The following is a 144,179-nucleotide window of genomic DNA, read 5'->3' as shown; positions in this document are numbered from 1 at the left end:
GTATGTCCATTTACAATTTGCATCTAAAAATATGCTAAGATGTCTATGATGTTCAGTAAAATCTATTCTGACATTATTAAAAATTAGTTCTATATCGAGTTCGGTATTAGTATTTGAAATGAGGAGTGCTTCTGTTTTTGTAGGATTAAAATTTACAAGCCAGTCATTTGCCCATGTTTGGATTTTTTTCTAAATCACTGTTGGTCGTGGTTTCAAGTTCAATGGCAGAGGAAGCTGATACAGAAAGGGAAGTATCGTCAGCAAACAGACGAGAGAGACTTGCAAGGTTATCAGTTATATCATTTATATATAATAAAAAAAGCAATGGACCTAGGACAGACCCTTGTGGTACACCAGCATTTGTTGTTTTAACAGAAGACATTACATTATGAATAAAGACTTGTTGATGACGATTACTGACATAATCTGACAGCCAATTCAAGATAATTCCAGAAATGCCATAGCTTTTTAATTTATGTACCAAACCAATGTGCCATACTCGGTCGAAAGCTTTAGAAATATCGCAGAAAACAAGACATGTATGTTTACGACTTTCAAGATTTTTGCACACGTTATGATAAATTTCAATAAGCTGGTGTACAGTAGAGTGTCCTGGTTGAAAACCAGACTGGTATTCATACAACAGTGAATTGTCAACTAAATAATTATGAAGAAACTTGGTTATAATTTTTTTCAAAAACTTTGCCCATAGCGCTCAACAAGGCTACGGGTCTATAGTTACAGGGTAAATTTTTATCCCCTTTTTTAAAAATGGGCATAACCAGCGCCTTTTTCCATGAACTTGGATATTTACCTAGGTCAAGAGATTTTCTGAATAGAAGATATAAGGGGGATGCGACAGTGTGAGCAGTATTTTTAAGCATTCGATGGCTAATCTTATCGTGTCCTACTGCCTTACCTACATTTAATGTTTTAAGTATATCTACAATATCGGACTGTGTAAATGGTATATCATCTAAACGATTTTGAGTTCTAAGATTAACTTGAGGGAGAGGTACACCGGTATCATCTATGGAAGAAATGGATGCAAAATAATCGTTTAAAATGTTGGCTTTCTGCTCGTCGTCTACCTCAACCAAGTTAGTAATAGGATTTAATAGGTGCGGAATGATGTTAGACGTGTCTGCGGTTTTAAGAAGTCTACGTATTAATTTCCAAAAATTCGTCTGATTAGTTTTTACATAGTTGTCAAGAAGTCCATTTATGTCAGCATAGAAAAGTTCCTTAGTCCTGCGTTTAAGATTATTTACCTGGTTTCTCTGTTTTTTAAACTTATCTAGATTACCTACAGAAAAAAATCTTTTCATTTTTTTGTGCAGTCTGTCCCTAATTCTTATTTCCCGTCTGAGTTCAGTTGTAAACCATGGTTTGTCACTAGGTCTAATAGTAATATATTTAGTGGGGACACAGTCGTGGGCAAATTCAATGTATTTTTTGGTAAATATCAAGCACATCTCATCACATGAAGTAGCGTTATTGAATAGGTCCTGCCAGTCCGTCTGTTCTAATAATCTGTTAAATTTCGGAAAATCTGCATTGTTATAACACCAAATCATTCTTTTAAAAATTTTAGTAGATATGCATTAAGCTTAATTTCAACTACGGTAGCGTCATGGTCGGAAATGGCTCTGTCCAGTTTAATAACATCTGAGAAGCTAACCATACTAATCTCGCTCTCTAATACGATATCTAAGAGCGAGGCTCGGATATGACTTACACGTGTAGGTTCGTGGATCACATTGGAAAGTTGATACAAGCTAATAAGGTCATTCAGTCTATGTCGAGTTTCGACTAGTAAGTCAACGTTTAAATCACCAACAATGATTACATGAGGATTTTCATCTAGTGCTTTTTCTACGGAGTTTTTAAACTGGTCCCAAAAAGGATTTACACATTCATTGGGTCTGTAAACAGTACAAAGAAGATATGAAGAGTTACAAAAAAAGACTTCAACCCAGATAGCCTCACCGAACGGAAATTCTAGGTCGAGACGACGACGAGCAGAAAGTATATGTGAAATATAGACAACGACACCTCCCCCTGGAGAGTGTTCACGGTCTTTACGGAAAGGATTCGTTTGGAAACCACTAAGTGCTATGTCATCATCCGAAATACTGTCATTTAGGTGGGATTCGGTAATACACACGATGTGGAATTCGTCTGCGATATTCTCAAGGTGAGTCAACTTATTTCTGAGACTGCGAATGTTTAAGTGAAAAATTGACAGTTCATTTGTCGATAATTCAGGTCCGGGATTTTCATGAATATCCATACATATTAGAAGTAACAAATATAGGATGAGAATAAAGTGAATATTACGGAAATAACATTGTAAGATGCTGAACACTAATTGATAAAATAGGGACTTAAACGAAACTAGTAGTATATCATATAGTTGATTCAATTCATCACTTAAGAGCTTTAAATTTATTTTTTGTAAAATAAAAGAGTATGCATAATTATGGTGAGTACTCGTGTAAAATGTACCGATCGCCACCCTGTGCGCTACTATGTCACTACCTATTATCAAAAATAGTCATGGTTGGGTGGCAATCGGGAACGAACATACGCGCGTGTGAATCATTCACTTCATCAGTACTGAATGGTCTGGGAATGTCAAAATAAAGATAGAAGATAGGAGGTGAGAAAGGAAAGAAGACTAATAAACTAAAAAAAAAAATGAAAAAACATATAAGGTTAAGATAAAACTAGGAGGTTGCTGTTACTTGAAAACAGATTTACATTTAGAAGGGGACACTAGAATAACTGACTGGATTCGAAATATAATTTTAACTTATAAAGACATTTTAAACAATCAAAGTATTTTAAGCATGTACAATGACACAAAATAGGATCAGAAACTAAACATATATACAGGTAAGCGAGAACTTTTTTGTTATCAATATATTCACATATGTTACTACCGTAGATCACTGTTGACCCGATAATTGGTTCAGGAGCACTACGGATGGTATAGATTTACAGTAAGGGCGGACCTGGGGTGAGTGGGTAAGGGATTTTAATAAGGGTGGATGGGGGTGGGGGCTGTACATCAATCGATATAGTATAGTATGTACAAGGGAGTGGGGACTATCCATCGATCGATACAGTATAGTGCAAGGGAGGGTGGAGGGGGCTATACATCAATCGATACGGTAAAGTATGGACACGGGAGGGTGGAGAGGGCTATACATCAGTAGATACAGTATAGTATGTACTAGAGAGGGTGGAGGGGGCTATACATCAGTAGATACAGTATAGTATGTACTAGAGAGGGAGGAGGGGACTATACATCAGTAGATACAGTATAGTATGTACTAGAGAGGGTCGAGGGGACTATTCATCAGTAGATACAGTATAGTATGGGCAAGGGAGGGTGGAGGGGACTATACATCAGTAGATACAGTATAGTATGTACTAGAGAGGGTGGAGGGGACTATACATCAGTAGATACAGTATAGTATGGGCAAGGGGGGGGGACTATACATCAGTAGATACAGTATAGTATGGAGAGGGAGGAGGGGACTATACATCAGTAGATACAGTATAGTATGTACTAGAGAGGGAGGAGGGGACTATACATCAGGAGGGGACTATACATCAGTAGATACAATATAGTATGTACTAGAGAGGGTGGAGGGGAATATACATCAGTAGATACAGTATAGTAGTATGGGCTATACATCAGTAGATACAGTATAGTATGTACTAGAGAGGGTGGAGGGGACTATACATCAGTAGATACAGTATAGTATGTACTAGAGAGGGTGGAGGGGACTATACATCAGTAGATACAGTATAGTATGTACTAGAGAGGGTAAAGGGGACTATACATCAGTAGATACAGTATAGTATGTTCTAGAGAGGGTGGAGGGGACTATACATCAGTAGATACAGTATAGTATGTACTAGAGAGGGTGGAGGGGACTATACATCAGTAGATACAGTATAGTATGTACTAGAGAGGGAGGAGGGGACTATACATCAGTAGATACAGTATAGTATGTACTAGAGAGGGTGGAGGGGACTATACATCAGTAGATACAGTATAGTATTTACTAGAGAGGGTGGAGGGGACTATACATCAGTCGATACAGTATAGTATGTACTAGAGAGGGTGGAGGGGACTATACATCAGTAGATACAGTATAGTATGTACTAGAGAGGGTGGAGGGGACTATACATCAGTAGATACAGTATAGTATGTACTAGAGAGGGTGGAGGGGACTATACATCAGTAGATACAGTATAGTATGTACTAGAGAGGGTGGAGGGGACTATACATCAGTAGATACAGTATAGTATGTACTAGAGAGGGTGGAGGGGACTATACATCAGTAGATACAGTATAGTATCAGAGAGGGTAGGGGACTATACAGTAGTATAGTATGTACTAGAGAGGGTGGAGGGGACTATACATCAGTAGATACAGTATAGTATGTACTAGAGAGGGTGGAGGGGACTATACATCAGTAGATACAGTATAGTATGTACTAGAGAGGGTGGAGGGGACTATACATCAGTAGATACAGTATAGTATGTACTAGAGAGGGTGGAGGGGACTATACATCAGTAGATACAGTATAGTATGTACCAGAGCGGGTGGAGGGGACTAGACATCAGTAGATACAGTATAGTATGTACTAGAGAGGGTGGAGGGGACTATACATCAGTCAATACAGTATAGTATGTACTAGAGAGGGTGGAGGGGACTATACATCAGTAGATACAGTATAGTATGTACTAGAGAGGGTGGAGGGGACTATACATCAGTAGATACAGTATAGTATGTACTAGAGAGGGTGGAGGGGACTATACATCAGTAGATACAGTATAGTATGTACTAGAGAGGGAGGGGACTATACATCAGTAGATACAGTATAGTATGTACTAGAGAGGGTGGAGGGGACTATACATCAGTAGATACAGTATAGTATGTACTAGAGAGGGTGGAGGGGACTATACATCAGTAGATACAGTATAGTATGTACTAGAGAGGGTGGAGGGGACTATACATCAGTCAATACAGTATAGTATGTACTAGAGAGGGAGGAGGGGACTATACATCAGTAGATACAATACAGTATAGTATGTATGTACTAGAGAGGGTGGAGGGGACTATACATCAGTAGATAAAGTATAGTATGTACTAGAGAGGGTGGAGGGGACTATACATCAGTAGATACAGTATAGTATGTACTAGAGAGGGTGGAGGGGACTATACATCAGTAGATACAGTATAGTATGTACTAGAGAGGGTGGAGGGGACTATACATCAGTCAATACAGTATAGTATGGGAGAGGTGGAGGGGACTATACATCAGTAGATACAGTATAGTATGTACTAGAGAGGGTGGAGGGGACTATACATCAGTCAATACAGTATAGTATGTACTAGAGAGGGTGGAGGGGACTATACATCAGTAGATACAGTATAGTATGTACTAGAGAGGGTGGAGGGGACTATACATCAGTAGATACAGTATAGTATGTACTAGAGAGGGTGGAGGGGACTATACATCAGTAGATACAGTATAGTATGTACTAGAGAGGGTGGAGGGGACTATACATCAGTAGATACAGTATAGTATGTACTAGAGAGGGTGGAGGGGACTATACATCAGTAGATACAGTATAGTATGTACAAGAGAGGGTGGAGGGGACTATACATCAGTCAATACAGTATAGTATGTACTAGAGAGGGTGGAGGGGACTATACATCAGTATATACAGTATAGTATGTACTAGAGAGGGAGGAGGGGACTATACATCAGTAGATACAGTATAGTATGTACTAGAGAGGGTGGAGGGGACTATACATCAGTAGATACAGTATAGTATGTACTAGAGAGGGTGGAGGGGACTATACATCAGTAGATACAGTATAGTATGTACTAGAGAGGGTGGAGGGGACATAGTACATCAGTACAGTATAGTATGTACTAGAGAGGGTGGATCAGTAGATACAGTATAGTATGTACTAGAGAGGGTGGAGGGGACTATACATCAGTAGATACAGTATAGTATGTACTAGAGAGGGTGGAGGGGACTATACATCAGTAGATACAGTATAGTATGTACTAGAGAGGGTGGAGGGGACTATACATCAGTAGATACAGTATAGTATGTACTAGAGAGGGTGGAGGGGACTATACATCAGTTAATACAGTATAGTATGTACTAGAGAGGGTGGAGGGGACTATACATCAGTCAATACAGTATAGTATATACTATAGAAGGTGCAGACGACTATACAACAGTAGATAAAATATAGTATGTACTAGAGAGGGTGGAGGGGACTATACATCAGTAGATACAGTATAGTATGTACTAGAGAGGGTGGAGGGGACTATACATCATACAGTATATACAGTATACATCATGTAGAGAGGTACTGAGGGGAGGGGACTATACATCAGTCAATACAGTATAGTATGTACTAGAGAGGGTGGAGGGGACTATACATCAGGGACTATACATCAGTAGATACAGTATAGTATGTACTAGAGAGGGAGGAGGGGACTATACATCAGTAGATACAGTATAGTATGTACTAGAGAGGGTGGAGGGGACTATACATCAGTAGATACAGTATAGTATGTACTAGAGAGGGTGGAGGGGACTATACATCAGTAGATACAGTATAGTATGTACTAGAGAGGGTGGAGGGGACTATACATCAGTAGATACAGTATAGTATGTACTAGAGAGGGTGGAGGGGACTATACATCAGTCGATACAGTATAGTATGTACTAGAGAGGGTGGAGGGGACTATACATCAGTCAATACAGTATAGTATGTACTAGAGAGGGTGGAGGGGACTATACATCAGTAGATACAGTATAGTATGTACTAGAGAGGGTGGAGGGGGAGGGGACTATACATCAGTAGATACAGTATAGTATGTACTAGAGAGGGTGGAGGGGACTATACATCAGTAGATACAGTATAGTATGTACTAGAGAGGGTGGAGGGGACTATACATCAGTCAATACAGTATAGTATGTACTAGAGAGGGTGGAGGGGACTATACATCAGTCAATACAGTATAGTATGTACTAGAGAGGGTGGAGGGGACTATACATCAGTAGATACAGTATAGTATGTACTAGAGAGGGAGGAGGGGACTATACATCAGTAGATACAGTATAGTATGTACTAGAGAGGGTGGAGGGGACTATACATCAGTAGATACAGTATAGTATGGGCTAGGGAGGGGACTATACATCAGTAGATACAGTATAGTATGTACTAGAGAGGGTGGAGGGGACTATACATCAGTAGATACAGTATAGTATGTACTAGAGAGGGTGGAGGGGACTATACATCAGTAGATACAGTATAGTATGTACTAGAGAGGGTGGAGGGGACTATACATCAGTAGATACAGTATAGTATGTACTAGAGAGGGTGGAGGGGACTATACATCAGTAGATACAGTATAGTATGTACTAGAGAGGGAGGAGGGGACTATACATCAGTCAATACAGTATAGTATGTACGAGAGAGGGTGGAGGGGACTATACATCAGTCAATACAGTATAGTATGTACTAGAGAGGGTGGAGGGGACTATACATCAGTCAATACAGTATAGTATGTACTAGAGAGGGAGGAGGGGACTATACATCAGTAGATACAGTATAGTATGTACTAGAGAGGGTGGAGGGGAATATACATCAGTAGATACAGTATAGTATGTACTAGAGAGGGTGAAGGGGACTATACATCAGTAGATACAATATAGTATGTACTAGAGAGGGTGGAGGGGAATATACATCAGTAGATACAGTATAGTATGTACTAGAGAGGGTGGAGGGGACTATACATCAGTAGATACAGTATAGTATGTACTAGAGAGGGTGGAGGGGACTATACATCAGTAGATACAGTATAGTATGTACTAGAGAGGGTGGAGGGGACTATACATCAGTAGATACAGTATAGTATGTACTAGAGAGGGTACTGGAGAGATAGGGCTATACATCAGTAGGGGACTATACATCAGTAGATACAGTATAGTATGTACTAGAGAGGGTGGAGGGGACTATACATCAGTAGATACAGTATAGTATGTACTAGAGAGGGTGGAGGGGACTATACATCAGTAGATACAGTATAGTATGTACTAGAGAGGGTGGAGGGGACTATACATCAGTAGATACAGTATAGTATGTACTAGAGAGGGTGGAGGGGACTATACATCAGTAGATACAGTATAGTATGTACTAGAGAGGGTGGAGGGGACTATACATCAGTAGATACAGTATAGTATGTACTAGAGAGGGTGGAGGGGACTATACATCAGTAGATACAGTATAGTATGTACTAGAGAGGGTGGAGGGGACTATACATCAGTAGATACAGTATAGTATGTACTAGAGAGGGTGGAGGGGACTATACATCAGTCAATACAGTATAGTATGTACTAGAGAGGGTGGAGGGGACTATACATCAGTAGATACAGTATAGTATGTACTAGAGAGGGTGGAGGGGACTATACATCAGTCAATACAGTATAGTATGTACTAGAGAGGGTGGAGGGGACTATACATCAGTAGATACAGTATAGTATGTACTAGAGAGGGTGGAGGGGACTATACATCAGTAGATACAGTATAGTATGTACTAGAGAGGGTGGAGGGGACTATACATCAGTAGATACAGTATAGTATGTACTAGAGAGGGAGGAGGGGACTATACATCAGTCAATACAGTATAGTATGTACTAGAGAGGGTGGAGGGGACTATACATCAGTAGATACAGTATAGTATGTACTAGAGAGGGTGGAGGGGACTATACATCAGTCGATACAGTATAGTATGTACTAGAGAGGGTGGAGGGGACTATACATCAGTAGATACAGTATAGTATGTACTAGAGAGGGTGGAGGGGACTATACATCAGTAGATACAGTATAGTATGTACTAGAGAGGGTGGAGGGGACTATACATCAGTCGATACAGTATAGTATGTACTAGAGAGGGTGGAGGGGACTATACATCAGTCAATACAGTATAGTATGTACTAGAGAGGGTGGAGGGGACTATACATCAGTCAATACAGTATAGTATGTACTAGAGAGGGTGGAGGGGACTATACATCAGTAGATACAGTATAGTATGTACTAGAGAGGGTGGAGGGGACTATACATCAGTCAATACAGTATAGTATGTACCAGAGAGGGTGGAGGGGACTATACATCAGTAGATACAGTATAGTATGTACTAGAGAGGGTGGAGGGGACTATACATCAGTAGATACAGTATAGTATGTACTAGAGAGGGTGGAGGGGACTATACATCAGTAGATACAGTATAGTATGTACTAGAGAGGGTGGAGGGGACTATACATCAGTAGATACAGTATAGTATGTACAAGAGGGTGGAGGGGACTATACATCATTAGATACAGTATAGTATGTACTAGAGAGGGAGGAGGGGACTATACATCAGTCAATACAGTATAGTATGTACAAGAGAGGGTGGAGGGGACTATACATCAGTAGATACAGTATAGTATGTACTAGAGAGGGTGGAGGGGACTATACATCAGTAGATACAGTATAGTATGTACTAGAGAGGGTGGAGGGGACTATACATCAGTAGATACAGTATAGTATGGGCAAGGGAGGGGACTATACATCAGTAGATACAGTATAGTATGTACTAGAGAGTGAGGAGGGGACTATACATCAGTCAATACAGTATAGTATGTACTAGAGAGGGTGGAGGGGACTATACATCATTAGATACAGTATAGTATGTACTAGAGAGGGTGGAGGGGACTATACATCAGTAGATACAGTATAGTATGTACTAGAGAGGGAGGAGGGGACTATACATCAGTAGATACAGTATAGTATGTACTAGAGAGGGTGGAGGGGACTATACATCAGTCAATACAGTATAGTATGTACTAGAGAGGGTGGAGGGGACTATACATCAGTCGATACAGTATAGTATGTACTAGAGAGGGTGGAGGGGACTATACATCAGTAGATACAGTATAGTATGTACTAGAGAGGGTGGAGGGGACTATACATCAGTAGATACAGTATAGTATGTACTAGAGAGGGTGGAGGGGACTATACATCAGTCAATACAGTATAGTATGTACTAGAGAGGGAGGAGGGGACTATACATCAGTCAATACAGTATAGTATGTACTAGAGAGGGTGGAGGGGACTATACATCAGTCAATACAGTATAGTATGTACTAGAGAGGGTGGAGGGGACTATACATCAGTAGATACAGTATAGTATGTACTAGAGAGGGTGGAGGGGACTATACATCAGTAGATACAGTATAGTATGTACTAGAGAGAGGGTGGAGGGGACTATACATCAGTAGATACAGTATAGTATGTACTAGAGAGGGTGGAGGGGACTATACATCAGTAGATACAGTATAGTATGTACTAGAGAGGGTGGAGGGGACTATACATCAGTAGATACAGTATAGTATGTACTAGAGAGGGTGGAGGGGACTATACATCAGTCAATACAGTATAGTATGTACTAGAGAGGGTGGAGGGGACTATACATCATTAGATACAGTATAGTATGTACTAGAGAGGGTGGAGGGGACTATACATCAGTCAATACAGTATAGTATGTACTAGAGAGGGTGGAGGGGACTATACATCAGTAGATACAGTATAGTATGTACTAGAGAGGGTGGAGGGGACTATACATCAGTCAATACAGTATAGTATGTACTAGAGAGGGTGGAGGGGACTATACATCAGTAGATACAGTATAGTATGTACTAGAGAGGGAGGAGGGGACTATACATCAGTAGATACAGTATAGTATGTACTAGAGAGGGTGGAGGGGACTATACATCAGTCAATACAGTATAGTATGTACTAGAGAGGGAGGAGGGGACTATACATCAGTAGATACAGTATAGTATGTACTAGAGAGGGTGGAGGGGACTATACATCAGTCTATACAGTATAGTATGTACTAGAGAGGGTGGAGGGGACTATACATCAGTCAATACAGTATAGTATGTACTAGAGAGGGTGGAGGGGACTATACATCAGTAGATACAGTATAGTATGTACTAGAGAGGGTGGAGGGGACTATACATCAGTAGATACAGTATAGTATGTACTAGAGAGGGTGGAGGGGACTATACATCAGTAGATACAGTATAGTATGTACTAGAGAGGGTGGAGGGGACTATACATCAGTCAATACAGTATAGTATGTACTAGAGAGGGTGGAGGGGACTATACATCAGTAGATACAGTATAGTATGTACTAGAGAGGGTGGAGGGGACTATACATCAGTCAATACAGTATAGTATGTACTAGAGAGGGTGGAGGGGACTATACATCAGTAGATACAGTATAGTATGTACTAGAGAGGGTGGAGGGGACTATACATCAGTAGATACAGTATAGTATGTACTAGAGAGGGTGGAGGGGACTATACATCAGTAGATACAGTATAGTATGTACTAGAGAGGGTGGAGGGGACTATACATCAGTAGATACAGTATAGTATGTACTAGAGAGGGTGGAGGGGACTATACATCAGTAGATACAGTATAGTATGTACTAGAGAGGGTGGAGGGGACTATACATCAGTAGATACAGTATAGTATGTACTAGAGAGGGTGGAGGGGACTATACATCAGTAGATACAGTATAGTATGTACTAGAGAGGGTGGAGGGGACTATACATCATTAGATACAGTATAGTATGTACTAGAGAGGGTGGAGGGGACTATACATCAGTCAATACAGTATAGTATGTACTAGAGAGGGTGGAGGGGACTATACATCAGTCAATACAGTATAGTATGTACTAGAGAGGGTGGAGGGGACTATACATCAGTAGATACAGTATAGTATGTACTAGAGAGGGTATACATCAGTAGATACAGTATAGTATGTACTAGAGAGGGTGGAGGGGACTATACATCAGTAGATACAGTATAGTATGTACTAGAGAGGGAGGAGGGGACTATACATCAGTCAATACAGTATAGTATGTACTAGAGAGGGTGGAGGGGACTATACATCAGTAGATACAGTATAGTATGTACTAGAGAGGGAGGAGGGGACTATACATCAGTAGATACAGTATAGTATGTACTAGAGAGGGTGGAGGGGACTATACATCAGTCAATACAGTATAGTATGTACTAGAGAGGGTGGAGGGGACTATACATCAGTAGATACAGTATAGTATGTACTAAGAGGAGGAGGGGACTATACATCAGTAGATACAGAATAGTATGTACTAGAGAGGGTACAGTAGATACAGTATAGTATGTACTAGAGAGGGTGGAGGGGACTATACATCAGTCAATACAGTATAGTATGTACTAGAGAGGGTGGAGGGGACTATACATCAGTCAATACAGTATAGTATGTACTAGAGAGGGTGGAGGGGACTATACATCAGTCAATACAGTATAGTATGTACTAGAGAGGGTGGAGGGGACTATACATCATTCAATACAGTATAGTATGGGCAAGGGAGGGTACTATACATCAGTAGATACAGTATAGTATGTACTAGAGAGGGTGGAGGGGACTATACATCATAGTATAGTATGGGCAAGGGACTAGTGCATCAATCCATAAAGTAAGGTATATACACGGACGGGAAAAGGTCAGTATTACCATTTGTGATAGAATGATGGGCTGACAAGCAGTTATAGACTATAAATGGACATTTCTTTGTCAAATATGAAATAAGACACAGGCAATAAAGGGATTGGTGAGCTTATAACATTCGGTTAAAATTAGCATCAGTCTACCAGTTGAAGAATTCATGGGTGGGTCATTTTTTGTTACCAGAATATGACCTGAATTTATAACATATACAGACTTTTTTTATTGAGAACATGATAGTACCTTTGTTACAAATATATCTGACTGGTTTTATTATGAGACATGATGTTGGCAAAAACCCATCATACATGTATAACTGGATTTTATCCTGTGTAAAGGTTGGGCATACATGTATACATTTTGATTTCACAGGTAATAATTAATCCATTAATCGGGGCTGAAGGATAGCCACTATCGAACAACATGAAAAAAAATTGTACTTGTTTAGGTATCAAACAATGATTTATGTATGTTTTAGATATCGACCAATAAATGTCGATGAAGAATTATTGTTTCAAGATATGGAGGGAATATTTTCGAAATCAATAAAAAAATGTTCTAGATATCAGACCATACCAGAAGGTGTTTTGGTCATGATACAATCACAGATTTTTATCTCAAATCCAAACAAAACAGATGATACCTGTTGTACCTGTTGTTCAATCAACCAACCCATTTACATACATGAAATATAACAACATATAATAAGCAAAGGCATCACATGGTATTTGTATTCAAGTACATGTACTTGTTATGGATATCAAACGAAAACCGATACTTGTTGTGACATTGATCAAACAATGACCCAAATAATACTTGGATTAAAAATAATATATATATATATATATATTTTCTTGTCGTCATTCACAAGCTCAATTTTTCCTAAAAAAATACATTTTGATAACAAACAATAGGCGTACATGTTCAGGAGACTAATTAATTACTATTTTCCAGCTTGGTTATGCAAGCTATTTAGATTCAACTTAGGATAAGTATGCCTTGTTTGTATTACAACATGATTGTAGATTAAAAAGTTCGTACAATCGATGATCATTTCCGAGGTATCAACGGAAATATGGAAATACGTGGGATCATGCTGATGATGCTGCGACTCGCGTAAAAGGAAATCAAAGTTCTGAAAGTACTGCTTTACGGTTTATGCAGAGGCATTGCGGAGAGTTGGGATGATGGTATGGAGATGGTTGATGTTTTTGATGAGAATCTTTTCAGAGTCTCTAGACTGTTTCATAAAGATCCTCCCATCACTGGTCCAGTAAGAGTTGATGGTTTTAGCCCATTTAGCTTGACCTAGATCCTTTACTGTTGCTTGTCTGGATTTGGTTAAATCTTCGGTGATGAAGAGCTTTAATAGTTTTTTGTTTTTGTACACAGAATTTTTCAGATTCCAACTATTGAATCGGCAAATAATTTGGTGATTTCCATCTGGGTTGGGTCTTCCAATGACATGAGACCTCTGGATATCTTCAGGTTGGAGATTAACATTTAGTTTGGATTTACAAATGTCAATAATGACTGGGTCAGTGAAGGACTGTTGATTTCCGGTTAACCGGACATTGTGAAAGCGAAGGCTATTCCTCCTGCCGTATTGTTCGAGTTCCTCAACTGGAGATGTGAGGGAATCAACCTTGTTCTCAAGAGTCGAACACTTAGTGGAGAGGGAAACATTAGACTGTTTAAGTTCAATGATTTCAGCGGCCTGGTCATGTATCGTCTGTTGAAGTGGTAAGATCATGTCCGCCATTGTATCACGAACAATTGATTGGAATGTTTCCCGGAGATGAGGTATGCACGCCTCTGCCCATGCAGGTGCTATGCCGGAAACAAATGAAGGACTAGATAAGGTTGACTGTATCAGTCTAGTAAGGTCAATTGTCTTGCCTTTACCTACGTCAAGCTGGAGAGAAGGGCCCCTCGTTCTGTGGGCTGGGCGATCGGACATTCCGAGGGACACAGTGTCCGGAGATTTCCGCTTACTAGAACCTGCCGGGGTACTGGGCTCAGACATAGTGAAGATAATGAATTTGAATGTTCAAAGAGAAACTTTTCTCGTAGTCTATAAAATTGTAAGTGGCAAACCTGTAGTGACACGAAAACAAGACGGCCGAACGGTCGAACAAAGAACAGTAACTGGTCGGTTACAACAGACGTGAATTCCCTTTATGTGAGTGTACACAGGGCACAAATTTTCATATTAACGGGCACTTCAGCATAATGGCAAAATGTCAGACTGGTACCCACCGTAAATGACACGCACAGGTATATAAAAACAGCATTTCTTGGTAGAGTCGTTCAAAAGTGAACAGTGCAGATCGCCATCTTATGACGTGGCGACCCACTTTTATCTTTCTGTCCCGAGCCAAAATGTAGCTTTTTTCACTTATTCAAATTTCAAACTATTGAAATTTCAAGTTTGTTAAGTCTATACAATGTTTGTGTACCTGACCTTGACGCACTTTAATGCTTAAAAATATCAGTTTTATGATTTTTCGTAAATAAACTTGTTTGTAACAACACATAAATTCGTTCATCTAAACAGTAATTAACACTATGAAAAATATGTTAATAAATCAGAACCGTCACTGCCGAATACAGCATAACATATACATGTCTACAATGACAACGCAGTTGCAGGATAAAAAAAAATATATATATATAAAAGAAACTTTTTATATAAACTCGTCATTTTATCATAACATGTATCATTTGATCTGGCGATATGTAATTACACCCCTCATTCCTATAAACCGCACTTGGACGTCGAATTGATTTCCACTATAAAATCATCTTAGCCTGGAAAGTTACGGAACCATTAGTTCATGTTTTTTTCACAAATATATTTATTTACAGCTGAGTTACGCATGGTATCATCAAATTTTCCATGAAAGCCTGAATTTAGCTGCCAGCCAATGCAGTCGTGGATAGAGGGATTTCCGTTGGGTTCTCCGGGTCCCCAGAATATAGAAGTCATATCCACGGGTGTACCATCCAACCATAACCATCTACCTAGGACGAACTCCCCTCCTACCCAGTAGTATCCGTAATCTGTGGAAATTACATGAAAAACGATATTATGCAAAGATTATGCATTCAGCAGCCTACACAACGACGATCTCATTCAGCCGACAAAACAAACACGATCTCATTCAGCCGACTAAACAACGACGATCTCATTCAGCCGACTAAACAAAGACGATCTCATTGAGCCGACTAAACAAAGACGATCTCATTCAGCCGACTAAACAGCAACGATCTCATTCAGCCTACTAAACAACGACGATCTCATTGAGCCGACTAAACAGCGACGATCTCATTGAGCCGACTAAACAGTGACGATCTCATTGAGCCGACTAAACAACGACGATCTCATTTAGCCGACTAAACAGCGACGATCTCATTGAGCCGACTAAACAGCGACGATCTCATTGAGCCGACTAAACAGCGACGATCTCATTGAGCCGACTAAACAGCGACGATCTCATTTAGCCGACTAAACAGCGACGATCTCATTGAGCCGACTAAACAGCGACGATCTCATTTAGCCGACTAAACAGCGACGATCTCATTGAGCCGACTAAACAGCGACGATCTCATTTAGCCGACTAAACAACGACGATCTCATTTAGCCGACTAAACAGCGACGATCTCATTTAGCCGACTAAACAGCGACGATCTCATTGAGCCGACTAAACAACGACGATCTCATTGAGCCGACTAAACAGCGACGATCTCATTCAATCGACTAAATAATAATGATATCATTAGGTCGACAACTGGTTGTAGCTCATTAAGCCAAATTAACAGCAAAAATCTTATTTAGCTGACAAAACAACGAATGTCTTTTATATATATTAGACTAAACAACAGCTATCTTATGTAGCCAACTAAACAACAACGGTCCTATTCAGCTGACAAATCATTAACAACAATACATTATTGTCTTTGTTGGTTTTTCTGTTTTCCGATTTGACTTTAATCCTTTAATCGATAGCTTCGATAAGCTTACCGTTTGTTCCATGGATATGTTGACGAAGATATGTTAGTTTGTCGCTCGTGTCAATGACAATAAGCCTACTATCTTCTTCTGAGCAAAAGGCCTTTCCACCTTCCCAGGTAAGGCTGCCGTACCATTTCCAACAGAGGTCCAAAATCTTATTGTAGATGTATTGTGGGTGGCATCGTATGGCTGTGAGTACATATAAGATCAATGAAGTAATAACGACAGTACGGACAAGTTATTTTTAGAATTTTCAAGGCAATCCAGACACACATAAATAAAATGAAAACTTGTTACAATTTCATAAGTTGAGACTAGAGCTGAGATGTTCTTGCTCGGGCAGAAGCCCGAGTGAGCGGGCGTCCCGCCAGTGGGGACCAGCCTCTCTCCTGTCTGGCCTTCAGGAACTGTTCCATACTGGCTAGAAAGGTGGTCGTATTTATACTAGCCATGTTAATTAACTGATGAAGTAATAATACACATTAGCTAACAGGTAAACATGGATTGAAGTATACATGAGTTACTGACATGGTCTTGTACACATATATGGCAATAGATTCGGCTGTTTACAACAAGATATATTTACACTTGACTATCATACAGACTGCTTAGATAGGCTTCAGGTAAGTGACTTATATAATCAGGGAACGAAATAATACATGAACATGTGTAGTAGATCAGTAAGGACAGAATACCTCTGGCCACTGGTCAATACATAATTGTTCACAGTAGATGTCAGTGATAAATTAATTCTGGCATATACATATGTTGAAACATGTGACATATGTCTAGCACAATTTTGAAAAATCTTACATATTAACTTTTAATAGTTCACAAAGTATTACACTAATTTAATCATATCGATAGAACATAAAACAATAATTGTGAACAATAGTGTAAAATGTTCCCCAATAATTCCTTTGACAGGCTGGACGCCAAAGGCTTTTTAAAAAGAACGAAAAAAAAAAAAAAAAAAATCAGGTGGTGCTTGAAATATGGGTTCTGAGATAAGTCTCAGTACGGTGTTTGCGATGGCCTCTGAGCGTATATGTGTGATCGAATAACATTATTTTTAGTGTAAAACCCCGAGCAAAGTGGTTTTCGCTGTCCCACTAAAAATAAGAAATTGTCGGTACGATCAATGTCAATAAATGTTTGTATAAAAAGAATAAAAATATTTTTGTTTTACAAAAAAGCCTTGTTTAATGAACAAAAGATGTATGAAAAATGTTTTGGGTATGGTCGCGTCGGATGCAGATCATTCAACTTGCAGAAGCGTTATGGTAAGGGCACTGCATCGTTTCCACACCAGACTATATAGTTGGCAATCAAAACATACTCCCAAGACATCAGCTCATCTTTCAAACTGCTGCAGAAACATGGTTATATTCAGCGTATTCCTGTCGTTTTAATGATAATGTTAAGCGTATTCCTGCCGTCTTAATGATAATATTCAGCGTATTCCTGCCGTCTTAATGATAATATTCAGCGTATTCCTGCCGTCTTAATGATAATATTCAGCGTATTCCTGCCGTCTTAATGATAATGTTTAGCGTAGTTCTGCCGTCTTACTGATGATGTTCAGCGTATTCCTGCCGTCTTACTGATAATATTCAGCGTATTCCTGCCGTCTTAATGATAATGTTTAGCGTAGTTCTGCCGTCTTACTGATGATGTTCAGCCTACTTCTGCCGTCTTACTGATAATATTCAGCGTATTCCTGCCGTCTTATTGATAATGTTTAGCGTATTCATGCCGTCTTATTGATAATGTTTAGCGTATTCATGCCGTCTTATTGATAATGTTCAGCGTATTCCTGCCGTCTTATTGATAATGTTCAGCGTATTCCTGCCGTCTTAATGATAATGTTTAGCGTAGTTCTGTCGTCTTACTGACGATGTTCAGCCTACTTCTGCCGTCTTACTGATAATGTTTAGCGTAGTTCTGCCGTCTTACTGATAATGTTCAGCGTACTTCTGCCGTCTTACTGATAATGTTTAGCGTACCCTGTCAATCCTTCGAGTTTCTTCTTTTGTACTCGATCACTCGAAACCTCGTGATGGAAGGTTAGATTTGCTGCTCTATCGTCCGCTGTAACGCTGTAACTCATAACACCTCTTTTCTGTGCTGAGAATCCAGCCTCGAATTTTGTTGCTCTCATTGGTTTTTCCTGTATTTACGGGGGAAGTATATTTACTAACACCGGTATTTTTTTTCTCGATTTCCTTTACGTACACCTGTATTTTCCAGGAAACGGACTTAAGGTCATCCTGCGCGCATGACTACAAATTCATTTCTGAGACTAGGTAAAATGAAAAAAAAATTAAGACTCATTTGCTCAATCTCATATTGATGCGTAAAGGTTTTATTTTCACCATAACTATCCGACTGTGATACAGTTACATCGTGTAGATCAATCCAGATTCGAGTTTCCTTTAAAATATTTATGTAATAAATGAAATACACACAACGCTGGAAGTAAAACGTCTACACATCTCCCCCTCTATATCTACCAAAGAAATTATACAACTTCAAATAATACAAATTATAACCAACCGAGGCAATCGAAACCACACCGCTAAATATGAAGTTAGCAACAACATACATCAAACATGGAGAAATACCAGACAAATATATCCTACTCTCCAAACCCCATCACAGTTGTCAATACATCTATACAGTCAAACAGTTAGTATATAATCAAAACAATTACAAATTAAATCGCTCACAACACTTCCAGTGAACAGAAATACTCTCAAACTATATATGTCATATTATCTTGACACAAAATGCATGCTCACACCAAGAGATCACTTACATTTTAAAAACTAGATGTTAAAAAGTTTTTTTAAAAATCACCAAAAACACTTTATTCGCATAAGTGGATATTTCTTCAGAGTTTATTCCCGTTACAAATGTCCGAAGCTTTCTGCATGCAGCTGACAACTATCAGCACAATATATTCACCACGTCTACTGTGACATTCACTGACAATATAATCGTGAAATATGATAATATATCAAAGAGGATTCTTCAATATAATTCAAAGTATTTACCTTTCTTCCAGACTCTGGTTCCTGCGTTTGCAGAAGAATCAGCGAAGCGCTTGTAACCTTGGCAAACATTGTCTTCATCGAGACTGACTCCATAACATCCCAACACAATACTGCAACTGGCTAAACATTTGGACAGACTTGACGCCTCATGGTAAAATAATGGGTTACCGAAAACATAATTGGCTCTAGTTTTGTCTTCATTATAGTTCGCACTCTGCGTGATTCCAGTAACTGTGAACAAAAACAACATGAAAGTATTGACGGTGTATACCATGCTTTAGGTATGACCAGATCTGGCTTTCTTCTCATTTTCTTATTCCTGACGATGTAGTGGGATGGTCTTATTCCTAACGATGTAGTGGGATGGTCTTATTCCTAACGATGTAGTGGGATGGTCCTATTCCTAACGATGTAGTGGGATGGCTTATTCCTAACGATGTAGTGGGATGGCTTATTCCTAACGATGTAGTGGGATGGTCCTATTCCTAACGATGTAGTGGGATGGCTTATTCCTAACGATGTAGTGGGATGGTCCTATTCCTAACGATGTAGTGGGATGGTCTTATTCCTAACGATATAGTGGAATGGCCTTATTCCTAACGATGTAGTGGGATGGTCTTATTCCTAACGATGTAGTGGGATGGTCTTATTCCTAACGATGTAGTGGGATGGTCCTATTCCTAACGATGTAGTGGGATGGCCCTATTCCTAACGATGTAGTGGGATGGTCCTATTCCTAACGATATAGTGGGATGGTCCTATTCCTAACGATATAGTGGGATGGTCTTATTCCTAAAGATGTAGTGGGATGGCCCTATTCCTAACGATGTAGTGGGATGGTCCTATTCCTAACGATGTAGTGGGATGGTCTTATTCCTAACGATGTAGTGGGATGGTCTTATTCCTAACGATATAGTGGGATGGTCTTATTCCTAACGATATAGTGGAATGGTCTTATTGCTAACGATATAGTGGAATGGTCTTATTCCTAACGATGTAGTGGGATGGTCCTATTTCTAACGACATAGTGTGAATTTTTGGAATCTCAACATTAATATATCCAGCAAGAGTTGAAGGCATTCTATTTGCCTAATATACAACCTAGGGCCCCGAATAAGGTTACTCCAATCATATGGTTGAAAACTTTATCCTGACCCACAAAAAGTCCTGTAAGCATATTAGAAAATAAAACACACCAAAAGAATGGCAAACTTAATCAGACTTAACAAACATTAACCATTTAAAACCTATATTGTCAAAACCTTGTTCAAGAAAGTAGATTTTAACCAATCAGAGAAAAAAACAAATTCGATTTTATGTCGATCGTTAAAGCGTGGGACATACTACATACATTAAAACACGGGTCTTTACAGAACACAATTACACTAAAAGTCTAAATGGGAAAAAATCCTAAGACAAGCGAATCAATCGATACACAGAAGTATCCGTAGTGAGCGTGAAATATATAGAACAAATCAACTCAAGAATCAAAATACAAACATACATATCTGTATAAATCAGGTAGATAAACTGGATACCCAGAAAACAAAACAATAAAAAGCCAATGTGAGATCTGTAACCTAGCTGTACTACTCTAAAATACAGAACGGCAGGAAGAAAGTCCGTTTTCAAGGTTTAAAGTTTAAATGATAATCTCATAATTCTAGTACCACTATCTTAGAAATCTTAATGAAATGAAATCGGAGGAGAGATTAACATCAAAACAACCAGAAAATGCAAACATGTCAACATAATCATAATCCAAACTCAACAAAGTTTCTTACCTGAGGGAAGATGTTGGATATACAATAAAGTCCAAAAAACACTCTTCATGTATCTTCTGAACATGGTTATGTATGCTTGTCTCTTTGTTTTGCTTGTTTATGAATTATTGATCAATATATGTAGTTCATAACGTTATCGACCTGCAACGAGTTGACTGAATTGCTTCAATAATAGTTAGTTAGTTTAACCATGTAGATTATATGCTCGACAGCACCAGTAAGATTCTACAAGGTTGTGGTATACAAAATGTCATGGATGCACTAATTTGAAGTTTCCATCAGATCCGGGTAGTTTGACCTGATGGCAAAGAGTACAGATCTGTCGGACCCCGAATCCCATTTCTCCGATATACGTCTTTCATCCGATTTTGTGCATTCATTCTTTCTGTATTCCCTTTGACTATTTAGGATGGACTGGGACATTTCAGAGAATTTTTAACCTTTTCTCTATAAACGTTTTACCACAATAGCTTATACCTTATCTTACAAGGAAAAGGTTTTAAGACAATATACAGAATGTACATTTTCTTTGTTAATATGATGTTAACTGATGCTTGAATTTGTTACGTCACCAATTTTTTCACAAGTTTGCGAGGCTGCCTGAATTTAGATATTAATGGAAACTTAAACGAAACTCTTTATAGAAGCGCCCCAAGGCATTCCTTTATATGGTCTACTGCGTCGTATATACGATGTATAGCTATAAAATATTAAGAGGTAAAGGTAGGTGTGACGGGACAGCCATTCATCCAGGTGCTACCAACGCTTGTCGTTTGGGATAAGAAGACTATTGATGCAAACATCACAGATGCAACTGTAGCAATGCGCAGTCACGATCTTGTGGTGTACTGTAAGGCAGAACGAGTATTTCAATTATAAACATCTTTTGATGTGAATCGATGGTTCATCAACCAGGGAAAGTGATATATCCTGAAGACGAGGGACACCTGGAACCTAGAGGATACAAGAATAAATCCCTTAAAGTATAAAGATAATAGGGTTTATATCACAACGAGGTTACAGACAATACGGATCTCCAACTGAAAATACATAGAATAAGAATTAATGATACAGAAAATGAGATTTATAGAGAACTGATAATACGTCGGATAACAATTATACAGAACTCATAATACAGACAATACAATTATATAAAATTGATAATACAGACAATACAATCATATAAAATTGATAATACAGACAATACAATCATATAAAATTGATAATACAGACAATACGATTATATAAAATTGATAATACAGACAATACTATCATATAAAATTGATAATACAGACAATACGATTATATAAAATTGATAATACAGACAATACGATTATATAAAATTGATAATACAGACAATACAATTATATAAAATTGATAATACAGACAATACGATTATATAAAATTGATAATACAGACAATACAATCATATAAAATTGATAATACAGACAATACGATTATATAAAATTGATAATACAGACAATACTATCATATAAAATTGATAATACAGACAATACGATTATATAAAATTGATAATACAGACAATACGATTATATAAAATTGATAATACAGACAATACTATTATATAAAATTGATAATACAGACAATACTATCATATAAATCGATAATACAGACAATACTATCATATAAATCGATAATACAGACAATACTATTATATAAAATTGATAATACAGACAATACAATTATATAAATTTGACAATACAGACAATACGATTATATACATTTGACAATACAGACAATACGAATTATACCGAATTAATAATACTGACAAATATAGATTATATACAATGGATACTATACAGACGATAAGAACCATGCAGTCAATATAATTAAATCACACATATACAGTGATATTGAGGAAAAGAAGTAACGAACATCAGACGTGTCCATCTGCACAATGACAAAGATATAGACTATTTCTTAATGAAATCACAATGATGACCGTAAAACTTTGTTATGTGAGTTTGTCTGCCAAGTGACGACTTCTTTGAATATCGAATCAACTGCGACAAAACTCAGCATAAGAATGTTTCTCAGCTTTACAGTATAAGTTGACGACAAAAATAGTTTGATTGTGAATAGATTGACATCATACCTGTTGTGATCAACGATGTCTTTATAAATGATGGTTTAATGATTACGATCGTAGACAGATCCAGTAGAAAACCTGTAAGTGCAAAGTATAACTGAAGCCAAAAGGTATGTATGGTCGAATTAAGATTTTATCAAAACATGACATTTGTTAATTTTTGAAAAAAAAATCACGCATATTGCTGCATAAGGTTATTATCCAACTTTCATAATTTTGGATCGCATAGTTGACATAGTTGATGAGTATTTTACAAATTTTAACAATTAAGAAAATATCTAAATATACTGAGAGGAAAAAGAAACGCAATTAGTAATTTGCAGGTCAACAACGGGAAATAGAAAAGGGTTTTAGAATGTGATTATGGTGTAACTGGAAGATAGTTTACCATTCTTTCTCCCACCATTCACAGTCGTGTCTCCCGTTTTAGCCGGGAAAGATCAACTTGTCACCCCCTAGGGGGAGATAGTCTCGCGCCGATTAGCTCGTGCTAAACCGGAAGTTCGACCGGAACTACTTCTGGATTGTAAACAAACATCGTCTGCTAGTATCCTGAAGCAAATCCAACCTGAACATAATAGAATTGGTATCAATCATGAACTTCAAAGTAGGAAGTGTGGTGAGAGTAGGTGCAAATCGCAGGATTGGGAAAATAGTTGATACTTTTCGCCCCATAGGAACATATTTCAAGCGTTATCAGCTAATTCGAGTTTTCAGGTACGAAGGATGCACTGCTATCGAAACAGAAAGGGACACGGAAATAAACCTCAAACAGCAGACCGCATCGAAGACTAGGACATCGACACACTTTACACTAACGGACAATTAGGAAATTCCACACCTGCTACTTTATTGAACACTCTCTGGCTAAACAACACTCTGTACTTCGGGATGAGGGGAGGGGGAGAAGAACATCGATCACTCTGTTGGGGGGATATTGAACTGTGCTATGACACTGACACAAGATTAGAATATTTAACTTACCATGAAAGGCAGACGAAAACAAGGACAGGGATCGACTTAGACAACATTCGACCTAGCAAACCACGAATGTATGCTACCCCTGAAAACAAGGACAGGTGTCCGATGGAATGCTACAAAGTATTTAGTGATCAAAGGCCAGCCAATTACTGTAACACAGATCACCCCTTTTATTTTGCGCCCACACATGTGTATCAAAACCAACTCCCAATCAGCAATGGTTTTTGAGAGGTCCTGTCGGGAGACATAAATTTAGCCAACTTATGAAAAACATGGTACATAATGGCAACTTGTCCGGTGTTGAACATAAACGCCTTACCAACACTAGCGTCAAAAGCACCTGTGCGAAAAACTGATGGAAAATAATGTACCCGATACACAGGCTGTACATATTACAGGTCACAAAAATCCATCATCACTAAATAACTATAGAACATTCAACAACTTTCAAAAACATAAGATGTCAGCCATTCTATCCACGTCCATGACGCCACGGACACATAGCCGTTCCGGAGAAAATTCACTTACCTCTTCGCAAACAAATAATAATTCCTAAACACAACAACACAACAGCATATCCATGTGTTCTGATCCAACTGATGTTCTATGGATCCACAATTAGTGGAGGAAACCTTTTAGCATTCAAATCCACAACCACATGTTTCCCACCACCACCGTGCCACAGGCTCCTGAAAAAAAATTGACGCGTCGACGGCCTCGCGTTATTTACGACAGCGATAGTGACGAATAATTCCAAACTTCAGCTTGTTGTCTCGCTAGTGTGAATATGTCACGCATCTACCTGGCGATGAAAGACTTGAAATTCCCCGCCATGTGCACCGGTCGCGGTCGGCTAAACTGATCACGACCTGTAACGTACGAGTTGAAGTGACAGGGAGAAAAACGACTGTTTATTGATGAATGTGGTATATATAGCATATGTTGATCGATCCATTGATATATAATATCAGAAATACTATACTGTAAATGAATAATTAATAAATATCATTGATTTTTTTACGATCTATATTATGTTGCGTAATGATTTACATGCGAACAGTGACGTCATGAAACGTGAATGATGATATTCATGCGCCATTCAGACACTTGTACCGTGGGATTTTTTTTTTTGTTTTTTGATGTCGTGGCGGAAATAATGGGGCGGGAGAAAAGTAATCATCAACAGCATACCATGTGTTCTGATCCAACTGATGTTACACGGTCCATATTCTATGGATCCACAATCGTAGCGGAAATAATGGGGTGGGAGAAAAATAATCATCCCCCTACCCTCAGAGGATGTGACAGAGAAATCTCCAACCCTCGGGGTGATTTTTTTGTAGCCTAACCTCGGCAGAGCCTCGGGTTAGACAACAAAAAAAAAATCACCCCTCGGGTTGGAGATTTCTCTATCACATCCTCAGGGTAGGGGAAGCTTCTATTAGTCATCTACGAGAATTTCGTTCGTTTACGTTAAGTAAACCTTTCAAATCTGACGTTGATTCAAGAGTACCCCACTCAAAATGAAGTGCGTTCTGGACCCATCAATATCATGTGTGCCCCCCCTCTTGCCAGTAACTACACGAACTCTTTTGCGCATTGAATTGATCGGGGTATTAACCCTCCTCATTGGTATATGATTCCATTCCTCATCCAGCGCCAACGCCAACTGAGCGACGTTGATTGGATGATTCTTTCTACGTCTTATCCTTCTGTCCAACTCGTCCTATAAATGTTCTATTGGGGAGAGGTCAGGGCTGTACGGGGGCCAGTCTAGGGTGGGGACATTGTTTGCTGCGAGATAACCACGGCAAACCCTCGCTACATGCGGTCGGACGTTGTCCTGCTGAAACGTCACTTGACGCTGCTGTACTAGAGGAACAACATGCAGCGCTAGGACTTGATCTCTATAGCGGACGATCGTGAGATTTCCCTGAAGAACGACCAGAGGAGTCTTGATACCATGCGCAATCCCTCCCCATACCATGACCGATCCACCTCCAAAGCGGTCATTCTCTATCACGCAAGCATCTGCATAGCGCTCGTGGGTACGTCTATAGACACGACGTCGGCCGTCTGCCCGGTAAAGCGAAAACCTGGATTTCATCTGAGAAGGGGACCCTTCTCCAACATTGCATTTGGAAGCGTCTTACGGAATGTGCGTTCAGCCATTGCATTCGTCTGGCACGTCGCCGCGCATCAAGCTGTGGTCCAACATATGGCCGCCGTGGTCTTAGACCGAAGGCACGCAGTCAAGTACGCACTGTCTTTGGATCAATTGGAACATGATGACGCCCAATTGTGTTCCTTGCTCTTTCCGTGGCCGTCAGAAAGCGATTGGGTAGGTGCGAAAGTTGCATTGCCCTATCCTGCTGACGCGGCGTCACACGAGGGCGACCACTTCGGGGACGGTCTGCAACCTTTCCGGTTGCATGTAGTCTTTGGATGAGACGGCAAATGTTCGATGGATGGACTCCAAATTGATTAGCGACCTGATTTTGCGGGGTACCTTGCATAAGAAGTGCAATGGCACGACCCCTGTCAACTTTGAACAGCCGTGGCATTTTTTACGGCGAACTGTTTATGCTTAAAATGTGGGAAATCAAGACGGATATGTCTGAAGATTCGCACACACAGATTTTGAACCAATCCTTTATACTGGGTTCGAGATATTGTGCTTTTGTCTCTTATTCTTTTGTACAAGCGGCGTACGCAGTTTAGTTATGCATCAGTGATTTTAATACGGTACCATAGGGACCTAAATCAAATTCACACGTTTTTCGAGTTTCAAGGGTGCATGTCAAGGATTTGTTGAGTAGTGTTCAGCCAGGTGTTAACACACATGAAAATCAGGGGAGGAATTTTAGCTGATTTTTTCCAAAAATGAAGGGTTTTAACTTTTTTACTGTCGAAATGAATCGAAAGGAAAGTGTGTAGATGTTGGATATACATTCTGTGTCGTGTTATTCCGGAAAAAATGAACTTTTTAAATGTACTTTGAGAACTACACTCTCGAGGAGTTGAACTCACTAAATATGGCTGATCAGGACAATGCAGGTATGTCTACTTCCAAAGTATTAGCAGAGTGTAGAGAAACATTATTCAGTGATTCAGTTGAAAGTACTGAAACTGCTTCTGTTAAAAACATGATAAATTCCATTTTTGAAATGTTCACTGAAGTGAAGTCGAGACTATTGAAAATTGAGGAAAACACCAGTACTCTGGAGGAAATTAACAAAAAACTCAGTAACCTATCTATGAGAGTAGAAAAGTCAGAAACAGAGATTGGTAGTATGAAAATTAGGATAAGGGACATGGAAAGTGACTTACAGGGAAATAGTGATATTATGGATCGGGTAAAGGCGGCAAACGATACTGTAGGTAGAAACATTTCGAAAATGAAGAAAAATATTGAAGCTTTGGAAAAAAATGAAAACGAAGTCCTTGACGATATTGATGAATTACATGAAATGATGACAGAATTGAGAGATAGAGCGATCGATGCCCAATGCCGAAGCATGAAATATAATTTGATTTTCTCAGGAATTCCAGAAAAAAGTTTGGGACCAAAACCAGAGTCCTGATGACGATGAACTGACTTTGAAAAATTTTATTGTACAAAAACTGAAAATTGAAGATGCTCATCAAATAGCTATGGCCAATGTGCATAGAATAGGTCAGCGCGACAGGCATACAGGTGCGCGTCCAAGGTCGATTATCGCTAAGTTTGTATATTACAAGGACTTAGTTAGGGTAAAACGAAACGCGAAAGAACTAAAAGGGACACATTTCGGGATCAGCGAGCAATTCCCAAAGGAAATAGAGGACAAGCGTAAAACTCTGTATCCTGCAGCAAAAGAAGCGAGAAAACAAAACAAAACAAAAAAACGGTGTTTAATAGAGATCAGTTGTACATTGATGGAGTGTTATACAAGAGCCCGGATGTTCAGCCCGGCCAGCATACGCCTACTCAACAACCGCGTACAAAACGCAGGCGAGTGAACTCTAATCAGCATGAATAGGGACACGCCGGAGGGAAAATCCCTTTCATAGACACTAGTTTTGTTTCAAATGAGTTAATTAGTTCAGGAGGTGGTGGTAACAATAATTCTACATGTACATTAAAATTACTGTTGTTAAATGTTTGTGGTATATTGAGAAAAGCCCAGTATCCCGAGTTTCGTGATTTTGTAAATGATTATGATATTTTATGTCTCTGCGAGTCTAAAACTGACGATTTGGATGTCATTGATTTGCCTGGTTTTAAAACTGAAATGAAAAATAGGGCATATTTTAGAAAAGTGAAGTCGGGTGGTATAGTTATAGCATATAAATATGACTTGGAAAATTATATTAACTTTATAGAAAGTGACAGTAAATATGTCAACTGGTTTAGGATGGATGGGACGAAATTACACTGTGATGATGATTTTTTATTTGGAACAGTTTATGTCCCGCCCGAGAATTCCCAATACTGTGTTGGTGATCCTTTTTAAGAAATTGAGACCGAATACTTAAGATTATCAGCAAATTACAAAAATGTGTGTTTGTTTGGAGATTTTAATGCAAGAACTGCAAGCTTTGTAGATTTTATTGACTATAATGAAATAAACGGTAGCGATCAAACTGAAATTGAAATTCTAGATGAAAGTATTACCAGTCTGAATGAACTGGAAAATTTTAGTATTGTTAAAAACAGGAAGAGCCAGGATTTAATGAAAAATAATTTTGGGAACCGACCTTTAGACTTTTGTAAATACAATGACCTGTTTATTTGTAACGGAAGAGTTGGATGTGATAAAGATATAGGTAAGTACACATGTAAAAATACCAATGTTGTAGATTATGCAATATGTTCCTCTAAGCTCCTTAAGCGCACACGTGATTTTGATGTTTTAGATTTTAGCGCTCTTTTGTCCGACGTGCACTGCCCTCTCTCTCTTACTATAGGTGGAATAGCACTTTCCATTGACAACAGTAATATTCATGATAATACAGACTACTGAACGGATTAAGAATTGGGAGAGTGAGAAATTACAGAACTTTATTGACAGCATAAATGATTACAAAATACAATATATTACTAATATAATTGACCAGTGTAATGACATCAATGACCTAGATATTGATACACTAATAGCAGACTGTAGCGATGTGTTGGTAAGTGCTGCTAAGTCAACTTTTGGTACGTATAAACGAAAGCATACTGATAAATGTAATACACCTAAGTCAAATTCTAAACCCTGGTTCAATGGTGAGTGTAAGGTGGCCAGAAGGGCATTCCGACGCAATAAAGGTACGTATAGACGTCACAGAAATGATTGCTTCTTTAAAAAATATAAAGAATCAGAAAAAATATACAAACGTACAATGGATAAAAGTATTTACAAGTTTAGAAAAGATCTTAGATGTAAGTTGAAAGAACTGAAAAGTAATAATGCACGGGACTACTGGAAACTACTCAAATCTTCAAATGGTCCATGTAAAAATAAGACAGGTAACATTTCACTCGATATGCTGTTTGATTATTTCAAAACCCTGAATGTTGAAGGGAATGATAACCCATTCGAAGTTAATGATATTGATATGGGTCCTGTAAATATTGTATTAAATAGTAATATAACCAGAGAGGAGGTGGAACGTGCTATTAGGCTACTGAAAAATAATAAGGCTTGCTCTAATGATCTTATCAGTAATGAATATATTAAATACTCTAAAATGATCGATCTCTATGTTATGTTGTTCAATGTTATTTTTAGCACAGGGAAAATCCTTTGAAAGCTGGCTTCGAGGCTCTATCGTACCTATTTTTAAAAATAAGGGTTCTCCTTCAGACCCCAAAAATTACAGGCCATTCACTATTGTTAGTTGCTTTGGCAAGCTTTTTACCAGCATTTTAAATGAAAGACTTTTAAAGTATTCTGACGAAGTTAACTTAATATGTGAAAACCAAGCTGGATTTCGTAAGAAGTATTCAACTATAGATAATATCTTTGTGTTGTATTCTTTAATTACTCTTACTAATATGATGAAAAAGAAACTCTACTGTATTTTCATTGACTTCGAAAAGGCCTTTGACAAAGTTTGGAGAAATTGTTTATGGAATAAAATGTTGCTTAATCATATAAATGGTAAAATGTATACAATAATTTACAATATGTATCAACGTATTAAATCTAATATATCGTTCAATGGTCAGAATTCTACATTTTTCGCATGTAATAACGGCTTGAGGCAAGGGGAAAACTTATCTCCCTTTTTATTTAGTTTATATCTGAATGACCTGGAGGAATTTATGGTTAGTAACAATGTCATTGGTTTACAGTGCCTTAATAATCAGCTTGAAGATGATTTCCATATGTATTTTAAATTATTTATTTTATTATATGCTGATGATACAATACTATTTTCTGACATGCCAGAAGACCTTCAAATGCAGCTAAATATTTTTAATGAATACTGTAAAAACTGGAAATTGAAAGTCAATAGTGGGAAAACAAAATGTATGATATTCAGTAAAGGTCGTTTAAATAACAGATTTCATTTTAAATTTGATACAGAGGAGATAGAAACTGTCAAAAGCTATAATACTTGGGCACTGTTTTTTCTCGTACCTGTTCCTTTAATGAAGCTAAAAATTACAACGTTAAAAAAGCAACTATTGCAATGTATGATGCTTAAAAAAAGGGAAGGTTGTATAACCTCTCTAATCAATGTATTTATGATTTGTATGATAAAATCGTTAAACCTATATTATTGTATGGATGTGAGATTTGGGCTTTTACAAATCTACAAGTTATTGAGAGAGCTCACTTAAAATTTTGTAAATTGTTACTTGGGATCAAACGTAGTACACCATCGTTTATGGTATATGGTGAACTTGGAGCTTATCCATTGAATATTTCAGTTAAAACGAGAATGTTGACTTATTGGTATCAATTGATTAATTCAAAAGAAAACAAACTTAATGTTGTAATGTATAAACTTTTATGTCATAATCAATATAATGATATAATAATATTTCCTATGTAAGTTATATCCAACAAGTATTAAATGACTGTGGTATTAGCTATGTTTGGAATGTCCAATATATTCAAGATCTAGATACCTCATGGTTAAAATCCTATGTAAAACAAACACTTCACAATCAGTTCACGCAGCAATGGGAAAATGATGTATTTACTTCTTCAAAATTTAGTTGTTACAGAATTTTTAAAGAAAATTTTGGATTTGAAGGATATTTGGATATTTTAACAGATAAAAAGAGAAACACTTTTTGTAAATTCAGAACAACAAATCACAGGTTCATTATCGAAACCGGAAGTGGGAATAATACTGTACGTCACGAAAGAATTTGTACTTTTTGTAATAGTCAACAAATAGGGGACGAATTCCACTATTTGCTAGAATGCCAGTCACTTGTTGAGCATAGAAAATTATATGTAAACAAATATTATTATACAAGACCGAATGTATTAAAATTTAGAGATCTTATTAACTCTAAACACGATAAAACTCTGAAAAAACTTTGTAAATTTATTAGAATCATCTTTATTAATATCTGTCCTCCATAATACAGTACAAATCATGAACTGAGCTGTTTCAGTTCTAATTTTGGACGTTTTATGATTAATATGTATATATTTGAATGGTATCACTTATACTGTGCAATGATATTTTATGATATACATGTACAATATATATACGATATATTAATAATTTAAGTAATAACATGTATACAAACTTATGTTATCATAACTTATGTTGCATGTACATAGTATACAATGTATGTATTCATACTTTCTATCTGGCTGAACAACTTTATTTAACTTCGTTGCTTTGTAAATATGTTTTCTCTGTACTGTATGGTTAAAGAGAAATAAATAAAAAAATAAATTGAAAAAATTGAATTGAAGGATTTAATTTACAATATTAAATTTCTGCTAATTGCGTTTCTTTTTCCTCTCAGTATATATAGTCTGATATAGTATCAATGTTTCGCAACAATTTTTTTGAAACCTCAAACTTACGTCAGCGGCGATGTATATTTCGAGGATTTTAGCGATGACAAATGACACTAATTACTTCTTGACCTGAAAAAAATGTTTTAAAAAAATCGTTGAATATTTTTGCGTTTGTTTATTAAAAACATTAATTCAAAATCAGAATCTGTTTATTCTTATATCTAATTTTTTTTTCAATCTTTCTGTCTCCTTATCATTTTCTTGCTATAATTCTGAATTTCGGAACATTTAGGTTCTGACAAAAGTGAGGGTCATGCAAGTTTTATAGTTCGTCAGGTAATAAAACCGTTATGTCAATTCAAATCTTTTAGTCCTCTTATTAAGAAATTCAAAAAGAGTACAAAGTTATATATTTAATTATATGTTAAAATTATGGTGTTTATTACAACTTCTTTAGTATCACCAACAGTCCTTTTTTTTCTTTTTTTTTATCTAATATAACACTCAGTTATCATATGTGCATACATTTATGCTGTGTGCCTAAGATTTTTATTGTCGAAGTATAGTTTGGCTGCATTTGATATATATTTAGCACTGTCCAGATAAAATCCTTTAGTGTCTATAAAAGGTGCGTAAGTCTTGAAATCTTTACCCCAAAGTCGCCTGAAAAATTCTTAGTGGGGTAAAGTGTTCAAGTGATCAGTAAACTCATTGCCGTAATTTTCTGTGATCGATATCATATAATCAATCCTGAGAAATTGTGTGACGTCACAGGTCATCACCGTGTAGTATCAAGTCAATGTATAATGATCCACATTGCTGACATTGACCTTCAATCCACCTTGGAATAGTCGTCTAGACCGCGGAACTATCACGCTGAGTTTTTACCGGAATTGTCCACATGACCCATGGTTCATAATGTTCATGTATTTCGAATTTTTTTTTTTGAATCGAAGGAAATCAATGTCTTTCTGCATTCAACTTTCAAGTCGCAGTTCAATTCATTGGTTTGCTCTGCTGTATTTGATTCTAAATTCGTATTGGAAGGTGTTGTCCACTTGTACCTTTTGTACAGATCAAAACGCTTATATCTGCTCTCACTGGATTAATATTTCTGATTAAGATATAGGAAAGAATACGAGAAAAACATATAACTAATAACATTGCTATATAGGGATGAATATGCATATTTAGTATACGTATATCTGTATTTCAATGAAATGTTACGATAAGGATACCAACCTATTTGACATCCATTTCCGAGATGGATGATGTCCTCGAGGACAGGTTTGTAAAAACTAACGTGTGTTTGCGGTAGAGGAAATCATATTTCAATGTTTTCCTTAAGCTACAGAATCGGAATTCCTTAAACTTTTACTTTTTATATAGTTTTATTCTAAATAATGTATTTGTTAATCCAAAAATAGTGACAGGTCCCGTAAGAATGCCGAAACGATATCATAAGATGAAGGTAAATTTCACGTGAAGCAACACCCTACTACAAGCTAGATGCATAAATTAATATACAAAATATTTAGCACAGGGTGTAAGTTTTAATTTCAAATGAAATGTTTGATCACTTCTACGATTTTTTTTTCATCTTAGAATGTATTGCTTCGATACAACAGTATCTACAAAGCACGTCAATCATTTGATTAAAGTATATAAACAACTATTATTATAAACCCGAATTACCTGTATTTATATAAACACTATTTACATGCATATGTGTTTGTTTTCAGCCGTTTTGTCACCTCCAAATCTTGGCAGGTCACCATCTTCCCCACTGTAGGGTGAAAAGTACAGAACACAACTATGTCCAGCATAAACGGACTGACGATTCTCGAAAGCAATCTGCTATAAAAATGTTATACAATAAGTCACCACCAGCTCCTCACGGTCTAGTTACATCGTTTACTTATTCTTAAATGATTCAATTGAGTGATAGTGGCATGTCTCTGTTTTTTTTTTAAATAAGGCCGTGTACGATTTCAAGGTAAAATAATTTCAATGCATTTAGAATAATCATTACATGTTTTTTTTTTAAACAAAAAAAAAAACAAAAACAAAAACAAAAACAAAAACAACAAAACAAAACAAAACAAAAAAAAAAAAAAAAAAAGAATAAAAAATAACATGATTATTAATCAATTCAAATAAATGACACATTGCATGGTAATGATTGTTCCGAGTCTTTGTTCAAAATCACTTAAAGGACAAACGGAAAGTGTAATCTTCTGTTCGGGATCAGTTTCGACGTCTGAACTGTTTTTGTCCTGGTACAATAAACTGACTAAAGGAAAAAATCAATGATTCTAGCAGTAATGATCCCGACTAGGATTAATCTATACATAATAAAAAGAATTAATATTCACTAAAATCGAAAATCTGTGAAGAAATTGGTATTTTATGAGGGTGTAAGATTTTTATTGTGTCACTAACACCAGACAATAGAATCAGTAGAATCAATATTGGTGATAAAATAGTGATACATTTGGCGAGGGAGCTTAATCTGAAGTGCTGTGCAAACAGATCGGAATGAAATCACCACCAAAATGAGGAAATTTTCATCCATTTTGCTTCTTCTTTGCACATTATGGAACACAGGTAAAGGATATACAAGTAATTTAGTTATATATTAAACACACTATGTTTGTAAAATCGATGCAATTTTTCCCATGATACTTACTATTCACTTGTTACTGAGATTTCGAATTCATTTTAGGTACTGTGTTCTGCGAAGTGACAGTCACTGGAGAGCTGTCTATCTTAGGTGATACAAACATTTCTGATGTAAGCTCTCTCAGGCCAGCTAAAGTGGATGTAGGCGATGAAGTGACGTGTCACTTCCAGCTGATGCTGAATAATGGCGCTGATCTGAGATCTGTGAAACTGGTTTTCAATACAACTGGGTTGGAGGTAAGCTAATATTCATGTCCTTTTTATTGAATTATTTTGTATAAAACGGCACACTTTCGTAAAAGAAAGTTCGCTTGCTTTTTTCCTTTGAATCGTGTAAAAAGTCGATAAATTCGGTATTATTTAGATAATGTTATAACATGAGCCAAACTGAAATTATCTCCTTTTACGGAACATTGATATGCTACTTTTTCATAGTTATGTTAATATGCATATTGCATTGTATACACAGATTCATTGTAATAACGTAGAACTGAAATGCGGTGCTGAAATATTTTTCTTTGCGAAAAAAACACTATTTATCTTATGCGTATCATATTATATCATGATTTGAATGCGCAAAAAAAGAAAAGAGAAAATTGTATACCTATACATTTGGAATGTTGTTATTTTTTTCTCTTCGACTAATAGTAATAGCGATGCCATATAATTGAATTATTTCCAACTGGATTAATTATGGGATTATGTCTTTTTGAGATCTTTATTTTGTACAAGTAAATCAATACTCAAAATCACAACGAGTAACACAGACCAACTAAAGGTAGATAAAATATTATGATAAAACAAATCCTTTAGAACTTACCGGCGTGAAGAACGTTTACATTCTGTAATTACTGTGATCATTAAGCTAATCCCATATAAACGAGAAAAAAATATCATAAATAACAATGTAACAAGATACGATACTGAAAAGCATCAAGCGACAGCAATTAAATATCTAAGATAATGTTAGTAACTACATGTTTACCATGAACAAACAAAACAACGATAAAATAATAACTGGATGAAGTGTCCAAAGTTTGAAAAAGTCTTCAAAGTGATCCTTTTATTGTATCCTTTAATTGTTCACAGTTTCCAAAGAAATCCCCAGAACGGTTTGTGGAAATAAGTTGGGCCAGTGCTACATTCCAGGATCCGGCTTTACTAGAAAAACGAGTGGTGAGTTCTTAAAATTAAGCTCACTTTAAATTTATATAATCATTGTGAACATTTATGGTTCATGGCGGACATGTATTTTGATAAATCATAGTAACTTCTACCAAAATTGGGACTGTACATTCCGCATGCTTCAAATATTATCTCATTGTGCTGATTACTTACCAGCGTCAAGCCAGGTCGCAGAGCCCTTAGTGAAACTCGCCTCTTTATTATCATACGACGTACGCGTGACTCTCTGGTGGACCTAGAAACGGTGTTCAGATGATCAATATTTTTTAGCTATACCAACTTACGTCCAAAAACTGAAGATAATAAAATTGAAAACACAGCAAACTCCTAAAATGCTGTATAACATGAGACTAGTAAAACACGTGACCTATCGTTGATTGCGTAAATTTAACAAGAGACTTTTTTTCTGAAGGAGATATCTGGATATGGTAAAGCCTTACGTTGAAGTTTATTTATGTACTATGGAAGAACAAGTAAGGTTTTGCGTTGTTATTCATTTGTTGATATCTGTTTCCCTACAAACGCACGACTCATTAAAATAGTGATAGCCGGTTTGACAGGCCCTTTATACGCTGAGATGCTCGCACGCGTTTCCAAACAAGACTTGCATTGAAACGTCTACCTTTTACTCCGATACAGTAACCGGCGTAGTTAGCCTAAAGAATATGGTTTTCTGTCTCAGCTTATACGGAATTACGGATATTTTTCTAATTATAGAGCTGCTGTACCTCTCTTCTAGACTTGACTTTTTTCTTTTGATCACTTTGGATTTTCCTTAGTCGCCTCCCAGGCTTTAAATTTTAGGCCCTTAGCATCACTGACGGGTCTTAGAAGAATGAAACAACTGTATGATGCAGTTTAGTTCAAGCTACAAAGGATAGTTGTTGTATGATGTAGTATTACTGACGAATCCTAAAAGGACGAAACAGCTGTTTGATGTAGTTTAATTAATTGTTTGGCTCTACTGTACCTTACACTAAATTATAAAGTGTTGCTATTCACTTGTCTCCTTTGTACAATCTTAATACGTTTGTTTAACTTAATTTGTCACCTTTAACCAAGAATAGCAATTAACATTCATGGTTCTCATTTTACATTTATCTAATCATGTATAAATCGCAGACATCAAACTCCAGAAGATGTATAGCTTACACCCGAACTTACAATTGGAAGAAAGCAGTTCTGCGAACATAACAAAAGATGGTGTGTATCACACTGAATATACTGACAATTACAAATGCACTTCACAAATTTATGACATGTTGAAGTTAATCATTGTATATTTGTCAGTTGATTTATAATAATTATTTAGATTCAATATTTCGAAAAAGCAGAATATCTGCCCTCAGTTTGGGACTAAGCTACACTACATCGAATGGTCGTACTTTATTCAAGGTAGCAAGCTTCTTTTTTCTGTTTCTAATTATCACGTGTCATATTTAGACAACCTCTGTCGATTTTGAGACTGACAACACGCAGTTGATAATACAAGCTGACATCAATGGAGTACCAGTGACGTCAATTTCCGGTACCTACAGTTTGGTTGTCAGTGGTAAGTGCGACGTTGTTAATTTAATAAAAAGTAATTACTTGGATTGCTTAAGCGTACCACGGTTTATGTCAATTATCAGTAAAAAAGCTTTGTTTTAAGTGATCGCAATAACACGCACATCGTTCTGTGTATATGACAAGCACGAGTCTCACAGTGTTTCCAACAAGAACATTAACATCTACATTTTCGATTTACAAATGTATCCTTGCGTAAGCTCTATCGTTTTGCATTTGTATGTTATTACTTTATATAAAGTTAAAATGTTCAAGTTATAGCTTTCATGCTCATTTCATATTTGCTATCCACGAATGTGACGTTAATGAGAATTCCACTGACACACACACATGACACGATTGAATAGAAATAAAGCAGGCAATATTTACATCGCAAAGACATCTTTTCTGAAAAAGATGTATCGTCTTTTCAATAATATTGAGGTCATTAAATCCACTGTTATATTTGTCTCTGAAATCAAAACAAAAAACGTCGAAATAGTTTCAGTTTTTTTCTTTCGAAAACATGATGTAGATAGCTAAGACATGAACCACAAAAGTATGCTTACGTAAATATATGTATGCTTTGTATGATTACAGAAAAGACAAGGCGTATTGGATCGGGCCAAAGTTTCATGACTGCCATGCCCCGTTTGCTGTCCGGAGATATGATATCTGCTATATATGTTTACTCCACCCTTATCGTCACCCCTTTACCACTATTTGATATCAAGCGTGCGGATCCCTTCCTACTTCAGATGAGAGAACTCACAACTGTCCATTTTGAACTCAACATACCTCCCGGCACGTTGACCGATTCATACTCAAAAGTGTACCTTCCTTATGATGAAAAAAGTATGTATAGTTTTCTTACACCTGAAACATAGGTTATATTGTGGAACTTCGGGCTGGTTATCTCAGTCAACTTCATTGGTAATTTGTCAGATGAAGATGATAAAATAGTCATCTAAATGTCACGCAAAACGTTTAAACTGGTTGGGATATATTATCGAAATGTAAACGAAGTCATCAATGCATTATTGCTCGGTGACTTCGCCTTTCTCGGCTTCCTCCTTTACCAGGTTTTCATGCCTGGTGACTTCGCCTTTCTCGGCTTCCTCCTTTACCAGGTTTTCATGCTTGGTGACTTCGCCTTTTTCGGCCTTCTCCTTTACCAGGTTTTTATGCTTGGTGACTTCGCCTTTCTCCGCTTCCTCCTTTACCAGGTTTTCATGCCTGGTGACTTCGCCTTTCTCCGCTTCCTCCTTTACCAGGTTTTCATGCCTGGTGACTTCGCCTTTCTCGGCTTCCTCCTTTACCAGGTTTTCATGCTTGGTGACTTCGCCTTTTTCGGCCTTCTCCTTTACCAGGTTTTTATGCTTGGTGACTTCGCCTTTCTCCGCTTCCTCCTTTACCAGGTTTTCATGCCTGGTGACTTCGCCTTTCTCGGCTTCCTCCTTTACCAGGTTTTCATGCTTGGTGACTTCGCCTTTCTCGGCTTCCTCCTTTACCAGGTTTTCATGCTTGGTGACTTCGCCTTTCTCGGCTTCCTCCTTTACCAGGTTTTCATGCTTGGTGACTTCGCCTTTTTCGGCCTTCTCCTTTACCAGGTTTTCATGCTTGGTGACTTCGCCTTTTTCGGCCTTCTCCTTTACCAGGTTTTTATGCTTGGTGACTTCGCCTTTCTCCGCTTCCTCCTTTACCAGGTTTTCATGCCTGGTGACTTCGCCTTTCTCCGCTTCCTCCTTTACCCTTGGCCCCCCCTTTACCAGAATTTCATACTTGGTGACTTCGCTTTTCTCGGCTTCCTCCTTTACCAGGTTTTCATGCTTGGTGACTTCGCCTTTCTCGGCTTCCTCCTTTACCAGGTTTTCATGCCTGGTGACTTCGCCTTTCTCGGCTTCCTCCTTTACCAGGTTTTCATGCCTGGTGACTTCGCCTTTCTCGGCTTCCTCCTTTACCAGGTTTTCATGCCTGGTGACTTCGCCTTTCTCGGCTTCCTCCTTTACCAGAATTTCATACTTGGTGCCTTTGCTGATCTTGGCTCCTTCCTTTACCAAGTTTTCATGCTTGACATATTCAGTTTGACTTCATATCTTTGATTGATCTTGTAGTAGTGATTATGTCGTAAAATTGTTCAAAACACTGATGACTTTAATAACAAACAATTTTGATTTTAATCACTGATAATTTTATCATAAACAATGAGAGTTTCTCATGTTTTACATACCTCACTCAAGTAATTTCGGTAATACTAATGTGATTACTTCAGATAACGAAGCGATGATGACCGTGAAGAAAGTAAGAGTGCAAGATGTGACTGGCATAACTTTTAAGCACGACCTACTTGGCACCATTCACACCACTCAGTCCCGTACTCAGTCATCAGAGGCAGACATGGCGACGCTTATGCTTCCAGAGGTCGACACTCCCACCAACACCACAATAGTCGTTCATGCTGATGCTCAACTTCTAGACTTCATTGGTATGTAAGCAATGACGTGATTTGGAGTATCGTTCGATACACCACGACGTCTTGCTTGGCCGCATGTACAGTTATGGGATCGTACAACGTTACACAATGTGCGGTGTGCGCACGATGTCTGCACGATGTGCACACGCTATTTTTGGTACGTTATGCTATCCCACAACTGTATTACAAGTTATGCTATAAAAGTAGCAACCTGTCACATTGACTTTACAGTATAGTTTAAGCTAACGCACCCTTTTAAGTTCTGATTTTAACCAGGTCCTGTCTCAAAGAGACTTGTGTCGGACTCTTTTATTGTTGAATCAGAAAACAAATCTAATGAGGTGCTTATATGTTGACAATATTTTAATGTAAGCACAATTTGCATTTTAACAGTATACCTATTTTGAAAAGAGGTGAACATAATATCTCAAATTGGTTTCAGGTTTTAAAGACGGTAGTGTGTTGGAGATCTGTGTAGGAGTGAAACTGAACGATGACGCTATTTGGATGGGGCGATCCTATGTGACTATTAGCGAAGGAAATACTACTGCTGCTGAACTCATACCAAATCTGGATATCAACTTGTCTGAGTCTCAACGTTACGTAGAAAACAAAAAGTAAGATACACATTTTGTAACCTTACAATCACACAATTCTTGACTGAAAAATTCGTATACGTTAAAATCTTGCAATTTGTCCAGTAATCAAACGAAACTTTGCATAAACCAAACAGTTCATGTCATTAAATAGGGTACACTACCGCATGAGGTTGACAATGGTACACAACGACTCATCTTCAGCTTCCGCATATGAAGTCAGTGCCTTCGTGTATTTCCCTAGTCACGTCATGACTTTGGAGAAAAGTATAAGAAAAGTGTACGATGGCATCAAACCTTACAGTGTAACTGGTGATGATGGCAAGTTGAAATTTGATGTAAGTTCTACTGATCGGCAGTCTGTTGTAAATGTTACACCCAAGATAAGGTGAGTCAACAGCCATGTCCAGGTCACTCCATATAACAGTCAAATCCAGGTCACTCCATATAACAGTCACATCCAGGTCACTCCATATAACAGTCACATCCAGGTCACTCCATATAACAGCCTCGTCCAGATCACTCCATATAACAGTCACATCCAGGTCACTCCATATAACAGTCACATCCAGGTCACTCCATATAACAGCCTCGTCAAGGTCACTCCATATAACAGCCTCGTCCAGGTCACTCCATATAACAGTCACATCCAGGTCACTCCATATAACAGCCTCGTCAAGGTCACTCCATATAACAGCCTCATCCAGGTCACTCCATATAACAGCCTCGTCAAGGTCACTCCATATAACAGTCACATCCAGGTCACTCCATATAACAGTCACACTCAAGTCATTTTATATAACAGCCACACCCAAGTCATTTTATATACCAGCCACCACCAGGTCACTACATATGACAGCCACATCCAGGTCACTCCATATAACAGCACATCCACGTCACTCCATATAACAGTCACACCCAAGTCATTTTATATAACAGCCACACCCAAGTCATTTTATATACCAGCCACGACCAGGTCACTCCATATGACAGCCACATCCAGGTCACTCCATATAACAGCCACGTCCAGGTCACTCCATATAACAGTCACATCCAGATCACTCCATTTAACAGCAACGTCCAGGTCAATCCATATAACAGCCTCGTCCAGGTCACTCCATATAACAGCCTCGTCCAGGTCACTACATATAACAGCCTCGTCCAGGTCACTCCATATAACAGCCTCGTCCAGGTCACTCCATATAACAGCCACGTCCAGGTCACTCCATATAACAGCCTCGTCCAGGTCACTCCATATAACAGTCACATCCAGGTCACTCCATATAACAGCCTCGTCCAGGTCACTCCATATAACAGTCACATCCAGGTCACTCCATATAACAGCCTCGTCCAGGTCACTCCATATAACAGTCACGTCCAGGTCACTCCATATAACAGACACGCACAAGTCACTCCATATAACAGCCTCGTCCAGGTCACTCCATATAACAGTCACATCCAGGTCACTCCATATAACAGTCACGCACAAGTCACTCCATGTAACAGCCACGCCCAAGTCATTCTATATAACAGCCACGCCCAAGTCATTCCATATAACAGCCACGCCCATGTCATTATATATAACAGCCACGCCCAAGTCACTCCATATAACAGCCACATCCAGGTCACTCCATATAACAGCCACGCCCAGGTCACTCCATATAACAGCCACGCCCAAGTCACTCCATATAACAGCCACGCCCAGGTCACTCCATATAACAGCCACGCCCAAGTCACTCCATATAACAGCCACGCCCATGTCATTCTATATAACAGCCACGCCCAAGTCACTCCATATAACAGCCACATCCAGGTCACTCCATATAACAGCCATGCCCAGGTCACTCCATATAACAGCCACGCCCAAGTCACTCCATATAACAGCCACGCCCATGTCATTCTATATAACAGCCACGCCCAAGTCACTCCATATGCTTTTGTTCAGTTTGTCATTTTAATCTTATATTTGTTAACATCTGAAATAGCTTGATATTTTGGACATATTTACAAAATGTATTAGAATGGCATGTCTGTATTTCTTTCCGCATTTTTCTTAAAGTTTTAAAACAAATATTCAGTTATTAACAGAGGTTCTTATACATTAAGACATAAAAATGACCACAATAAGTTACTCGCTTTTACTTTTACAGCTCAAGAGAATTTCCTTTCCTGTCTCAACCAAGCTAATGATAAACCTGACACTAGACACCGTCAATGCTACCTTCACAGAGGACAGAAAACTGATTCTTCTGTACGACGTGGTTTACAAGAGTTGGAGGCGGAGGAAAGACTACAGCACATCAACAAAATACTTCGAATTATCAATACCGAACCTACTAGGTATATTTTCATATTTTATTTATCTCGCCTACTTTTCCTTTCATTAGGTGTTGCCACACTGACGATCATCAGTGTCTTGGCGCCGTGAGGGCTCATCTGTTTATCATTCATGAGGTGGAAGAGTCTATACCAAATGGAGGACAGTGTTACTAGTTGAGGAAGGTGGTTGGATTGTTATATTGCATGAGATCAGAGTATACATTCTTATTCAGTCGTGTGCAGAACGTTAGTCCGATCAAATATTTACGTTTCATTTTCGACATATTAATATTTAGCATTCGAGTACACAGTAATTCGAGGATAGATATGACACTTTACCACAATTTTACCTTAGACATCTTCTACAAATTATGTATGTATGTATGTATGGATGGATGGATGTATGTATGCGCCACGCGAGAGTCTTAAAAAATGGTAACATTGGGGAACGCTATGTTATGTTATTTTGCTCTGGTCCACAAACAAAACAGCAAAACAAATGTTCTCTACAACCGTATTTAGTTTGCGTGGAGCAATATGAACAAGAAACAACATCCGTAGTCATTATGTCAAGCGATGCTGTAAATAGACGAACCGCATCTCTCAGCCAAATTTCAACTTCGTACATGTACATTGGCTTTGAAATACAGTTCTGTGATCTCTGAAAAGGCCAATACTGTATAGAAATAACGAGAGATAGCGCTATCTTTTTCATTCCTTAGATACTATGGTACAATTATGTGTATATTCTTTCTTTAAATCGCATCAAATTTTCGAAAAATCCAATAAAATAAATCATATAACTTCTGCCGTCGAACAATTCTCACTGAACACTGAAAGGAATTATTTACCCCTTGGTCATTTCCACAATAACATTCTATAGTGCTTTATTATATTGTCCAGAACTGATGTTCATTACCATTATTAGCTAGGATCTGAACGTTTCTCAGATAAGTACAGACTAACCAATGAATTTCAGTTCAGAACTAAGTTTATTTAGCAGTCGACGACGGGTGGTATTATGGTACCCTGCGATGTCCGTCCGTCCGCTACCTTTTCCTCTCTTAGCTTTATTCATTTACTGATTTCAATGTAACTTGCTTTAAATACCACATGCCATCAAAGCGCAAACAAATTCGTGATACATAAATTTGTGATTATTTTAGCAGATTTATCCATCTTTAATTAGGCATATATTGGCATTGTGTAGAAAACGCAAAATGTTTTTCATTTCTCTTTTCAATTTCTTTCAAATTTGATATAACGATACAAGAGGCGAGGGGTTTGCCTTATTTTGCGTTTTTTCTTGTGATCTCAAGGGTATGCCCCTTTCATTAATGTTGTCTTGAGATGTCTTTCGTTTATCTACTCGTCTCTTTAGAACTAGGTATGATTTAATCTATCTTGACATTTTGACTAAGTATTAACATTTTCATATTTGTATATTTTTATTAACTTCTTTGGTATAGGTGAGGCGTATGTTGTTCCGCCCCTCGGTACTCTTTTATCATCCTTTGTGCTCTGTGCTTCTTAGTTATTAATAATGCATTGTGAGATGGTTGTTTTTCTATTGTTTACATACCCACCCGACTCATAAAAGACGATCAAAATGTCCCAGTACCTCACAAATGCCCTTGTCCAGGCGAACCAAAAAGGACAAATTGTTCCTGCTGTACACTAGGAAACTGTCCATGTGCGTCAAGGTACGGCGACAAATGTGTCAGTTGTCAACAAATGTGGATGTGTCGGAATATTCTACCAGGTAAAACTTAAAACTTTATGTAACAAGCATTTACAGTTTCACCTTTGTTTTTTCAGTGTGTTCTTAAGATGAAAGTTAAAAAAAATCAGGCGTTCTTACTTATGTTTGACGCACGAGACAACCATATTTTTCAATACTTACTTCATGTTACCATTATCATTAATGTCATTGCCAAATAAAAGCCTCTGATGTTTTATTGAAATTTACTGCCAATACTACCTTAAACACTTGTTTTTGTAGAATATCTAATGTACGCAATCTTGCCTGAAGCGAACGGCGGTGGTTTCTGGGCTTGCAACAACAGTGCGAATCCACAGTACGTCCTCAACCAATTATCAGTATTGTATCTAAGAACCAGCTATGATGACATTTGCATCTAATTGATAGCATTATATTGCTTCCTTGTACTTTTAAATTTATTTGAATATACCAATATGACACGTGCAATGCAAATGATTTAGGGATAAAACAATTCAGAGTATAAATTAATAAGCAATATGTATTGTTTGTATTGCTTAATTAGACAACGCTTGACCATAACAAAATGTCTTATCGTCAGTGTTTACACCTTTGTGGTATTCTATTTCAAGTGACTGGAGACCATTTGTACCATGCATGTTCGCCAGTGAAAATTTTCAAGAAATAAGACGTAAGTGCCCAAACATTATCTTCCAGATATTTCATGTATAAAAACATTTGCTATGTCTCAAAATTATCTATTTTGCTTCAAATTTGGTTCTTAGTAGAATTGTTTTAAAAGGAATTCGAATGAACATTCTACATAATTCACCAATTACCTTTAGTTTTCTATAGGAGATAGCCAGGGAAGTGATTGGCATCCGCTTGCCTTGTTGAACTCATTTATATAGCTATTTTACACCCATTTCGACCTCATTTCGGAGATATGTATAACTTATTGTTTTTAATTTGACCATTGTTTGACTTTGTAATTACAAATTTTATTTGAAAATCAATCTGTATTAACATATATGCCAAACAAACATTCATCGAGAAATGTTTTTGTGTACAGCCAAACAGTATTTCTGTTTCAGCACTTCCAAACACAGTTGCCACCATTCTTGGACAGGATATGACGTCAGGATACTTGTACGGCATCAATAACAATGGGCTCGGTTATGTTTACAGCAGGAACGGTGGCCATAATTGGATATCTATACCGGAAAATGTGTACATCCGGGCATTTAATCTACCTGATTTCCGAATGGCAACTTTGATTTAGACGTCAATTTGAATGACCCTTTGGTATATATAACCAAATTTAATCAAGTAATCCCTACTAATGAATAGAATCATGATAGCATATCATAAAAAATATACCACTAGAGAACATAAGATAATTCAAGGTGTAACTAGTTCTGTACATTACTTATACAATGTTGTTTCTAATTTTGGAGTCTAAACTAGACGTCAGTGCGTACCATTAAAAAGTACAATTATATATCACATTTTTTCCTGAACTGAAAAGCCCTTCCATAACTACATGTAGCATTAAGGCAATTTTTGATTTTCTATAAACATGTCTAAATGACATCATTAAAAGAAAAGAAAAAAATGGTCTTTAATCCTTTTGAAGTAATTTAATAAATATATCAATTTTCTCAAAAGTATCAATAGGTAGCATTGTTGATATTCCATCATTCCAGCACCGTATTTCAGTAAACTAGTGCAACACAATAACCAGATATGTGGCTTTACATCAGACAACAAATTCACGAAAGTGACACGCGTAAACTATTGTAGACTGAACACCAAAATGCAAAAAAAGCAATCGATTCCATATTCAAAATAAACAAATATACACGTTTCAAATTAAACATAAACGTACACAAAAATGTATATCTATATTTGAAAATAATAATAAAAATGATAGCAATAAATGATTTGCAGAAACATTCATCGTGCTTGCAAGAGCGCAAATTTACAATTTACAACATTCTGAAAGGTCAATTTCAATTAAAAGAAATATCACTTACATATTTACAAACTAGCTGGGTTACTATACTGTCACAACCACAACAATTTATGTCCAATATATTACATGTAGAAGACGTTTAACAAAAGTAACGCTTCAAATGCCTTTTCCTTGAAGATTAAATTTGATAAAGCAACCCTTCAAAATTTAGAGAATATTAAGTAGATGTAAATTTGAGAGTTGTAAATAACGCCTGCATGAAAATCAATTGTGATACATCAGGCATTTGGCACACAAATTCGGTGTAACAATTTGTTTAGATATATTAATAGATTGGAGCTACCCAATCATTACATCATCCTATTATTTGTAAACTGCACGAAACCTCACCATAACCTTTGGATGGGCTTCAATAGATCATGTTGTACGTTGAGGATCCAGATTCGCTATTACTGGATGCCGATCCGCTTCGTTTATTGGTGTTGGTGAATATGTTCGGCAACCTAGAAAGTGAGAACGAAATTATCTTTCTTTCATCATATTGTCATTATATTGAAGTATTATTGGAAAGTATTTTGTTATGAATAAGTAAGTTCATGTTTATATGTTTAAGGGAACGCTGAAAATGTAATCAACTGAATTAAACAACATACAGATATATTGTAAAACATGTATAACGAAATGTATGAAATAAAATTATGCACATGACTTAAATGAATGTAAAATGGCTAATTTTATTCCACAATAATTTTATCAACAATTGAAAGTACCGGAGTAAGTATATATGTATGACAGCCATCTTTGATTTACCTTGCGTATTTACTCAGCATATCCAAATAATCTCTCGAATAGTCTTCCTGCGGTATTTTCCCTTCGAATACCTCTAAAGACCTGGCCTTCATCCTATGGGTCGATGTCTTTTTAAGAGGGTTTCCGAGAGGATTCATATCTCTTTGAACCGAAGGAGGGCGCTTTCGAGGTGGCATCTGGTACTTCTTGTTCGACATATCCAAAGGATTGTCACAAATGTTGTCATGAAGGGAGAGGAACAGCGGTATATAACACATATAATCCAGGAACGATATCTGTCGACAAACAGGGAAGCAAGAATGACTTCAATAACTAGACTTATACATAATACAGTTTATAATCATACAAAATACTGGTACAAATATATCTGTTGGTGGCCCGACGTACTGTATAACAGCCGATGTACATTGCTAATGGTCGGTAAGAAGGGTCTCATTCGTTTATATCATTTGGTCGCTCAACGGTAAAATATTTTAATGGAAAATTGCAATCTTTCAATATATTTGCTAAACCATTTATTTATTCGAAGTAACTAAGTACATCATTTGTTCGGATAACATGTTAATTGGTATTTCCCACCATAGGTTAATTTGAAATATTGGCTGCATGTATGTATTAACGGTAAGTAAGTTTATACATATCAGATTTACATACCACAAAACTCTCTATATCCAAATGTTTAGTTATTAGTTAATGGTTTGAATCTTGACTCAATATTTCAAACACCAGTATTCAAACGCTACCACATGATGGCACCAAAACATACTTAAATACTATTTCAGATATTTAACATCTCAGATGCACGCTCAATAATAACACAATGTTTTCATCACCTCTCCATATTTGTTTGGTTCCATTTTTTCCATGACAAAATCCTGTTGGTTCCAGTTGAGTCCTCCTGCAATCATCTCGATTTTCAAGGATTCAGACGTAATGAAGTTGTTGTTTCGGTAAGATGGGATATTATGGTAAAACATGGCTTTGTAAAGGTCCATCTTACGTTCAATATCCGCCATACTACATATCTCAAGTAAGTGTTGACTTAGGGAGCTGTAATGTGAATGTCATTAAATTGTATAAACGCACCATACATAAGAAATGTTCAGCAATGTCAGAAAACGCAGACAATATGAAGATATATAAAACAATTTTAATTCGGATCGTCAGACTTCATAAATCTTTGATGACTTAAATATCTACTATTCTTTAGGAGTTATTATATAACTTCATATGCGAGATACTCTACCTTATTCATTCCAAAATCACTTATGTTTTTAGATTTCAAGACCATGAATCAACGTATATACATCGCTATCTTACAATTGTACTAATAACTTACTCCATGTTTGTCACGCGCTCACACAATGCTGTTATCACAGAGAACATCCGGAACGTCACTTCCGTTGCCTCATCAATATGAAGGACCTAAAATGAACCAGATGCATGCGTTTATTAATGATAAATATTTATTAAAGTATCTAATTGTTTATAATGTGATAATTATGTCATTTTAGCTAAGATGAATACATATCTACTGTGGATGAATACCTGCTTTATGACAGTGGTGTTATAATAGTTAGTACCAAGAGGAAAAATACATTATCTTGTTTAAATTTTAACACTGAGCATTTGACACTGTCTTCTTTTTCAAAGTCTAAAAACTTTTATAAATTCATGATCTTAAAGCAAAAGAAAGGTATTATATTACCACCAACCACACTTACCCTAATGACGTATTCACGTTGTTTTGGAGTCATCTTACTCAATGTCTCAATGCCCTCCAAGGCAATTTGTAACGCCTACAATATTTGAGATACTTGCTGTATTCTTCTTGTTTTCAATTTTGATATCTATTACCGTTATGTGATTACTTTTATACAAGTTTATGATACTAGCAAACTGTTATTGTGTTTTATTTTCCTTAGTTAACAACGGGTGCTGTATGATGTTGAGCCTTATATATATATATATATATATTAATTAAACGAGACCCTTTCACTACATAGTAAAACAATCGTAATAGTAAACATGGGTCGACTTCAATTTGTTGCATCAGATTTTAACTTTTTCAATATAAAAACAAAATCTCGAGAAAACCGCTTTATGATTATAAACTAATGTTGTATTTACATTTTTACTTACGTTAAGATTTATAACAGTGTCGAAATCATCGTCTTCTATCACAAATGCTTTTGCGTACCCATCGATCTTTGTAGGATCAACTAACCGATAATGCGCAAGGAAGTCTATAGATGAATCTAGTTGTAAAATAACCAAATACTCTTATGGTAGTCATTATCATATACGTGATGGTGTATAATGCAGAGACGCTTACTCTTTCGGAACATCTTATTATCCTTATACGCAGAGTAAATATTTCTTTTGTTATTATTTTGCCCTTTTTTCTTAATGAATTTGAGGTGAAAGTTTTGATTATGTTGACATATTGGTATTTTTACTTTATTTGGTAGTAAGGATTCTAAATTTCTTGAGTTTTTTACCAGAGGATTTGTTTTTCGAGACATCGGATTCCTTACGAATATTAACTTATACACTAGTATACCATGTCGATATCTTCATTAATTTCTTGAAGAGGCGAAAATACTAGAGAACTATTCTCTAACGTTCGTTCATCTTCACCGTTATTCCGCACAATAACTATACACATATCCTACTACCAGTGACAGGTTGTATGATTTTTCATCATTGACAATACCACACCTCTTTCGTCCAAGTTTCGCTTGGCGCGTTCCAGAAGTGTACAGTCGTCTATTATTCTTTGTAGGTGTCGCTTCAGTGCTGATCCACCTCGTTTGAAGAGTACATTCACCCGTCTCTTTCCTTTAACTAAAAACGGTAAAATAAACCATATATGAAATTCCTCGTACTTAATTTGTTAATTATCCGATAAGTGATTAGTACGATTACAATATTGACTTATTATTGTTTCAAATGAATTAAGTAATCACTGAACCATATATAATGTGAAATACAGACAAAATGATAATGTCGTAATTTTGAAACTATGCATATTATCAATATTATAAATTTCTGGTGCCGTTTTACATAACAATAGATAGCTGTTTAATTATAAGTTTGATATAGAGTATTTGTTAAGATAATAAATCATTTACGCGTTGTAAGGTCCAAATCTTCCTGTTCAGCCAGTTGATCATCATTCATATCCGAGTCGTATTCATCTACCCCCTTGGTACCGATTACCTCCCCTCCAATAGTCAGCTTCACATCATCTCCAAACATCTCCTGTTAGGTACATATGATTACACGAGATTTATGGTAATAAAGCATTTAATAAAATAAAACAAACCTGAAAACTACCCAACTGAACAGATAAATGTCATTAGTGTATTTTTGTGTATTTCTGGCATAACGTCTAAATAACATTTTTTGAGTATATAACAAAATATTTTAACTGCTTCAAAATATAACCTTGGCATTATGACTTCAATTTACCCGGTGACGTACACATTCAATTCCCTACCTTAAGCTTTTTAGCTATCTCGATAGCCGATAGAGATGGATCGATTCCAAGTCTCCTGAGAGTGTCATCATCTAGTTCACTGAGATCGATCTTCTTTTTCTTTAACCGCAGTTTTCCATCAGCTCCAACCTCTACAACGGGTTCCGGTGGTGGTGGTGGTGGTTGTGATTTGGACTCTGTTCCCAAACATCAAGATAAATAATATTTGGCAACTTCTTGATGAAAAAAATGGACAACATTACTAAAAGAGACTACTTAACGTGCAAGTTGAATGTTAAGTGCTGATATCAAATAACAACACATAACGAATAAGAGCATGAAAATATTTCTGAACACTGTAGAATAATTCACAAGAACAAGAATTTACCCTTATTGTCATCTCCAGAGTCTTCATCTCGAACGATTTCAAACTGGGCTTCATCTGTATCTGAAATTGTTTAAAAAGGACAATTATATATATATATATATATGTGTGTGTGTGTGTGTGTGTGTGTGTGTGTGTGTGTGTGTGTGTGTGTGTGTGTGTGTGTGTGTGTGTGTGTGTGTGTGTGTGTATATATATAATTCTTAAATGAAAAATTGAAATTTAAACATAATTCCATACTTACCCATTGTTGATTCCTTATCCACCATAGACGGCTACAATGATAACATATAACCCGTTACTAGACATATGTATATTATACAAATGTATATAGTGCATTAGGTATGAGTATAAGTGGATTTACTAAAGACTAATCAATGTTTGAAAAAGATTATATTTCCCAATTGTCTGAAATTTTTTATGTCGAATGTACAATTAATTAGGAACATGACATAGTTTTCGCTATTGTGAATTTCTTTACCAATGCCCCTGCTTCCTCATAGTTTGGTGTTTAAATTTCGAGGTTGATTACAAAATCAAGGGTCTATTCCCAATAATTTCTAAGATATTCAAGTAATGGGACGGTTCACAATATACACATGTACTTGACGTATTTTTCGTAAGTTATTGATAATTAAATATAAATCTACAAGGAAGTTTGATCAAATTGTTGAATTAATTCTTTCCCTATTGTGAATTTTCCATTTCTAGATATTAGCATACAACAGGTCAACATAATCATCCAAACTCAAATTCCATCATACTGAAGCAAAATATGAACAAAATAATGACTGACACGGAGACTCCTGAAAAATCATTCAAGAACCAAAACATATAAGGAAAAACAATAATATTCAGATATATCAGGAAAAGTCCATCTCCAAGCTTTATTGATAACTACGCTTCTCCTTTTGGAACACCAAGAGAGCATCCGGGGATTAATCACATATTGCCTTTGTTTGACATATTCTGAGTTAAGTTAAAGTTTAGCAAACAGGTCTGTATTCTCTATTGTTGATTTGTGGCAAACGATTTAATCTTTTAATTGTTCGTCCCAATGTTCCACTCGTTTAAGGTAAAGGTATGCATGCATATACCAGCTTAGCTTCAATAGGAAGAGACTAAACATAATATTACTTACCTTAACATTCTTACTTTTCTGTCCAGTACCATCATCTAGATTCAAACGGAAATAAGCTTTAGGTGACGATATGTTGACTAATATTTAAATATCAAATTACACTCATTCAATATGAGAAAACCATCATCATTATTAAACTAAAACTTTAGTGTGAACGAATTTTCGTTTTATTCTTATTCTCTATATAATTTATCACCTACGAGGAAAACAAATTTTGATTAGTATAAAAATAGTATTTGATTTCAATAAATCTGTATAGTCACACAATGTTACCTCCAGCGTAAAGCTTGCCCTGTGGAATGGGAGGGAGTTTCTGAAGCATCGTTGTCTCTCTCTTAAACTTTGGCATTATACCCTCGTTCATGCTGCTATCACTTCCTGTAGAAAAAAAACGGATTAACATTGATTTACAATGGGAATCTTTGATGCAGAAAACGGAAAACAAGTATGTATACTTATTTTTGTTTCCTACAAAATCTGATTAACGTTGACAATAGATAACCCTTTATTACAGGGCACAGGATGATATATAAGCGTCAGTAAAGTATAAATATCAAAACGAAAATTCTGTTATGGAGTTTTGATGTAAAATTAAGGTCTGAGGTTACTTCACATTTAGGTAAAAACTGCTTAAGTGGAAATCTATCTTTCTTACCGCGTCTGCTCCGACCCTCTTTGTCTTTCTTTCCCCATCTGAAATATATACATACACATATACAATAAAAATAGACGTGGAATTGGATTTAGTTATGTAACTCAACTTGCGCTTTTTATGTAACACTTTTCATGAAAATGGCTACTGTAATGCTGTATTCAGGCCTACTGTGACTTTATTCATTTCCCGTGAATGTTAATGTAATACTGTAAAAATCATGACAAGTAGAGGCGAACAATTATGTATTATTCAGTCATCACTATCCTTACATTGTCATTATATATGTGTAAAGCATAAAAGGCATTTGCAAATATGACATTGACAAGCAATTATACATCCTGTTAGCTTCAAACAACATGACATTAGCGTTGTTCAATTTATTTAATTATTTCTTTTATATGTGTTGTTGTCGAAAACATAATTTGAGAACTTTGACTTTCAAATGTAATTGACATGCAGTGAACCTACGATTCGTGTCCTAGACCGTGATCCCGTTTATCAGCTGACTTTTTAGGTCCATATTCTCTTGGTGTTCCCTTTTCATACGTCACCATACTTTTTGGGGGTTCTCTCGGTTTCCCAGAAACCAGAGATGAACGTCTCAATGACGATTTACGACGTTCTTTTTCAGCTTGTTCTTTGTCCAATCGTTCTTGTTCGTCCTTTTCTTTTTGCTCTTTTATTAGTTGTTCTAAACGTTTCCTAGATAAACGATACATATATATGATATATCAAAAATTAGAAGTCGTCACAATCACAAATTGTTAAATTCTTTTTATTACAATAATACATAATTCTAGTCGAGTAATCAAATATCTTCAATATATATAAATGTTAAAGGCCTGGGCATATGTCGTATACACTCTTCAGCATACTTTCATAAGTCAGGAAAAAGATGTAATTTGTTAAGTATGATGATTCCTAATAATTCCGTTATGGCTTATCTGATTCAGTTTGGTCAATATGTATTTTTAAAACAGAATAAATTAACATTCCAGGTTTCATAGTTAAAGGGTGAGTAAGCAAAGCTGGGAATGAAAAAAAAAACTTTATATCTTACTGTTCTTTCTTCTTCATAATTTCATCATAACGACTTCCATATTTCTCCCGACGTCTTTTCTCTCTTGCTTGTTTCTTTCTTTCCTTTTCCGCAAAATACTCTTTCTTTTCTTCTTCTGTCATTTTGGATAAGTCGACGTCATCATCCGTTGTAGCGTCACTGAAATCTGATGGTACTTTTTCGTCCGCTTCTAGTCCTATAACACATATGACAAAACTGATGGACTAAACCTGTTTTGAGTAACAATGGTAATATAACAACAAAAGATGTCAGTATATCTTAGTAGGCGACGTCTGACTATCCATGCGAGTCTCAAGGTCAATTTGTTGACAGGGAAAACGTGATGTTAACGACTTATCCAACAGGAAATGGGTAATAATACAGCCTAGCGAATGTATTCAGTAATTACTAATGTCCATTGATTGAAAAGTCAGGTTAGCGGAGACTTGGTATTGATTTTTGTTATTATTGATAAATTATATTTATTTTTATGATCTTGGCAAGGAAATGTTGGTTTTATTTTGAAATAAAACCCTAATTCTTTCACTATCCATATCTGCAGGACACAACTATCCACTGGTATAATTTGGCCTATTTGCAACGAAAGCAAACATAAAACCTATAATAAACATTCATCAATGTATACCGCATTTACCACATAATAAAAAAACCTGCACCATTATATTTTTAGCACCTCCTCTCTACGCTTGCTTTAACATATGCAATGATATAAGACTTCAATTAAATTTAACAATTTACCCAACTATATTGCTTTAAGGTGATAAAATAAACTACAAATATGTCTTTTGTTTTCAATAACAGTTAGATATATACATTTTAACAATTGTAATATCTATGTGCAGAATCACTTCTTTGAAAAGTTTCATGCATTGATGAAGCATAAGCTTTATAAATAATCAGTTGATACAGGTAAACAAGCGATTTAATAAAAAAACAATAATTAAGTAATGTACCAGGCCACTTTTCCTCTCCAGTAATATCATTGTTGGAGTCAGGCACCCCCATGTCTGAATGGGCCTTGTTGTGGCCCACAGGATTATCTTGTAGGGATTTATCAGTCCTGCAGCAAAGCAAACATTCAGTTAACAAAATAGATCATTTTGTTGGCTTTTTCAAGGCAGAAGTTAAATGATTTTCCCTTTTTTATCATAAACTATATTCTTTATTCATTTCATAGAAAATATATATAAAAATAAGTTACATTCGCCATATGAATCACATTTGTGAGTTTGTATGGAAGTAAGTGAGACGTGTTTAATTGGGAGGACACCGGAGCACCTTGCGTACAATAACGCAGTTGAGCACGTGACCCTATCTTACATGTGTTTACGTCTTGGAATCGAACAACTTTCAATTTACACGTTACCGTTAGTAATTTTACACATAGCAATTCATTTTTTTTGTCATGATAATGCGATGAAAATATATCAAGAGATTAAGAATATATTTACCTTTCGTCAACAGAACCTGTAATGACAACGTTGATATACTCCATTAAAAAGATTTTTCATGTCATGAAAATCAGTTATACAATAAAGCAGATAGTTTTGTCTGAAGAAAACAAACCCTGTTAACTGATTTTGTTGATTTCCTTGTCCCTTAACATTATTCAACAGTATGGTGACATTCAATTGTGTATTCAATACTAATCATCTCGCCACATATTTCAATACTTATCGCGACGACAACTATTTTTACATAAAATAGACATTACACTCTATGAAAGAAAGAACGTAGAACGTATCTTATAACAGGAGCTTATCTACAAAACAAGAACGATCACTGAAATTATTAACAGTTTACTGACCTCTTCGAGTTTTGACCGATTCTGTATCACTGATAGCTTTCCCTGCGGGTTTAGTCTCCCCATAGCCAACAATATTGCCTTCTTCATCCCGTATCCGTTTCCGTTTGGTTTGATACCTTGTACCACCTTCGCTTGTTTCACTTGCGTAACTATAATCGGTAGAAGAGTCATCAGAATCACTATCGTTACCACTGTCTTTAGACAAACGACTAGTTTCTTCTCGTTCTTCATCGCCGTTACCGTCCTCATCATCTGGGTCCTCTCTTTCGGAACTATGGTATGACTCACTTGCACTGTATGTTCCATCCTCGTGTCGTTTCCTCCTGCGAACATGACGTGTCCCTCCTTCGCTCACCACGCTGTAGTAGCTATGTGCACTGTTTGCTCCGTGCTCACGGTCTCTTCGTCTCCTCCTCCGACGTGCCTCGCCCTCTTCATCTTGACTGCTATGGAACGAATCACTGTCACTGTATGTGCCGTCGGCGCGTTTGCGCCTGCGCCTGACATGCCGTGTACCACCGGCGCTCACTACACTCCTATAGCTGTAGTCACTATCGCTATCATTGTCTCGTTTACCTGCCTTAAGAGCATGCTTTCTGTCCTTCCCAGTAACTTTTCCTCCCTTGGCTAGATTTTTGCTTCCTCTTCGTCCCGCTGCTCCTAACTTACTACAATACAAGACACTTCATAGTTACGTTCAATAATATTCGTATCCTTTATGAATATATATCAAATGTCTTTAAATCAGGAATATTGTCATTGAGATTTACATGGTATTTGCTCCGATTGGTCTGTATAATATCAAAACATTTAGGCATCTCTTAAATCCATTAAAGTTTCAAAGTAATAGGTAAAAGATGGAACCATTGTGTTTATTCCAAGACTTGCTCAATAGACTAAAACCCTCTATAAATTATACAAAAAGTAACTGCTTCATTGTCATTATCAATCATAAAGCGCTGCAGTTAGAATACTGTAAATGTCCAAGATGTTTTCCTTGTGATTATGAGTCACTTAATAGTTCCCTACCGATCCCTGGGTAGTTGCTGTGATTTGTGTGTAGGACCGGAAACAGTAGGTTTTATCCGGTAGTTGATTTAAGATATTATTTAAAAAGAGATAAAAAAAGGTTTTCAGCTAATATTGATCACCATTTCAATCTTTCAAAAGCATGACATGACTTAACATAAGTCTGAGAGAAGACCGATGATTATCCTCTGGGTGACTAGAATGTAACTACTTTGACAAGAATACTTAGCACTCAAGATTCGCTGTGAAGCAGACATTATCCAACAATGTTAATTGTCTATCGTGGCATGAACAGATTTCTATAAAGGTATTTTTGTGATGATAAGAAGGACAGTTCATATACAGCTGTAAACGATTTTTATGCATAAATATTGGTCTTTTGAAACGAATTGCGTATCAAAACATTAAGGTTTGAGAGAAACTTTTTCTACACAAGTAAATTTTCCTTTAGGTAAGTGAACCATACATTTGTGACAACAACGGCACCATCACTCGCTTTTGATCAAGTAATAAACCAAAATATTACATCAATTCAGAATTGTGACTTGCACAAAACCATCTGACCTAGTGGCCTTAATTTTAATGTGCGACATAAATGTCCAAAGGGAAACTTAGGGTATTTTGAAGAACTGTAAATTACTACGAGAAAGGAACTGCACATTGGATATAAAATGCATCGTGCTGCGTTAGTGTTGTCAGACTGAGACATACAACATTTAAAACTTCGATCATGATCAAATGGAAGTTTAATATTTCTACATGATGCTGAGGTATGTTTAGCATTGTGACAGACTTGTCCAAAATATCACAAAACGTCCAGAACCTGTGACGGTGATAAGCTGTAAAACCTTGTCAACGCCGCTTCCTCGTTGTCTAAAAAACCCATTTGCCAATATATATGTCCAAATCAAAAGAGAAAACCAATCATTTGTTCAGATAATTATGACACATCTGTGGAATTTATTAAGTTGTTATATATACATGCGTTTTATTGTGTTGTTGGAAATGAACATACGCATTGAGTCTGAATATCTGCAATGAAATGTAGTGTGGTTCTACTGGTCGTCAACGATCGAATAACATACAAGAAAAGCAATTCGTAGTTGTACAAAATTATCGTTTTGTTTACTTCCGGTGTAAGATGTCTCCATCGGATCAGTCGAAGATGATTTGTATTTTACGTAAAGATATGTTTCAGTTATACCACACAGAGAGATAAAACTAGGGACCTACAAGTACGTCATGTGATATATGGTCACAGTCGTAAGCTGCTGATCACTTAGGCTCGTTTTTTTTTTTTTAATTTCGTTGACTCGATTGATTATCCTTGCCGGATTTTTTCCTGTCGCCATTTTGGCTGTACATTAGTTTACCTTGTGTACTTTCGGTGTAAGATGGCTCCCTCGGATCAGTGGAAGATGATTTGTTTTTTCCATAAACGACATGTTTCTGCTATACTGCACCTTTATAATTTTGTCCAATATACATAAATTTTGCTAATCAAAGTTGACCTGCCCACAATCTGCCATATAATCGACTTTACATTTAGCCCTATATTATATATATATTACTCGCATCTCGTCAAATCAAGTTTTTTCTACATATATATATATATAAAGCACGAACTCCGTCCTTTCTTTGAAAAAGTGTGAGCACAATAACAGACAATCTTACTGTACAGATACTTGAGATTATATATAGAGAGAGAAAAAAAAGAAACAAAAAACAATTACATCGTAATTGCCTTTATATTAATGTCTACAAACACCTACAACTTCAGCTATCTGTTACTACATATAGAATATATCATATAACATTTAGCATGTCAGTGTATGTTCTGATAATACATACTTTTCTTGTGGTCTTGGTTTGAGCCAAACCTTCAGCAAATAAACTCTTACCACATAAAAATGAAAGCAATTAACAGTATATCTCTACATATTTCTATATGTAGTAACACATCCCCTGCCCCACCTTTCCCACACACATCCTCACTCTCACACATATAGAGCAACGGGCCACACTACCAACATAACATCATCAACCATTAGAATAGATCAAGCTGAACTGCTCGAGATGCAGCTACTGAATCTTTCCATATGAAGTATTTATATCTTATCATAATATACTAATGTTTAGTGCACCTCTGTTGCAATCCCACACAATATATATAGGAAAAAATTACATGATCGACCAATATAATTAATAAGTATTTATTCATGATTAATGACGATTTGTTTCTAAATGAAAAACTACGCAGAAATAATCAATTTTATTCAATACTTTTAATCCGGAAAAAGTTAACAGTCAATACGCCTTGTTTTTTATACAACATTGTCTAATCCGGAAAAGCTGTCATTATGCCTTGCTTTTTACATAACACAAGTTCACTTCCGGAACGACGAAAAACTTTTGAATTTCAAAACAATGTAAGTAACTTAGTTCCCAGAATATAATTACTTCTTTCCTCATAATTAGTCTTTGTAGTTATGCGTGTCTACGGCCTGTCATGAGTGACAAGTAATGTTAATTAGTTTGCCTGGTTCAATGATTTACTCAAACTCTATTACAATAAAATTTTTAATCGAGAACTTGCATAGCTGAAAATCGATCGCATTCACTACATCTACATCTAATCGTTCCACCAATCTGTCATTCTTGACAATTACTTGGTGTTACACAGAGGTGCTAGGGTTTGTAATAACTGAATGTTTGTTTATGTAAAATCTGCTTGTGTGTGTGTGAGGAAGTATGTGTGTTTGTGTGGTGCGTTTACAGCTTGAAATTACATACATGTAGGCAGTGCAGCAAGTCCCTTTTTGAAGGCCTCTAGGCTATCTGCCTCTGCTACACTGGCTGGAAGAGCATTCCATACAGAAATCGTTCTTGGGAAGAAGAAGCTGTATTTGAGTGTGTCAGTCCTAGTGTATATTTTTCTGTACTGTTTGTTGTGCTGGGTCTTAGTGCGTTTGTTATTGTGTGCTTGCATGTATGAGTCAGGATGGATATCTACAAGCCCATTGATGATCATAAACATCATTATCAGCAGTGCCTTGTGTCGTCTAGTTGCAAGGGTCTCCCCTTGTAGGTTATCTAGCATATCCGACATGCTATTGGTGTTCCTGTGCCTGTTTGTTACCTAGCTAATCGGCGCTGGACTTTCTCAAGCTTATCCTGTTGTTTTTGGACATTAGGATTCCAGACACATGAAGCGTACTCGGTTATAGGTCTTACTAACGTCCAATATGCTGCTGACTTGGTTTCCTCACTACTGATCTTCAGGTTCCTCCAGAGAAAACCTTGGGTGCGACTGGTCTTGGCAGATATTCTGTCTATATGGTATGATCAAGAAAGGGTGGAAGTAAAGTCAACACCTAAGTAGGTGACAATGCGATTGTTATTGTACTAATACACTGAAAGTGTATGCTTACAACCCATTGTATGTTACAAAATGCAAAATGTGTTATTTAAGCTAATTTGTGCGGTCATAAAGTGGTACAGTATTGTAGCACATGCTGAATATTGTTTCTTTGTTGAAGAATGTGAGATGAAAAAATTTTCTTCAACCACCCCCTTTCGTCTTTATGTAATTTGTTATTTGTTTTTTGTATGTGTTTATATTCATTACCTTTTTTCCCCCTTATATGTTACTCAATGATTTCATTCTCTTCGGACCCGTAACTGCGTGTAGAAAGTATGGATATGCAACTGTATTCTTGGTTTAGGTACAATGATGTAAAACATGACATGTTGATAATAAGATAAGAATTGCGTCAGTAAACTGCCAGGGCCTGTGTACCAAAAATAAAAGGCAAGATTTATTGCATTGTCTAAAAAAAACACTACAACAACTTTAACATCATTTGTCTACAAGATGCATACTTTACATGTCATCAGGAAAAAGTGATAGAAACATGATGGGGTCTTAATTGTTTTTTAACTCTTTTCAATCAAATGCCCGTGGAGTAAGTATGATGATTAACAATTAACAGACGATGGTATGGCAAATATGTTAGCTCTTGATATAACTATTGAAAAAATTAAATTACTCTTGTAAATATATATGGCCCAAATAAGGATTGTCCTGATTTTTATGAAAATTTAAGAAACACTTTAAGAGAATTTAACAATACCCAATGTATATGTGGCAATTTCAATCTTGTTCTGGATCCGAAATTAGACACGCATAATTATAAAAGCATTAACAATCCCTGAGCTAGAGATAAAGCTGCTGACCTCATAGAAGAATTTAATCTTGTCGATTGCTTTAAAATTAATTATCCAGAATATAAATGTTATAGTTGGAGAAAAAGAAACCCTTTTAAACAAGCAAGACTTGACTTTTTTCTTATATCAGATAATCTTATGAGTTTAGGAGAACAAACACACATACATGCAGGATACAGAACAGATCACTCACTAATAAAACTAGAACTAAAAATAAATAATTTTGAAAAAGGTCGTGGATTATAGAAATTCAATGATAGTCTTTTATATACCACTCAATATGTAAACAAGATAAAAAAGAAAATTACTGACACTAAACTACAATACGCATCACAGAGGTACAACCAAAACATAACAAATATATCTGATATTGATCTAGACTTGACAATAAGTGACCAGCACTTTCTAGAAACTCTTCTTATAGAGATTAGAGGATTGCCTATACAATATGCATCAAATTAAAAAAGAAAAACTTGCAAAAAAGAAAGCAAACTAAAAGTAGAAATTGATGACATTGAGAACAGTAACACTACATTAACAGACATTCATATTCAAGAACTTGAAAATAAAAAGAAATTGAGTTAGAAAATATTAGAAAAAAAATTAAAAGGAAACATGATAAGATCAAGAGCAAAACAGATTTCTGTAGTCCTGAATAAAAAAAACTATATAAAGAAAACTTTTTACAAACTTGAAAAAAATAAGGGGAACTTATCACTAGTCAGGACAAAATATTGAAGGAAATTGAATTATTTTTAAAGATCTATACTCAAAACACTCTCAAAACATTGAAGATGTAGACTTGGGAGAATTTCTTAAAGATAATGAATTTAATATACTTAGTGATTATAGAAAAAATAACATTGGAAGGAGATTTGACAGAAAATGAAGTACAATTAGCTGTAAAAAATATGAAAAATAATAAATCACCAGAATAAGATGAGTATACTTCTGAATTAAAAAACAAACTATCTGTTTCACAAAAACAGTTCATCATTATATGTCTTCCAAAAGGTTATTAACCAAGACGATATGTAAAAAAAACGTGAGACCTATCACCCTTCTTAACATAACTTAAATTTAGATGCTGCATGTATAGCAAATAGATTAAAATCAGTCCTTGATTCTAAAATTTCTAAAACACAAACAGAATCTTTAAGTGGAAGATACATTGGTAAAAATACAAGGTTAATTTATGACATAATGAACTATACAGAACAATATAATATTCCTGGACAACTTATTTTCATCAATTTTGAAAAAGCATTTGATTTCGTGTCCTGGAACTTTCTAAATAAAGTATTCATTTTTTTCAAGTTTGGAATTAGCATAAGAAAATGAATTCAAGTTTTTAATACAAATACTTCTTCTGCTATCATACAGAATTGCTTTTTATCTAGTTTTGTTGACATAAAAAGGGGTTGTAAACAAGAGGACCCAGTTTCATCTTACCTATTTCTTTTAGTAGCTGAAATACTAGCCATTATGGTTAAAAATAATAAAAAATTCAAAGGAATACGAGTAAATGATAAAGAACACAGGCTATCACAGTTTGCTGATGACACCTCTTTTATTTTAAATGCCTCAAAATCTTCATTCATAGAGACAATAAACATGTTAGACAAGTATGCTTAAATATCTGGGCTGAAAATAAATACTGAAAAAACAAATGTTTGATAGGGAGTAAAAAGTTTAGTGCTGATGGAAACTGAAATGGGGAACAACCAGATTTACTTGACTTGGAATGGATTTTGCTGTCAATTTGGAAGACATGGTTCATTTAAATTTCAATAAAACAATTACTGTTATTGATAGTAATGTACAACAATGGTTGAAAATAATTTTAACACCTATTGGAGGATAACTGTTCTTAAATCACTTATCATTGCGAAAATGAACCATTTGTTTATATCTCTACCTTCTCCAAGTAAAGAGTTCATACAATCTCTGAAGAAAAAATTCTTTAATTTCATCTGGCAATCTCCAATTGATCGAATAACACGCTCAACAATTATTCAAGATTATTGTGAGGGTGGGCTCAAAATGATTGATTTACAGAACTTTATAAATGGCCTGAAAACTGCTTGGATTAGGAGATTACTCCTTTCCAAAGACATTGAATGGTCAAACTTGTTGGAAGATACTTATGAACTCAAAAAAGCTTAATTTTGAATTGTATACATTAAAAATATTCAGACACAAAAAATGTTCTGGAGAGATGTTTTTGAAGCATGGATAAAAGTCTCAGAAATGATAAATATTAAAAGTTTTGATGATCTTTTAAAATCGCCAATTTGGTACAATAGTAATTTTAAGATTGGTGAGAATTCTATCATTTTTTATGACTGGTAATTACAAAATGTAGTTTTTGTTGGAGATTTGGTTCAAGAGGATGTTGGATTTTTCAGCTGTGGTGACTTTAAAAATATATGATATAACTACTGGAAACTTTACTACATTAGAAAAATATTTGTGAATCAATCAAAACCACTTATGAGAGATAATGATATAAGAGCACATAATTTATCTATTAAAAAAAAAAAAAATAAGAAATCACTAACACAGCAATAAACAAATGGATATCTATTAACCAGTCCTGTTCAAATATTAAGTGGAAAATAAGTTTTGCTCTCCCTTTCAAAATTACAAAAGACAGCAGTATTCAAAGGTTTATTTTTTTTATTTATTTCTAGAATACTTCCTCTGAATCACTATCTAAAAATAATTGGAATTAGACAATGTGATTTATGTAACCTGTGTAAAGAAACCAAAGAAAACCATTGAACACCTTTTTTATGATTGTCAAATAACAAAAGAATTCTGGCAGGACATATGCAGATGGATATACTTAAAAACTAAGCAATCTCTTGAAATTAAAAAAAAGATGCTATTTTATTTGTTAAATTATTTGACTTTCAAAAATCTATTCCAGTCAACATTATTATGATTCATGCTAAATTTTTTATCTACTATAGCTCTAGACAGAAAAGAAGTCCAAGTTTGACGGAGTTCAAAAAAAATTATATAATATGTACGAAACTGACAAGGTGATAGCCAAAGGGAAAAATGAAACTGAGAAGTTTGAGAAGATATGGGCACTATGGTCAGGAATTTTTATCATTTAAAAAAATATAAGAAAGTATAAAGCCAATAATATTACAGCATATCCTCTATGAGTCAAGATGAAAGCAGCTGAAAACAGTGACTGTCCATCGGATAAATGTCCTGTGAAACCTCAACATATCTCTTTTTTTCATATGAGACAAAAAATAAATAAAATTCTAGACAAAATATTGGGAGTGGAACAAAGTATCACTACTTTTAAATGCAATTTTTTTTATCAATTATAAATAGGAATATGTTTATATAAGTAAAGTGCTTGTGTAAGGATGTGTCAATATATGTTTGTAATATGTATAAAAAATAATAAAAAGAAAAACTAAATAAAAAAAAAACAAAAACAAAAAAAAAAAACAAAAAAACCCGAAGAGACAATCACTTTAAATGTAACGAACGTTGTAGCTAACGTTCTTTAATGCAATGTATTTGTTATTTCAGCCAACAAAAGCATGGACTTCTCAATGTTGATATTTGGTACTATACTTCTCATATGCCTCATATGGAAGGGCGGTACTATGGTCAAAACACATAGAACAAATAGTGCTTTATTTTCATCAAGCACAATGTTGTCGATTGGCAAGCGTCATCCTATCTGGGGACATTTACACCTGATGCCAGAGTTTTCAGACTACTTGCGACTAGTAGATAAAGGCGTCAAAGAGACTGGAAAGAAAGTTTCCGGGATGTGGATAATGTTTTTATATCCTGTGATTTCCCTGTGTCATCCGGAAACAGCTAAGATCATTTTGAAAACAACCGAACCAAAACCGGTGCAGACTGGCGGCGGTTACTTCGCATTTGTACCATGGTTAGGACAAGGCCTGTTGTTGAACTCGGGAAAGCAGTGGGAGAGAAATCGACGTCTTCTAACCCCGGCCTTCCATTATGACATTCTAAAATCATACGTTCCTACTTTCAACAAAGTATTCGACACTTTTATGACCAAACTGGAGAAGGTGTCATCTGACGGCAAAGGTGTGGAAGTCAGTGAGCCTGTGGGGATGGCTACCCTGGATACAGTTCTAAGATGTGCATTTTCGTTTGATGAACAAATACAGGAGGAAGGTTCGAGTCATCCTTACGTAACCGCTGTCCGGAATATATTGTTTCTAGCAGGTGTTCGGATGTTAAAACCTTGGCTGTACCCAGAAATATTTTATCGACTCTCCGCGGATGGCAAGAAGTATTTTCAGCATGTAAAATATGTCCATGATTTTGATGAAATGGTCATCCAACAAAGAAGAAAATCCATGGCGGCCGACCCTTCCCTTATGACCAAGCGTCGACTGGACTTCCTGGATATATTACTCACCGCCAGAGACGAACAGGGGATAGGACTGACGGACTTTGAGATAAGGAACGAAGTCGACACCTTCCTCTTTGGAGGTCATGATACTACAGCGGCTGCAATCAGCTGGACAATGTATTTATGCTCCAAATATCCGGACGAACAGCAGAAGGTGTATGAGGAAGTTCAGAAGGTGATAGGCGACAAGACACAAGTAGAATGGTCAGACATTCAGGAGATGTCACGACTCTCACTGTTTTTGAAGGAATCAATGCGTGTACACTCTCCAGTGAGTGTGATAGCTAGGATTACAACCAGGGAACACATTGTAGATGGACTGACAATACCAGCTAACAGTGAAGTGAACATCCTCATTGACACAATCAACCATCGCGAAGATGTATGGACGGATCCTGAAAATTTTAGGCGAGACAGATTTTCCGAAGAGACCACGAGGGACCCTTTCAGTTTCGTTCCGTTTTCAGCGGGTCCAAGAAACTGTATTGGCCAAAATTTTGCAATGAATGAAATCAAAGTGGCGATTGCAAAGATTATCAAACGGTTTCAGATTTTGCCAGATCTAGAAAACGAGACCATTCCACGATCGGAAGCTATTATTCACTCCAGAAATGGCGTTTGGGTAAAACTTGAGCAACGGCAACAAAATTAATTTATTTAAAGCACCTAACTAAATAAAAAAAAGTATCAGAAAAATACATATTTCATGCTATGGACAATTGCTTCAGTGGAACCAAATCGAAAAACGTTAGTTTTGCTTAAGTGATATAAACAACGTTTCAATATACATGTGTCACATATGAATGATGGCCCTTAGACACCTCTGACAAAACTAACTTTTATTAAGATATCTGAAATCAGTATACATATTGTTATATTTTTTGCGTTTGTCATTGTAAAATGTGCTTGATATTTCTTAACAAAAAGCCTTGAAAAAGGTAAATATGGCATCGAAAAGTCCATGAAAAGTCCTTGAATTTTGTCTTTTAAAGTTTGTATGAACAATGTGCGACATATCAAGAAGTATGTAACAGACCTCCACAAAAAGTTTGCCGGAATATGCATTATGTAAACATTATCTTGCAGATAGTAAAAAAAAGTTTTATAATGAAAAAAAAAATCGTAAAAGTGGTGTCGTATTGATAAATTAAATTTTTAAGCCATCTACAATTTATTTATTTATCAATGACACAGAAATATATGTAATGTTAGTAATAATGTCATTTTCATAATGTAATGTGTGATTGAATCCACGCCTGTGCCCAAAGTATCTTGATTTACTTTACCTTTTTTGCATGGAGACACGTCTTCCTCCGGGCAACGTTTCTACAATGCAAAATTTCAGTCAGGTATCAATATACAGACGTTTTATACTTTGAGAAATTCTTTTGATCATTTTGTCTTAAAATGAAGTAAGCAATCAATTTTGAGCACCCTTTTCTGTAAATATTTTTCTCTATTAGAATATCTTATTTTCCACTTCGTATACTGTCATTCCCCATTCAAACTACAATGAACATTTTTAATGTTTTGTAACAGAAGAAATATACGATGGGCTAAATCGTAAACAAAATCGGAATTTCTTGGCGCGAATATTTTTGTACAGTTTTGTGATTAGACATTCCGACAGACTGTTTTGTGTTTTAATATAAAGATGTATTTACCAGACCGAAGTGTTTTAAGGTCGTCATAATGAACTTACTGATAAATATTCTATAATTTGTACGATAGGGAGTTTGAATTGTTTGATGCTTGTTAGACTGCCAGATGGTTCCATTTAAAACGCAACTTCACGTACCTGGATTGACCCAGATTTACATGGCAGGTGTCTTTGATGAAGCAGAAAATGCTTACGCTTCTGGAACACTTTTGTTTTCTCCTTGAACTTTTTCGAAGGTGTATATATTCTTTTTCCTTTATATATATATATTTCCCCCTCGTTTCATTGAGTTAAAATTAAGATTTTCTTTACAAATCTGTTTTTTATGCGGTAGTATATTTTCTGAATTTCCAGAACCTCGTTCACGCGATGTACATGTACGAAACCGTCTCCTCAATATATACACCATTTATAACATCATTTTTTTAAACCCAGTATTTGACCACTGAACTTGATTGTACCTTGGTCGTGTTTAGTCTGATTGATTGAAGACGCTTTACATTCTTAATCACACGAAGGATGCGATAACTCAGCTGATTATATTTTCAGCTTTGATTTAAAACTGACCGTTTGTCTTGATGCAGCTTTTCAGCTTCATCGATGAACATTTGACCCATCTACCTATGCAATATTATGTCATTTAGATCCCGCTATTCGTAGAAGAAAAAAACGAAAAACCGACATTTTCTTCTTTGTGTGCAAATTTAAAGTGAACTGAAATAAAACAGTAAAAACCAACAAACTGATTATGTGACGTGTTTCAAAGCGCGGTACATGTTCATGTGCTGATTGTTTCGATGAGAATATTTACTAAGGTATGTAACACCGTCGCTAGCTTATGTGAGCATTATAGAGTGTGTCTTGCTATCAATGCGGCAGTTTGACAAAAAATTGCAAATCGATGGGTGTATCTAGTTACAGACAAAACACGCTGGGATTTTATGACTCTAGGACCAACAACAGCTAATTTATGTCGCCTTGTATTGATCTCATTTCACCTGAATTATGACATTGCATATTTTTCAAAGTTACCATACTATTAGTTTAACCGAATTCTGTTCTATAACAGTATGTGAAGCGGTGTATGTTTTATTTCTAAAACAACTTAAGTCGACATGGTTGTAAATTAGAGGCAAAAAGGTGATATCTCACTGGTGATTAACTGTTAAAAGAATGAATGTGCTTACATGTCTCCAAATAAAGTAAAGACCAAAATCATAATTACGAAAGTGTTTGTTAGTTGTAGTGCATTGAGCAAACACACGTGCCAATTCGTGTTTACAAGTGTTGTGTTAATGTGCAATAAAACAGTGTTGATTTACTTGCAAAATCATTCCAGAAAAAAAGCATCGAATGGTTTGAAGGTCATTTTTATTCATATTTTACAAATTAATTCGTTACAATAAAGTTGTTAAAACTACATAATAAATAGTTTTCTTGGCACTTCTTAATCACAGTTTCTTTAAAGCATGTATCACACATATATCTATCAACAAAACAATAAAACTTATATAAAACTACCTGCGTATTCTTGACTATTTTTGTACTTTTCTTGTAACTTCCCATTTAAAAAGCACAAACCACTAAAGCTAATAACAAAAACTTTGGTTGGAATATTCTTGAAAAGCAATTTGGACAAAAGAAAGAGTAAGACTTTTATCTCGATCCCACTAGCCATATTTCAGTATGGAAAGAAACATTTAAAATTGAAACTGATCTCGTTATAATATTGTTTAGTAGTTTGCAGAAGAAACAAATGATAAATATTTTGAATGCTGATTAAATAAGGTTTTCAATACACTTTTTTGTATTCTGTTTCAAGGAAATTATATTTTCACTCGTTTCATTTTAGATTTGATGCTCTGAAGTAAAATGTTCATCAATTAACAACGATATATCGTAAAAATGCCAAATAAAGTTCTGTTAACAAGGTCAGTATAAATAATTTTGTTATATATATTTCTAACATCATCATCAGTTTGTGTTGTACTGGAGGTTATATTGATGTTGTGTGTAAAAGATCGATTGTGTTCCTCAGTTCAGGAAAAATATTCAGAGTACTCAATATGTTTACGAACTTTTCATAACTCGAAAGACGGTGTCAGCGAGAAGCCAGTTGATAAAACCTTCTTACCTTATTAAGGTGGATGTAATGCATATAACAGTTATCCAAGAATAACCATTTTAACAATTATTTTATAATATTTTTTTTCAAATTAATTATCAATATATTTATCTTTCTAGAAAACTAGTAAAACATTTGATTAGTTTGTAACAGTTAAAATATATTAAATTATTTTTAATGTTTTGTATCACATGACATTCAGCAAAAACTGAAAAAAATAACAGAGAATAACTTAATAATTATGTACAATCTTCATCACAAAAAGCAAACTATCATTAAGGTGTTTAGCAGCCATACAATCCTAACCTCTGAGTCAGAAAATGTCTTTTTCTCTCATAATAATGAATATTTAATTGTTTCATTTTTCAGAGGATTGGTCAAATTTGCATGGCGTAAGTTTAAGGAATGTGTTTGATTTTGTTAATCAAATGAATCGCATTCAATGTTAACACTAATAAAAAAAAACCGGAAACCATATATATATATATATATAATTCATAATGTAACGAGGACCGGTACATGTACCCTTTTTGATAATTTTGCGGCGTAAACATTTTTAATTATTCATTCAACAATGCCGAATAGTTATCGTTCTTGATACATGTTATGGCACTTAATCAAACTCTTATCTTTATCTTTGGACGGAAAAGAGAATAACAATTTGCAAATAACAAAGTGATAACAACAAGAGCTATTGTCTTTGTACTTAACATTTGTCGAAACCGTATAAAGGATTTAAGTGTGAGTTTGATGCAATTCTTAAGATGAATCTATGAAGTAAAGACTATTTGTACGAAACGGTTGATTTCAACCCTGGAGTTTAGGTAAGCTTCAAGAAGGAAAACGCACGTATAACATTTTCTCTCCCGCGAACAATACATGCTTATGACAATATATATATTTTCAGATTAAATTCAGTCTTATTTACAATCACAATGTTCGCATTAACATAACGACACCTAAAAGCTATAAAGGTATGCATACAGGTATATATATAAATATATATATAAAAAAAAACATGAAGAATTGACATGATGGGTCCATCCTCGTTGCAGTTGCGAAGATAATTAGGCGGTCTTACACAGTACATTTCTATGAAATTCTCAAAATTTATCATGTATGATAGGCTTTCTGATTGTTACGTCTGAAATATTTGTAAAAGCACAATATTAAATAAATTCATAAAACGATAGCAAACACTAATCTACTTGACACGAGTTTTCGTACCAAATTTACCAAGTATAAAATACCGATCTGATATGTCGTTTAATTCTAATAATAATCTTATGACCACACAAATACTGAAGTTATATGTTATGTGTCAAAGCAGTCAATGCTCAATACACCATTTGCATCGGTGGAGTTGTTGACTTCGTTGGAACAGATAGTTTTCGCTTTGATTCATTTTCCTCCAATATATTCGGTAACCTACAAGAAAAGGAAATATGGTGCTAGTTATTTCTCAAACACATTGCTTGATCTAACTAGAAGAGTTTTTCCTCTTTCTGTTATTGCAAACTATCCCTTAATTATATTGAATTATAATAATCACAATAATATGATTTTGTAGGAATAAAATATAGGATTGGTGTTTTTATATTGACGCCTATTATTCAGGAGACATAAACCTTTTCTTTTGGGTAGGTCGATTTTGTATCGACGAAAAACCAAAAATAATATCGATAAGACCTTACGTTGCATATTTGTTGAGGAGTTCAACCTTCTCTCCTTTCAGCTTATTAGGGTCAATCTTGCCCTCGATTAGATCCTGTGCCTGCTTCCGAAGCTGGAATGTTGATGTTTTTCGGAGAGGCATTCCGAGTGGATTCATGTCTCGTTGTCTTGTGCCACCAGAGAGCTGGCGTAGTTTCTGGTTGTATTTTTGATCCGACATATCCAATGGATTGTCAACAATGTTATCGTGCATCGACAAGAAGAGAGGTACGTACACGAGGTAGTCAAGAAAGGATATCTAAAAAGGAGGAGGAGGAAAAGATTAAAATTGTCGTGAACAGTACATAACACATTCGCTGATGTGGAAAATTTCACATAAATACACGTTTTTGATTTTTCAAGATATTTTGGTAATATAGATGATACCTATTATGGAACAGACATCACCAACAAATAAAATTGCAGTGTCTTGCCCTAGATGATTTTGAACTATATGAGAGGAATCTATTACAATTTATTGTTTGCTTATTCAAATAACTAGAAATATTTTGAGGCAAGGTTGAAAAAAGCATACTACGTATCAACACTAGAATATTGCTTTACTGACGAGTCCTGGAAGTACGAAACAGCTCTGCACGATAAGTAGAAATTATGTTTTGCTTGACTTTTTCTAAATTTGCATCGAAAAGTGAGTGTGTCTTTTTTACATCCTTAAAATAGACACCGAATAATAAATAAAATGCATCTGAGATGGAGACGAAATCGTTGAACAAATAATGCATCAGAAAAGTAAAAATAGATTCGACATTCATAATTTCAGTAACGTCATCAAAATGTTTTTAAATGTAATGGATGAGCAGGTGCTGTCACACAAAAAGTAAACGTTCTTAATTAACCTTAATATAGAATGCAAACTTTTGCAAAAAAAAAAAAAAAAAAAAAACCCTGAAACATCACAAGTTTAAACTGTACAAATAAGTTTACCTCATTATACACATTAGGGTGTAGTCTAGCCATGACGTGTTCCTGTTGTTTCCAATTTAATCCTCCAGCTATCAGCTCTATACGTAAAGAATCGGCTTTTATAAAGTTTGACGTGCGGTCGGATTCCACATTGCAGTAGAACATTGCTTTATACAGACCCATCTTCCTTTGAATATCTAAAAGGTCACAAATCTCGAGAAGGTGTTTACTGACGGAGCTGTAAAATTAGATAAAAGAATTATTAAGTTTCCAAAAAGTTCATGTCAACAAATCATTTGATTAATATTAGAGTGAAAATGAACCCATTAATTGTGAAAATTTCCACACGGCTCTACTTTTGAAAAAAGTAAGTTTTATCAATATCCTCATGTTTCCATAGAAATGATTTATCATCACGCTAAATGCTTCGAAAAGCTGATATTATAAAATAAGTGATGTTAAGATTGATCAATATTATCTATATACAATTATAATCCACTTACTCCATTGATGTCACCCTCTCACATAAAGCTGATACTACAGCAAACATCCGGAATGTCATTTGAGTTGCGTCATCTAAATTAAGAACCTGAAATTTGAAAAAATAAATGTGAAAATAACATTTTGCTGTTCTCTGACAACTAATGATTATTCTTACTGATAAATGAAATACAGGTATATAAGATAATAGCCGTTGTAATATGATTTCTAAGTAGTTTGAACTTACCTTTAAAACGTATTCCAGTTGTTTTGTTGTCATTGCTTGTATAGTGGGGATACCGTTGAGGGCAGTTCGAGTTTCCTATCGAAAACAGGAAATTTTGTTAAATTTTCAAATAGGTAAACCAATATCTAGTGCATATGTGTAACTTCCCGTGTAAACAGTTGTATTCTTATTCTATTCATTTCTACTATGTACATACCCCATTTCGCTGTTGTTTTAATTATACACATTTCGGATCATTGGTAAAGGTCACAAATATCGAAAGCGTATGTTGATCAATATGTATTTCACATAACACAAACTCTAAAATTATTTCTTCAATGCATTTTTTCGAACGAACGAATACCATTTGTTAATAGATGTCATGACGTCATTTGCAAAGCTGTTACTTACTTTGTAAGACAGCACCTGATCCATGTCATCGTCTTCAACCACAAACGCCCGGGCATATCCCTCTATCTTGCTGGGGTCAACAAGTCGGTAGTGGGAAACGAAATCGATGTCACCTATGTTGATAACAAAATTGAATACAATGTACTTAAAACAAACACATCATCGTAATACATTTCTTATCTACATAGTCCTACTAACGACTTCTGTTAATCAGAACACAAACTGTACATCAAGCTTTTTCCATGGAAAAGTACTAGATCTTTACCCTTAGAAGAAAACTTATAGCATACCAGGCGTCTAAATGAAACCATTATACCTTTTTTCAGAATTCATGAAACATGGACAAAATAGAAACAAAGAATAAAAAATACTAAAACAACTCTGAAATAGATACAACGACAATAAAACCAGGTGTTCAAAGAAGCAAAGCGTCTCTGCTGCATCGAATATAACCGCCATGTTCGTTGAACCGATAATTCATTTTATTTGAAATGTTTTGCTTACATATCTTTACTTAATTACCTCGCTCGTCTAAATCCTTGGCAGATTCGGCGTCCTTTAGTTCTGACATGTTGAGAATGCTCTTCATGTGGTCTATCAAAGCCTGACCTCCTTTCTTCATCTTAACATTGACGCGCTTTGTCCCAACCACTGTCCAAAAACAAATATCCGTATAATACGTCTGGCTAAGTAATTGTAGTCCATTTGTAGTTTGTGAAAAATATGATTATATTACCAAAGGTAATATTTACTGGGTGCTATACTTAAGATGAATAGAACAAGTCTAAAATGAATTTTTTTTGGGAATAAATTAATCCATCTATTTGTCTGAATTACAACGCTATCTTGTGCATGAATCAGCTTGAGAACTCATAAAACAAGAGGCCCGTGGACCTTGACGGATACCCAAGTTCTATGTCATAGAAAATCCACTTAATTGCAAAGTAAGAAAACTATAACGTTGTACATGTGTAAATTTAAAGTTCGATACTTTTAGCCAAGAATGAAGTATTACATCTGAAACTTTAGTAAGCATTACCTCTTCCCTAACGGGGGAGCGGATGACACGCTGGAGTCACGAATTTCACAAATTCGTATTTGTTATAAATCATTGCCAGCAGAAATTAAATTATTATCCTAACACATTTTCCCACGTAAACTGTAGTGGTCGTTTTTATCTCCCATGAAGGCAATGAAATGACTATTGAAATTTCAGACAATTTGAGCTCTTGCAGGCCCCTGAGTTAAGGGGACCATATTACTAGCACTTTTGGCCATAGAAAAATTCTGTAATTCATTACAGTTTAGAAAGTTTTGAGATGATGAAAATATTTATTGTTTACGGACGGATGCTACACGACGACGGACAAAAGGAGGAAAAAATTAGGCTTCCTCTCATGTGACCTCGAACAACTGAATATTTCGTTATTAAGAGACTTGTAATCTTCTCGAAGTTTTGATTTAAATATACCAAACTTACACGTATCAACATCCAAATCACTGTCCTTAGCCAAATCAGAAGACCTGGCATCTGATCCATATTCCGATGCCCTTTTTGTTGGAATTTTTTTCTTTCCTTGGAATATCTTGACATCATCCCCAAATTTTTCCTGGAAAATATTTTAAAAAAGAACATAATGAAGCCGAAAGGTGATCTATGCTCAACACAATATATTAATCATTTCTCTCAAAAACCATTACATCTAAATAAATCACTTAGAACGCCTACAATTTATCACGAGCTTAGTGAAGGCAGATGATGAACTGTACTAAGCGACAATTGCTATTTATAAAACATTTGCCATTGAGGTAGAATGGCTCTTGAAATTAAATCACCAAATCCAGCGTTGATATGTTATGTTTTGTTCTCCGATAAACATCCTTGATTTCCCGTCTATTTACCTGGAGTTTTTTGGCGATTTCCTCCTTGGAAAGATTAGGGTCTATACCCAGCTTCCTTAAGTCGTCTGCTGTTAGCTTATCTATATCTATTTTCTTCTTTCCTTTCTTAAGGCGAATCTTTCCGTCCGGTCCTACTTCGAATTGTTCCTCGTCAGAATCATCCTCACCGCCCTTTTTACCTATCATTTAAGGATCAAATGGCAGATATTACATAATTGTGATTTAATGCAACATGTTTTGTTATATCTTTATTTATTAGCAATTATTCGTGGACTGTCTATGGCTTTCATTCCATCAATTCAAATATAAAGTTTAAAAAATAAGATAAATTATATACAGTTATAAACATATTATATACATTTGTATGGTCGGTGCCGAAACTAACATTATATTTCAATTAATATAAATTCACAATATGCATCCATCGAAAAGTTCGTAAGCTATAACATCTTCAGTATATCACGTCTTATTGAAAATAAGATGCTACTTATAAACCAGCTGTTTCTTAAAACTTGCCTTTTTTGACCCCGACGCCCTTCTTCTTCGTCATCTTGACATTGCCATCAGAGTCTGATAAAAATATTTGTATATAGTGACAAAGACATTATTTAACACTAAAATTGAAAAACAACAAGAATACGAAACTTAATGCCAATATTAGCATTTTTGACGTGGACAACAGATTTATTATTAACTCATTTCGGTCATGCTTCAATATATGTTATCGGAGATGAATAGAGAAATAAGTTTCCAGAACAAGTTACGGTGGCAATTGGAGTAAAAAATTCCAAGACCGAATCAAATTGAAACTGTAATTCACAACAGAGAAAGAAGGCGAGTTTTCTCGATCGATCTCACCAGACAGACTACACCTACACCTAATTCAGGAAGACATATTTGATGATAACTTATTGCCTGGCATTTAAGAGTGTAATGGGGATCTAGTGTTGTGACAACAGCTCGCCAAACATTTGCAAACACACACTACCACAAACAATTAAACCTGTCTCTGATTTATTTCAGAAAGAAATGTGATCATCGTTTGCAATTTCTACTAATCAATTCTTGCACTTTAAGAATTTCATGAACACATGATTTAATATTACATTTTCGTATACGATCGGATATTTGTACATTACTTGGGAATTCTATTGTCCTAATTCTTCGCGTTGTTTAGTTTAAATGTTTTTATAACACTGTTGAATTTCATATTTGGATTCACATTGTTTCATTAATTTATTCCTCTATATACCCCGTAGTTTACTGTACGAATGGTGATACAGTACAGAACAACATACGCGTGCCATCGCGTGTATTACATACCTGTATGAATAGGGCATTATATAAACAGACATTTATACTACGAAACCGAGAAGCTGTTAGTATAATTATCTTTAATAAATTTATAATTGTATAATTGTTATTTCAAATAGCAATTGTTGTGATAGATGATAATTTTTATCTACCGGCGAATCATCTTCCCTTGTAATGAGGTTCCTCTTATCTTATTTACTTTCAGCAGTTTTAAGCAAGTTTATATAAAACGAACTTTAGAGCTTAGTTCGAGTAAACACTGTTACTTCAATGGGTATGACTTACAAAAACAGGATCATATGCTAGACGTCTGCCTTGTACACTACTGTTTACATATAAGATGTGGTTGTGCGAAGTACCACATACCAAGTCACTTCATTAAGTTAAGTTGAAAGGAACGAATACTTTCAGCTGCCTATAACAAGCTATCGGGATATATTTGAACGGGCTTGACCTCTGTATCGCTACTTTGATGAAAGGTGTACCGGTTTTCAGTTTTACAAAGAATATTATCGTGGCTAAAATTCTTTATTTATATACGTACCGTACTCGTACTCATAATCAGATCCTTCATCTCCCTGTAAAGTTCAACATGAAACGTGAAATATTCAATTTGGTATTAATATATCAAAACATGTATTGTTTTAAGCACAGGGCTTTTCAACACTTGCTAACATCACTCGTTAATTAATACCTTTAAATTAAATTTGTTATTCGTTCTGACATATAAACTGTACTTATAAGAACACAATATTTATTCTTTAACATTATAATACTTAAGTATTGCTTCAGCTTAATAAGCGTCGGCATTTATGAAATACCATGTCCTTCAGATAAGTGGCAAATTGAAATTGATACGTGAACATAAAAAACTCAAGTGTATTTGTATCGACAATATCTCTCTGAGCCAACGCATGGCCACTTGACGGATTAACCCACAGCTACCTTGGTATACTGGATAGTAGTAGAAAGTCATGTCGTTTGCCAGTGTATAAAATTTCACACATTACAAAAAAAGAACTTATCCCCCCTTCCCCCAAATATATATTCATTCCTTATTCGGATACTTCTTGTAAGTAGCTCTTTTACTGATATATTTAAAGTTTGAAAGCGATTTTCAATGATTATCCTATGTTTTAGTTTTCAGAAGTTGTAGTACGTATATATGGTATATTACTTACAGGTTTGTGTCCTTTCCTAGTCTTACGGATTACTCGTCCTTGATCGTCATATTCCTGAAAAACAACCAGTTAATATATATTTGCATGTAAAGGTAATTTATAATTTCAAGGCATAACTTAGACCTGTTATATTTTTTTTATATTCGCTGTAGTTTATCTGCAAATAATCCAACTAAGGTTGCTGGATAATGAACTTATGGAATATATTTTTGCAGCGGAGTAAGAACATTTGATTTTAGATTAGATCGATAATAGGTAATACCACTTTTAACTATTAACAATCAGGTGCTTACGTATTCATACTCTGCCTCAGAACCTGTTCTCTTCTTACGTCTTATTTTCTCACCAGTGATGGAATCTATGGCTGACTCTCCTGTACAAACATATTTAACATCTCAGAGTATGCCTTAACTGTTGTCCAGAATCATTGTTTTAGTATGTCAGAATTTCGTATGAGAGAGTAACACTTGCATGAATGTCTTAAGTACCAATGTTACGAACTCAAAGTTAACTTGTGAATTTTGGGTTGATTAACGATTGTTTTATTCTATTATTTGTGATTAACAATTACTGAAGACATCACATTATCGATCAAATAAATGATCTACTTCGTCATTTCTGAAGGTTAAGTGACTGTAATTTGGTATAACATTATCATCAATAGACAGGAAATAGACAAAAGGAAAAGGAAAAATACATTTAAAAAAAAATCACCTTTCCTCAACGTATGCAGTCGTCGGTTTCAAAACACTGTAAAACTGCAGCGGTTAAAACACAGTACAGAAGCATGGTAAAAGCGGACTTCCACAAAAAGCAGCCGAAATATATGTCTAACATATATATATTCACAAAAAGCGATAATCAGCAGAAGCAACGCGCGACACAACTAAACACAGCACGCAATTCTATACTACAAAGCAGATAAAACAAAAGTGAATATCCAAACGACAAAGTTAGGTAAGGCAGACGAAGCGTAATAGAAGCATTTTCATTTTCAACACACTCTTATGTCATTAGGTAATACCTTACGTCATGTCTTTTACGCAATACAACATTTGATAAAATTAGAATGTTTATTAATTCAAGTCAGTAAAATATGCAATAAAACAAAACGTAAATGTAAAAACATTATTGTTAAGCAAGAAATGTCTAAGACATGCCATATAAACTATGCTAATACAAACGGGAAATGTGTTTAGTTTGGGGGATAAGATTATGCATAAGAAAATTAGAAAGCAGATACATAATTCATGTAAATGATATTGATTATATTTGTGAAATAACTACTAGTTTACATTTCTTACCACTATCACTTTCGTCATCAGCATCATTGCCGTCCTTTCCTTTTCGTCTTCCTTTACCCCCCTTTTTATAATCCTCTGCCTTTCTTTTACCCTGCCTGAAAATATACAAGAATATTTCGAATGCAACTATTTTTGTTATTCCATGTTAGAATAGAAATAGGGGAAGGATATTATCTGAAAACATTGGCTCACAAAAGACAAAACTGAAATCATAACCTCACAAAAATAGTGAAAATATAAAGGGAAGAAAATCTGAGAAAGTTAAAAAAAAAAACAGAAATTTAGGACTGGATATATTTAATTAGTGGATATCACATATTCAGACGTCCATATTTGTTATTGTTGTTCTTAATCAACGCCTCTTACTTGATGAGGTCACTAATACGGGCAGGTTCGCCGTCAGATCCGATCGTCCAATCAGACGACGGGCTAATCAGACCCTTCTCTCTCAACTCCTGGAGTTTCTTCCTTTTCTTTTCCTGCTCCACTTTCGCTCTACACAATACCAAGTTGGATACATATCATAAAACGTTGTTTTTTGTTTTTGTTTTTGTTTTTTTTAGGGGGTGGACATTTTTGTTTTTGGGGTTTTATGTGTGTGAAAAGTTTTACATTCATTTGATAGAGAAAAGCAACAAAAGACAAAAATTAACTGAAATTATAAGCGGCAAAAAAGGGGTCTTATAACCAAAATGAATGTGTATTTTAGTTTTCATTTCATTTAATGTTCCTACTTTTCCGCCTTCCTCAATGGCTCGCCTGTGTCGGAGTCAATTGTCCAATCAGAGGATGGACTGATGAGGCCTTTCTCCCTCAGTTCTTGAAGTCTTTTAGCCTTCATTTTCTCCTTGGCCTTAGCTTTTTTATATCTGTTATACGTAATAACAACTAATTAGTGATGAATGCCTATCTATTTTCTATTTATGGTGGAAATATTTCATATTTGTTACTTTACCATAATTTTTATCTTTGGCTTTAGTTGACATTCTTTAAGTTCGAAATGATATCAGCTATATAAGGCTGTCATTCCAAATTATTGGAGAAAAATATTTTGATGCCTTATCGAAAGACACATTCAAAAGATACTGAAATGATAAACAAAATAAACAGCAGAAGAAATTGAAATATATGTTTAAAGCATCAGTTAATTGATATGAATATTCATGTATAATCAAAACACAGGTTAAAAAGCATCAATCTTTATCACTTGGATGAAGAAACAAAACAAAACAAAAAACAAAAACCAAAAAATTAAAAAACGCAATAATGGAAATAAAAGATATTATTTCAGTTCGTTCCACAATTATATAAATTTCATAACGACCCAAGAAATTTTAGAAAGCGTAAGTGTCGCATCCAATCCCTTATAAGTACCATTATAATACTTTTTGATATAAATGAAAATCATAAGCAGCAGAGGTTGTTATATATTTTAAGGTAATTAGCGACCCTTAGAATAGTTTTCGTTCAACTAAAAGGTCTAAGTGAGTGAAGCACTTCGTCAACTGCAGAAGTGACCTACAGTGTAACTGACTTACGAAGATAAGCAAGTGAGTTGTTATTGACTAAAGCCTCTGAGTAACTGCAAAGCAGACATTAAAAGAGTCAGTCAGTGAATTTGATGTATGCGTAATTATTTATGTTTTTGTTGTGTAATGAAGAATAAAAGTTGAAAGTATGTGAAATTCAGCCAAGTAAATAGTGTTAGTGAAGCATGCATCCGCAGAGTGTTAAAAGCCTTCACATGTCCATCCACCACGTCTATATGATGCGTCGGCAGTGAGTTAAAAGCACTTTTGATAATCCATGTGAGTAAGAGAAAATATCAAATTTACTCTTGGTGTTTGGCAACCATTTCGTCGTATTTGTCCCCGTATTTCTCCCTTCTCCTCTTTTCTCTGGCTGCTGCTCTTTCAGCTTTGGCTTTAAAGTAGGCTACCTTCTCCTCCTCTGTCATATTTTCCAGATCTACATCATCGTCATCAGTCGTGCAGTCGCTAAAAACTGGGTCAAGCTTCTTTTTGCCTTTTCCCCCTTTTCCTCCTCCTTTTCCTCCTTTCCCTCCCCTGCCTGGTTTCTCCTTCTTTACCCTTATTTTACCTCCCTTGCCATCTGATACTGTTGTGTATACACTTTACGGAAGGAAAACATCAATTTTACATATCTAAACCATGGAACTATTTTTAAAAAATATTTCTTTTATTGTATCAAAATAGATATTTTATTTTACTTTTATATGATAATAATACAGCTTCATTATAGTAAAATATCCAATGCTTGAGTTTAAAACTTCAGTATTAAATCTTCTTTTATTTGAATTATTTATCATTTCTTACCTTTCATCGTCTGAAAATGCAACAAAAAGATAGATGTTAATTAAATTAATCAAGTGAAATACAAATTCGTTGTTATACAACAGTACAAATGTGATAAATAGTATAATCCGCAACTAAGCGGTCTAGCAATACATCTTAGCAAAACAGCTCTACTATTAAAAACGCTTTGTCAATATATCAGGCATAAAAACTATTCAAAGTTAAATCTTACCACTTGTATAACTCTCAGATGAACCATAACCGATGACATTGCCCTTTGCATCTCTGATTTTCTTCTTCCGTTTGCGCGTGCGTGTGCCACCGGCACTGACTTCGCTCTCATAACTGTAGTCGCTGTCAGGCCCATGCTCCCTTCTCTTCTTCTTTTTCTTGTCGGCTAACCTACCTCCTTCCTTTCCACTGTCAGAACTATGATAAGACACACTACGACTGTATGTACCATCCCCTCGCCTCCGACGTCGCTTTACATGTCGCGTACCTCCTTCACTTACGACACTGTAGTAACTGTTAGCACTGTCAGGTCCATGTTTTCGTTCACGACGTCGTCGCCGTCTGCGGGCCTGTCCCTCTTCATCTTGAGAGCTGTGGTATGACGCACTATCGCTGTATGTTCCGTCCGCACGTTTACGCCTGCGCCTAACATGCCGTGTTCCACCAGCACTCACAACACTTTTATAACTGTATGCACTTCCATCACTGTCCGGATTACGACCTCCGGCTTTTCTTTTCCGTCTTTCTTCTGGTGTCTCATCGTCGGAATCAAAGCCATCTCCTTTAGCACCTTTGCCTTTCCTGCCCTTCTTGCCTTTCTGCATTGAAGCTATCCCGCTGTCTACGTCAGATTCAATTTTCCTATTTAAAGAAACAGCAGTAAATGTATTTCTATTCCATGTCAGAAAACCATGTTTCCAGGAGAAAAACCAGCCAGTACCTACCAGCTGCCCAAGGTAAGCTACAAACTCGCGACTCAAATATGAAGGTAAAGGTAGAAGGTAATACCGTGTGATATTATTTCTTTTACTTGTGATATTATGAACTAAAGTGGATCCACGGATTGAGGACATCACCTGCCGTGACGGTTATCGTCTTTATCGACATTCTGACATAACCGATATCATTTTAAGCGGAGAAAAGTGAATTGGAATATGTCACAAGGATTATCATTATCCCGATCTCCACTTCACATTTCGATTCTCCAATGACGATGTCAATCATCTGTCTAAACCGTAAAGATAGCCGCCATCTTTTGGCAAGTGTCAGAATTCATGAGCATATCAGGAACTGATCAAGGAAAATTATCCAATAAAATGCGTTACATTATCATATCTTCAGATGCCTGGCATTTAAAAAAAAAAAAAAAACTGACAAAAATTTTGAGTTTGTAATTTTCTCCCAATTAAATCAAACAGTTGATTTTTTTTCAGAATGATTTGTATGACTTTATCAACTGTTCAATCTACTTACTTTTTGTACTTTTTCCCTGTGAGAGGATCAACTACAATTTCATAAACCGCGCCATCTTTTCCAACAATCCTTTCGCCTACTTTTGCTGAAACATAGATTTCATAAAACATTTATTTCATGAAACATTTGATTTTTTTTTTTTTTTTTTTTTGGGGGGGGGGGGGGGGGGGGTTGGGGGGGGGGGGGGGGTGTGTGTTAAGGGTTTCTTCTGTATTTAAAGACAGAAAATTCTGAATATTCTGATTACCACGTGACTATTATTTGGTTCTTATACAGTAGAACTTTTCTCGTGAATATGATCTTGATATAAAAAAATCCTGGTTGACATCACCGCAATGTTGATAACGCCATTGCCTATACGGTTAAATAATGACCTATTCAAGGTACAACGTATTTGTACTGGTATTGATAAAGATATCCTTTTACATTTGGATTTTCGCGTAAATTTATTATCTAAGACGACAGAGTTCATTATTTTTTCCTGCTTTATTTTGGGAAGTCAAAGCCATCGTGTGGAGGTGGAAGTTCTTGAATACCCAGAATACGAAACAGGGATTGGGAATTCCTTTTTATTCTATTTGAACCGTGGCGTTTTATTTCAATAGTGTATAAGCCTAACGAGACTAAATGACACTTTTAAGAAGTCTACTTGTTAATATTTGGAGCCTGGACGGATTACGGCTAATATTCTATTGATAGTGTTATGTTAAGACATACTGGACATATTTTTCGATGGGAACACCTGATCAAAGTTTTCTTAACAATAACATATGTACAGGTAGTCTGGGACTAATTAATCAGACTAATCATAGATTCAAATGTCTTTTGGCAATCTAAATGTCAACGTTCCTATCTCCGTTAATCTCCGTTCAGCTCGAACGAACAATACACACAGACATTTTTGATAGGGTCATGAGAAAAAATGCAAAATGATACATTATATGCTATACCTCAATGAGGATACATTTGCATAAAATTACGTTATCATATTCTGATTCCATTTATATGTTTATTTCTAATTGATAACTACAGCATCTATTACAATACTGTATTTATCAATAACAAGGTTCTCACGCAACTAGATAGCTGATTAAATATATATATGCATTGTTTCAATGTAAATCTTGATCTGTTGCTGATTTTCAAGAATGTTTATACTCATACACTCCTTAAAACCTGCGTCACTTGTTAATTGTGAAATTTACTGACATTCTAGTATGATATAGAAAATTAAATTGGTGAAAAATACGTTGAAGAAAACTATACATAATAAACAACATTATCTTTAGGAACTGATGAAAATACCTTTCTGTATCATTTCATGATCTGATCCTCCGGAGTATACAGTTGAAGCCTTCTCCCAAGAGTCAATCACTTCTCCCTTTTCCAGTTGAATAAATTTCTTAAGGAACTCGGGATCTCCCCCAGCCTCCACGAACTGTTTGTACTCATCCTCTGTCAACATGACTACTTTCTCTATAAGACGACCACTCTTTGTCCTCACATATGTCTTCACTACTTTCATTGGTGTAGGATCTGCCTTTGTCCATCCTTCGATTGTACCTTCATCCTCGCCCATGTATTTTTTCAAAATGTCATTTGGATCTCCGCCGCCTTTCATCATTTTATCGTAATCATCAGCAGATACGTAAATTGTTTTTTCAATGATCCTTCCACTTTTTGTTCGAATTTTGGTTTTAATTGCTTTCATTGGTTCTGCGCTTTTCCAAGACTCTAACTGTTGGCCTTCTTCCAGTGTTATATACTTTTTCAGAATGTCGTCTGGGTTTTTACCTTCCTTGATCATCGCATCATAGTCTTCCTGAGAAATCATTATAGTCTTTTCTATAATTCTCCCACTTTTTGTCCTCACGTAGGTTTTGATGGTCTTCATGGCAGCTTCCTTCCAGCCTTCAATTACCTCACCATCCTTTGCATATTTCTTCAATAGTTCTTTCGCATCTACCTTGCCAGCCGTGATGGCGTCATAGTCCTCCTTAGACACATATACTAGTTTCTCCACGAGTCTGCCACTCTTTGTTCTCACCATTGTCTTAATCGCTTTTACTTCATCTTTGTCCCACGACTGCAGGCCTTTGGCTTCGTCTTTCGACAGGTATTTCTTTAATAATTCCTCCACATTTTTTCCCTCTTTAAACGCTTCATAATCCTCCTCAGACAGGAAAATGATTTTTTCTACAATTCGACCGCTCTTCGTACGTATATACGTCTTGATGGCCTTCATTTCTGGATATGAAAATAGATTATTATGTAATTGCTTTATTAAAATTGTAACACATCAAAATATGATATATTACATAATACCTAATTATGCATAAATGTTTATTCATGCCAGTTTTTGTTATATTTTTTTGTTTTGTGTTGATTTCGAATCAAACACAATGTGTACTATAAATCTGTATTATCATATTTTAAGGAATGCTATTGAAGACTATATTATTTAACTTCAGTAAGAAAAGATACTCACGCTTTTCTCTGATAGATTCAAGCCTCTGCTTCATGATGAGTTCCCTTTGACGCTAAAATTGGCAGAATACCAATTAATATCACTCTCAAATATGGCATTTTAATGTTCGTACTTCAATATTTCACGATATTTCAACTTAACTTGGATTAATAGTAATAGTTCATATATGGGTGTCATGTATTTATCTATGAAACAAGAAATATTTTATTCTGATATTCATTTTCATTAAGACAACATTTGAAAGTGAGATGTTTTCTTTTCACGCTTCTAAATACATGTGATATGTATTGATATCAATATAAAAAGTAACGTCTATACCTGTAATTCCAGTTCCTCCAATAGACATTTGACGTACCAGTAACCATGGCGATAACCTCCCCCTACACGGATATACTTGTGCTGAAATGATATATATATATATATATGATGAAGGTAGCAATAACACAGCATGAAATAGTGTTAAATTATTTGATTTTTTACACGAGGCTTGTAAGAGAAACAGACGAGTTTTTTTATTATAGTTACTGTTACGATGGCATGATATTACAGAAAGTTACACCTGCCATTTCTTGAGTTATTCCAAAATATGTATACTACATTGTTTAGCAATATACAACATGCACCATAATGGTGGATTATATATAATTCAATTGTATTTCATCAATGTTATGACGAAAAGACATGTGTATTGATGTTTATCACATTAGAAAATTTTGCACCTTACCTATTTATTTAAACACGTCAATTTACAATTATGAAACATAAATTCACAATTTATATTTTGGCATGCTAATCATTAGCTTGCGTGTATGTACACACCGCTAAACACCAGCCGTCATGCAATAAAGCGAGTGAATTGGGATCGATTTAAATCCCTTTTTAGATTTGTAAGAACTATTGCATATATAATGTCGAATTTCTTTTTTTTTTACTGTAACATGTGTAATATATCATGAATTTATCATTGCCAACAAGGTATTGATAGGTCTGTCCCTTATTAAATTTATTTCATTGCTTTCAAAATAGAACTCATCTTTTTTATGCAATTTGAATATCCCGTTTTATTCACATTCTGAATTTTACATAACAGAAAATATTGATTTTGGTATAGATTTAAACTCACATCACATCAAATAAAACCGATAGGAGTTTTCTTGTTGTGCAAATTTTATTAACAAGAAAAAATTTTTCAATAACACTAGTATAACTGTACATCTGCAGGTAAAATGTCATTTAAGTGTGATAGCCAGAAGGATTGTAATGTGTATTTATGTTATTCCTAACCATGCTTAAGTGGAATTTTCATATTTACTTAAACTTATTTTGGAGTGAAAGATAGTGCACGTGAATAAGTTTGGAAATTTAAATGTGTTGTTAATTACCTCTATGTTATGACATACATACATATGTACCGATAGAATACAACCCCGTTCATCATGGTCACTCTATTGCGTTTCAGATATTGTGGATTATTTAAAAAAAAATACTGATTGAAAAAGTAGGATTAGAACACGGCTTCAACGGATGTGTCTTTCTGAATTATGATTTCGTTTTTCAAATAATCTAACAGAACTGAAATGCTTATCTTGAAAAACAAATTCTATACTAAAGTTTTGATCACATTAATTTGGATCTAATGCTGATCCAATTTATAAGTTTTTAAGATGTTTTAACATCAGTTTTTGTATTCACAATATTGGTCTGTATATCATTAGTGCTTTTAAATCATCATCATCTGTAAGTAAAGTGTATGTCTTATGCATTCGATACACAAAATGATTCACTCTTTATAGTTCTTTGTAGTGACAACACACCCCATCCCCACCCCCACCCACCCCTTTTTCACTTTAGAGATAAAAATTACGCTTTAAGTGATAAAAAGAGCTATGACAATTAAATATTTTAAATTGTGATATATAAAGTGCATCGTGAAGCTCATTGAAGCTGGTGATAAAGTCTTTAACGATAGATTTTAGAAATATAAAACGTTTCCAGATGGTTGCGTTTAGACTGTTGTGCAATAAAAGCGAGTTACGTCTAATCATTACCTTTTCACCAAGCAATATAATCAGGAATATGCGAACGTGACAATAACAGAACTCACCGATTCACACTTTTTGTGTGGGACCTTTAGTAAACACTTCAGGCAGTCCTCGGTAGCTGTCTGGAAACAGATTTTTTTCCCTATTAAAATCTCAATCAATAAAACAAGCTACTAGTCAATGCTTTCACACGGCATAAGTTACCTATCAATTCAGGACTAATAACAGCTCGTAACCTTCGTTTATGCTTAAAAAAGTAGACTGGATTTATTGAAATCTGTAGAACTCTATATATGGAAGATTTTTGTGGCAAATGAAACGTATAACATCATGTGTGATTACTGAAAGAAAGTTAGGTAATGGTTGGAAGATTTTACGATGAGTCCAACAAATTTACATAAGATTACATATCAGGATAAATTCATTAGCAACGGATAATGACACGAAATACAAACCTTTGGTAAAAATGGTGAGTTCGCGCTGAGTCTCTGTCTCACGTCAGGGGTGCTCCTGTACTTAGCCGAATACCTGGATCTTACGTCATTCGCGACATGTGACGTCTGTAATTATATTACCAAAGATCACTATTAACTTATCGGATAGAAATAGCAACAAATTAGATTATCTTATTACGAAACAGTCGAATCTCCTTATCTCGAACTCGTATAACTCGAACGCTCCATTTAATTTGAACCATTTTCACTTAAATAGAGTACTCGAAGTTTTAATATGACCTACCGAGTTCGAGATAACGGGGTTCGACGGAATCTTCATAACAAGGTTAACATGTGTTTTGTTTTACTTTTTTCCTTGAATATCAATTTCGAAGAAACTGTTAAAAATTACCTTCCGTGACGATAGAATTGTTATCATTGTTTTAATGTTTTATGGTAATTTTTAGGATAGAATAATACAAATATATACATGGAAATGCCCAAATTGTTTGTGTGTTTTGACTTTGATCATTTATTGTGTCTTTAAAGCATCCTTATTGATATTATCCTATTGAAGTAATGCTAACTCTGTAATTATATGTAAAACAGAAGTCAAGAGAGCTAAACCTTTAACCTAATTCAAAATGCGAACATTACTTTCTTTCTCTCTTCTTTTATTCATATTTAACAGAATCTTCGAATTACACATGAATTACTCAATTAATCACTTTATTATGGATTTCAACACATTTACTGTTAAATATATCAACTGTATTTGACAGCAGACTGGAAGCTCTTGATTGATATCAACCAGTATAAATATGATCAAATTTCGACACTGGTACAAATTTTCACGATAGACATGAGGACTCTTTCATATGTTCATGACCAATATTCAAGTGTGCAGTTTAAACGAGAGACCAGTATATACAAATATTCTTGATTATAACTTTGTATTCAAATTAAATCAAAGCGTTCGGAAGCCATCAAATGACAATGTTCAAAAATTGGCAGCAAAACATATTGATTGAGGCTATGAAAAGAATTGTCGAGCACTGGTCTATTTAAATGTAAATCTACAGTTACCGATATGTCATGGGTGTTTATAGGCGATATGACTCCCTTTAAAATGTATGAGGTCAATATCTAGTCAGAGCGTAAACTAAAAATCATGTATCTGTTTACGCCGCAACCGTTCCTGTATTCATTGATTAAATGGTTGTTGTTGATGATAAGGGATCGAATATTATTTTAAAATGTTGATAACTGGCTACATCAATAGTATAACTCTAGGAATAAATGTCAAAGACTAAAGTCTTAGATACCAAATCCCTTTAAGATGCACCTGCATCCCGATACACAATCTCACAAGTAATTATATACCAGAACAAGGTGTGGCCATAGACTGTTTTCACTTGATAGCCTTGTGCCAACAATGGATTTTTTCATTCGAATTATTCCCTTTAAATATAGTTTTAATACATTTCTCTTTTTTTCTGTCTTATAGAGTTGTGGTATTTTACGTCCTCCATTAAGTTATTTACTCCTGTGGTGTCATGAGAAAGGAAGTGTCCTTGGTGACCAAGTGAATCGATATACATATATGTAAAGACACCATTACCTGTAAGACATTCAGGATCAAGAAACAAAAGGTAATCAGTATCATTCTTAAGAAATGACATCTATTTATAGTTTTTACTAGGTCGTTATATGTTGGCTCGTTGGTTCGGTATGAATTAATTACTTTGTAACATTCGACCGTTTATGATGACCAGTTTCATTTTTTACCGGGACTTGATGAATATTTCTTTCTAAAAATCTCACCGAGTTTATGTATTGACGATGAAATCTCACCGACAATTAAAATAATTATTATCTGTTTTGTCAACCATCATATCGGTAAGATTGATCACCACCTCAAAAGATTTGGAAAATATCAACATACAAATTATACAAGAAAAGCCAGATCTCAGATCATATCGGCTGTCTTTGATAGAACCATAAATACTTAACGTGCTCAAGATAAACACTTGCCGATCTGTTTCCTAGAATATCCATTGCCGTGAGAGACAAATGCACCTTGTCACGAAAACCCCATGTAGGCGCTGATTTTGGTAACGATGTGATTGGGAAAAGATCGTCCATAAGCGAATCTGGGGTTCGACTTCCCCGCCTTATACATGGCAAATCTCCTTGTTGTTTTCTCAAATGTACACGTACTTCCATATCGGTGATCAAGTTAACATCCTCTGACAAGAATCACTTATGACAACCATTGGACCAAGCAATTGGCGTTACACTGCCATTAACTTCTTCAAAGAACTCTGCGTAGATCATTCCTAAAAATCTGTTAAAACCTCTTTTCCTAGTAGCTGAATAAACATGGTCCTTCTGTGATCACAAACTCTATTTCTTGGTCCTCTGTCACCAAAAACATTAACATGCGGACCATCATCACAGCAATATGGCGTACGAGTGTCACCGCCTTCTGTGTTTATTGCGATCTGAAATCCAATCTCTGCTACTGTATTTCGCTTCTAATTATTCGTTAAACCTAGTTGAATAGACTGAAATACATCTTAACGCGGGTCATTGTACGCGACAAATCAACGGTATATTCGTGTCGGACTCCATATAGCACTCTCTGAAATACTGACTGTTAAAGGGATAAAGCCGCTAGGATTTTGTCGTTAGGTAATTGAGCGTTAAACATTGTTAATATGGTTATGTCAATATGGACACACAATTCAAACGCTTTACAGAAATGATTGATCATTTGTGATTTAACATCAGCTCTGACAATGAGGAAAAAGGCCTGGACATTCGGCTCTCTCTTCCCAAGTACTCGATAGCATTGTTGTATTTGTTACCACCTTCTTCTTATCCCCGTTCGAATCACTGAGTAGATAGGTAGAGAAGAAAGGGAGGGGGTAGCTGTTTGCTTGTCCTTCTTAGTGTTTTATCATGGCATTAAAGGGAAAGGAGACTTCAAAGTGAGTTCAAACTTCTCTATTGCGCACGGAAAAAAATAATTCGACTACTTTAATTGATTTTTTTTTACATTCTTTTTCGTAACATTGTTTTTATTTCCTCCTATCATTTTCCTGTTATTAACTGACTTTGCACAAGATGACATGATGAATAATGACTTTTTTATGGACACAAAGGTTGTTGTATTGAAAATAACATTGAATGAATACTCCTTTGATAAACAGACACATTACAAAGCTTCGTCTATAACTCCAACCATTAATTAAAGTTATAAAATAGATATTGGCCAATGGTCTCTTGATAAGTTGTTTTCGATAAAAACTTAATTATCATAAAACATATCTTTGAAGAAAATCATGTAAATTAGCAATGTGCTTTTTTCTTTACACAAGGTCAACTCTATAAACTGGAAGCCTACATACACGCGTTTGCTATAAATTTCCGATTTCTTTGTGGGATAGGAAGCTGGATGTGTTTGATGCTCGTTAGTTTGCCTGTTGGTTCCGTTGTACGATAGGAAGCTGGATGTGTTTGATGCTCGTTAGTTTGCCTGTTGGTTCCGTTGTTGTATATCTTGTTCCTATTTGGTAATGTGACATACCTTGCTTGAATTGACCACGGTTTAAAAGGCGGGTGTCACCGATAAAACGGAAGACGTTCTAGAACACCTGGTTTTATTCACAGCGTCCTTTTTAGAAGCTTTCGTGCATTGCCTGTATTGTTCACATTTTGCCAGTGTTTCATTGAATCTGAGTTTGAATAATGATTCTGTTTACACATTGGCATTTTCTCGTTGCTTTTCTTCAACGTAACCTAATGTTGAGATTTGTAGGACGACAACATTAAACCATAATATATCGTACTAACGAGAAGACAACAGATGATATCAAGATCCTTAAATGACACATAATAATGATCAACAACATCTCAGGTTTCGAACGTGATACCTAGCGACACGGTAAACCAAACCACGTAACTTATAGATAGGTAAAGGCAGCTGTAGAAGAAACTCGTTTCAACTTTCAATTTGAAACAATTGAACAGGAACTAATGACATTATATTATAAATAATCAGATGATAAAATTATATCTCGGTTTTAGATATAATAGTTCGTGGAACATTGTATGAAAATTATACTATAAACTCCAACAAAAATCAACATAACAGTTTAAAAGTCTATCATTGAATGGCAGTTACCTTATAGCCGCCTTGAGTCGTTTATTAGAAATGATATAAGTGCTTTCTGATATCATTCTGATCAATACATGATACAATTTCTTAAATTTCCTATTCAAATCTGACTTTAGGGCTTATTAAGTATGATTTAATGTGGCTGGTCCTTTCACAGATGTATATTTGATATTATGATCACCAGTGAACACCAGTGTTGTACACACAGAGGACTTTGGTGCGTGTACAATGGGTACGATTAGGTTATTATATGATATACTTGGACAGTCGTTTAAGTCTTCGACCTAGAGTTGTTACGTACAAGTATCTTGAATGATAGCAACGCTAAAACCAGGACTAGAGTCTCTACTGCTCTTAAAATCTACATTGTCACACTACAAATAAGGTGTAAACTTCATATGTTTGTGAAATGCTAAAGTAACACTTATCTCTGCGAGGACATGTTTTTTCGTAATGAAGCCAAGCGGAAAGTACAAACATTTACAATAGACAATACTACGAGGAACATCTTTAAGCGACACTTTAGCCATATCAAATAAACAGGGCGATATAATTCCATTTCAAATATAAGACCTTTTATAATAATAAATACATAATAATAAATAAAGTTAAAAATCAGGCATGTTGATGGTCGAACCCATGTACATATAGACCTACATAGTAAAGTTATAAATATATTATTTTGACTTATACAACTTCTAAAAATATGCGGACAGAGTAAAATTTGATATCTTTATTTGTATTGATAAAATGGTATGTATTGTGTTTGTGACTCAATACCAATTCACATGTAAAGTAAGGCTAGGTTAGGCTTTATTTCAAAAGAGTATAAACTTTTTTTACTTATTCTTCGACGTTACATGTTCAAAATGGATACATTCTTACGTTTATGCTCAGCGTAGGCCTATCTATACGGGAATCAGAATTCGTGTTAGGACGATCAGTATGTGTCACCACGTGTCTTCTAATTAAAGCCAGACACACCTGTCGATAAACCCATTAAAACCAACCACACTAGTTTTCTCTCTAAGGTAGTAATACTGATGTGTATAAAGTTGTAATTGAATATTTTTTAAATCGATTAAAAAAACCTTTTTTACCTGAAATTTGATAGCAAAGGAATGTATCCTGGTTCAATTGGATGATATAATCTTATGTGTAAAATGTATTTTAAAATGAGATATCATGGTGATTATTAACAATATATTGTTTCTGTCGATTATTTAAATGTCAGTGTTTGGCTACCAGTGAATTTTTTTTTTTTAGAAAATTTACATTACCTTTAAAAGAAATATCATTATGATTAATCATAGTGATGACTTACAATTACTACCAGATTAAGTATCATGTTCACCGAATTCTATTAAGACAGACAACTGAATATTACGAAAATGTGAATACAAGTCGTATAAAACTGGATGTATACAGATACATCCTCATACAAATACTATAATGAATACATGCACACCACCTTTAAATGTAAACAAATATCGTGTATGTATTACACAGGTATGCGCATGTCCACAATGTACATGTTCGTAAATGTAGGCTAATTACCTGATAAATGCAGTTCGGTATCTGCAAACAGCCTGTATATCTGGTAATTACATAAGGGCATCTGTAGACAATATCTTTACCTGGCAATATATCATATATACGTAGGCAGTCTGTATACCTATTTATAAAGGTATGCACATATAAGCGTATATCTGCAGGAAGTCTGTATACCTGGTAATTACAGTTGTGTAGCTGTAGACAGTCTGTATACCTGGTAATTACAGTTGTGTAGCTGTAGACAGTCTGTATACCTGGTATTTACAGTTGTATGCTGTAGACAGTCTGTATACCTGGTAATTACAGTTGTGTAGCTGTAGACAGTCTGTTTACCTGGTAATTACAGGTGTTTAGATGTAAACAGTCTGTATACCTAATAATTACAGTTGTGTAGCTGTAAACAGTCTGTATACCGGGTAATTACAGGTGTTTAGATGTAAACAGTCTGTATACCTAATAATTACAGTTGTGTAGCTGTAAACAGTCTGTATACATGGTAATTACAGGTGTTTAGATGTAAACAGTCTGTATACCTGGTAATTACAGGTGTTTAGATGTAGACAGTCTGTATACCTGGTAATTACAATTGTGTAGTTGTAGACAGTCTGTATACCTGGTAATTACAGTTGTGTAGCTGTAGACAGTCTGTATACCTGGTAATTACAATTGTGTAGTTGTAGACAGTCTGTATACCTGGTAATTACAGTTATGTAGCTGTAGACAGTCTGTATACCTGGTAATTACAGTTGTGTAGCTGTAGACAGTCTGTATACATGGTAATTACAATTGTGTAGCTGTAGACAGTCTGTATACCTGGTAATTACAGTTGTGTAGCTGTAGACAGTCTGTATACATGGTAATTACAGGTGTTTAGATGTAAACAGTCTGTATACCTGGAAATTACAGTTGTGTAGCTGTAGACAGTCTGTATACATGGTAATTACAATTGTGTAGCTGTAGACAGTCTGTATACATGGTAATTACAGTTGTGTAGCTGTAGACAGTCTGTATACATGGTAATTACAGGTGTTTAGATGTAAACAGTCTGTATACCTGGAAATTACAGTTGTGTAGCTGAAGACAGTCTGTATACCTGGTAATTACAGTTGTGTAGCTGTAGACAGTCTGTATACCTGGTAATGAAAATTCTACACTGTAGAGAGTTTGTATACCTGGTAATTACAGTTGTGTAGCTGTAGACAGTCTGTATACCTGGTAATTACAATTGTGTAGCTGTAGACAGTCTGTATACCTGGTAATTACAGTTGTATGCTGTAGACAGTCTGTATACCTGGTAATTACAATTGTGTAGCTGTAGACAGTCTGTATACCTGGTAATTACAGTTGTGTAGCTGTAGACAGTCTGTATACCTGGTAATTACAGTTCTACACTGTAGACAGTCTGTATACCTGGTAATTAAAGTTCTACACTGTAGACAGTCTGTATACCGGGTAATTAGAGGTGTTTAGATGCAAATAGTCTGTATACCGGGTAATTACAGGTGTTTAGATGTAGACAGTCTGTATACCTGGTAATTACAATTGTATGCTGTAGACAGTCTGTATACCTGGTAATTACAGTTGTGTAGCTGTAGACAGTCTGTATACCTGGTAATTACAGTTGTGTAGCTGTAAACAGTCTGTATACCGGGTAATTACAGTTGTGTAGCTGTAGACAGTCTGTATACCTGGTAATTACAGTTGTGTAGCTGTAGACAGTCTGTATACCTGGTAATTACATGTGTGTAGCTGTAATCAGTCAGTATACCTGGTAATTAAGGTTTGTAGCTGTTAACATTCTGTATACAAGTACAGACTGGTGTTTACCTAAAAGCACACCTGCAATCTATCATTGTGCCTGTTTTGCATACTTGTTGAAATTCAGATTTTCCTTTGGAATGTGGTTTTAAAAAGGAAAGGTGCGAATGAAATTAAACACAAATTGATAGCAAAATGATCTGAACTTAAGTTATAGCCAACTTTATAGATAAAGTAAGCGTTCGATAAATCATTAAAAAATCACAGAAAACATTATACATGTCCAGACATTTTTAAAGGATAAACAAATAGAATACTTGTTCGACTTTTCTTGATACTTTATATTTTTCCTGATTGCTTTACGTTTTCTGTTGCCCGTTTTTAAAGTTGACAATCTTTTACGCCTGTCTTAAGAGTCATATATATTATTCAAGTAGCTCCTTCATGCCTAAATAACCTCAATACGCATTGATGGACATGCATTTCGCTATGACTAGCAGTCATTATAGTTAATGATTTTCTCAGTTCAATGGAAGCCCAGACTTTGGTAACAGGCACTAACTAACGTAATTGATCTACTCGCTTTGATCTTATATACCACAGATTCTTTAAGTATCACTTGGAGAACTGAGATCTTACTTTTTTGCTACATCTTGTATTCGTACATTTTGAACAAAAAATAGGAATCTAAAGATGAAAGACGACTGTCGGATTCTTTTTATAAGCTCTGCATAATATAACAATCAATATGCATATGCTAGATATTGATTTGTGAGTAAGTAAAAAATACTTTTATCCGTTTTCAACAAGTGCTACAGACAATTTAACCTGAACGAATAAAAAAACCGTCAGTGATCATTACGTAATTTTTATGATTTTTATGCAAAGCTTCAAATTTCACAAAATATCAACATTTATTACTGATGACATTGACAAATTAACACGAGAGTAAGCGATTGAGGAGAAAACGAATGAAAACCCTACACAGTTTGCCTAAATCTCAAATCTTTTTTAAGAATTTTTTTTTATTTTCAGAATTGATGGTACTTTATAAATAAAACTGGAACTTTTTTGACAACATGTAACGTTGAATAGTTTGCCGACACTTGAAACAGATCTTTATATCAGAATTCGTCAGGTAAAGACTTAAGGAAGTGTCCACATGCTTATGGTAGCATTCCTTCTCTATACAGCTGACGATTCGAGATAAGCCGAATCGATAACCAAACAGTCACTATGATATTTTGAATGTTAAAGACAACACGAGCTGGTTTAACGACCGTCGTCTGATTACATGGTTTCCAGTCAGAACATTAAGCACGATATTTGGGCAAACATTTGACTCAAAAAGGATAGATCACTAAAGTATCATTAAGGCGAAGTCGTTCTACTTCATATCTGTCAACTTTTACCGAGCATTTCTGCTAGGTGGATTTTTGTTTCCCTAGGTAGGCGACATAAGTGCATGTACAAAGATAACGAACATCGTGAAAGAAGAGTGGGTCAGATAGGACGAGTGGTTTGAGGAAGGTCATGTTTAACAGAAACAGAAAATCTTTTCTAAACAAATAAACTCTCCCGTAGAGATAGAACCCTTTGACTACACTTATCGATTAGTGTAGCTTTTTCTGGTAGGACTGGTTGTAGTTAACTTACCTCTGACCAAAAAATCTCAACATTCGTTTGAAAAACAAAATTAAAAATTCGAAAGATTTGAAATATCAGTTTTATTCGATTATTTAAAAATTTGTTAATCCACAAGTTGAAGAGTATTTGCGATTTAACGAACGATTTAATTGGTTTAAAACCGTCAATCAGCGGTTAAATATGTAAAGCATCAACTGCGAAGGAAATGGCTCGATAACGCTGGCATAACACGGATATATTTGATTGACAATTTTTTCAAAATCTCACTCATTATTACATAATGTCCAACGTTTTAAATCTGAAATCCTTAACTTATCTGTTGTATAATATGTTAATTTATAATTTTTTTCTATTTTTATATACATCTGAAGTATCGTGGTTATGGATACAATACAGAGGATGTCACACTTTGTTTACACGCGTATTTATGATTGATCTGTCTAAAGTGATGGCACGCAATGATACTTATCTCCACCGCTATACATAACAATATTTGTCTCGAGGAAGGGTTACTAAGTGTATTGTACCCGGCAGTGTTCACGGGAAAATCGAACACATACGACAAAAGATGGACGGAAAACATTACACATGGATTAGCTTCAAACAATAAATCGCTCAACATAATCGCGAGTGTCTAGTTTAAATCTATAACGATCCACTCCTGTCACTACCACTGTCATGTTCTGTTAGTAACGGTTTTAGAAATCGACCTTTATCACCCGTTCATAATCACACGGTGTGCTTGAAACACTGACACGAAATTTGTACTTCATAAAAAATATCAAGTCACGAAAATGATTTTAGTTTAAATATTAACAATCATAAGTAAATCACTGGTCATATAAAAATACATTAATCTTGGGTGCGATTTTATCAGTGACACTTGAGATTCAATGCTAATTTGAATATTTACAACATAAAGAGCAAAGACCGTTTTAAATGTCTTTCGAATTAGGACATGAATGGTATAAGGTTCAAAGTAGTGCACATTTGAGACTTAACCATTTAAGATCATTTTGTGTTTTTGTTAGGCTATGGTTCGACCCTGAAGTTGTCACTGAACGCTAATTAGTGCTATATTACAAGGTGTCTTCCTAAATTGTATCATACTGTGTTGATGATTGTACAGGCCAGTTATATATGCTAGCACTACCATCTCTACGTCTGTTAAAAATGGTTTAAATCAAACAACAATGTTCTAACGTTTACTATTTTACTGAATTACTAAATTAAGATTCGATATCAGCGAGTACATTTTTTAGAATTAATTTGATATTTCGTTATATCTCTTCTAGTTGTTCTACTGCCACAATCAGGACTGTTGTTATTTCTACATAAAGTTATCATGACGAATCATACGCGTTTTTAGGGTATTTTTAGAATAAACGTATGCTCAATGCAGTAATACCCACAGTACGGCTAAGTAAATTGTCAAATTTTCGTTGTAATCCTTTCTTCATCATGACACAGAATATTGCACACGTTACGTCATATACATAGTACATAAAACAATAGCAAAGTTTATTTAAAACCGAAGGAGAATAGAAGAATTAGAAACTTACCCTTCCTGGTCGTAAGGATGGAAATTTTGTTCCGGATCTGGACGTTCGATGGGTACTGGATCGTGACGGACTACGGAACAGGCAGTTGTCTGAAAAGGGCAGAAGAAATTGTTTCTTAGCTGGAAGTTTTTCATAATATATTTCTATATTAAATAACAAAAGTGACTGAGATACACCTATTTTATATAGGTGGTTGTCATAGGAGATCTCGGTCCGGAAGTGCCCAAGGATTTGAATGTAACTACATATTGTTAAATTGTTACAGAAAATGTATAATAAAATACCACCAGAACATGAATATTTGTCGTTACACATTTCTCCCTTGCTTCAGATCGTCCAAGGTGATTGTATTTGCCGCGGAAATGTACATAGTATATTCATCTTTACTTGAATCAGAACGTTTCTCAGATATTTGAAAGATATAACATAGATACCAATTTAACAGTATGAAATGAACAAAAGGACGATTCAAACATTTCAGTTAATTATAACTTTGTACTGCTATGAAAGCTTTGTAGATAAAACCATCGGATTGTTCAAGGTATACGTTTTCCTTTTGGTTGAATTCTGGTATTGCTTAAATTTAAAATATCACTGTACAAAAGACACACAAGTGAATAGCACCTATTAACACAGAGATACAGAACTCAGATGTTGTTAACTACATCATACAGCAGTTGTGTACTTCTAGGATTCGTTCGTGCTGCTAACGGCTTAAATTTTGAAATCTAGGAAGCGACTGAAGAAAATCCAAAGTGATCGACAGAAAGGTCAAAATCTAGACAGGAAGATACACTAACTGAACAATTAAATAAATTTCCTTTTTGCATGTATCAGATAATTTTAGAACAATATCAATTACATGTGTATATTTTTAACCTCGCCACTATTCGAATGAATTAAAGCGTGTCATGGAGGTTACGGTAAACCACGGGGACTAAAAGTCCACCAGCAGTGTCTACCACCTGCAATAGAAACTATATTTATTAATTACGTAAGTATAATAGCAGAGTGGTTTCCAACTTAAACTCACCAACAACAGCATTTATTTCCATTAATCCATTCAATACACATTTGTTAAGAACAATGAAATAACAGAATCTGATATCTGAATGTTTACTGAGACACAAACATTAAAAAGGCACTCGATATGGCAAATGAAGATATGTACTTTTCTGGACATAGGTTATACATATTTGACACTTGATTCTGTATAAATTCCGACAACATAATGAGGAAGGGTACATAGCACTAGGCGATTCTTTTGTTGTTTTTATGTATTTATATATTAATAATAACAAATTCTATGTTCAAATTGGATGGTATTTTGTTTATCTTTTGAAACAAAATAATTCGAAGCAAAAAGACAATGGTGACTTCGTTCCGATCATACTGACTTAGAAGTGTACAGCTTGATTAGAACTGTACTACCTATATCAATCACGGACAAAACCTACAGAATGATCTATGACCTCTTTAGGTAATCGTCCGATCGAGAGAATTAAATGCTGTCCATTTAACTTTATGAGTTAGCCCCGTGTCATTGAAAGCTGATAGCTCTCTGGTATTCAGAAATCAAAGAAGTAACTAAGCTGGCGTATGGTCGTTTCCTACAAATCTTAAGATTGATAAATAGTTTGATTAAAGGTCGGTGTGGAGACGTATGTGAAATATCTATATTTGGTAATGGGTGTAGCTGATGATAACAAGGTGACTGTGGTAAATTAAATGCCAAACCCTTTAATTATAACGTCAATGTGAATATAGTAGATACAATTGTCTGCTTACAGGGATCGCTTAACGAACGGTACACATTATTCTATAAAATAAATACATATAAAACAGCTTGAATAGATATAGTCTTCTGAAATCAATTTCTATACAGAAAGTCGGCAATAATTAAAAACAGCCGAAATTGATAGACGTTTATAATGAAATAACGAAGATATCTTAACAAGTAAACAGATCACGTGTATAGAATGCTAATCACTCATAAACACACACAAGTAAGCTGTTACTTAAGGAAATGATCATCACCCCTGACATTAACACATGTGAATCTGATCACTAGCGGTTCTATTTCCACCAGATTAGTTTAAGATCGCAAATCCTTTACGGTCCACATATTACACGGTTTTAATGCAGTAACTTATTGAGAAAACAGCAATCCATGTGGGCAGAATTAACATTTAAATAAAGATAATCCGTCTTTACTTAACATGTCATGTCGGGTATTCACTGCCGACATAAAAGATTTGTATAATTTAAACTCTCGTGTATTAGAATTTCTACATAATTTCTCAATAGCATTTTCTGTTTACATTGACTATCTGTATGTTTTTCTGAATCATTTAAAGGGTGAAGCTTTTCTCTGGGTATCAGTTCGTATGCATATCGGTTATAAAGCGTCTGTTTACATGATTATATGTATTTATCCCAAATGCAGCAAAACATGTATTTTTAGTGCCGCTTTCCTTTACAGAATGCACTCTCTTTCAAAGTTGTCAAGTGTATTCTAGTTACCGATTTCCAAATGTTAAAGCTAGTGATAATAGAAAACGCATTTACACTATAAATACACTAGTTAAGTTTATATTTTCATCCCTTTCTTTTATGTGTTAAACACTTATGACAAACATATAAACTTTATAATGACAGGTATTTATTACCTACATGTATAAATGCTGGTTAGATTTTTTTGTGAGCCACAAAATTGCTTAACCTACTCTACAAATGAAACTTGTTCATAACACATATGGTGCCCAGTTACCGGAATGTTCCATTATTCTGGTAAGGATGTTTCAATTACCAACAAACTGATTTTTAAGTTCGATTCGTTGTTCTTGTCCTTTTAACTGACATGGTGCCAACTTTAAGTGGAAATGTATTTGAAATTTGTTTATGTTATCTGGTTATACAATTAAGTAAATTGCGGTACGTAATAGCTTTTGCGACATTTAATATAAATGTTAATTAGTAAGACTAGGTAGCAGCAACCAGAACAATAGGAAAGCCTTTTAAAAAACGTACTTATTCAGGTATCTATGACAGTGGTTTGGTTAAGTAATTATTTTTAAATTGGATCCTAATTGTTGTGACTGTTAGTGACATACCAATGTTTGTATAGGTGACTTTAAGGTTTTATTGAAATATATCGTATTTACACTAATCGGATCGAACCAAAAATACGCTGGAAGAAGTTTGAATTACATAAAAGGCATAATTGCTGGTAACATAAATGAACCGGAAAGAAGATATCAAAGACTATATTTAAAAATTAACATATTTCATTGTTCTGTATCTCGCTTGCCAATTAGTTGTGATACCATTCATATCACTATCAAAAGCACGTGGGAAAACTCGAAACCGAAAGGAAGATGGTGACGGACTGAAGGCTAAGGCGGCGAAGAGAATAGTGAAAAGGATAAACCTTAATGTTTTATATCATTATTTCTGTTAGATGAAGTGGTAGAAATAAGTCATTCACTTTAATATCTCGGTTCAATGCCAAAATAACCACCTGAACACGTCCAAGTCTCTTTCCGGTGAACGTTCTACTAGTGTCATCAAATAAATGTTACTTTAGTAATGCCCCGGTCTTCTGAAAATTGTCTTTATTTAAAATTCAACGTCTTATTGGCAGGCATTGCTTTAAATTTAGAGTGTATTATACAAATACATGCAGTCGATCATTTATGTTAGCCTGGATATATAGAATGGAATAACAGTCGACAAAGTAATGAATTTCTTAGTCTGATAAGCCATGAGGGATACTAGTTAATACGTTCAACGACTAAAGCTAGATCAACAGGCAAGTATAAAGCTGTGAGGATCTTAATTAGTCATACCTAAATGAATTCACACATATATACATGTGTCATTCTGAGTACAAAGCGCTGACAAATATCGTTTTATACCGATTTGAAACTTTACCAACATTCTCAAGCTAGTGTATAGAGAGAGAGAGAGAGAGAGAGAGAGAGAGAGAGAGAGAGAGAGAGAGAGTGTGTGTGTGTGTGTGTGTGTGTGTGTGTGTGTGTGTGTGTGTGTGTGTGTGTGTGTATGCAGATTGAATAAGGATATCTATGTAACATGTAGTTGATCTTGTCAAGTTAATTTGTAATCCATCATTGTTATAAGATAAACTGTTCTCGGTAATAAACGTGAAATCAAAATCACCGAAGTTACTTATGGTATCTTCGACGTCGTCAAATTGAAATGTGATTATGGAATTATTTTCCATTCAATGACATATTTTAGCTCCTGAATAAAGATAACACATTACATAACGTTGTTAACATGGGAAAAGGAAGTCGTACTACGGCGAAAAAAGCTCGGAGACTTAAGTATAACAAATCGCGCACATGACATTATAACATGACTCGTTCAAAGAAAGGACACCGAGCGAATAGCACGATTTTTAGAGTTAGATACATTAGAGCCAATGCATACAACTGCAGCGAACAACTGTTTTTTCCCTTAGGACTCCTCAGTGATGATTATGACCTAAAGTTTGAAGCTTAAAAGGCGACTAAGTAAAATTCAATGTGATCTAAAGAAAGGCCAACATTTAGATGGGATGATCAATAGTCCCATAATTAAATAAATTTCGTATATCAGATAATTTTAGAACAGGTTACATGTGTATATTCGTATGAATTAAAAAGCAGCATGCAGATAACGGCAAATCTCTGGGAATTTAATTCCACCAGAAACAACTTAATGCTTAAAAGGATGAAGCACATCAACATAAGTGTCAGCTTAAATATCTAACAAGTTGTTGTGTTTTTCATCTGAGATATATTTATACTAATACATGCTTAGATGCATGCATCAATACTTTTACTGTTTCTAGTTGAGAGCAAGTAAGGGCAAACAATATAAAAGAAACGAGTCTAAGTAAATCAGTAATAGAGTAAGGATTTGAGATCTGACCTGAACGTGAGGATGTTGGAAATTCAACGTCTGATTACATTTAATTCCAGTATTTCTGACAGATTAATCGCCTCTTCGCTGGTTAAATCTCTTTGACCTTCGATTTGCCCGACTAAGTGACTGAAGCCTCATGGTGTTGTTATGAGGCGCCACCTAGAGTTGCCGAACTTCAGTTTGGTCATGATTTTGATAACGATGTCATTTTATTATGTTAAGTTGAATTTTACCATGACATCTATTATTTTTTGTGTTCAAATTGCCCGTTTCTGTCTCTCTGAAACATTAAAGAATCCTTTTGCAGAGTCAAAACGATCTTAGGTTATACTATGTGTAAGAGAAGATATATGTAGCTATGGTAGAAAAGACTAACCATGTGGATGATGCTATTATACAGCATTTATCAAGAGCATCAGAGGAACGCCTTTTCAGAAGTCAATATGATGCGATAGCGGGGGTTTCATTCATGACAAATTGTGTATACGTCATGTTTAGTCAATAATTTCGACTATAATATGTTGGTAAAGCACCAAATCGTGTGGCTTGGCAGTATGCTAACACTGTAAATTCAAACTTAGGCAAATGGATCGAGGTTATATGTGGTTTATGTATGCCAAAACTTTTTGTTGTTCGACAGTAAACATTTTTCAATCTGTTAATCTTCGGCCTTCTCAGAGTGTTTCGAATAAGTTAGTGCCAAAATAAGGATTTCCATCTCGAAATACCAAATTTATTCCAAGTGTCTTTTAATTCTATAACATGTAAGTAGTTTTAGGTATGCTTTATGGTTAATTCATAACGAAAGCGACAAACTTGCGACATTACGCAATGATTGACCTGAAAACACAGTGATGTTTACACAAAACTTTATACGTATCAAATACTATTATCATACATGTATGCAGATGATTACACCACCCTTTAGAGTACCAATAACACGACATGAATACGAAATATGTTTGGTTAACTGTACGATATTATAAAACACGTTTAGCGACTCGTTTAAGGTTGTAGTTTGGTGACACGTTGAAAATTATTTTTGAAATATATCTTATCATTGACAGTTAGAGGTTACATTTCATTATGAACTATTAGTACTATGTTATCAGTAGAATTTGAAACAGTTTGAAGTTAGTGTACTTCATAAGTTTCTTTAAAGTTACAATCGAATAGAAGATAATATCGCCAAAAGATCATATTTAAATGGGGTGATCACTTTGTAATTATCATGAAACGTATACTAAAATAACGCTTTCCCGAGTACACGCTGGCTTCGTCATAGCGAATATTGTTAGTTTAACAATGCTTTCAGTAAAATGAAACGCCGATTTTTATTTAAAGATATTCTACTTAAGTCAAAAACGAAAATATTGAAAAATATAATATAATAATATATAAAATAAACTTGAATTTGAAATGACTGTACTATTTATTAAGATGACAAGACTTGATGACATAGTAAATGTCCAAGGTCATCCTTAATTGTATCTATATCGTTACATATATTGCCGTCAATTGAGAATTAGTCCGTTCATCTCAAAAATGACAAACTCTTTATATCGCCTGAAGTCATTTCTCGTTACCAATATAATAATTTTGTTTCATATTTACAACATTTACTTTATTACTTAAGTATGGTTTCAATATGATCAATTCTAGAAACCACTATCACACCTTTATCTTGCCATTTTAGCCCGTAATGCTCTTACTCGACAGATAGATCAGTTTGACCTGAGGGAAGGGGTACATGTTACCGAGAGATTAACGAGCCACCTTGACTTTAGGTAAAGGGTACCTGTCGGGGACAAGTTGACAGAAGACCTTGACCACAAATGGGGGCTAAATATCATGAATATGCAGACAACCTTTAAGGCAATGCATCAGATAAGTTATCGTATGTCTGCCCTTCACGATAAGAGAAAAGCATATAAAACCTGCATATCTGTAAATTACGTAATAAGTTAAGTACGTAAGACTGTATAAGAAATTCATTAATTATATTGTACGAGGGTTTATAATTATATGAAGGATGTATCTCATGAACATGTTCCAATTATTTAAAATCTTAATTAAAATTTAATTGCGTTTTTAATAATAGAAACGTTATCATTTCTTTTTAAGCCAATTAGGAATTGACAGCAATTATCTAAAAAAGGAAATAACATTTGACTTTGACAATCAATGGTGTCTCCACACTATAGACAAAAGATTACAAGATATAAAATCTGTCTAATAACTTTTACAGAGGCGGGCTCTGAATGTAAATTGTTTCGAATAACAGTTATAAGCGTCAAGATGGCGTTTGCTCAACTGTAATGAACTAATCTCTACTACATGTTATATCTGTATGCATGTTCTTTCTTCGATGGCTTCAAAAATATATCACCTTGACGTTTGAGTGTAAATTTCCAATTAAACGTTTGTCATTGTTCTTCGTATCATAATTCAGGTTAACATGTATTGAAGTCATTCTAGCATAAGTTTATCATTATCAGAGGCATTCACTATAGGCCTAGTCATATGCTTTCTGTCTATTTACAGTTAAAAAGAATTAACGATTTAACCAGCTGATTAATGTTGGCTGAGAATGGTAGGATCAGTAAATACAGCTGTGTTCATTAGGTGTCCTGCTGTTACTGTACCAGAATTCACAAATCAGTATATTGCATCCATCCGTTTACTTTAATATTTCAAACGTTCCCTACAAATGTATATCTAACATAGTTCATACATATGGACTCGATGTTATTGTGCTGGTTTTCGTGAATCTTTAGACAAAAGATATCAGATGACTCGGCACGCACACTTATTACATGTAGGTTTGGTAGATTTGGTTCGTGAGCGTGATTTCAGATAACATAAACAAACTATATATACTAGTCAGGCATTTAAATTTGTTTATTGTCTTTCAAAGTTATTTAGATAAAGTATACATGCTTTCTCCCGGGAGTAATAACCTATGTTCAGTATATATTAGCCTACTGTGGTACGACGAATGTTTAAACACAAAATATTCCTAATACTCTTTCCCTTAAAATGTGTATCGTTGAAAACAGACCGTTAAAGAGAGGTCATTGTATTAAGAGATTGTATAGAGATTTTGAAACCAGCATATTATCAAAATAACACATGTATGATGGAAACTACAATATCATGATTAGGAAATAAACTTATTGACATATCATTTTTCGTGTTATCTCGTTCATTTTTAATTTTTAAACTTAATTGTTGACATGTTGAATCACTGATATTGAATACACCTAGCACCACTCCCAATATCCAATATATGGTCGGATTCAAATTTCCTATCACCACAACATATTACAGTAACCCATATACACATTGAAAAGGAATATTTCCACTAAGTCATATATGTACTAGCAATAATATGTTAGAATATTATGTTGTGTGTGGTACAGTTAACATTTTGATCACGTTAGCAAAGTGGCATCAATGTTCAATTATTGTGTGCTATGGACAATAACGGTGTGTTAATTATTTCTTTACAAAATGAAGGAGTAGGATAAACAATCATCTTCAAAAGTTTGTTTCAAATTATGAGTAAATGTTTCATATTACTATTCAGTAAGCTTTAATTGATATTAGAATCCCTTATTTGCGATAAGTTTAACAGTGTTTTATTTGTCAACATATAAGTATATGAACAAACATATCAGTCTTTGAAACTTATATCATTCTATTATTATATTATCATTTCAATTTTTAGTTTTCGATGTTTGGAACAGACAGCACATATATGTTCAATAAACCTCGTCAGATATGCAGGTGTGAAAAGAGAGACTTTTTTATTAAACAGTCGTTTTTCGTCAAGATGATCTGATTGTCCTGAATTTCTTTGTTATTAACCTGGTTATCATTTTGAGAACTTTACATTTCTTTGATTGACCTTGGTTTCCATGACAGTTGTCTTCTAACAAACAAAGAAAACTCTTCCTGACCACCTGCTATTTTTAAGGTGTCCCAATGTCAATCGTTCTTCAAATTTTGTCCCTATTTGTCAATTTAGAATTACAACTGCGATTTTGTTGTTCTTTTTTATCTTTATTATTTACAGATTTACTTACGAAAACCCTAATTATGTAGTGTTTTTTATGTTACGCGAAGGATACGAAGTTCTAAATGACGTGCCCTTTCTTTTTGTCTATCATCAGATAACATCAGCTTACATCTTTACTGCTTTCTGTTCATAACAATCTTTCCTGAGCTGAAAATCTGTCTTTTCCTACGGTCCATTTTCGGTCATTGTCGAAAAACAAACCCCCAGAGAACAGATCATTTTCTTTAAAATCCAGACAACTTTCGTCCATTATTTCTTCTATAATACATATACACGTGTGTTTAATACCTATAAATACTTTAGTGTTACCGCTTAGAACGATTAGTATTAGGAATGTCAACGAATACTCGTACGATAGGGTGGCATTCAAAAAGGAAAATGACATTTAAACAGGAAAATGGTATTCAAATAGCAAAACGGTATTCAAATAGGAAAATGGTATTCAAATAGCAAAACGGTATTCTAATAGGAAAATGTATTTAAATAGAAAACTTGCATTCAAATAGGAAAATGGTGTTCAAATAGCAAAATGGTAATCTTGCGATTTTGAGATATGAACACTTGGAATTACTCAATTTTCATTCTGAATAGATTTTTGTCAGCTTAATCATAATGGTATGTGCAATATTGAATTGACATGAAAACGAATATTGAATTAGACGAATATTTGAAAGGTGAATCAAACGAATGTTTGAATACTGAAATCAGACGAATATTCCAATAGTAATTTCTATAGAATTGACATCCTTAATTAGTACATAATCAGTTTTAAATGACTTTTCCGTGTCTTTTATTAGCTCTCTCCGATCTTGAGACTATCATTAATAAATACATTTGTGTAACACCCTAGCTAGCCAGTTAGCTTAAATGTTATCGCATAGCTCCTATATACAGAGCCTACCTCCAGAGTTATCGTTATCACGTGCATATTTTACCACTTTTTAAGAGTCGTAATGCCGTGTGTAGTTTGTTTAGTGATAAGAATATCTATAACAGGAAAAGGTTGATTTACCTATTGAAACGAAACAATAAACAACAGTTGCTCATTTCATATTCCAAAACATTTTTTTATGTGATTGTAAGTTGGTTGAATGCAATATTTTGTTTATAAGAAACATCTGTCAACAGACGTTACTATGTACGTAAAGCGTATATCTTCTAGTTGTCACAAATAACTGTATAACTAATATGGAAAATTCCTGATTAAAAAAATCACTTGAACGTATATCCATTTCAAATATTGCTATAAACATCATATTGATCAATTCTACATGGTAATAGTAAATATGTCGAACTAATTTGTCAAATGATCTGCATTAGAAGATGATATATGACTTTAAAATCGGTATTGAATTCATTGTAGAGAACCAACGATGTGTTTTCAATAGCTGAATGACTTCTGTTCACCTTATTTGTTAAAACAGTACAGTATACGCTGTTATTAAAACAAAGAAGTTTGGATCCAATCTCTGTATGTATCTTTTGTGTATAATCGGGAGCTCTATGGCTGATTTAACGCGCATATAGACTTTATGCTGAAGACATACACTTACCCAAAATGTTTAAATGCCATGTTGTGTTCAGCTATTTCCCTTATGTTATAATTCACTTGCCACCATATCCTATTTTCTTCTTTAGTTACTTTGCCTAGTTATCACAAATAATTTACTGTCTTTACTCCTTTGCGGGAAAAAATAGAAAAATATGGGTATTCTTTTAAGAGTTACTTTTTTGTATTTATGTGCTAATCTGACTATGCTTGAATAGAATGCACACTTTGTGTAGGACTGCATACAGGAAATAGGGCACAGTGTGCTTAATCTGATGGATTTGTCACCAATGTACACCCGCGTAGAACGATCGGTTTCCATCAACCGTTTATGATCTTAAGTCTAACACAGAGTCACATCGGCATTTGTCGACAAAATCTACCATGTCATATCATTGTGGCGACAGTATATCATAGCAAGAGATCCCCGAGGAATGTCGGCCGTCACTGTATGGCCTCTATAGATTTTATAGGAATGTTTGCCTTATGTCCTCTCGTTTGTCCTTTGTCTAATTTTCCCCGTTGGTTCCAGAAATCGTCAAGTACAAGAAGAGATCACGGGAAATTGACATTGAAGTTTGAAATTAATTGGTCGTGCAATAACAAATTAGCACAGTGAAAACCAAATATGGCATCCTGTCGGCTTTTTTGTTTATCCCACAGGAAATTTTAAAGATCAGAATAATCAGAAGAGTTCATCTTTAGGCAAAAAACAATAATAACAGATAACAAGCATTTCCTGTCCAATTCCTATCCATTGGTTTTCCCGATTTTTAGAAAAAGAAACAACACCGATAGAGATCACGTAGAAAAACGAGAAAGATCAGTCTAGTGCCTCTAAAAATATTGATAACAAACATGTATAAAGTTATATAAAGCTGTTTAACATTGGATCTACTGTCATTCTAGATTTATATAGAGAGGTGTTATTCAATCGTGAGTCTTTTCTACATGTACGTATTATTACAATTTAAGATGGAATCCTATTACAGATTAAGATGGTCTCTTGTCGGTTTCTTTCGATCAGATTCAAATAAAAAAAATAATGACACTACTGTGGATCAAGAGAGACTTACATGTAAATTTTGAGAAAGTCCAAGACGTTACTTCTCAAGAAATGGTGATAACAAGAAAAATTACGGACAAACGACTGATGGACGGACAGACGGGAGATTGATCTTAGAGGATTGGTGAATATCCCACCACTTAATTGTTAACCAATAACCGGCTATAAGCCCCAAGACCCCCATCACCAAATTCCGTCTCTCCACATGCTATTTGCACTTTCTCTCAACGTTTTGGCTATTCGACCAATGTGGGAGTTCTCTCAATATAGGAAAGGTGGGTTTTTTTCTTCATATGGAGGTCTAATGTATTTTCCCTCATATGGAGGTCTAATGTATTTTCCCTCATATGGAGGTCTAATGTATTTTCCCTCATATGGAGGTCTAATGTATTTTCCCTCAATATGATATCCATGATATTTTTTCTGATCATTCTTTAATACTGTTGGTGCTCCCTGGTAACGTGACATGCTACATGTTATATTATTCTATTCCATTGTTGTAACACTCTGAAGTAATTGTTTAGTTATCAAATTATCCGGGGACATGTTCTTTGTATGATTCTTGTAAACAATGAAAAAAAATATTGAATTACTGATGTGTTTGTGTTTAATTTAGAGACCATGGCGTGGTACTTTTGTTTCTAGTTTGTTTATAGTCTTGTATATATCCGTCAATAAAATAAAAAAAAAGCCAATAAAAACGTCTCTAACATGTCCAAAACAAACACCACATGGACAAGTCGTTTTAATTTCCAAGTACTGAAGGGTGATATTGTTTCATGTCTAATGTATAGAGGCTGTGGGGTCATATAGGTCAATCTTAATAGAACTTTACACCAGGTGTTGTTGTCCTTGAGATCAATACAATGGATATATAGTCAAAGACTCCTAAACACCTGCACAAAAACTCCCCTGTGTTAAAGCTCCGGAGGCTTAGCTAACAAACACAAGCCGATTAGATATCAAATAAGAATTGGACTTTTATACAACTATTGCACCAGTGTTGGAACAGCTACAGACAAACGGACATTGAATATATTCTGCTAGCTATGGGTAACTGACATCCCTCCCTGTCTAGAACTGTCACAACCCATTCGATCGTCTGTGTACAGACACTAAAACTTGACCGTGTCTTTCCAAGGCCTGCTTGTCATCAGCTTGATACTAGATATATATACCTTCAATGAGAAGTCAGAAAATGTGATTTTCATATAGGCTTTTCTGTTACATGTACAACATACCTCCGGAAATCCAATATTTCATTTCAAAAGATGTAAAGTTTTAATGAATTCATCCTAAGTGTGTTAACTTATCAATTTAAGTATTTAAATGGATCCTTGTCCAACTTGTGACAACTCTGACAAAGTCATTCAGTGTCTTGTGTTCATCTCTGCCTTACCATTCATCTAAAATTTATCTTAATTTCGATGTTTGTGTTATATATGTTCAACTCGTGTATGCATGGACGATAAACAGACCTTTAGGTCATTTCAAGGGTCACTCTTGTCCACGATTGATTCGTCAATTAGACAAAAAGAGTGTATATAGAATATAGATACCATTTCATATCTATGCCTACATGTTTGAAACTTAAAGTTTATTCCTTCAAAAAACATCACACCTGTTAGAATTTAAAGTTGGAATTGTTTGCAGAAGTGTTACAAATGAGATTTGTTATCCCATCAACAAACTTATTGACAAATGTCAAATCTTAATATTAATGACATAGATAGACATACATTATTGACGAGTTTATGTAGCACAGTGACATTCAATATTGTCTGAATTCCTATTACAATCTGAATTCATGTTACGAAAATGTATATATTCATTACAGAGGACTTAACATCCACCTGACTTGAGTTGTAGGATAGATGTCTGACTTGTATAGTTACAATATAGGTGTATTTCTCGTGTATATTAATTTCCGCGTTGAGAACCCTATGAGAAGTTAACATGGTGTAGAGCCCACACCTGATAGTTAGAGGTGACAAATGACGTGGAAATAGCCCAATATTTTCCTTTTGTGCATAATAAGTCAATGTACAATTACTACGAACTAAGTGATTGTTATCACACTGGTCTAAATAACGTTAGATCATAAGGCACGCCTCTGGATGATGTCCAGCAAAACCTGGTCGACAGTATTGTCGTGTTGAAAAACACACATGAACACTTTTAACAAAGGGTTTTATAACCTTTAAAACCAGTAAATTATTTAATCAAAACGATTTTTTCCAGGCTTGTAATTGCTACTTTCATATAGCATACCCATTTACTCCAAAGTTCCAAAAACTAATTTCTCTCTCTCTCACTCTCTCTCTCTCTCTTTAAAATCTGATGATAATTTCAAACTCATACAACTTTGTACTGCTCTGTATGAGATACGCTGCTACAATCTATGCGCAATCCATGTATTGGCTCGGGGAAATGACGACCGTTTATTTCTCTGCCCTCTACAACGTTCTGTTTTTCTAATGTTTAGAATTTGTGCTAATACTGAAGGAAAACCGTGAACGTTTACACGACTATTCAAATCAATATAATGATAAATGGTTTTGTACACCAGAGTTTTTAATCATGTGCAAAAAGGCATTCAATCTTTCTCATCTCCTATATAAAACCGATATCGCTCGGATGGAAATTTTGAATCATTTCTACCGCACGCTTAAAGTAAACGATAAAATACATTCCCTCTCACAGCTAAACCATCGATTTTGTTGAATGGATTTCCGCTCTATGAAATGAACTTCCGGAAATAGAAATAGACACAAATGCTAATCGATGCAAAGTGATACAAGTGTATGAATTTGTAACGAAGGTGGAATTATTTCAGGATATTCCAAACTCGATAAAATCGAATCAAAGAATTCTATTTACTTTGGAAATATCTAAAAACCTCACGTTTTAAGCGCGAGCATGGACAATAAATACAGATATACATTGTACATAAAAAGATTATATGTCAGTTCCTCAGATCAATGAAGTAAAATTTCGTGATTAAAATGTATATAAAACATGAACAAGCTATATTTAGTCGGTATTTCGTACAAAGTAACCTGCATAGATTAGCCAAGCCATGTAATTTGATACAGATTTCAGTCGCTAACAGAACATGTACACCCGGCGTACTATAGGTTTCACCTGAAATTGTTATTGAAAATACCTCTTATTCAGTATCGTTTAAGTTGCCGTTTTAGATGTTTATTCTTTATATAAAGAGTCACGCCAAATGTGAATCTTGCGAGTGTAAATATAAAATAAGAAGTACAAACTACCCTGTTTCTTTTATTTTGTAACTACCGTTGTTTGCTTTGCTATGTTCTTCTGAATTAAGGAAACAGATAATTTATAAGCCACACTTTAATATATATTTCAACTAAACAAAAAGTAGGGATATATTGTTTTTGCCCTGTTTAAGAAAAAATGCTTTCATTTATTGATTTATTCCAATGTTTTACGATAGGTGAGGTTCCCGACACGTTTCTCAACAACCAATGGATGGAATTCGACGAAACTTCACACGAGTGTGTGTACAAATTATAGGAGATTTTCGACCGCTCATCCGCCGAGTAAGTCACTTCCACTAATTGATAACAATTTAAATACTGACTGATTTCGTTCAAATTCGGTATGGAGGGTTAATGCTGCTATTGACGATACGTAAGTGGTTCCATTTTGTAATCGTATGGCCGCCGTTTTCTACGACCTCCTATTGATGTCAATTCAGATATTAACCGACTTAAATCAAAGTTAGTATGTTCAACGTAATTTGTTTAAGTTACAATCATGGGATATCCGTGGTAAAAACGTATTTTGTTGAAATTGTACAACAATGGGATATCCGTGGTAAAAACGTATTTTGTTGAAATTGTACAACAATGGGATATCCGTGGTAAAAACGTATTTTGTTGAAATTGTACAACAATGGGATATCCGTGGTAAAAACGTATTTTGTTGAAATTGTACAACAATGGGATATCCGTGGTAAAAACGTATTTTGTTGAAATTGTACAACAATGGGATATCCGGGGTAAAAACGTATTTTGTTGAAGTTGTACAACAATGGGATATCCGGGGTAAAAACGTATTTTGTTGAAGTTGTACAACAATGGGATATCCGTGGTAAAAACGTATTTTGTTGAAATTGTACAACAATGCGATATCCGGGGTAAAAACGTATTTTGTTGAAGTTGTACAACAATGGGATATCCGGGGTAAAAACGTATTTTGTTGAAGTTGTACAACAATGGGATATCCGGGGTAAAAACGTATTTTGTTGAAGTTGTACAACAATGCGATATCCGGGGTAAAAACGTATTTTGTTTAAGTTGTACAACAATGGGATATCCGTGGTAAAAACGTATTTTGTTGAAGTTGTACAACAATGGGATATCCGTGGTAAAAACGTATTTTGTTGAAGTTGTACAACAATGGGATATCCGTGGTAAAAACGTATTTTGTTGAAATTGTACAACAATGCGATATCCGGGATAAAAACGTATTTTGTTGAAGTTGTACAACAATGCAATATCCGGGGTAAAAACGTATTTTGTTTAAGTTGTACAACAATGGGATATCCGGGGTAAAAACGTATTTTGTTGAAGTTGTACAACAATGCGATATCCGGGGTAAAAACGTATTTTGTTGAAGTTGTACAACAATGGGATATCCGGGATAAAAACGTATTTTGTTGAAGTTGAAAAACAATGCTATGTATATTTTTTGAACAACCTTTAACTTCAGTGTTAGATTATTCACAAAAAAATACATTTCTAAAACACGTTAATATCCTAAAACCGAACAAAAACTTCCTTCTGGATAGCTTGGAGACATCCCACCATTTACTGTTTCAAATCGGCTTTCAAATTGTCTCTGATTTCAATTGATACCCTATTCACTACTATTCCGTTACCAATAAAATATCAATTTGTATTTACACTTATAAAAATATAATTTTAAAAGTTTGACAAAAAATAGTTCCGACTGACATGATAGGCATAAAGTTGATTTTATACTCTGTATTTACCAATTAATTTGGATATTCGCTGTACTTTCTTAATACGGTACCCGTTTCAATTAGAGATCATTTATTTATTTCTGTTTGAAATTAAACAAACAAATTTATCGCTTACCATGACTACTGGTATTCTCTATATAAGTCCGAAGACTTTTACAATATTTTCTCGTGTCTAATCATTTTTTCCATAGTATAATGTACATTGCATCATCAATTTTATAAATTTCTCAAATATTTTTTCCGTGTACACGAGAGGAAGGATCAGCGCGACACCCAGTGTCCTAGAAGTAGTAGAAACTAAGTAAGGGATAGGTAGATAATGTGGGCACAAACTGGGTACAAATATGCCTTTACAGTATTACAGAAGGCGGAATATAGATTCTGATGTACACAATTATCATATAAGTTAATAGTTTCTGACATATTTAGATGACCGTATGAGATGTATATCAAACAGCTCACGTGTAAATTACATCACTTTTTTCCGTTTTGTTTCATTGGAGTGAAACTTAATATTCGAATGTCAAGAACTAATACCATAAAGATAACACGTGGGGGAAAGCGTAAGAGAAAAATAGTGAAAATCATAACGAACATAGAAGGGGTCAGACAAATCGATGAAGTAGATACACAGAAAAAATATTTGTGATCTGTAAAACCAAATTGACTTACCATAATAAACATGAGGAACGAGAGTAAACGACGTACTTCCACTGCCACTGCTAGAGGGTCGGGAACCCTGGTTATTGCCGAGCCCGAGCCCCAGGGGAAGAGACCTGACAGAAGATGGGTATGCCCCAGGGATGGCGGGAAGAGTGATCCCGCTCATTACTGTCTTATGTCCTTACGCCACAGTAAGATCCAAATAAGGCAATGCACGCTATTACCGTTACGATGCACACAGAAGGCAACTTCTATGCTGCATACGTGTTGGTTACATCCCCGTGGGTGGAGGAATTAGGGAGGGGCATCCATCACACGGATCCCTGGGCATTAGAACCCACGCTCTGTTAATCCGTTCGATAGCTGTCCTCACCACTGAGTGTTAGTTTTCCGTTAGGCGGCGCTATTTCTACCTACACCGATTGATTTTTGTATGTCTTCGGTATAATCTTAGATCTAGGTTGTCCTTAACTGTAATTCTGATTTAAACTACGAGGCTCGATAGTGACTCCTAGCGTTACCATGCATCAAGCCTGACCAACCATTGCAGAACTAAATCAGAATAATAGCGCTCGGACTTGGCAGACTTACGGTTAGCATTAGACTTTAATTTAAAGGTATATACAAATGAGAATCAGTCAACTGTTAACGATACAGTTTGCCAATACACAGACTTATCTACCGTACAACCGTTTTAACTCGGCTTAAAGTCCTAGGATAAAATAGCTGGGCAGAATCAAAAAGTGTATATACATGTATATATTAAATCTCAAGTTCATAAACAATTATACAATGCATATAAGCATTGCGTGTCACTTGGCTCGATATGTTTAATCGCGTGTTTATTAGTTAAAGATTAACACTTACGGCTGTTCAATTCAATTTGTAAGTGACCGACCAGCGGTCAGTGGGGCAGACAGGGTATTAACGGTTTACCACGGACACATAGCAGGAAAGATCAATTTTGTGACGCGGTTAAATAGGGATAGTTCTGTTCTAATTTGGAAATGAGTTATGAGACAAAGCAACATTGGAAAATCAGTTACAGAGAAGAGGTTAAAGGTTGTCTCCCTTTCGGTCACGATGTGTCCGATCAACTGTATCCCGTTACTTTAACGATCAAAGTAATTCGGTACAAAGGACGTATATTACATATATATTTCTTTCAAAGATAAAAGAAACCGTTAAAAATTAATTATCTTCGCTTCTGAACGCCGTCCTTCCTTCGTCATTGGTTAAAAGTGTGTGTGACACGAGACAAATGACAATGATGTATATTCCTGTTTATTTAATGAGTGAAAGGAGATGTTTTGTATTCAGTTAGATATTGTTGCGATAAGTAATATCCGCCGTGGTTTTCTTCTCTTTTAACATCATTTCCATATTTCACCCACGATAAACTACCAAACCTTTTTATAACGCCCAGTGATGCCGAACAGGTGACAATAGAAGGCTGAATATATATATACATAGAAGTATACTTTTATCTAATTTATGCAAAAAGAATTCTCTCTTCTTCTGTTCAATTTTCCTTCGTCACTCATTACCCCTGTCTTCACTCTCCCCTGATAATATTCTTTCTTATTTGTCAGCACTTTTCTCTTCTCTTACGCACACCGATCTTCTCAACCTTGTCCTTTAAAACTTCCAAACTTGACGTTATGTTCCCGTAAAGAACATGTATCGATGCCAAGGCTAAACAGACCAACTGATTGGTATAATCAATCAATAGGCGAACAGATCGATAAGGCATTGATTTCTTAACACTTTATGTTAACGTGCCAATCTCCAGCTTTTCGGTCGTAGCAATGCAACAGTAGGTAAGACTCCGGTGTATCCTTATCAATTGCCAGCTACAGATGTAACCTTAAAACCTAACGATAAAGCTTATAGTACTCAGACGCCCTCCAACCCACCCACCGCCATCTAACCCTAATATCTGCATAATAGGCTTTTATATTACAACGCATTTGATAGAGTTACCTCCCTTCATCATTTATTTTCCAAAAACCGAAGATTTTAACTTGGTAAAAATGGTTTGAAATTGTTGGATGCTTTCGGGTCCTTATAACATTAAATTACAGATGTCTTGTATAAACCAATTGTTCTAGAATAACTCATTTTTTCTGAATTCTTTACCAAACCCTCACTTAATAACACATAAATTATTCTTTCTAGTCGGCATAAGATTAGTTCGTATCTCGGACACCTAGTAAAATTAAGTATAGAGTTCTGTAACATAAACCCATACAGGATCACTTGAGTTGATTTAAGCATCATCAACAGTTCTTTTTGTACGATAGAAAAAAAAAACTTCAACAGCACCAGCAGCCAGTGTTTCGGCGCACCAAAACAGATAATTCTGATACGGGACGGGGAACTCCAATGATAGGAGTGGGCTCCGGTCATAACTGTTCGCAAACAGATGGACACACAATGAACTGAAACGCTATATCAGTTACCGGGAACCATTAGCTGGTTTCCTGATCATGCTGTGTCTCTTAGTTCAAAAGGTTACGTTTAGGTAAAACTCTTTATCATGTCTTTTTACCTTTCAATCTCCTTGGAAAAGACCCTCAGTAAGTAAAAGATGTGGCTGCAATAATCCTCGTTACACCTATCACAATCACGCTGAAACTGATGTTATATCCAGTGCCCAACAGGTTACATCGTCTTACATTATAAGGCAACATCTAGGGAAACATCGTCTGATAGTCTCATCATAGAGACCATCTACACGTAGACAGTAAATGATCTGTCGATGGTTCTTCTATCATGAGAAATATATATCTAGTTGTTAGAATGTGACGGTAATATTAATTACTAGAAAAGGTACTTGTTTACAGTACATTAAGTTCATTTTTAGAGATTATGTCAGAACAACCCTTTACCCATTGTTTCTTAGTATACTGACACATATTCTCTAAACAACCCATTGTTTCTTAGTATACTGACACAAAGTCTCTAAACAACCCATTGTTTCTTAGTATACTGACACAAAGTCTCTAAACAACCCATTGTTTTTTAGTATACTGACACAAAGTCTCTAAACAACCCATTGTTTCTTAGTATACTGGCACAAAGTCTCTAAACAACCCATTGTTTCTGAGTATACTGACACAAAGTCTCTAAACAACCCATTGTTTCTTAGTATACTGACACATAGTCTCTAAACAACCCATTGTTTCTTTTTATACTGACACATAGTCTCTAAACAAACTATCACCCATTGTTTCTTAGTATACTGACACAAAGTCTCTAAACAACCTATTATCCATTGTTTCTTAGTATACTGACACATAGTCTCTAAACAAACTATTACCCATTGGTTCTTAATATACTGACACAAAGTCTCTAAACAACCCATTGTTTCTTAGTATACTGACACAAAGTCTCTAAACAACCCATTGTTTCTTAGTATACTGACACAAAGTCTCTAAACAACCCATTGTTTCTTAGTATACTGATACAAAGTCTCTAAACAACCCATTGTTTCTTAGTATACTGACACAAAGTCTCTAAACAACCCATTGTTTCTTAGTATACTGACACAAAGTCTCTAAACAACCCATTGTTTCTTAGTATACTGACACAAAGTCTCTAAACAACCCATTGTTTCTTAGTATACTGACACAAAGTCTCTAAACAACCCATTGTTTCTTAATATACTGACACAAAGTCTCTAAACAACCCATTGTTTCTTAGTATACTGACACAAAGTCTCTAAACAACCCATTGTTTCTTAGTATACTGACACAAAGTCTCTAAACAACCCATTGTTTCTTAGTATACTGACACAAAGTCTCTAAACAACCCATTGTTTCTTAGTATACTGACACAAAGTCTCTAAACAACCCATTGTTTCTTAGTATACTGACACAAAGTCTCTAAACAACCCATTGTTTCTTAGTATACTGACACAAAGTCTCTAAACAACCCATTGTTTCTTAGTATACTGACACAAAGTCTCTAAACAACCCATTGTTTCTTAGTATACTGATACAAAGTCTCTATACAACCCATTGTTTCTTAGTAAACTGACACAAAGCCTCTAAACAACCCATTGTTTCTTAGTATACTGACACAAAGTCTCTAGACAACCCATTGTTTCTTAGTATACTGACACAAAGTCTCTAAACAACCCATTGTTTCTTAGTATACTGACACAAAGTCTCTAAACAATCCATTGTTTCTTTCTATACTGACACAAAGTCTCTAAACAACCCATTGTTTCTTAGTATACTGACACAAAGTCTCTAAACAACCCATTGTTTCTTTCTATACTGACACAAAGTCTCTAAACAACCTATTACCCATTGTTTCTTAGTATACTGACACATAGTCTCTAAACAATCCATTGTTTCTTTCTATACTGACACAAAGTCTCTAAACAACCCTTTGTTCCTTAGTATACTGACACATAGTCTCTAAACAACCCATTGGTTCTTAATATACTGACACAAAGTCTCTAAACAACCCATTGTTTCTTAGTATACTGACACATAGTCTCTAAACAAACTATTACCCATTGGTTCTTAATATACTGACACAAAGTCTCTAAACAACCCATTGGTTCTTAATATACTGACACAAAGTCTCTAAACAACCCATTGTTTCTTAGTATACTGACACAAAGTCTCTAAACAACCCATTGTTCCTTAGTATACTGACACAAAGTCTCTAGACAACCCATTGTTCCTTAGTATACTGACACAAAGTCTCTAAACAACCCATTGTTTCTTAATATACTGACACAAAGTCTCTAAACAACCCATTGTTTCTTTCTATACTGACACAAAGCCTCTAAACAACCTATTACCCATTGTTTCTTTCTATACTGACACAAAGTCTCTAAACAATCCATTGTTTCTTTCTATACTGACACAAAGTCTCTAAACAACCTATTGTTTCTGAGAATACTGGCACAAAGTCTCTAAACAACCTATTACCCATTGTTTCTTTCTATACTGACACAAATTCTCTAAACAATCCATTGTTTCTTTCTATACTGACACAAAGTCTCTAAACAACCCATTGTTTCTTAGTATACTGACACAAAGTCTCTAAACAACCCATTGTTTCTTAGTATACTGACACAAAGTCTCTTAACAACCTATTACCCATTGTTTCTTAGTATGCTGACACAAAGTCTCTAAACAACCCATTGTTTCTTAGTATACTGACACAAAGTCTCTAAACAACCCATTGTTTCTTAGTATACTGACACAAAGTCTCTTAACAACCTATTACCCATTGTTTATTAGTATACTGACACAAAGTCTCTTAACAACCTATTACCCATTGTTTCTTAGTATACTGACACAAAGTCTCTAAACAACCCATTGTTTCTTAGTATACTGACACAAAGTCTCTAAACAACCCATTGTTTCTTAGTATACTGACACAAAGTCTCTAAACAACCCATTGTTTCTTAGTATACTGACACAAAGTCTCTAAACAACCCATTGTTTCTTAGTATACTGACACAAAGTCTCTAAACAACCCATTGTTTCTTAGTATACTGACACAAAGTCTCTAAACAATCTATTACACAACCCATTGTTTTAAATAATCTATTAATTGATATCGTCGTTTCTCCAAGGTTTCTCCCTGAAGATGGTGCTGTCTGTCTTAACCTAGTTTCATTTCGACGATCTGACGATGATATTGATAAATGTCTTAAGTGGATTTCATTTTGCCACTTTGAAAATGTTGTTTTTGTCTCTCTTAATTGGTGGTACAATGTTTCTAAAATTGAAATCATTGTCTTTCTAAAACGGATTTCGTTTTGTTTCCCTAAAGTTGACGTCAGTGTCTCTCTAAGTTGGTTACCTGTTGTTTCCTTGAATATCATGTCATTGTACGATTCTTTTGAAGCTCTTCTTGAGATTGAAGATGAAATGATTATGTTGAAAAAATATCGTTATTGGAGATTTTAATGCTAGAACTCATTGTTGCAATGGCTATATACTACCAGGTCATTAGTTAATTAGAGCGTCTAACGTAAGTGAGGTTGACGAGTGACATAATCATTTATGTGATTGTGAAATTTTACCTGTCAGCCTAGTTGATTACTTGTCTCCACAAATGTTTTCTTATGTTTAATCTCTTTGAAGTTCTTTGTTTTAATTCTCTTATTCAGATGTCCACTGTAGTGTTTTATATTGAATGTCCTAACTGGCTTTCTGTAAAAAATATTTCTTTTACTAAAAGGATTGCCAAGAGGCCAAACGAGAAGAAAGCTGATTTGTAGAAAAAGTTTGTACAGAAAATAACGATAAATCACGGGAAATAAATACGAAAATTAACAGCATGACGAAATCCTCCCAAGAAATATCAATATCTTCTGAATACCTCGTCATTTACTGTATCAAAATCATTTACTGTATCAAAATCTTCTGAATACCAAATCATTTACGGTATCAAAATCATTTACTGTATCAAAATCTTCTGAATACCAAATCATTTACTGTATCAAAATCATTTACGGTATCAAAATCATTTACTGTATCAAAATCTTCTGAATACCAAATCATTTACTGTATCAAAATCATTTACTGTATTAAAATAATTTACTGTATCAAAATCTTCTGAATACCTAATCATTTACTGTATTAAAATCGTTTCCCAGCTCACAGCTTTTTTGTGCTAGGACCGCTGTATCATGTGTCCAATTTTAGAGTTCTTCAAAGGAAAAATATCACTTCTTCGACAGCTGCACTTTAAATACACGAATATGTAAGTTCGGTTGACTCGTAATAATAATTTGTCAGTAAAATAGTAATATTTTGTAATAAAAACTGTGAAAAAAATTCTTTTCACATGCACAATACCAATGCAATACATCAATACAGAACAAAACACGCCATACACGCCACACTACGAAAGCATATTCAGGCCACGTTGTGTTTTATTTTAGTTAGTAATCCGAAATTTTGAGATATTAACCCGAAATTTCGAGATAGCAACTCGAAATTTAGAGATAGCAACTCGAAATATTGAGTAAGTAATCCGAAATTTCGAGTTATTGAAATTTTGAGATATTAACCCGAAATTTCGAGATAACTCGAAATTTCAAGTTGCTATCTCGAAATTTCGGGTTAATATCTCAAAATTGTGGATTACTTATTCAAAATTTCTAATTACCAACTCAAAATTGCGGATTACTATCTCGAAATTTCGAGTTAAAATAAAACACAGCGTGGCAGGAATACGCTTCCGTACCACACAAGTCATATACCGTTTTAAAAAAAGATGTAGGTCTATATACTATACGGTACAGCCGAAAACTTAATAACATCATCAAAAGCAACCCTGTCAGTCGAAATACGTACTTTACCATAAAAAAATCAATGACGTCATCAAAACCAACCTGTCAGTTGACATACGTACTCTATCATAGCCAAAAACATCAATGACGTCATCAAAACCAACATGTCAGTTGACATACGTACTCTATCATAGCCAAAAACATCAATGACGTCATCAAAACCAACATGTCAGTTGACATACGTACTCTATCATAGCCAAAAACATCAATGACGTCATCAAAACCAACATGTCAGTTGACATACGTACTCTATCATAGCCAAAAACACCAATGACGTCATCAAAACCAACATGTCAGTCGAATTAGGGACCCTAGCTTTGGTTGGGTGTTGGTTTGCTATGGACGCCATCTTGATCAAGATTTCGGAATTTCCCTAACCTTTTTCATAAACGGAACTAGAATCTGATTTCCAGTTCTGTTGTAGGTGTAAAGGCACTATGATCTGGTTCCCAGTTTCGTTTTCTTAAACGGAACTAAGAACTGGGAACCAACTATAGGCTTATATATACAACTCAGATTGCAATTCTGGGTCATTCATGTGACATTTCCATCTACCGTGTGATATAAGGTTTCGCAACTTCATGGTTAAGAACGCGCACAGGGGTTGGGTGAAGGAGACTAGATTATTAAATTGTCAGATAACATCTTTGCTAGAACTGCTAAGGAGAAAGTTACTAGATAGTCATCAATGGTAAGCGAAGATGCAAGGGATAGAGCACTGTTAAAACGTAGGTGATGGACGAGGAAAGACAACTCCTGTAAATTGCAGAGATGTTAACTTTGGTGTAGCACGCAGCCACAGTCTGAATACGTTATTGAGTGAACAACTTGATTATAGTTGACGGTCGATGATCGAAATTGTCCTTTATCTAATACGACTTATTTAAACATTTCTTCGCTCGTTACTACAGATTGAAAGAATTCATTTATAGGGTTGAACAATTGTGAACTTGCCCAGGTGATTTAATTTGCGTCCTAGCGATATATTGTAAACTTGTCTGGGTTGTCCGAGATAATCCATGTTTAATGTAAAAGTTGTTGTGTTTTAAACTTGTCCTGAAGACCTACTGTAAACCTTTCATGCGGTCTTCCAATGTAATCTTCTCTGCTGTAATCTAATGTAAAATGATGCTTGATACTCCAGGGGTTACGCTCATTATCGCTCTCCGCACTCCTGAGTCATGTCAAGGCAAAATTGATGGTTCCATGCGCGATACCTTGCGGACAAGACTAGTTTGATCCTTTGATGTACATCAAACGAATCTCAAAGTCGCATAATGGAATGTTGTAATGGATTTAATGTTGTAGTCAGCGGTTAAGGGAGACTTTGCGGGGAAAGCATGAAACTTTTTTGTGGGTAGTGCATCCCAATACAAGTCATTTTCGATTAGGACCCACTTCAGAAACGCCCCTTGGTGGCGGCTATCTTGAAAATCAATATGGCAGCAAACTGGTGTATGTATTCCCCAATAACTCCGTTGTAAAGGCAAATACACACGTATTTTCAATGGCTACCCCCATGTTTTCATTGTCAGAGAATCATATGAAACAACTCGTGACTTCCTGTTGTGTCCGCCATCTTGGATTTCAAGATGGCCGCCACTGAAACCGATTTTTACCATATTTTATAGACTATTGAAGACAAAATAATCACAAGGAAGAGTTGGGAGTATCAAGTTGAAGCAGATCATTATGATGACTGTCTTCTCAATATAAAGTGTGCTCCAGGTGGTACCAGTTAGAATGGCAATTGGCCTATGTGTCCTGATCTTCAAAACACTGGCCGTCACAACCGCAAAGTGTTGTGCACTTTGGCTTTGAAACATTTGCAGTTTCTTTTACAAGCCAACTTGCAGTGGCAACACAACAACTCGTAGCAGGCTTTGGCTGCTTCTTCCAATCTTATCCATACAGGAGTCCATCGGCCATCCTGCATCTTCCAGCCCCAGTCCGAGGGGGAAGGGACCGTTGGATCGGTGGTCAATGCCAGTCCTCTGATGTACCCTGCTTGATAAGCAGCCCGTTGAATGTGCTCCTTTAAGGCAGCTGAAGTTGGTTATATGTTTTCTATTTCTCGACATCGTTTTGTGAACAAGTACATCACAGCCTCATCTACCCCTTCCAAAGCACTTGTCCAGTCGTACAACAAAACCACGAAACGCTCAAGCCTAGCAATCAGATCATGTGTAACCTCTTTGGGTTGCGTTGACAGTTTCACGAAAGTATCTGTTACTTCAGGGTAACTCTCCCACGTTTGCCACGCAGATTTCTTTCCACGGCTTAAAAAGGACACATTGTCACATCCAGTAAATGCATGGAAGAAACACAATCCTGTGGATTTAGCTGGACCAAGGTGGGCTACGATTTCATGTATTGCAATCCATCTGAATTTCTGTCCAGTTCCAAAGGCCAGCCACAATTCCTGAAGGCGGGTCGAGTAGAAACAAGATGTTGCAATAACAGCCACATCTGTATCAACACTACGAACACTACGAATCATAACTTTTTCATGTCCACAAAGGGCAGCATGCCTGGCATGCAAGACGACTCGCGTATCAGCCTCCTCCTGTGAACATGGTTCAAGGCCCTGGTTGTCCATATACTTGACAAAAGAGATGACACTTTGTTCGGTGGTAGATATAATGACTTGTGAATTGCATCCAGTGCAACTTTGGTGTAGAAACCGAAACAGGTCTTTCTTGTTTTCATCATTCCGAAGAAAACCTGACCAGTTCGTTGGTATCCTTGTATCAGTAGCAACACGGCGTAGTGTGCCTTCACCGCGTTTTCCCCTTGTCTTCGTCTTGAAACTTTCGTGGAGATACACATCCCATACGATGTCCACTCGTGAGGTACCAGGACTGTTAAGTTCACGCAAGACATAAGGTAGAAACACTTCACTAGCATACTGTCCAAATGTTGTGGCTGTTCCTGGTGGGAGGAAAAGGACAACTGCAGGACCATCAAATATCTTGGCACTCAATGGAGGAGCTTTTTCTGGAATTGAAACATCCTTCTCCATACATTCAAGGAGGTGGAATTTATCACCTTGTCTAATGTTACCTTTGTCCGAAAGGGATGGAGGTGCAAGCTGGGTTTCACGGCGAAACAATTCTGCAAGGTCCCTTTTCCGTCGCTGACTTGCAATGTATAATCTAGAAAACAAAGCTCGGTCATTCTTCAGTTCAGACACTTTTTCAGTTAGCTTACTTTTCTCATTTCCAGGCCTGCTGAACAAGGGCATTTTATTCCTTGGAATTGTGGCATTGATCAGCATCAACAAATAAACTAAATACACAGTTTACAGAACAGCGGTCGTTATGACTATTAAACACAATGAACATAAGATTTTGTCACATAGCACTAATTAGATTAATGGTCACTTGGCACCCCATAGACATCACCAGTAAGGGCCTAAGGTCTATCATCTACCGAGAATGTAGGCTTATCCCGCTAACTTACTTTTCTGACTTACCTATATGGTCTATATAGTAAGATTTTATAATATGTGACTTATATCGGGAATTATTTTGAGGTTTATGAAAGAACTGTTCACATTGTTTTAGTCCAATTTGCTTTGTTTCAAAGTGAAAACCATTCACATATTGGAGACTGAAGCAGACAATAATTATACACTAATCCTATGCAACTGTGTCTTTTGGAGGTAAATGTGATTAAAATATGGTTAACGGAAGCCAGGAAATAACTGACATTTACTTATAACGCGACAGTATGATAAAGTGGCCATCTTGAAATTCAAGATGGCCGACACTATTGCGTCTCAATAATTATCTCCTCCTGTTAAATGTACCTGCACACATATCGAGAAATCAGAAGTGTAATTTTAACTTCAATGATCCAAAATACCAGAAACGCCCCCTGGTTCATGAGTAGTTTCATATGATTCTCTGAAAACATGGGGGTAGCCATTGAAAATACGCCTGCATTTGCCTTAACAACGGAGTAATTAAGGAATACATACATCAGTTTGCCGCCATATTGAATTCCAAGATGGCCGCTCCCAGGGGGCGTTTCTGAAGTGGGTCCTAATCGAAAATGACTTATATTGGGCTGCACTACCCCCCAAAAAAGTTTCGTGCTTTCCCCACAAAGTGAAGTATTGCCTGAAATATGGCTCTTAACCGCTGGACTATTAGGTGTCGTTCGTTTGTAATCTTCAAAGGAGCGTATCGGCCGGTGATTGGTTAGTTTTTTTTCTCTCTTGGAATCACTATAAACTTGTCTTGGGTTATCTGGGTTGATCCACTATAAACTTGTCAGAGGTCATCAGGGTTTATCCACCATAAACTTGTCAGGGGTTGTCAGGGTTGATCCACTATAAACTTGTCCGGGGATGTCAGGGTTGATCCACTATAAACTTGTCCGGGGTTATCAGGGTTGATCCACTATAAACTTGTCCGGGGATGTCAGGGTTGATCCACTATAAACTTGTCCGGGGATGTCAGGGTTGATCCACTATAAACTTGTCAGAGATTATCAGGGTTGATCCACTATAAACTTGTTAGGGGTTATCAGGGTTGATCCACTATAAACTTGTTAGGGGTTATCAGGGTTGATCCACTATAAACTGGTCTGGGGTTATCAGGGTTGATCCACTATAAACTTGTCTGGGGTTATCAGGGTTGATCCACTATAAATTTTTCTGGGGTTATCAGGGTTAATCCGCTATAAACTTGTCAGGGGTTATCAGGGTTGATCCACTATAAACTTGGCAGACATTATCAGGGTTGATCCACTATAAACTTGTCTGGGGATGTCAGGGTTGATCCACTATAAACTTGTCCGGGGATGTCAGGGTTGATCCACTATAAACTTGTCTGGGGTTATCAGGGTTGATCCACTATAAACTTGTCAATGGTTATAAGGGTTGATCCACTATAAACTTGTCTGGGGTTATCAGGGTTGATCCACTATAAACTTGTCAATGGTTATAAGGGTTGATCCACTATAAACTTGTTAGGGGTTATCAGGGTTGATCCACTATAAACTGGTCTGGGGTTATCAGGGTTGATCCACTATAAACTTGTCAGGGGTTATCAGGGTTGATCCACTATAATTTTTTCTGGGGTTATCAGGGTTAATCCGCTATAAACTTGTCAGGGGTTATCAGGGTTTGATCCACTATTAACTGGTCTGGAGTTGTCAGGGTTGATCCACTTTAAACTCAGGGGCGAGAGTCTTTGCCCCTCGTCCCCTGTTATTACTGGCCCTCTCAATGTGATGAAGTGTTATTGTACAGCCGAACAATTTGGTCGATTCCTTACCATCTCTTTCAGTACGTATGTCAGTGCTAGTACGTTCCACGCTGGCCTTTTGTCTGTAGTCCTCGAAATGTCACATTCAAATCTTTTATTACAGGAACTTCTATTCTATTGACATTACAAACCCGAAGAAAGTGTTCCGGAGGTGATCCACTGTAAACTTGTTTGGGGTGATTCATTTTACACTTGTCGGGGGTGATCTACTTTATACTTGTTGGGGTGATCCACTCTAATCTTGTCAGGCGTGATCTACTTTATACTTGTTAGGGTTGTTAGAGTTGATTCACTGTTAACTTGTCGAGGGTGATCCTGACCCTGAGCTTATCAAAGGTGATCCTCCTTAAACTTGTCAGAAGTTGTCAGGGGTAATCATATTTAAACTTGTCAGGTGTTATGAGAGTTGAACCCTTTTAACCTTGACTGGGATGATGAAATTTATATTCTTCATTTTTGATCCACTGTCGTCCTGTCCGCTGTTATCCACTTTAAAATTGTCTGTCGTCATCCACTGTACACTGCAAACTTGTCAGGGTTAATTCAATTTAAACATGCCAGGATAATCCACTTCAGATTTTTATGTGTAATCCACTGTAATCTGGTCCGAGGTGATCCGCTCTTTTTCCTTTGTGATCCACTGTGGTTTTTTCCTAGTGACCCACGGTAAATATGTTCACGGTGATAAATAGTAAACTTTTCAGTGGTCATCCGACATAATCTTGTCAGGTGTGATTCAAACTGCACATCTGAAGTGTGAACCACTGCGAACTAGTCAGACTTTATCTAATGTGAACTTGTCAAGCGTGATCCACTGTCAACATGTCAAGCGTGATCCAATGTGAGCTTGTCAAGCACGATCCAATGTTAGCCTCTCAGGTGCGATCCACAATTAGCTACTTAAACGTTATCCACTGTGAACTTATCAAGCGTTATCAAGGAGAGACGTATGATACACAGTAAACTTTTTCTGTGGTGATCCATTGTTTAGGTGTCCGGGGTGAGGTATGATTCTCTGTAAAGTTTCTCTGTGGTGATCCATTGTTTAGGTGTCCGGGGTGAGGTATGATTCTCTGTAAAGTTTCTCTGTGGTGATTCATTGTTTAGGTGTCGGGTGAGGTATGATTCTGTGGTGATTCATTGTTTAGGTGTCCGGGGTGAGGTATGATTCTCTGTAAAGTCTTTCTGTGGTGATCCATTGTTTAGGTGTCCGGGGTGAGGTATGATTCTCTGTAAAGTTTCTCTGTGGTGATCCATTGTTTAGGTGTCCGGGGTGAGGTATGATTCTCTGTAAAGTTTCTCTGTGGTGATCTTGTTTAGGTGTCCGGGGTGAGGTATGATTCTCTGTAAAGTTTCTCTGTTGATCCATTGTTTAGTGTCCGGGGTGAGGTATGATTCTCTGTAAAGTTTCTCTGTGGTGATCCATTGTTTAGGTGTCCGGGGTGAGGTATGATTCTCTGTAAAGTTTCTCTGTGGTGATCCATTGTTTAGGTGTCCGGGGTGAGGTATGATTCTCTGTAAAGTTTCTCTGTGGTGATCCATTGTTTAGGTGTCCGGGGTGAGGTATGATTCTCTGTAAACTTTTTCTGTGGTGATCCATTGTTTAGGTGTCCGGGGTGACTGTAAAGTTTTCTGTGGTGATCCATTGTTTAGGTGTCCGGGGTGAGGTATGATTCTCTGTAAAGTTTCTCTGTGGTGATCCATTGTTTAGGTGTCCGGGGTGAGGTATGATTCTCTGTAAAGTTTCTCTGTGGTGATCCATTGTTTAGGTGTCCGGGGTGAGGTATGATTCTCTGTAAAGTTTCTCTGTGGTGATCCATTGTTTAGGTGTCCGGGGTGAGGTATGATTCTCTGTAAAGTCTTTCTGTGGTGATCCATTGTTTAGGTGTCCGGGGTGAGGTATGATTCTCTGTAAAGTTTTTTCTGTGGTGATCCATTGTTTAGGTGTCCGGGGTGAGGTATGATTCTCTGTAAAGTTTTTTCTGTGGTGATCTATTGTTTAGGTGTCCGGATTGAGGTATGATTCTCTGTAAAGTTTCTCTGTGGTGATCCATTGTTTAGGTGTCCGGGGTGAGGTATGATTCTCTGTAAAGTTTCTCTTTGGTGATCCATTGTTTAGGTGTCAGGGGTGAGGTATGATTCTCTGTAAAGTTTCTCTGTGGTGATCCATTGTTTAGGTGTCCGGGGTGGGTGATTCTCTGGTATCCATTTCTCTGTTTAGGTAAAGTTTCTCTGTGGTGATCCATTGTTTAGGTGTCCGGGGTGAGGTATGTTCTCTGGTTTCTCTGTGGTGATCCATTGTTTAGGTGTCCGGGGTGAGGTATGATTCTCTGTAAAGTTTCTCTGTGGTGATCCATTGTTTAGGTGTCCGGGGTGAGGTATGATTCTCTGTAAAGTTTCTCTGTGGTGATCCATTGTTTAGGTGTCCGGGGTGAGGTATGATTCTCTGTAAAGTTTCTCTGTGGTGATCCATTGTTTAGGTGTCCGGGGTGAGGTATGATTCTCTGTAAACTTTTTCTGTGGTGATCCATTGTTTAGGTGTCCGGGGTGAGGTATGATTCTCTGTAAAGTTTCTCTGTGGTGATCCTTGTAAAGTTTCTCTGTGGTTTTTCTGTGGTGATCCATTGTTTAGGTGTCCGGGGTGAGGTATGATTCTCTGTAAAGTCTTTCTGTGGTGATGGTGGTCCGGGGTGAGGTATGATTCTCTGTAAAGTTTTTCTGTGGTGATCCATTGTTTAGGTGTCCGGGGTGAGGTATGATTCTCTGTAAAGTTTCTCTGTGGTGATCCATTGTTTAGGTGTCCGGGGTGAGGTATGATTCTCTTTAAACTCTTTCTGTGGTGATCCATTGTTTAGGTGTCCGGGGTGAGGTATGATTCTCTGTAAAGTTTCTCTGTGGTGATCCATTGTTTAGGTGTCCGGGGTGAGGTATGATTCTCTGTAAAGTTTCTCTGTGGTGATCCATTGTTTAGGTGTCCGGGGTGAGGTATGATTCTCTGTAAAGTTTCTCTGTGGTGATCCATTGTTTAGGTGTCCGGGGTGAGGTATGATTCTCTGTAAAGTCTTTCTGTGGTGATCCATTGTTTAGGTGTCCGGGGTGAGGTATGATTCTCTGTAAAGTTTCTCTGTGGTGATCCATTGTTTAGGTGTCCGGGGTGAGGTATGATTCTCTGTAAAGTTTCTCTGTGGTGATCCATTGTTTAGGTGTCCGGGGTGAGGTATGATTCTCTGTAAAGTCTTTCTGTGGTGATCCATTGTTTAGGTGTCCGGGGTGAGGTATGATTCTCTGTAAAGTTTCTCTGTGGTGATCCATTGTTTAGGTGTCCGGGGTGAGGTATGATTCTCTGTAAAGTTTCTCTGTGGTGATCTTGTTTAGGTGATCCATTGTTTAGGTGTCCGGGGTGAGGTATGATTCTCTGTAAAGTTTCTCTGTGGTGATCCATTGTTTAGGTGTCCGGGGTGAGGTATGATTCTCTGTAAAGTTTCTCTGTGGTGATCCATTGTTTAGGTGTCCGGGGTGAGGTATGATTCTCTGTAAAGTCTTTCTGTGGTGATCCATTGTTTAGGTGTCCGGGGTGAGGTATGATTCTCTGTAAAGTTTCTCTGTGGTGATCCATTGTTTAGGTGTCCGGGGTGAGGTATGATTTCTGTAAAGTTTCTGTGGTGATCTGTGGTGAAAGTGTTCTCTGTAAAGTTTCTCTGTGGTGATCCATTGTTTAGGTGTCCGGGGTGAGGTATGATTCTCTGTAAAGTTTCTCTGTGGTGATTCATTGTTTAGGTGTCCGGGGTGAGGTATGATTCTCTGTAAAGTTTCTCTGTGGTGATCCATTGTTTAGGTGTCCGGGGTGAGGTATGATTCTCTGTAAAGTTTCTCTGTGGTGATCCATTGTTTAGGTGTCCGGGGTGAGGTATGATTCTCTGTAAACTTTTTCTGTGGTGATCCATTGTTTAGGTGTCCGGGGTGAGGTATGATTCTCTGTAAAGTTTCTCTGTGGTGATCCATTGTTTAGGTGTCCGGGGTGAGGTATGATTCTCTGTAAAGTCTTTCTGTGGTGATCCATTGTTTAGGTGTCCGGGGTGAGGTATGATTCTCTGTAAAGTATTTCTGTGGTGATCCATTGTTTAGGTGTCCGGGGTGAGGTATGATTCTCTGTAAAGTTTCTCTGTGGTGATCCATTGTTTAGGTGTCCGGGGTGAGGTATGATTCTCTGTAAAGTGTCTCTGTGGTGATCCATTGTTTAGGTGTCCGGGGTGAGGTATGATTCTCTGTAAAGTTTCTCTGTGGTGATCCATTGTTTAGGTGTCCGGGGTGAGATATGATTCTCTGTAAAGTTTTTTCTGTGGTGATCCATTGTTTAGGTGTCCGGGGTGAGGTATGATTCTCTGTAAAGTTTCTCTGTGGTGATCCATTGTTTAGGTGTCCGGGGTGAGGTATGATTCTCTGTAAAGTCTTTCTGTGGTGATCCATTGTTTAGGTGTCCGGGGTGAGGTATGATTCTCTGTAAAGTCTTTCTGTGGTGATCCATTGTTTAGGTGTCCGGGGTGAGGTATGATTCTCTGTAAAGTTTCTCTGTGGTGATCCATTGTTTAGGTGTCCGGGGTGAGGTATGATTCTCTGTAAAGTCTTTCTGTGGTGATCCATTGTTTAGGTGTCCGGGGTGAGGTATGATTCTCTGTAAAGTTTCTCTTCTCTGTGGTGATCCATTGTTTAGGTGTCCGGGGTGAGGTATGATTCTCTGTAAAGTTTCTCTGTGGTGATCCATTGTTTAGGTGTCCGGGGTGAGGTATGATTCTCTGTAAAGTATATCTGTGGTGATCAATTGTTTAGGTGTCCGGGGTGAGGTATGATTCTCTGTAAAGTTTCTCTGTGGTGATCCATTGTTTAGGTGTCCGGGGTGAGGTATGATTCTCTGTAAAGTTTCTCTGTGGTGATCCATTGTTTAGGTGTCCGGGGTGAGGTATGATTCTCTGTAAAGTTTCTCTGTGGTGATCCATTGTTTAGGTGTCCGGGGTGAGGTATGATTCTCTGTAAAGTCTTTCTGTGGTGATCCATTGTTTAGGTGTCCGGGGTGAGGTATGATTCTCTGTAAAGTTTCTCTTTGGTGATCCATTGTTTAGGTGTCCGGGGTGTGGTATGATTCTCTGTAAAGTTTCTCTGTGGTGATCCATTGTTTAGGTGTCCGGGGTGAGGTATGATTCTCTGTAAAGTTTCTCTGTGGTGATCCATTGTTTAGGTGTCCGGGGTGAGGTATGATTCTCTGTAAAGTTTCTCTGTGGTGATTCATTGTTTAGGTGTCCGGGGTGAGGTATGATTCTCTGTAAAGTCTTTCTGTGGTGATCCATTGTTTAGGTGTCCGGGGTGAGGTATGATTCTCTGTAAAGCGGTCCAGGATATTTGATCAGTTAATTATAAAGAAGAGCAATCAAATCCTTATAAAAGTAAAATTGCCCTCTTCCTATTTTGGTCATGTCGGCAACAACAGAGGCTTATTTAATTTGAATTAAGTTCATTTATATTACATAATGGTACTTAATGAAAAGAATTTGTTTTCTGTGATTATCATTTTATATCTAAATTTGATTTACGATTTCGACTTTGTATACGAATATATGTAACTTGTAGATATGTACTGAAAGTGATTTAAATACGTGTCAACGTTTATTCTGGATACTATCTATCTTGGCCTGGAATTTAGCGGACAGGTACCGCTACATCGGAGAAATCACGTGCAACGTGAGCGACAAGTTTATTAATGTAGTTGATTGTATGTCTTTTCCTCCTAATTTATCTGTGATCGTTTTGGTTCTAAAGATCGAACAGGCTTATAGTAGAGCGAAGTTGTAAATTCAAGATACATTTAAAATAAAGGATACTACAGATTGGTGTGAATTACTGAGAAAATCAAACTTTAATGGAGAATGTTAGTTTACTTGTACCTTCGTATTCATCAACAACGACGAAGGTGGTTAACCTGTTCAAACTCATCTTTTCGGTGCATATACACTGCTGTATCTGTAATCACACACGGATAGAAAGGACATAGATCAAACATGTTCATTCCGCACCTTACCCCGGTGCACTTATAGACACAAATAGCCTTGATTTTTGTCATTATGATAGGACATGTTAATAATGCAATGAAACATTTGATTTTGTCCGAAAGGAAACACAGGCCATATTTTTCAGACAAAATATAAATAAAATATGAAAGTAAACATTTTTTTTTTCAATTTTGGATGTTAAATTCAGAGCAACCTAAATACTTCTAAATGTCAGAGGCGATTTCAATACAACAAAAACAATAATTCTATACCTTTTCTCTTTCTTTCTGGGTTTTATGGTGAAAATATCAGTTTTGAACAGGTCATAGTATCTGCGATGAAAATATCAGTTTCTTTCTGTGTATGAAGTCACACCTTTATGGAGTTTCCTCTTTGGTAGAGATTGTGAAGATGTTGCCCTGTAGAATGGGAAGAAACTTTCCTGAATTATTTTTGGTCGCTCTTACTTCCATTATTAGAGTGCTACATTTTTTATTTTCTTATAATAAACAACTCGACGACGTGTGTCTTAGATGTGAACCGATTGTATGATTTGGCGAAACAATGATTAAACAACGTGCAGACAGAAAGATCGTAACATCTATACTGAAATAAAGCAAGGCGAGGAAAATGTAAGATAGAGACTATTTCATGTCATGATGAAACACAGGTTATATTTCATCTCGTGAAATAGTTATGTTTCATCTCGTGAAACAGTTATATTTCATCTCATAAAACCCAGTTATATTTCATCTCGTAAAACAGTTATATTTCATCTCGTAAAACAGTTATATTTCATCTCGTGAAATAGTTATATTTCATCTCATAAAACAGTTATATTTCATCTCGTGAAACACAGTTAGATTTCATCTCTTGAAACACAGTTAGATTTCATCTCTTGAAACACAGTTATATTTCATCTCGTAAAACAGTTATATTTCATCTCGTAAAACAGTTATATTTCATCTCGTGAAATAGTTATATTTCATCTCATAAAACAGTTATATTTCATCTCGTGAAACACAGTTACATTTCATCTCATGAAACAGTTATATTTCATCTCGTGAAACACAGTTAGATTTCATCTCTTGAAACACAGTTATATTTCATCTCGTGAAACACAGTTATATTTCATCTCGTGAAACAGTTATATTTCATCTCGTAAAACACAGTTATATTTCATCTCTTGAAACACAGTTACATTTCATCTCGTGAAACACAGTTATATTTTATTTCGTGACACACAGTTATATTTCATCTCATAAGAAACAGTTTTATTTCATTTCTTGAAACACAGTTATACTTCATCTCATAAAACAGTTATATTTCATCTCATGAAACAGTTATATTTAATCTCGTGAAACACAGTTATATTTCATCTCATAAAACACGGTTATATTTAATCTCGTAAAATAGTTATATTTCATCTCGTGAAACACAGTTACATTTCATTTCTTGAAACACAGTTATATTTCATCTCATAAAACACAGTTATATTTCATCTCGTGAAACACATTTATATTTCATCTCGTGAAACACAGTTACATTTCATCTCGTGAAACAAAGTTATATTTCATCTCGTGAAACAGTTATATTTCATCTCGTGAAACACAGTTATATTTCATCTCGTGAAACACAGTTATATTTCATCTCGTAAAACAGTTATATTTCATCTCATGAAACACAGTTATATTTCATCTCATGAAACACAGTTATATTTCATCTCGTGAAACACAGTTACATTTCATCTCGTGAAACACAGTTACATTTCATCTCGTGAAACACAGTTATATTTCATCTCATGAAACACAGTTATATTTCATCTCGTGAAACACAGTTACATTTCATCTCGTGAAACACAGTTACATTTCATCTCGTGAAACACAGTTATATTTCATCTCGTGAAACACAGTTATATTTCATCTCGTGAAACACAGTTACATTTCATCTCGTGAAACACAGTTATATTTCATTTCTTGAAACACAGTTATATTTCATTTCATAAAACAGTTATATTTCATCTCATAAGACACAGTTATATTTCATCTCGTGAAACACAGTTATATTTCATCTCGTAAAACAGTTATATTTCATCTCGTGAAACACAGTTACATTTCATCTCGTGAAACACAGTTATATTTCATCTCGTGAAACACAGTTATATTTCATCCCGTGAAACACAGTTATATTTCATCTCGTAAAACACAGTTACATTTCATCTCGTGAAACACAGTTATATTTGATCTCGTGGAACACAGTTATATTGCATCTCGTGAAACACAGTTATATTTCATCTCGTGAAACACAGTTACATTTCATCTCGTGAAATGGTTATATTATATATTTTGTTATTAATCAAGAAACAAAGAATATCCCCTGTTTCTTTTTTATTTATCTTTTTAATATGCGTTTAATAAACAAACTAACTACTAACATTCTACCAGTACAATTTGTTGCTTGTTAAGTACTTATCACTACACATGTATTTTAAGAAGAGTGATTATTTGTACTTGTTTGATAAATCAAAGGGGATAAATCCTACTTCCTAATCGACATCAGCCCCCTAAAATGGTATAAGTAATAATATTCATGTGGCCAATCACCACGTGACTGGGTGGTCCACATCTATGTTACATATGTGTGCTCTTTATTATGTCACGGACGATAGATAGATTAGTATAGTTATTTTCAGTATATTATGTGTGTCATACGTTTAAGTTGTCTGGCCCTTGTTTATCTGATATATCTGGGGTTTTTTTTCTATGATGCAGAATAACTGACTGGTAGGGTGATACAGAGGCGACGGATTTCATATGGTGACGGATTCGTCCTTTCACTCTAGGCTAATGAGGTTTCATCACAGTTTCGTCCCTCAGTAAGACGCGCTTCAACCTGGATCAACAAATGTGAACACCATAAGTAAATTTAATGTATCATCATTGTATAAATAGCTAATAATACAATAAATAAGTTGTCTATTAAATGACATTCAAATCGGATATTTCTATGGATGCTAAGGATGATCGTAGCAAAGGACATTTAGTACTCATTTAGACGACTGCTTAAAATTAGGACGAAAAGCGAATCATTCACATCGAAATGATTGGGATTTTTTAGAAGGATCTGAGGTCGGTGACATTTACAGTGGATATTTATTTATCAATTCATTAGGTAGAAGGGAAAATCGAAAGGCAGATTGATCTTCATCTTAAGTTTTTATATATATTGTTATCCAAACGATTGGTTGAATAAAACTCATCATACAACTGTCTCGTTCTTATAAGACGCCAGGGGTATAGGAAACACAGGAAGGAGAAAAGGCCTCATGAATATTTATGAATTCCGTCTTGCCAAACTGGTGAAAAATGTTTAAGTTAATTGATCAGCTCCTTTTCTAAATTGATTATGTAAGAAAGTAAAGTAAGTGTAATCTTTAGTCCATTTCATCCTGCCAGGGACAGGGCGAAAATAGAGACTGAAATAAAGTCTATTAGAGCTGAAACACAGGATCTATGATAGGGTAAACAGTAGCCGACTATTATCGATACTATAGGAGTGCTATAAAAACCTGGTGGGATATAACAGAAACAGAAAAGATTCCATGTGAATTCATGCACAGGTGAGATATCAACTTAACCAATTTTATATCGTGCATTGTTTTTTTATTCGTATTTCCATTCCTGGGTGAAAGCTGCGTACCTTTGTTTCTAAATTATTAGAGCGAATATAAGCGGGTTTAGAGCTCCGTAACACTAACAGAATATTTGATAAAACTTGGATATGTAAGAACAAACGATTACCACGCCAATATTGATAGGTATCAACATAAGGAGGCCATCTTTACAGGATAGACAACTTCTTTTGCTTGGACACAACACATTGGTAATGGTTTAACCAGTAATTGTGTTCAACTTCTATCTGGAAAAAATACCATCTAGACATACTAGACTACAACATGTTAAAGCATTAAAATTAAAAAATATATATTATTATTAGTTAGATAATCACTGGCAATATTATCGTATCTCATTTTCTTCATTTATTCTGAGATGGTTTTGTTTCTTTTATTCCATACTTTATATATATGTTTTAAAATATTCAAACTTTGTCGTGTGTCAAATATCAGGCTTCTGAAAATTGATGACGGCGAGAAACTTTTGACCTAGTGTGTAACATCTGTCCTTGTAAGCTGGATTGTGCTGATTACGTAATGTGTGTAACTAGGTCATGGCTGCAATCATCTGGACGCAACATGATCATGGATTAACATATTGTGCTTGTTTTAAACCCGTGTTTGTTTGTTTTGTTTTTTTTTTCTTAACTTACTCTCTTTCTATGTTATATATACACTCCTCATTTCTCCAGAATGGCGATTCTAAAAAAAGTATCACAAAATTAAGGTATGCATTAATTATTTGCTAGACGATGATATGAACGTTTGGACACGTGATTTAAGTTGCCAGTGACAACGTCCGGCTCTTTTAATTATTTAACGATATACAGTATATATACCATGTCTGCAATGTTTCTTTAATAATATGACGTTATCAATAGAAAAATTAAATTTACAGACTTCACGCGGAACTCTTCAGTTTCGGTGTTACACAAGACATAAGAAAAGTTACCTTTAATGAGAAAATAAAATAATTGACTATCGTCCAAGGCGTGCAAACAGACACTGAACAGTATATCACCAACATTAATGATTTAACACCACAATTCGTGCCTTAGTTTGAACAACATTTCAGAACTACGTGAATGACTACATCTTTATACATGTGACCACATTTATGACAGAAATCATTTTGAGGCAGCAATCTCACAGTAACAATTAATTTCATTATATACTAAACAACATCCTAATTTTCAGGGAACTTTATACATGATTTCCACAGCTGGTGTTAGTTACCTTGTCTTGTATTTTAGGCTTTTTCATCATATCACAGCCTGTTTAACCTGCACCCTGTAACGTGTTTTAAGCGGACACCATCCCCCTTCATATATTCCAAAACCGATTAATATAATAATACTTTCTCAGCATCCTTACGAGATCACACTAAACCATGCCTGAAATGATTTTCTGCGTCTAGATTAGCGATGAAAAATTCTTATAAACAGTAGATGTGGCGATAGTGTCTTCTTATTCAATCTACAAAGTCTACCGAAAAATTAAAACCTTTATAGTATCTAGATACACTTCTGTACTCGTCCAGCCAAAAAGGTCTGTACACATATCACTTCTTGTTCGGGTCAGGAATCCCTGAACGGATGCTGCGTCATCTCTATGTTTGTTAGATTCCACATCTCCCACCCAAACAAACCTCAGGGTTAATTATCATACCAGTAGTTAGAGGGTTTTACGCACTATGATGACAACCACAGCTCACACCCAAACAAACTTCAGGCTTAATTATCATATCAGTAGTTAGAGGGTTTTACGCACTAGGATGACAACCACAGCTCACACCCAAACAAACTTCAGGCTTAATTATCATACCAGTAGTTGTATGGTTTTACGCACTAGGATGACAACCACAGCTCACACCCAAACAAACTTCAGGCTTAATTATCATACCAGTAGTTAGAGGGTTTTACGCACTAGGATGACTACCACAGCTCCCACCCAAACAAACCTCAGGCTTAATTATCATACCAGTAGTTAGAGGGTTTTACGCACTAGGATGACAACCACAGCTCACACCCAAACAAACCTCAGGCTTAATTATCATACCAGTAGTTAGAGGGTTTTACGCACTAGGATGACAACCACAGCTCACACCCAAACAAACTTCAGGCTTAATTATCATACCAGTAGTTAGAGGGTTTTACGCACTAGGATGACAACCACAGCTCACACCCAAACAAACTTCAGGCTTAATTATCATACCAGTAGTTAGAGGGTTTTACGCACTAGGATGACAACCACAGCTCACACCCAAACAAACCTCAGGCTTAATTATCATACCAGTAGTTAGAGGGTTTTACGCACTCGGATGACAACCACAGCTCCCACCCAAACAAACCTCAGGCTTAATTATCATACCAGTAGTTAGATGGTTTTACGCACTAGGATGACAACCACAGCTCACACCCAAACAAACCTCAGGCTTAATTATCATACCAGTAGTTAGATGGTTTTACGCACTAGGATGACAACCACAGCTCACACCCAAACAAACCTCAGGCTTAATTATCATACCAGTAGTTAGAGGGTTTTACGCACTAGGATGACAACCACAGCTCACACCCAAACAAACCTCAGGCTTAATTATCATACCAGTAGTTAGAGGGTTCTACGCACTAGGATGACAACCACAGCTCACACCCAAACAAACTTCAGGCTTAATTATCATACCAGTAGTTAGAGGGTTCTACGCACTAGGATGACAACCACAGCTCACACCCAAACAAACCTCAGGCTTAATTATCATACCAGTAGTTAGAGGGTTCTACGCACTAGGATGACAACCACAGCTCACACCCAAACAAACCTCAGGCTTAATTATCATACCAGTAGTTAGAGGGTTTTACGCACTAGGATGACAACCACAGCTCACACCCAAACAAACCTCAGGCTTAATTATCATACCAGTAGTTAGAGGGTTTTACGCACTAGGATGACAACCACAGCTCACACCCAAACAAACTTCAGGCTTAATTATCATACCAGTAGTTAGAGGGTTTTACGCACTAGGATGACAACCACAGCTCACACCCAAACAAACTTCAGGCTTAATTATCATACCAGTAGTTAGAGGGTTTTACGCACTAGGATGACAACCACAGCTCACACCCAAACAAACTTCAGGCTTAATTATCATACCAGTAGTTAGAGGGTTTTACGCACTAGGATGACAACCACAGCTCACACCCAAACAAACCTCAGGCTTAATTATCATACCAGTAGTTAGAGGGTTTTACGCACTAGGATGACAAGCACAGCTCACACCCAAGCAAACCTCAGGCTTAATTATCATACCAGTAGTTAGAGGGTTTTACGCACTAGGATGACAACCACAACTCCCACCCAAACAAACCTCAGGCTTTATTATCATACCAGTAGTTAGAGGGTTTTACGCACTAGGATGACAACCACAGTTTGGTTTTTCATTGCCCTTTTGTAAGAAATCAAAAACAGGAACTGAATTTTTACATATTTATTCAATAGTTTGTTAAAATTGCTATTAAACAAAATGTGGCTAGATTTCATTTCATAAAACTTACAATTTATATTGTCTATTTAATGAAGGTATTCCCATTTAAGGAAAATCACAAATCAGTCAATAATGCATGTGTCCGCCCTTGGCATTGATACGGGCTGTGCAACATTGTCTCACGGAATTGCTGAAAGTCTGGAAGAATGCCTCGGGCAATTTTTTTTTTCATTCCTGGCGGAGTCTCTTATCCAGCTGTGCCAAAATCAACGGAGTGCCAGCAGCAGCGATTCTTCTCAGAATTTCATCCCACACATGTTCTATCGGTGCCATATCCGGTGCAGCAAACAAGGGAACAACGTAAGGTCTGAAAACGTCACCCCTGTACACTAATTCCGTTACAAGTTGACGTAGGACGTAAAGAGGTGTCCGATGGTGGTAACTGAAGGCTTCCCATACATTTTTACATTCATATCTCCTATGAATATACACTTTCTATCAATTGTGCGTGTTTACTTCAACGTCCTTGACGACACGGGCATATAAACTACAAAACAGTACAAAATAAAGCGAAGACACACATATCTCAGCTCCGATAATCCTGGGTCTGTCAGTCTGTACTTTTTATAGAGAAGAGCAACACCACCTCTTAAACTACATCTGTACTTAAATGGATCCATCTCGAACACGGGTTTTGACGTAGCATCATAACCTACTGCTTGAAATGTATCAAAAAAGAACATATTAAATTTCGGGAGCAAGTACTCTGATAAACCACACAAAAGAATATCATGGGTTTTTTTGTTTTTTGGGGGGCAAACAAGTTCTGCCAGACATGATTCTTTCAGTATTCCGGTTAGTGTATTTAACAGTTCAGTCATGCTTACGATTACTCAGGAAAACCTTTCGTGGTTCCCAGTCGTGAATACTGCTGCCTATAGGAAAAAAAGAATTCACATTTTATATGTTCATCTTCAGCTAAGATATTCAGCTGCGCCGAGGGGTCGCTTTCTTCCATCTACTCTCAAAGTATCTCAAAATGTTATCCTATCTAGGTTATATAGATAGAGTTTTCATTTCATAGAGATATTATGGAAATAACTCCTACAACTCAGAAAATATCAATTTCACGGGATTTCAAACCAAAATATGAGTAAGCAAAAATGGAACATCCATTTTATTGCATCACTAGTGATATATGCAAGTATAGCATATTGAGAAATTCACCGCACAATAGGCGGATTACGTGATACTGTTTAATAAGCTTTATATTGATACAGATTGTTATTAATTCATTCATTTATACAGCAATATGCAATTATATATACAAACATATAAATTCAATACGTTTTTGAAAAAATAGATATACCTAGTCTCGATATTACGACGTGACCTAAAGATGACCTTGAATAGTGAGGTATCCTCACAATTCGTCCGATTTTAGAGAACGATCGCCATACCGATGTAATGGTCGCTCATTAAAAATGATCAAATCCTGGATGTAGATTATAAAATGTGATGTCTTTCCTTACTTACATCCGATACATTAAGAAGTCCTTTTGAGACTTTACTAAAAACCATCAGGTGCCCATCAATTATGCTGCATTCATGTCTTTTGGTATTGTATTATGTACATTTAAGTAAATGATTTCATACCTTTTAGTACCATACAGACGACAACGACATGAAGACAACAGCTGAATTAGGGTTCTCGCCCTTTAAATATTGTCAGTGTGAACTCGTACTTTCTAACAATCTGTGTAGTATCCAAATGTATGGCTTCAGAATATGCCAGAACTTTTTCAGGTAAAGTTCAGTATATCGAGAGTCTTATTTCATCAAATGCAATATGAATTTCAAGATACTTATAGATTCGGCGTAAGAGTGCTTGTTAAATCATATTAATATACTAATTAATTCACCTTAAAATGTAAATGTGTTTTCATACTGTTTCAGCTCCGCTTTAAAACTCAGCCGAATTTGTGAAGCGGTGACAATGGGCGAGAGTTCATCTTCCTGAAAAAGGTCAAGAAAACGTACATGATGGTGTATATGAAGGCATCCATCAACTTAATCCTTTGTCTGTAAACATTTTCATATTTTCGAACTAATGGAAACTAGGCTTGTTCGACAACCAGTGAACCCCTACCTACACAACGAAGGATTTTCAAATAGTTTATTACATGGATAAATTGTGAAATGGTAACGTATGTAGCTTTGAAGTGATGCTACATTTATCTGAACTTTCAACATCACTTT

The 144,179-nt window shown here is 35.8% G+C and overlaps 3 protein-coding genes and 1 long non-coding RNA gene across 4 annotated transcripts; 3 read left to right on the top strand and 1 right to left on the bottom strand.

The window, feature by feature from the left end:
- The first annotated feature begins 45,100 nt into the window (after positions 1-45,100).
- On the top strand, positions 45,101-46,368 carry LOC132559542 (uncharacterized). The gene is made up of 4 exons (XM_060224170.1): positions 45,101-45,128; positions 45,369-45,444; positions 45,719-45,777; positions 46,181-46,368. The coding sequence occupies exons 1-4, from the start codon at positions 45,101-45,103 to the stop codon at positions 46,366-46,368; spliced, it is 351 nt and encodes a 116-aa protein (XP_060080153.1).
- A 1,102-nt stretch (positions 46,369-47,470) lies between these two features.
- Positions 47,471-116,285, bottom strand: LOC132559541 (uncharacterized). The gene is given in 42 exon segments (XM_060224169.1): positions 47,471-47,564; positions 47,872-48,146; positions 48,705-48,921; positions 49,211-49,296; positions 49,596-49,670; positions 50,014-50,129; positions 50,593-50,718; positions 51,006-51,135; positions 51,374-51,549; positions 51,741-51,800; positions 51,982-52,012; positions 52,879-52,955; positions 53,152-53,256; positions 53,534-53,571; positions 54,002-54,235; positions 54,594-54,789; positions 55,568-55,674; positions 56,066-56,081; positions 56,422-57,089; positions 71,583-71,860; positions 72,547-72,763; positions 73,029-73,114; positions 73,253-73,327; positions 73,643-73,755; positions 74,165-74,293; positions 75,123-75,252; positions 75,545-75,723; positions 76,032-76,094; positions 79,353-79,438; positions 79,710-79,838; positions 80,078-80,212; positions 81,179-81,475; positions 81,680-81,689; positions 81,891-82,531; positions 83,144-83,228; positions 84,449-85,390; positions 85,632-85,683; positions 85,950-86,030; positions 87,736-87,795; positions 88,129-88,233; positions 98,782-98,900; positions 116,129-116,285. Coding segments are annotated over 42 exon segments (6,996 nt in total).
- Positions 59,837-72,039, top strand: LOC132559538 (uncharacterized). The gene is made up of 3 exons (XR_009554627.1): positions 59,837-59,879; positions 69,616-69,694; positions 71,624-72,039. It is a non-coding gene; the product is annotated as an uncharacterized LOC132559538 (long non-coding RNA).
- LOC132559537 (cytochrome P450 4F6-like) lies at positions 65,247-66,958 on the top strand. The gene has a single exon (XM_060224167.1). It carries the CDS (start codon positions 65,247-65,249, stop codon positions 66,753-66,755), a length of 1,509 nt encoding a protein of 502 aa, XP_060080150.1. The 3' UTR covers positions 66,756-66,958.
- Positions 116,286-144,179: the final 27,894 nt, after the last annotated feature.

The sequence above is a fragment of the Ylistrum balloti genome, unplaced genomic scaffold (assembly GCF_031769215.1).
Source record: "Ylistrum balloti isolate Yb309-2 unplaced genomic scaffold, AGI_CSIRO_Ybal_v1 Utg370930, whole genome shotgun sequence".
NCBI lineage: Eukaryota > Metazoa > Mollusca > Bivalvia > Pectinida > Pectinidae > Ylistrum > Ylistrum balloti.
This window is presented reverse-complemented; position numbering and strand designations above follow the sequence as displayed.

What these genes read in the sequence shown, in the direction of transcription:
- LOC132559542 (XM_060224170.1), top strand. Translation starts at nt 45,101, where the DNA reads ATGTGGATGTGTCGGAATATTCTACCAG. An exon ending in GTGTCGGAATATTCTACCAG is followed by an intron (nt 45,129 to 45,368) that starts GTAAAACTTAAA and finishes TTGTTTTTGTAG; the next exon opens with AATATCTAATGTACGCAATC. An exon ending in AAATTTTCAAGAAATAAGAC is followed by an intron (nt 45,778 to 46,180) that starts GTAAGTGCCCAA and finishes TTTCTGTTTCAG; the next exon opens with CACTTCCAAACACAGTTGCC.
- LOC132559537 (XM_060224167.1), top strand. Translation starts at nt 65,247, where the DNA reads ATGGACTTCTCAATGTTGATATTTGGTACTATACTTCTCATATGCCTC.